At 47.7% G+C, this 124,017-nt stretch overlaps 4 protein-coding genes across 9 annotated transcripts; 2 read left to right on the top strand and 2 right to left on the bottom strand.

Moving 5' to 3' along the window:
• Positions 1 to 5,664: 5,664 nt before the first annotated feature.
• Positions 5,665 to 29,366, bottom strand: TRIM3 (tripartite motif containing 3). Of its 2 annotated transcripts, none has more exons than XM_057750363.1 (12): positions 29,214 to 29,366; positions 21,061 to 21,226; positions 15,447 to 15,678; positions 15,066 to 15,217; positions 14,683 to 14,863; positions 13,645 to 14,377; positions 13,407 to 13,510; positions 8,189 to 8,356; positions 7,830 to 7,998; positions 7,506 to 7,576; positions 6,365 to 6,505; positions 5,665 to 6,240 (listed from the first exon to the last, which is right to left on the bottom strand). In XM_057750363.1, exons 2-12 carry the CDS (start codon positions 21,189 to 21,191, stop codon positions 6,088 to 6,090), a joined length of 2,235 nt encoding a protein of 744 aa, XP_057606346.1. In that variant the 5' UTR covers positions 21,192 to 21,226; positions 29,214 to 29,366; the 3' UTR covers positions 5,665 to 6,087. The 2 variants fall into 2 exon arrangements, with proteins under 2 accessions (XP_057606346.1, XP_057606347.1); XM_057750364.1 differs by lacking the exon at positions 29,214 to 29,366 and adding an exon at positions 29,009 to 29,099.
• Positions 29,367 to 31,580: 2,214 nt separating this feature from the next.
• Positions 31,581 to 36,461, bottom strand: ARFIP2 (ADP ribosylation factor interacting protein 2). 3 transcript variants are annotated; one of them, XM_057695189.1, is made up of 8 exons: positions 36,355 to 36,461; positions 35,407 to 35,547; positions 35,054 to 35,150; positions 34,202 to 34,320; positions 33,809 to 34,030; positions 33,102 to 33,259; positions 32,779 to 32,953; positions 31,581 to 32,316 (listed from the first exon to the last, which is right to left on the bottom strand). In XM_057695189.1, the coding sequence occupies exons 2-8, from the start codon at positions 35,503 to 35,505 to the stop codon at positions 32,161 to 32,163; spliced, it is 1,026 nt and encodes a 341-aa protein (XP_057551172.1). In that variant the 5' UTR covers positions 35,506 to 35,547; positions 36,355 to 36,461; the 3' UTR covers positions 31,581 to 32,160. The 3 variants fall into 3 exon arrangements, with proteins under 3 accessions (XP_057551172.1, XP_057551171.1, XP_057551173.1); XM_057695188.1 differs by having other exon boundaries at positions 36,249 to 36,446; XM_057695190.1 differs by lacking the exon at positions 35,407 to 35,547 and having other exon boundaries at positions 36,355 to 36,457.
• Positions 36,462 to 36,597: 136 nt separating this feature from the next.
• Positions 36,598 to 52,218, top strand: TIMM10B (translocase of inner mitochondrial membrane 10B). Of its 3 annotated transcripts, none has more exons than XR_009055450.1 (4): positions 36,598 to 36,694; positions 36,898 to 36,993; positions 37,188 to 37,681; positions 52,142 to 52,218. XR_009055450.1 is itself a non-coding variant. In XM_057748802.1 (3 exons), exons 1-3 carry the CDS (start codon positions 36,653 to 36,655, stop codon positions 37,362 to 37,364), a joined length of 315 nt encoding a protein of 104 aa, XP_057604785.1. In that variant the 5' UTR covers positions 36,598 to 36,652; the 3' UTR covers positions 37,365 to 44,072. The 3 variants fall into 3 exon arrangements, 1 of the variants encoding a protein (XP_057604785.1); XR_009055449.1 differs by lacking the exon at positions 52,142 to 52,218 and adding an exon at positions 37,958 to 44,074; XM_057748802.1 differs by lacking the exon at positions 52,142 to 52,218 and having other exon boundaries at positions 37,188 to 44,072.
• DNHD1 (dynein heavy chain domain 1) lies at positions 52,191 to 121,881 on the top strand. Its single transcript, XM_057749355.1, has 40 exons — positions 52,191 to 52,315; positions 59,485 to 59,688; positions 59,769 to 59,879; positions 61,404 to 61,560; positions 71,023 to 71,277; positions 71,387 to 71,524; positions 71,658 to 71,709; positions 79,814 to 80,079; positions 80,170 to 80,413; positions 84,851 to 85,008; positions 85,501 to 85,984; positions 86,958 to 87,085; positions 87,187 to 87,385; positions 87,773 to 87,867; positions 88,428 to 88,635; positions 90,054 to 90,179; positions 90,481 to 90,578; positions 90,682 to 93,568; positions 93,768 to 93,945; positions 94,112 to 94,304; positions 94,546 to 94,834; positions 103,286 to 104,888; positions 105,083 to 105,291; positions 105,490 to 105,694; positions 105,770 to 105,872; positions 109,326 to 109,475; positions 109,726 to 109,908; positions 110,037 to 110,468; positions 110,686 to 111,157; positions 116,018 to 116,296; positions 116,536 to 116,688; positions 116,864 to 117,042; positions 117,174 to 118,136; positions 118,335 to 118,521; positions 118,716 to 118,838; positions 118,923 to 119,124; positions 119,926 to 120,017; positions 120,179 to 120,328; positions 120,554 to 121,341; positions 121,525 to 121,881. The coding sequence occupies exons 1-40, from the start codon at positions 52,236 to 52,238 to the stop codon at positions 121,879 to 121,881; spliced, it is 13,380 nt and encodes a 4,459-aa protein (XP_057605338.1). The 5' UTR covers positions 52,191 to 52,235.
• The last annotated feature ends 2,136 nt before the right edge of the window (positions 121,882 to 124,017 follow it).

Raw genomic sequence — 124,017 nt, 5'->3', positions numbered from 1 at the left:
ATAAACAAGTGTGTCTATAATAAGTGCTCAACAAATATTTGTTGAATGAGAAAAATTAATTTCAAGTACTGAATAGTGTTACTAACGTTGCAGCCAAATTGCTAACAATTTTCTTCCTTCTGGGGTAAGGAGAATATCAGGATTGGGGCTGTGTTATTTTGGAGGCATGTTGTGATCTAAGGGTCAAAGTTCTCCTTGGCACTGACCTTCATCTTATGGTCTTGTTTCTCTCTCCAGTGTCCCTGCCTTACATCCCTCTCCTCCTCTCAGCCCTGTTATCTCTAGTACCTGCTATCTTCTGCACTCACTGGGGCTACTCCCAAAGTCTGCCCCATTTCTATCTGAGATGTAGTTGCAGGAGACAAATATGGGCAGAGTTGGCTCTGGTCCAGGCTGAGGTTCCAGGATCCCTTGTTCCCCAGTCCGGCATGAAGGGGCCCTGATGCCTCTCAGATGCCCTTGACCTCCCCCTATATAACCTTAGCAAATGTCTCAGATCCCTTATCTTCCCTGTTAAGGTTCCTCCTAACAGGAAGACAGAGATTTCTGGGACCTCTGGAACAACATGTCACCAGTCTCTGCCACCATCCTCTCCTGACTTACAATGAAAACGTGCCCTGTTAACAGCATTCCTCCCCTTGGGTTAGTGAACAAAGCTGGACTCCCCAGGCCCTTGGCAGCATGGACAGCACCTTGGCTTCCTCAGCAGATACCTGACACCTACCTTCTCCCACTGCAGGGTATCTCTGAATGCACCTGTTTGCCCCCAGCTGCTGGGCACTGGGCACTGGGGGCTGCTACTCCCAGACTCCCCCCCTCCTTTTCTTCAGCCTCTTTAACCTTATATAACCTTCCTGGGATTCTCCCTCCTTGAGCACCCAGTTACCTTTCATCAGCAACCCCCTCAACAGCCATCTCTAGCTCCAGAACTGTGTCTGTGTGTCCTACAGATTTCACTGAGCCTGCCTGGGGAGATGCAAGCGTTCACACTGAGTCACAAACACCCCCAGAAAACCCACAGTGAGGGTGTTTGACAGTGGTACTGGCAGGGCCCCGCACAGACCCACTGGTCCAGGGAGCAGCCTCCCTGTGGCCTAGCAGGGCTCTTTGAGGAGAGAGAGCACATATACTGGATGACGGTTTTTCAGCGTGGGCTCTTCTTTCCCACACAGCTCTGATCCCTTTCTCAGCACCCCGGATCTACCTGTTGCAGAAGAGTGACTTGTGGCACTTTTTCACTGTTGTTTCCTAATTTGCCAGTCTACCTGAAGGTGGCTTAGATGCCATTATTGGAAGCATCCCTTTTTCCTCCCACACCCCCCACCCCCCAGCCTCTCAGGGACTAGGCTGAGTCTTCTGCATGGCAGACAGCTCAGTTGAAGCTCACATTCTCAGCAGGGGCTGAGAGGCCATTTGAGAACCCAGGCTGTGAATATGTTGGCCATCCTGGTGCTGGTCACAGGACACAAGGCAGTTGTTCTCAGGGGGCCCAAGATAGGGCTGGCTTTGCTTCTCTTCTCCTCACTTGAGGTGGTTATTTCTGCTTGTCCTGAGTCCTTCCCAGCGCTCTGGCTTCGGCTGTGAACAAAGCGCTTGTCCATACTTGAGTCTGAGTGCCCCCTGGAGGCCACAGGGATCATTGCAGTCCCACCCTTCAACCAGAGGCCACAGCCCTGGAGATTTTCCTCCCTGAAATTGGCTCCCCACAGCCTTCCTCCCTCACTCTTCTCAGCCTGGCTGTGGGACCTTGATGCCACGTCTCCTCCCTCTGCAAATCTCTGCCGCCCAGAGCAGGTGTGGAGATCTCAGTCTCTTGCTCGATTTTGGGGGGAATTCAAGCCCAGAAATAGCCAACCATCCCCTTTTCCATGTAGTCTTCCCAATCCTCCTAACCAGCGGCTTTCCTCTAAGGGAGTTTGAATGTGGGCCTGCAAACATCTTCATGGAGAGAGCTTCCTCTTGCATTGCCAGGGGCCACATTTAAGCTGGACACTGACCTGCTGTCCCTTGGAATGGCTGTGTACAGGCTGCTCTGCTGTCATCTGAGTTCTCTGATCTCAGTTACTTCTCCCGGGGTCCACTGAGCGCTGTGTGTGCTGGGCCTGCTGCTGTGGCTGTGTACTCCGGGTAGCAGAGATTGGATTCTCACTTGTCCTGAGCTTAGAAGAATTGGGATACAGCTCCAGGTACCAAAAGTGCTCGCTGCTCCCAACCAACTCCTCCAGGAGTTTCTCTTTCTCTCTCTATAATGGGCCTTCCTGCCTAGTCCATTCTTGCTTCCCTATGAATAAATAATTATAATAATAATTTGCTCGTATCTATTGAGCACATATATGTCCCTGGCATTGTGTTAAACACTTAACATGGATTGTTTTATTAAATCACACTGTTGGTGTGATTTAATAAATTATATACTGTATTATTAGTCCCATTTTACAGATGGGGAAACTGATGTTTGGTATCTTAGCCAAAGCCCATTGTTAGCAAGTGGTAGAGCCGTGATTAAGCTCTACCTGCTTGACTCCTTGGGGTGTGCTCCTTACCCTATCAAGGGGTGTGCTGGTGCCTATTTAACAGCCAGCTCTGCAGAGGGATAAAGCCCTGATTTGTAGCATTTGTTAGTTTCTATGGTGTAAATACTCCTATCACGGACATCTTCTTTTTTTTTTTTTTTTTTTTTTGCCAGGGACCCAGTACTTTAACTATTTATTCTTAAAAATTTTTTTTAAGAACTTTTATTGAAATATAATTGACATACAATAAGCTGCATATATTTAAAGTGTACAATTTGATTTTTTTTTCTTATTAGTAATGTATCCCAATCTTCCAATTCATCCCACCCCAAGCCCCCTGCTTTTCCCTCTTGATGTCCATATGTTTGTTCTCTACATCTGTGTCTCTATTTCTGCCTTGCAAACCAGTTGATCTGTACCATTTTTCTAGATTCCACATATATGCATTAATATACGATACTTGTTGTTCTCTTTCTGACTTGCTTCACTCTATATGACAGTCCCCAAGTCCATCCATGTCTCTACAAATGTCCCAATTTCGTTCCTTTTTATGGCTGAGTAATATTCCACTGACGGCCATCTTCAAGCTACCAAGACATCACCAAACATGGAGTTGAGAAGAGATGCACAGTAACATACTGCTTACTACCTGGCATTTCCACCCTGCACATATGACATGTGTAAATAACCCCAAGAGCACAGGTAATAGTAAAATGCAGTAAAATAATTAGGAAGTGATGAGTTTTGAGTATTTATTATATTTGGTTTTAATACAATGAATTTAAGTTTAGAGCAGTGCCTGAAACACTGTGTGTGTTTAATAGATATTGACTCCCAGTGTTCCCTCTTCCTAGTTACACGTGAGTGTAAACACCATCATTTCTTATCTGATTACTGAAATAGTCTCTCCCTCTCTGTTTCTCCTGCCTCTCTATAATACATTCTTTGTAGCAACCATGGTACTCTTCAAAAATATATCTGAAACCACCTTATGTTCCTGCTTAAGCCTTCTTGGCAATAAAAATCAGCTTTAATTCTACTAGCCAGAGAACATAGTGATGAGAGAGAAATATATTAACATTTTATCTATTCCAGTCTTTTTCCATACTTGAAATTTCCTTTTTAAAACAAAGACATGATTTTATAAAGCTTTTTTTCTGTAACAGTGTGTCTCAGACATTAATGTTTTGAAAGGATGCGTATGTATAAGCAGAACTGTATATAACCATACTCTGCAGCTGGTCATTTAGGTTTGTCTGGGGTCCCTTTTTTTTTTTTATAAATAAAGCTGTGGTTGGGCTTCCTAGGTGGCACAGTGGTTAAGAATCCACCTGCCAATGCAGAGGTCATGGGTTCGATCCCAGCTCCAGGAAGATCCCACATGCCGCGGAGCAACTAAGCCCGTGTGCCAAAATAAATAAATAAATAAATAAATAAAGCTGTGGTAAACATTGGTGCACATATCTTTGTGCATTTGCCCAATTATTTTCTTAGTGGATATTCCTAGAATTGGAAGACTGTAGATGATTTTAAGGCAGCCAAAGTCTTAAAGAGGAGCAATTTAGACATGTTGAATTTTCTTTTGTTTTTCATTCTCACTTCTCTTCCCACCCCACAGAATCACTGTCCAACTGCCAGTTCAACTCGTAAGGCAGGGGTCTGCAACCCCTGGAACTGGTCCTCGGCCTGTTAGGAACAGGGCCACACAGCAAGAGATGAGCAGCAGGCAAGTGAGCGAAGCTTCATCTGCCGCTCCCCGTCGCTCGCATTGCCACCTGAACCACTCCCCCGCCCCCGTCCGTGGAAAAATTGTCTTCCACGAAACCGGTCCCTGGTACCAAAAAGTTTGGGTACCACTGCCATCCCTTTCACCCCTGTCACTTAAACGTTTCCATGGTTTATGGTTATACTCCAAATCAAATCCAAACTCAGGATGGGAGTGCAGGGGAGAAACAGACCACCACTGAGAGCTCTCAGAGAAGACCCCTCTGGTGCTGAGTGGCTGATGATTGAGCACGCCATCTCTGCTGGCCAGGGCATGGGCTCAGGGAATCCTACTCCTAACCAGGGCCGGAAGTGCAGGCCTTATAAAAATACTTGCCCTAGAGCCTTCAGGGTGTTCATCTGTCCCTCCACCTGCTTACCAGGTCCCAACCAGTGGGGCCAAAAAGGACGAGGCAGGTGAACATAACTGAGACTTCCATGCGGTCCACATGGTGTCCCTTTGATCTCTGCAAAGCCCCTATGGTCTTCCACAAGTCCATGGACAGGCCCTTGCACCCTAGCCCTGGGATTCATGCTACACCAGGACAAAGTCTTGAGCTTCCCCATGATGTTTTATAACCTATCTTGCAGATCCATCACTCTGCAAATATTGTTGCATGCCTTCTCTGCCAGTTACCATGCTAGGTGCATGGGGCTTAATAGTGAGTGAGGTGCTACAACTTACTAGTGAGGAGTATGACAGCTACACATTTAAGACTGGGCTCTGCTCTCACTCAGCAATGAAGAGCAGCTTCAGCCTTTTGTGGAGTGAGAGAAATCATAGTCCCTACCTCCCAAATCACTGAGCGCTGATGGTAATTATCTCTGGAATTGGCAGCCAAACCCTGGCAGAATAGAGCTCAGGAGGGGGTGCTAGGACCCTTGTTCTACTGTGGGGAAAGGGCAGCAGTCTTGGCATGAAGAACAGCAGGATGAAGCAGAGCTCCAAGCCTTCAGGACCGAGTTCTAAAACTGACCACGGAGTCTCCCACAACCAGCTTCCACCTGGGCTCACCCCAGGTCCCTAACCCAGGCCTGCGCTTCAAGGATTGCTGTCATCCCTGCAACTGTTCTTCCTGCAGCTGCTGGCTGTGTTCTGGGCAAGGGTCATTTCTCAGCCCCAGAGCTTACTATTTCTTACAAAGGACTTACTATTGCTGCAGGAGATGTGGACCTGGGGACAGGCATCTTGAGGACAGGCATTCAGAGGTGGCTGAGTCCCAGGGGCTCCCCCTCTCTGCTCTCCTCTTCTGAAGCTTTGAAATATCAGGGCACATTTGGGGATCTGGGTCCCCTACCCAGCTGCTTGACCACCTTTTCATCAAGAGCTAGTTGCACCCTCTTCCACCCCGCCAGCCCCAGCCCACAAGAAAGCAACAAAACCATCGTGATGAACACATTTATTTAATATGAGGGGTGGGGTATTGCTGTCTCTGTCAGTGTGTATGGGGTGGTAGGGAGACAACCAGAGGGACTTCTGCCCTGGAGTAAGAGGCTGTTGTGGCCCCAGGCTGGGGGGTGGGGAGCAGACTGAGGGGACGGGGAGGTGTGTAAGGCGGGGGGAGGGGAGGGTGAAGCTCTGCACACATCCTTGGGACCACAGTCCAGGCCCACCCAGTCACAAAAGCAAGAACCGAATAAATAAAGTGCAACCGTGGGGTTGGGGGAGGGGAGAGGGAGGGCACCGGGCGCACCCACGCCCGCAGCCCACATTCAGTGCTGCCAGGTCTGGCCCACCTCCTGGCCAGACCACCTTGTCCAATCACCCCTGTGTCCATCCCTCCGTGAGCCAGGCAGGGCCCCTGTGCAGCTACTGGAGGTAGCGATAGGCCTTAAAACAGTGGTTGCCAGCGTCAGCCACCACCACGTGGCCATCCGAGGTCAGTGCCAGGCCCTGAGGGCCATACAGTGGCTCTGCAGACGTGTTGATATAGGACAGGAAGGAGCCAGAGCTGTCGAATACCTGGGGAAGGAGTAGAGATTGGAGGGAGAGGTGAGATCCGGCAGATGAGCGGCATTTGGGGAGGGGGGTGCATGGGGCCCGGCAGGAAACCTCACCCTCAGGCCATCCCCGGGGCCTTCCTCACCTGGATGCGGCTGTTGCCCCAGTCAGCCACGATGATGTTGCCATTGGAGTCCACAGCTACTCCCGTGGGGGCGTTGAACTGCCCGTTGCCCTCGCCATGGGAGCCGAACTTGAAGAGGAACTCTCCGTCGGCACTGTACACCTGGCAGGGGGAAGGGCTGGGGACTGGGGACCCGGCCTCAGGCAGAAGGCAGGGACTTGGAGGAGGATGGGGTGAAGCCCCAGGGCTGAGGACCCCCAGATCTGCAGCTATAAACCAGTTCTTCTCCCCAGGCTTCACGTGCGTGCATCCCACTGCCTACTGGACATTTCCAGCTAATGTTCCTTGGGCAGCTCACCTTCCCTGGGAAAGCAGTTCTTCTTTCTCCTGACTGGCAACACCCAGGTGGCCATGAGTCATTCTCAACTCACCTTCTCCTCCGCTTGACAGCTAATGAATTACCACAACCTGCCGATTTTATCGCAGATCTGTACCCTATGCATATATTGCCACTGCAATGGTCCTCAGCTGCATTACTGCAAAAGATTGATCTTCCTGCCTCTAGTCTTGCCCCAGCCAGAGCTATCTTTCTAAGACACACAGGACTGCATCACCCTCCTGCCTGCAATCCTTCAGTGACTCCGCACGGCTCTCAGGAAGAGAGCAAGCCCCTTAAGGGAATGAGCAAGTCTCACTCTCACCTGGCACCGCTCCCCGCTTCAAACCTCATCTGAACGGCCTGCAGTTTCTTGACTACATGGTACGAGTTCCGAGCTCCTTGGCTTCTCCTGTCCCCCTACCTTTTGGTGAATTTCCACTTGTGCTTAGTCTCACCTGAATCAAGTGCTCCTGCTACACCCTCACCCAGTTCCCCTGCACTCACCTACCATAAAATCTATCACATCACATTGTAATTTACTGGCACCTTTTTCTCCTCCCCACTAGACCATAACCAATAAGACAGGGAATGTGTCTGCTTCATTCATCACTGTATTCTCAGCTTCTGGCATAGTGCCTGGGACAACGCAGCCACGCCATAGATGTTTATATTGTTCAAGTGAGTGATCTCAAGGGAGAAAAAAGGGAGGTGACAGAGAGAGGAGTCTTGTGGAAGAGGAAAGGATGTTGGAACAGTAGTCAGGGAGGGAGGGAGGACACTGACCTTCACTGAATGGTTATGGAAATCCGTCACTACAATCTCATTCTTGTTGTTCACAGCCACAAAATGGGGCCCTGAAAATACAAAGTGGGCTCTCTGGCAGTAAGTCAGAATACTGAGTGGGATGGGGAAGAACATCTGGGATAGCAAAGCTGGGGTGTGAGGAGAGGAGTGGGGTCTCTGGAATGATGGCGCTAGGGTACAGAGAAGGGAAGGGGTCCCCTAGGGCCAAAATATAGGACGAGGGATCTTTAGAGCAGATGCATCCAGGGGAGTTCTCTTGGACTGGGGCATCAGGGACTAGGTCTCTAAATTCTTTCCCAATACCTGCAAAGTGGCGGTCAGTGGCCCCACGGCCCCCGAAACGGCCAACCAGCTTGCCATTGGGCTGGAAGGTAAAGACGCAGCAGGACTTGTTGTCGACCACAATGATATGTCCATTCCGGTCTACAGCCACGCCCTTGGGGCCCATGAGGCGGCCAGCTCCAACCTTGGTCTGGAGGAAGGGGATACTGGTTAGGGGCTTTCTCCTGCCTGGGGGGAGAGTAGCCCCAGCCTGGCACCCAAGCAGACCCTTAGGCTGAGGATGGATCGAGCAGACTGGGCCCTGACCACCAGGAGGCATTAGAATGGTCACCTCAGCTGGCCACCAAGGGTGCAGAGTAGAGTGACAGTAGGCCTCTCACCTTGAACTTGCCCTCAGGGGAGAAGATGCTGACCCAACGGTTGTCATAGTCTGCCACAATAATGTCTCCATTGGTGTCCACAGCCACACCTGTGGGGCGCTGCAGCTGCCCAGGCGAGCGCCCTCGGACTCCAAAGCGGAACTTGAACTGGCCTTCATTGGAGAAAACCTGGAGCAGAGGAGCAAGGGAGGGAGCAGGCAGGAGGGGAGACACTGTGGGCACAGAGGGAAGGGAGCAGGATCCTGAGGGAGGAGACCCCCCCATCCATTCATCACTCAACAAGCACTGACTGACCCCCTGCTGGGGGTAGAGTCAGACCTGGCCAGTGCAGACCTTAGGGGACATGCAGCAGAGGTGTGAATGGGGCTGTAAGAATGTGAAAGGGGTGAGGGGGGGTCAGGAAAGGCTCCAAGAGCAGGGGCAATCTGAGCTAATAGCCTACGAAGGATCAAGAGATGAACCAAAGTTGGCGAGTCAAGAAGGAGGAAGAAAGGTGTTTAAGCAGAGTCAACGGTATGTAGAAGGCACAGAGTCCAACAGGGGCACGGCTTGTCCAATGTGGCTGGACTGCAGTGGGCACGCACACCCATAAAGAACAGAAGAAGTAAGGTTTTACGCTGGGGAGGATGAGGCTTCACTGAAAATTTCTGGGCAGGAGCGAGACAAGATGAGATCTGACCTTGCAGTATGATAAGAAATACATTTGGCCTTTGTCCCCAGTGCCTGGCAGAGAGCTCCTCAAACCCTCAGAATTGCCTGATCAGTAGGAGTGTCTTTTGTCTTCATAAGGAGCCCCTTCTGAATTTATGCTAACGAGGTGACTTAGGGTGGGGCCCCTAGGTAGCTTCAGGATGGGGCTGGTCAGCATCTGATTAAAGGGTCGGAACTCCCAGCCCTACTCACCAACCTCTGGGAAGGAGAAGGGGTGGGGAGCATAGATTAAGTTTTATAAAAACTCTTGAACAAGATTTGATGAGCTTCTGGGTTGGTGCCAGGAGGGTGTGTACCCCAGTTCCACATGGACCAAAGCTCCTATGCTAGGGACTCTTCCAGACTTCACCCTATGTACCTCTTACCTGGCTGTTCATCTGCATCTTTTGTAATAGCCTTTACAGTAAACTCATAAACGTAATTAAATGTTTCTCAGAGTTCTGTAAGCTGCTGCAGCTAATTAATTGAACCCAAGGAGTGGGTTGTGGGAACTTCCAATTTGTAACTGGCTGGTCAGAGTACAGGGGACACACAGAACCTTCGATTGGCATCTGACCCTCAGCCCGTGGGATGTGATGCCATCCCCATGTAGATAGTGGCAGAATTCAGTTAAATTTACAGGATCCCTGGTCAGTGTCCACTGAGCATTGGAGAACTGCTTGGTGGTGTCGGAAAAAGAACATGGGAGCTTTTTCAGAAAGAGCACTACGGCTGCGGGGAGAAGGCGGAACTGGATGTTGGCCGACCAGTCAAAGGTGCTGCAGTGGTTCAGGTGAGAACCGACGGTGGCTTGGACCAGGGCACTTGCTGGAGGGAAGTAGATGGACTCAAGAGACATACAGGAGGAAGACTCAACAGGACTTAGCAGCAGACAAGAAAGGGGTAAGTGAGGGTGGGGGGAATGGACAAGGAGTAGCCCATCGGGCTATGAGGCTGATAAGGTGCTCTGTTCAGAGTAAACCTTTCAACCTCTCGCCCTCTTCTACTTCTTCCACCTTAGCAACATGCTCAGGACTCACCGTCCTAAAAGTACCTATTACTTCAATGCTCCTCTCCTCTATAGCTAAGCCTTCCTGCTTCTTCATAGCCAAAACATCACTCACATAAGTCTCACACATTGCTCTGCTATAACTCTAGAGACACAAGATAAATCAGAGCCAGGAGCAGCCTTGGAGAGCTCAAGTTACGGGCCTTGGCCTTGTTCTTTGATCCAGATGTTCTCCCTCCTAAGTGGACTGAGCCCCCTGCCCCTGCATCATCCCTATTTGTTAGAGATGATGAACTGTTTGAACCGATCTCACCAATGGACATCACCTCCTCCTGATGTGGACCTTCCATCATGCCCTCCCCTGGCTGATCAGAACAACCCCTGGGTTCTGCCCTGGTCCCCAGTGGTTGGACAGCACTTGCCAGCATGAGAAGGTAGGCACCACGGGCTGAAGAGTTGCTGTGAGAGGACTAAATGTACCACCAGATCGGCAGTGAGGTAATGCGTCTGCCTCCTCCACTCTGAGCAGCTTAGTTTCTACTGCAACACTGAGGCTTTAAGGGGTCTTGCTCTTCCCATCGTATCCTATCCTATCCTATCTTATCCCACCCCTTACACCTGGCCTACTCCTACTCATGTTCCAATTCTCAGAATTTCCAGGTCACTTCTTCAGCGAAGCTTTTAATGATCAACTCCACCTCCTGAATCAATATACACACATAAAGTCAGATCTCCATGATATACGTTTTTTAGCTCTTTTCATAACAACTGTCACTTCTGTAAGTAAATAACTGCTAAGTATCCTTGTCCCCTTCTAAGAGCATAAGCCCCAGGAGGGGCAGGGACTGTGTCTGTTTTGTTCGCCGCTGCATTTGCAGCATTGGATTAGCAACTGGCATACAGCAGACATTCAACAGATGAATGCATCTGTCAGCTCACTTCCAGACCAGAATAGGGCACCTCCGCTTAGATGCTGCATAGCTGTCTCAAACTCACCACATGCGGAAATGAATTCATCAGCTTAGTTCCAGGCCTGCTCCTGAATGGCACCACCACCTACTCAGAGCACCAAGCCCTGCAACTCCTGACCCCTCCCTCTCCCTGGACATCTGATGGCTCATCAAAACCTGCTGCATTTGCTTCCTCATCCCCAGAATCCGCCGCTGCCCTCATCTGATCCTTACCATCTCTCCCTTAAGCCATGGTAGCAGGACGCGACATCAGCATCTGAGCCTACTTGGGAGAGAGACTAAAACAAAATAAAACAAACAAACCAGCAATTCTGGTAAAGAATGAAAAGTGCTATGGCAAAAGGCGGAGGGAGCTCAGAGGAGAAGGTGATTAACATTCTGTGTGATGGAAATGAGGATGTTTCAACAGAAAAGCTGATAAAATTTCTGGACTCAGACAATTACACAAGGATGTAGCATATCCAAATCAAATTCTTCATTCAAAATCACAAAATGTTTTTTTCTTCTGTCAGCTGATGCTGATTCAGCACAAGGGAGAGGATTTGCCTCAGCCACCACCAAAGCCGGGTCCAAAGGAAGAAAAATTCATGAGGACCCCAATCCTCATGGACCGAGGGGGGAGTCACAGCCCACCTGGGAGCCCAGCCCACACCAGGCCTGAGGACCCCAGAGTGACAGAAGCAGAAACTCAGCTTTGTAGCAGCTATGAGGTGGTTGTGCCGGTGGCAGTAGGGAGGGGCGAGGAGGATTCCTGATCGGAGAGGGGACTGCACTAAGTCCTCCCTCTTAAGTCCCCATCCCGAAACAACAGGCAAGCACAGCCCCTCGTCGGGGAGACAAAGTGGCACCTCTTTCCGTACACGTGAGCAGCCATGTGTGTGCACCCCAGAGGAAGTTTCCCAAACCTCAACTTTTGTGCCAAAAAGCATCCTTGGCATAAGGAGGAGGAATGGAGTTGGAGGGTGGAGGGAGTGATGGAGTAGGGCCTCAGCACCATCCCTACCCACCCACCCCCTCCACTCCTCACTCTCCAGGCTGGACCCAAATGCCTCCCTGTGCGGATCTGAGCCTCTGGGCTGCCCTTCTTCTCCACAGAGTGGGAATAAAGGCGGGCTACACAGGCTTGGGAATATAGTCATGGAAGAGTTCCCGGCTCCTTCAGTCTGCTAGTGGAAAGCAAGGGCCAGGAGGAGCTGACACAGAGGTGACAGACCTTTGGCAGGGCTGCATCTGTGACGGGGGTACGCAGGCAGAGGGTCGGGAGGTTTCAGTGTGTAGGTGTGACGTCAGAATCTTCAGGGAAAAGTTTTGCTACCCGACAAAATGTTTCCAAGAACGGAAAGTCTGAAACAATCCTATACAGAATAAAATCAAAATTCCACACTTTCCTCTCCAAAACCATTTACAGTGTGACCTCAGCTACCCCACTCCTACATAGCAATCTCCCTCCAGCCCCTCTGGGATCCTTCCAGTTCCCTGAAAAACCCCCTCCAGCACCTTCCCACCTCCTGGCTTTTGTTTATAGCCCCCACCTGGACGGCGATATTTTCGACAACAGCTAACAGTTAGAAGGTTCACGCGGTGTCAGGCACAGCACGTGGTGTCAGGCACAGCACACGATGTCATTCAAGGCTCCCAGCAGCCCTCTGAGGTATTCTGTTCCTAACTTTACACATGAGTTAACCGAAGCTCAGAGAGCTCACAGGACTTGTCCGCAAGTGGCGGAGCTAGGGCTCAAGCCCAGGTGTCTGGGGTCAGCACCTGAGCTTTGAGCAGCTCTGCTGCGTCTGCCACACTGCTGCCCGCCACTAGGCTCCGCTTGCTGCTAGGCTCAATACAAGGAAGAGAGAAGACCACATTTTCTGGCTTTGTGGAGCTCAGAGTGCAGCAGGAGGCCATGTCCATTTGAAGGGCAGATGCTTCACTCGGGGGTGTGAGGCACTGAGAGGGCCGGAGGCAGGACCGCCTATGAGGATGCACTATAGTCTAGCCGCTGGCAGGCACTCCTTTTCACAAGTTACCCCTGTCTAATCAACTGGACATTTGCAGAGACCAGCACAGATGACACACATTCTGGATCCACACAGGTATGTTGGAAGACAGCGGGGTGGGGGGGGGGGGGGGGAGGGGAAGTGCAGAGCCTGCATCCTGACCGTGTAGTGGTGAAAAGGGCAGGAAGTAAGCCAGCCAGGTGGAGACTCAGGTGGAGGCAGAGGGGAAGGAAGAATGAGCCAGATCTTCAGGATCCAGGAGCGAATCTGGCCTGAGCCACAGCCTGGGAGGTAGAGGCTGCCAGCACAGTAAACGTCACACCTAACTGTGAAGGTGCTGGTTCCTGCTGTGGCCAGTGAGGAAGGGGTGGCAAGAGTGTGGCAGGGGGGTGGTGTTGTGATTCACTGCTCTTTAAGGAAAGGTACTATCTGTAGGGTTTTATCTTTCAGGAGGTGACCTGTATACTCTGTTGGGGTTTTTGTTTGTTTTGTTTTGTTGTTATTTGTAGTGGGCTGTGGCCTGAGAACCTCTATTTCGGTGTTAGGGGACAGCTTACCTGGATACATTGGTTGTTGCTGTCTGCTACCACTATGCGGCCGCTGCTGGCTGCGGACACACCCTGTAAATTGGTGAATTCACCCTTCTCCCTTCCACGACTGCCTGCGGGGAAGACATGGGATGGAAACAAAAAAAATTCACACTGAGGTCATTTTGAGCCTCTGGCCCCGCCCCACCCACTGCCCGCCCCGCCCCGGGCTCCACCGCCCTCCGGCTCCGCCCTCGGCTCTCTGTACCAACGCGGAAGACGAGCTCGTCCTCGATGGGGTTGTCCTTCCGTTTCCCGCCGGTGCTGTACATGGAGCTGGGTCTGCGCACCGCCTTCTGGCGCACGTGGCTGCCCGGGCCGCCAGGGGACTTGACGCGGCGCTTGACGTCGTCCGGCGAAGGTGGCAGGTCCCCAGGACGCAGGGCACGCACGCGGAAGGGGCTGCCGCGCACCGGCTGTCCGTAGAGCAACACCGAGAGGAGCAGCTCGCCCTCGGTGCGCGCCGTGTACACCAGCTCGTACGTGCCATTCTTGTGGTCCACCACGGGCACGGGCAGGCGCGTGCCGTCAGGGCCCGTGATCTCCGCGCGCAGCTCGGCGCTGCCTGTGCGCACCAGCCGCCCATCCTTGTCTTTGGTAGTGACGGTGAGCGAGGCGGGCTGGCCCACCAGTGCCTGGCGCAGGCCCTCGCCCGTGGCCACCGTCTCGTGTGCAGTGGCGCTCGTGGTGAGCAGCGCGCCCAGATTGAGCACCGATCGCCGCAGCCCGTCGACCTCGAGGACCAGTTCCAGCTGCGCGTTCTCATGGGGCCGCTCCGGGAAGGCCTGTGCTGCCAATGCAGCCAGCCGCTCTCGCATGTGCTTGCGCACGAGCAACACCTCCGGGGCGGAGCCCAGGCGTAGTGCCTGCTCCGCGAAGCTGCAGCTACTGCCGATGTGTTCTTGACCCTGGCGCAGTGTGTCTAACTGGGTCTGCAACACCTGAGGAGGGGTTAGGGGAGGGCTGGGTAAGCAGACTGGTGTGTGTGTGTGTGGGGGGGGGGGGGGGGGCGGGGAGCTTAGGGGGGTGTCTGTGATTCCTGATGAACTTGTGTTATGGCATGAAAGAAATACAAGAGGGTGAGTGTGGACAAGGGACACAGATGCCCGCTGCTCCTACTGGCCACACCAGGAGGTGGCAAGTATAGACTAGGGGGAGGGCTGCTCAGGTGTGGAAAGCAGGGGAGGCACCGGGGCAAGAGGCCATCTCATGATGGGCAGTGGTAGGAAAGGGTGAGCAGACGCACCTTCTGCTTGGCTCCACAGATGGCCTCCAGGTCGCTGACCAGAGCCTGCTTGCGCTGCTGCAGCGCTTGCTCCAGGTCCTCGAACGCTGCGCTGATCTGGGCCAGGGCCTCTGCCTTGCGCTCCTGCAGCTGCTGGCTGATGCCCCCCACTAAGGCGATAGCTGCGGACAGCTGTGGCAGTCTAGGGAGGGGAAACATCTCATACCGGGGCTGCTGGAGGGTGTCCTCCCCAAACCATTCCTTCTCCCTTGGGGACCCTGCTGCTGCGCTCCAGGATTTCCCCTCCCTGAGACCTCTCCACCCTCCCCAGGGTCCCTCCTCTGCCCCTGCTGAAACACCATCCCACGTGGCCCCGCCAGTGCGGGTTCCCGCCGGGCACCTACCGGCCGCGCACCGCCTCCAGCTGGCGCTGCAGGGCCGCCTTGTGCTGCTCCACCACGTCGCGCAGCAGCACCGTGCCGTGCTCCCGGTGCTCGCCCGCGCGGCACTCGCCGCACATGGCCGTCTCACAGGCCTCACAGTAAAACTCCATCGTCTGGCGGCGGCATGAGGACTCCAGTCAGGCAACGACTAGACACCAAACTTCTTTGTCTCCTCGCCTCCCCCACCTGCCTTCCTCGCCTCTCACCTTCCAAGTGCGCCCCTCTACCTGGACCACTTCGCCAGAGAAACACCCTCTCCCCCACAGCCACTCGGCCCCCTCCCCCGACCTCTCCTCCCCCTCCACCCCAAGTCCTGGCCTCACTGGGCCTGCTTGGGCCCACCTTGCCTTCATGGTTGGGGCAGGAGAGGGGGCGGCCAGCCACTGCGCTGAGGGGGTGGGGGTCCTCGGGGTCGTGGGCCCCATCAGGTGCCCGCTGCATGGCCTCCATGAGGCTGCTGATGAAGAAGTTGTTCTGCAGTGCAGAGACGCCCTGCTCGGGGAGGATGGATGTCTGGCGGCACACTGGACAGGACAGCGTCAGGCTCTGGGCAGGGATGTAGTTCTGGAGGCATCTGGCCAGGGAGGAGGGGGAGTCAAAGGAATGAAGGGATGGGGCAGTGTCAGGGCACCCCTCCTCTCACCTACCGTGGGTGCCAATCCCTCTCCTCACAGGTGTGCTGTTACATTCATTTTGAAACCCCTCAGGCTGGCACACGCATCTTGTCCTACCAGCAGGGGTACAAGGCCTCACCTCTCACAACTGAGTGGAAACTGCTCTTCTGACGTCTCAGAAGAGCAGACATACCCACATTCCTCACAGTGTGCACAAACACAAGTTCACCTTTCACAGGTGTTTACAAACCCTTCTCGCAGAAAATGTGCAACTACCCGCCCCACCCCCACACCATTAACTCATTAAACGTTTACTAACTGCCTTCTCTTGCCAAATTTATGCCAAGCTCTGGAGATACAAAGATAAAGCACAGTGCCTACCTCTAAAATACTTCTAGTTTACAGAGTAAAAAAGTAACAAAATTAGAGTCTGTAGAGGTAAACAGTGTGATGATTTAAAGCATGGGTCCTGGAGCTAGGCTGCCTGGGTTCCATTCTCAGGTCAGTCACCTTTTATACTGTATGACCCCTGACAAGTTACTTACCTTGTATGAGCCAAGGATCCATCCTCTGTAAGATGGAGACAGTACAGGCTTCACAAGGTGTGGAGAATTAAATGTAAAGTGCTGACATGCCTGACTCAAACAGAAAACACTATATATTATAGGCTATTAGTATTACCTATCATTAATATGAGGAACACAGAAGATGCAGTGATAAGGAAATGCACAGAAGGGCCATCGGGCCAAGTGTTGTTAGAGAGGGTAGCCAGAAAAGGCTGAAGGGGAGGTGACGTAAGCAAAATCTTCACGGACAAATAATTGTTAGTCTGGCCAAAGAAAGATACAGGGAGAGGAGGAAGGGTGTTCCAGATACAGAAGGTGGCCAGAAACAGCACAGTATGAGTAGGGAATTATAAGCAGTTCAAGGTGGCTGGAGAGGACGTCCAAGGCAAGGAATAGCAAGGGAAGTCTGGAGAGAGGGGCATGGGCCAGCTCATGGAGGGCTCCACATCAAGGAGCTTAGAAGTTATCCCAACAGCACGAGAGAGTTGCAGGAGCATGGTGCAGGCAGGTTTACATTTTATCAAGCTCCTCTTCGCTGCCTCTGTGTGGAGGGTGAATGTGAACATGACGAGACAGCAGACAAGGGGTAGTAGCATCCCCCTCCTTAGCATTCAGCTATCATTTATTAAGCACAATGTGCCAGGCTGTGCTTTGCACTTGATGTCTGTTAACGGACTCAGAAAGGGTAAATGGTCCAAAGTAACGAAGCTAGTGAGCACAAAGGCCAGCCAAGGCAAAGCATGTGCTTAACCAAGATACTCTTGCAATAGTCTAGGCAGGAGGTGAAGAAGACCTGGACTTAGGCAACAGCGATGTAGACTGAGGGGGAACGAATCTGAGAAGTATTTAAGAAGTGCAGCCAGTGGGAGGTGTTGTCCGATTAGATACGGGGAGTGAGAAATGAGTCTCGGTTGACTCCCAGATTCCTAGGGCTGTGTGGATGGTGGTGACATTCACCATGCTGAGAAACACAGAAAGAGGACTGGTTTACAGGGATGTTCAGCCTTGACCTGGTTGAGTTTACTGTAACAGGGGGACATCCAGGCAGAGGGGATCAGTAGACAGCTGGGGAGAAGGCAGGTTAGAGATAAAGATAAGGAGGCCATCAACATTGAGACAGCTTCGGTAGCCATGGGAGAGGATGGGATCACCAAGAAGGGGATTAGAGTGCCAAGAGCAGGACGGAGCACCCAGCAAATACTAAATGAGGAGAGCAAAGAGGAATGGGCAGAGAGGCAGGAGGAGAGACAGTGTCAGGGCAGCAAAGTGACTAGTGCAATTCCAGAAGCAGGGAATGAGTAGTCATCAGTGTTAAAAGCAGCTGAGGAGTCAGGGAAGGTAAGGACTGGAAAATGCCCTGGGAATCTGCCAACTAAGAGTACTTTTGTCTGTAAAACAGTGAGTGGAGTGGTAGGGGAAGGAAGGCTTGACTGTTGCCAGTTGAAGAGTGAATGGGAGGTTGGAAGTATGAGTAAAAAGGAGGTTGAGGGGTTGGATGGCAGCTGGGAGGGAGAGAGGGACAAAGGAGAGTTCTTATCTGTTTGTAACAAGAGGCTTGAGCATGTTTATAGGTTGAGGAGCCAGTAGAGAAGGAGGGAGGCAAGAGACTAGAAGACATGGGATGAGGTCTGGGGATGGGAGAGTGGCTCAGGTTGGCTTGAAGAGGAAGAGGAAGACCCCTATCCTCTGGATGGAGGGAGCGGAAAATGGAGGTGGATGTACTTGAACACAAGCGGCAAAAGTAGAGAGAGGATGCCTAACTTGCCTCAGACAAGATCAGCTGCTGAAAGCAAAAGGAGTGGGGTAGGGGTGGGGGGGGATCCAGAAGGACAGGGAGGCTGGGATTAGTCACTGAAGGGAGGAGGAGAGGAATCTTACTAGCAACAGACTGATGGCAGCTGTGGTTGGAGACCACAATTTTGTGGAGGGAAGATCCACATGGTGCAAAGTTTCCCACATCCTCAAATCTCTTCTCTTAACACTCTCTACACCTCTTGATCTGAATCAATTAATTTTTATTTATTTAATAAACAGTATGTGCCAGGCACGATTCTAAGTGCTTCACAAATATTAACTTATTTGTGACCTAGCTTCCCCTCCATCCTCTCGAGTTGAGAGTGGTTTTTGTCTCATGCTCCACATTCCTCAGGACCAGAAGGTGGGGTCGAGTCCTCCCCGCCCCCAACTGGAACACTTCTAAATTCTTCCTCAGCTCCTTGGAAGCTCGGGCCTGCTGCCTACAACACCCCTCTTGATGTCATCTCCGCTGACTTACTGGTTGCTTCCCCATCGGCGAAGTCCCTCTTCTGGCTCACTGTCTTCTTCTGTCACCCCCTACCCCCCGACATCAACACACACACTCCTGCCATCATTCTCAGTGGCTCCGACATCCGCAGAGTGACCCACCCACCATTAAGATTTCTTAGTTCCTCAAACATATGGACACCAAGTGGGGAAAGCGGGGAGGGTTGGGGGGGAATGAACTAGGAGATTGGGATACCAAATTGTACACTCTAAATATATGCAGTTTGTCGTTAAAAAAAAAAAAAAAAAAAGATTTCTTAGTTCCTAAGCCTCCTCTCACCCCCTCCCCCCGTGATCTTTTCCTCCACTTCACCTCAGCTGTCCACACCATGTTCCCAGCACCACCTATGTCACATCACCCATCATGGCATCAGCTCTGAAGTCTGCATTTCAACCATGTCACTCAAGTTGCCTCGCAGCCCTCTTCCCAGCTTGCTGGATCTGCGGTTTACCCTGAGTGCCTCTGAACTCATCAAGATCTCCATCCCGTGTGTGGCATGTACCTGGCTTCTGACTGCTTCCTAACTGGTTTCCTCTTTCCACTCTTGCTTTTTTAGAAACCACTCTCCAAGTGGCACAGAGTGAGCTTTAAAAAAAATCTAATTTACAGAATTCCCTGGCGGTCCAGTGGTTAGGACTCCGTGCTCTCACTGCTGAGGGCCCGGGTTCGATCCCTGGTTAGGGAACTAAAATCCCAGAAGCTGCACACTGCGACCAAAGAAAAAAACAAAAAACTAATTTATGTCACATTATTTCCTTGCTAAAAAAAATCCTCCAGTGGTTTCCCACTGCATATGGAACAAAATTCCCAAACTGCCAAGCTCCCCCATGCACCGTCCTGACTCTTTTGGACCTCACTTCATCCCACTTTCCTCCTCACTTAGTCACGCTGGCTTCTCCCCTGGTCTCTGAACATGCCCTGCTTACTCCTTCCTTAAGGCCTTTGCATGGAAGAGTGCAAAGATAATCCTGTTGCCTGGAACAATCTGTATGTGTTTGTTTCCTTCTCATCCTCAGGTCTCAGGTCAAATATCACCTCCTCAGGGAAGCCTTCCCTGATGACTCTATGTAGACTAGCCCCTGGCCCAACCACCCTCATTTACTCCCTGTTTATTTCCTGGAAAACACTTAGTCCAAACTGTGACTCTCCTGTTTGATTATTTGCTTGCCTATCCGTCTCCTCCCACTAGAGCATAAGTCTTTGAGAGCAGGGACCAAGGGATAAATGAATGAGTAGTAGTTTAAGAGAGAAGGCTCTGCAGTTAAACCTGGATTCAGACCTCAACTATTTACTTGCTGTGGAGCCTCAGAAATATTCCTTAATCACTTAATGACTCTGAACCCTCATTTCCTCCTCTCTAAAATGGGGATAATAAAGAATCTGTTGTGAGGATTAAGTAAATCAATACATGTAAGTCACTTAGCTAGTACCGGGCAAATAGTAAGCAATCAATACACGGGAGCTATTGTCATAATTTCTCAGGCACTGATTTTCTCCAGGAGTGCTCAGTGATCTGGGTATAGGAGAAGGTGCAGAGACATCCAATTACAGCTCAGATCCAGAATCAAACTTCTGCCACATGGGTTTAGAAAAGGACAACGGTGTGTGGGAACTGTAGAGGCCTATGGTTCACCATGGGATTCAGGATGGGTAGGAAAGAGAGGGAGACCAGGAGGGAGCTGGTGGCTGGGAGAAGAGGGAGCAGTCAGGGAACTGATTGGACATCTACACCCAGTCAAAGCTGGTATAGTGGGAATGAGATAATGGGAGCCAAGAGTGGGATACTGGAGTTTGTAACCACAGAAGAAGTGGTATTATTCTGGGTGATGGCAAGATCCAGGGCGTTGTTGGGAGGGTGTCTGACTGAGGTGGCACGGGGTACATTTGTCTGTGGTCTGGCTGTGTGATGAGTCACTACTGTCTTCCTCCTTCACTACACTGTAAGCTCCTTAAGAGCAAGGATCATACCTGTTTTTGCTTATCACTGCTTGCCCCGTGCCTGGGACAGGCCTGGCACATAGTAGTTGCTCTATAAATAAATACTTGTTGAGTGAATGAATAATAGAAGCCCAGAGGCTAGGAGGGGTTGCCTTTCACTCAGTGCCTCAGGACAATAATGAGGACAGGCAGGGAGGACAGACCTAGCTTTGAACATCCTCCCACTGGTCAGAAAGTTCTGGTGCCAGAGCTGGTTGAGAGTCGCAGCTCTGCCTGACTTCTCTGGTGGTGTCGGAGGCTGCCTTGGGGTCTGGGCAGGGGCAGAGACGGCCCTGCTCTGGGCAGGAGGCACAGCCCAGTGTTAGGAACCTCTGGTCCTCTCACAGGTTCCTGCACTGAACCCTTACCTCCTGCAGGTTGGGGTTCACCTGCTCCCTTCCATGTGTGCACACCTCTTACAGGTTCACACACAGCACTCCCTTCTCCGGGGGGCCTGCAAGGTCCTCATTCCTCCCCAGTACATACACCCTTACCTCTCACAGAAGGTGTGCAGGCAAGGCAGAACCTTGGGGCACCGGTACCTATCCAGGCAGATGCTGCACACCAGGAACTGCTTGTCCATCGGCTGCACCTCTGGGCCAGGGCTGTCCTCCCTCTTCGCCATGGTGCCCACGGATGGCTCCTGCCAGTCACACCAGCCTGTGTACAGAGAGATGGTCAGCACCAGGGAAGCCAACACTCCCTCTCTCCACCGGATCCCCACCATTCAAAACCCCCGCAGAGCACCAGCCCTGTCTCTTCCCTGTCAGCAACGGAGTAGGGTGAGGTACATGGACTGAGTACCCTCTGAGCCTGCTGCTCCGGTTAAAACTACAGGCATCAGTTTAGATTGATTTCAAATTCAGCTCAGCCTCTTACCAGCTATGTGACCTTGGACAATTCATATACCCTCTCTGAGCCTCAGTTTCCTAATTTGCAGTTATGGAAATAATAATCCCTGCCTCAAATGGTTGAGAATTTGCAACAGCGTATGTCAAGTGTGTGGCATGGGGATGCCCACTTTCACTGACACACCCACCCTTCATCTCCTCTGCCTCCCCCAAACCCTCCCCCAGGAGACTTTCCTGATGAAGTATCTCTCCTCTGACCACCTGCAGCCCTTCTATCTATGCTCTGGCCCACCTCCCAGCACAACTGCCCAGGATCGCATTCTTTTCCACATCCAATCAGTATCCAGGTCTCATGGATTCTGCCTCCCAAATATCTTATCCCCTTTTCTCCAACTGCACAGATACCGCCCCCAATTCAGGTTGCTACCAATTCTCTCCAGCGATACAGCAACAGCCTCTTAACTGGTGTCCTTGTCTCCTCGCCTGTGCCTTCTCATCCACCTCCCTTGCAGCCAGAATGAGGCTTCTAAACACAGATTCCATCTTGTCACTAACTCCCTGTTTAAATTCTTTCAATGGTTCTTCATTGTCCAAAGGACAAAGTCCAAACTCCTTAAAATGGCCAACAAGGCTTAGCTTTGTCTGGCCCATACCTCCCTCTACAACCTCACATCTCATGATTCTATGAGTAGACACACTGGTTTCTTTTCAGTTCCTGGAAAACTCCTTGTTCTCTTTTGCTTCTGGGCAGTCATACATTCTGTTCCCTCTGCCTGAGATCCTCTTCTAATCCCCATTTTGTTTGACCAACTCTCGCTTATCTTTCAGGTCTGGACGTAAATGTCACTTCCTCCAGAAGGCTTCCCTGATTTCCTGAAGTCTGGGTGAGGTGCTCCAACTTTGTGTCATTCTGCACCCTGCATTTCCTCCACCTGGCCCTTATACACTATACTGTAATTTTCTTGTTACCTCTCTGCTTTTTCCGTACCATGAGTTCTTGAGGAGAGGCATTATGTTTTATTTTATTTTTTATTCTTAGCACTTAGCACAGAGCCTGACATAGGGATTGGTCTATATTTATTGAATTAATTCAGTAATTCAACAAATATTTATTAAGTGCCTACTTTGTACAGGTGCTGGGGTTAGAGTAATAAATGGAACAGATATGGTCACTGTCCTTGTGGTGGGGAGGTGGTGACAGATATTTAAAAAGTAAATAAACAAATAAATACATAATTACAAATTGGGGGAGGGGAGTGCTATATAGAAGCAAAGGATGCTATGAGAAAGGACGCTTTTTTGACTGGGTAATTGGGGAAGGCCTTTCCAAGCAGGTAACTTTTAAGTAGAGCTTTGAGGGCTAGAAGGAAAATAGCAGGGATTAGGGTGGGGGCAGCAGAGAGTGAGGGAGGGCAACTCATTCTAGGCTGAAGGAGCAGCATGAAGGAAAGTTCTTAGGCAGAAGGCTCACCGAGAACCCAAAAGGGTTCATGTGGTTATAGCAAAGGGAACAAAAGGCCGGAGGTGAGTTTGGGAGGGTAGGCTGGAATGAGATCAAAAAGGACGCTGATGTTAAGAATCTGGGTTTTATCCAAAATTGGGAGGGAAATGATGCAATTTGCAGAAAATAAAAATAAATTAAAAAGCTACACTGGTGGCTATGAGGACTGAAGAGGAACCAAGGTGAAAGCAGGGAGATCACTTGGGAGGCTACCTCACTTCTTCAGGTAGACTGACGTTGGGTATTAGCACAGCTATAGGCAAAAAGGTGGACTGATCTGAGAAATAAGCATAAGGTTGAGTTGAAAGGACACCATGACGGACTGGATATGGGAGGGGAAAGGAATGGCGATAATGGCTCCCAGCTTTCTCCCCTGAGCAGATGGTGGGCCGTGCCTAGAGACACTGAAAGCTGAGAAGCTGATTTGGGCCACTCCATTTTTGCCACACGACATCTGAGATGCCTGCGTGATACCCAGGTAGAGATGTCAAGCAAGGAATAGAATATAGGAGCTCCAGGGAGAGGTCTGGGCTGGTTTTTGACTTGGGAGCATCGGCATATTAATGACACTTCAGGCAATGATAATGGATGGGACCATTTAGAGGTAGCGTGAAGAGTGAAGGAGAACCCAGAGGGATGGGAGGAAGACCAAGAGTGTGTGGGGTCAAGGAAATCGGGGAAGAGGGTGATTCAAGAAAGACGGAACGGTGAAGTAAGATGAATACTGGAAAGCGTCCACCAGATTTGGTTGTGGTGGAATGGGAGGGACAGAAGCCAGGTCAGAGTGATGGAAGGATGAATGGAGATGAAGAAATTAACACAGCAGATGTAGACAGTACAGGAGAGCAATCTGGCCATGAAGGGAAGCAGAAAGATAGTCAGACTACTTCGAAACAGGCAGTGACTCGAAGCAGGTCACCACTACCTGTGCCCAGCTCGATGCACCACGGGCTTCTCTGAAGACAATGAGTGAATGAAGAATGAATGCAGTGGGGCCAGTCCAGAGTCCAGAGCCCTCTCCAGGTTTGCAGAGGGGCAGGAGAGGGGCTTGGTTGCATGTGCCTTATGTTTATGCAAGGGTGGGCATGGGTAGGGTAGGAAGGGCATCCCTGAGAGCATCCTCTCCTGATGTGGGCACTGGGATTCTGAGGTTCTTTCTCCAGATGTGATGGATTCTGAATCTGGAGACTTAATACAAAGACAGCAACATAGCAGGAGGAGGACAGATTGAAGGTTGGCGGAAGGAACAGGAGGCCAGAGCCAAGCTGAAGCTTCTGTCTGGCAAAGGGGAGGGCTGGGAGGAAGAGTAGGAGTGGTCTACCAGGCCCTTCTGGGGCAGCTGGAAGTCAGGCTCCGCCTCTCTCCAAGCCCAAGGGGCTCTCCCAGCCTGTCACACAGGGGCGGGGATTGGGCTACATCCAAGCACAGGCAGCTCCTCCCTCCCTTCCCCTTCCGGCTTCAGTTCCCCACCCAGAGTGCTGGGCACGTAGCCGCTGAGGTCATACCCCTGCCTAAATCACTATGATTCCCTTCCTCTCCTGGGCTTTTACTCCCACCTCTCCCATCTCGCTGCTCCTTAGAGATCTGCCCCCAAGGTCCTCTGGTTTAAATAGACTGTTTATCACAGCAGACACTTGGAAGATCTTGAACTCAGAGCTGAGATTTCATCCTCCTTCCTCAGGCTGCCTAAGGCCATCTCTGCATCCCTTATCCTTCCCATCTTTTAATTGAGGTTCTAAAGGCACTTCATTTTCTCTTTCAGCATTCATTCAACACCTCTGCTAGGCCTGGGGATACAGAGATAGATACTCGCAGCCCAGCCTCCATGGATTCCACAATCTAATAAATCGATTACTGTAGTGCAATATGGTGAGGGCTAGGACAGGGAAGTGCAGATTGCTAAGAGTCACCTAACCTAGATCTGGGGCGGGGGAAGGGAGTACTAGAGGTTGGAGGTCAAGGGAGTTCTCCTGAAGAAAGGGCCATTCAAGAGCTCCAGGATGGGTAAGAGTTACAGAGAGAATGGTGCCTTCTGCATCAGGAGACTGAATCAAACACTGTGACAGGGGAGGACTAGGAAACGAGAGAGAGTGGTAGGCAGGAGCTAGATCACACAAATCTTTGTTGGCCTTATTGAGGAGTTTAGACTTTACCCTTCCCTGCTAGGGGATTAAGGCTTTATCCAAAGAGCAAAGAAGCAGGGTGGGGAGGTGGAGAGGGTTTGAGTATAGAGTGAGAGAGCGACAAGAGTAAATTTTTGACTGCAGTGTGGAAAACAGTTGCGTGATGTCATGACTAGGAAGTTAAGAGACTGCCATGATATTGCAGAGATGATGGTGATCTTGATGAGGACAGTAGCAAAGGGGAGGTTGAGAGAAGTAGATTTTATAGGGAGGAATCAACAGAACTTGGTGACTGGTTGGTTACCTATGAAGAGTGGAGGGGAAAGAAAGAATTAGAGATGATTCCTAGTTTTCTCGCTTGAAAACTCTGAAAGGCAAGCAGTTTGGATGGGAGGGTGACAGGCCCAGTGTTTAATAACAGGAATCTGAGGTGCCTATGGGACATAGCTGGACCTATGGGAAAGGTCCAGCTGGCAGCTGGAAAGATAAGCTGGAGGCTAGGAAAGAGGTCTGACCTGGAGATATGGATTAGGGAGTTGGTGTAGAAATGGTACCTGAAGCCATGGAAGTGGATGACATCACCCAGAGAGGGTATAAGATGAGAAAGGAGAGCCTGTGACTGTGCTTCAAGTTTAAGGAGCTAGTCCTGACTCCCACTAATTTCACTAATGCAAGGTAAGACTCTGAACAAGTTCCTACTCCATCCCCTTACTTGCAAATTGGGGCGGGGGTGGGGGGGACTTTTTCTTCCCCAAATCTGAGATTCCCAAGGTTCTCTGTCCAGCCAAAGATCTCTACAGGTTGTAATATGTGCCCACGGTTAAATACAATCATGTACTACCTTGAGTACTTGATTTCTGGTTTCCATGTGACTGAATCTCAACTTTTAAGGGACAGGCCCAGAAAGCAAAGCCTGCAAAGAAATTGAAAAAGTGTGGCCAGAAAGGCAAGAGAATCAGGAAAGAGATATCACGAAAGACAATGGAGAGGAGAGCTTCCTGGATAAGAGAACAATCTTCATTGTGAAATGCTGCAAAGAGTCCATGATCTAAAGCTCAAAAGAGGTTGGTGTCAACCTCAGGGAGTGTGGTTTCTAAGGGCTGGAGGAAAGGAAGCCAGATCCAGGGGGCTGAAGAGGAAGTTAATTGTGAACAAATGAGGACAGCCAGTGCTGATTCCACTAGATCTCTGACATCTGCAAAGGATGTGTTTCAAGGCTTTTCAGTTTCTCCAAATTCTCAAACAGCATTTAATTTCCTCCATGACTTCCTCCTACAACCTCACGAGAGTCCCAGTATACATGATTTACACAGCTGTGAGCGATGGTAGGTGACCAAGGCATTGTTTAAAAGTGGATGCAAGTGGCCAGTTAGGCTCACTTGCTTCTGAAAATGACTCACTCCTGTTCACTAGCCTCAAAGTGTATTTGATCATTTGAGGCCTCAGCAAAATGACAAATGACTGCAGGTTACAGTCTTTGGGGTTTCTCTGGAACAGATGAAGCCTTGGAGGAGGTAAAGTCCTCAAAGCCAAGGAATACTTGCAGTAAAATTGGCAGGGAAAGAAAGTGATGAAATTTGCAGTACCATCTCTCCCTGCCCCCTAGTGCCAGACTGAGTAAGTAGGTGAATGAACCATTCAATGAGCTGATCAACCAATCAAACAATCAAACTTCCTGGGCACTCTGGACAAGGCTAGTAAAGTGGTTATTGGAGACACAATGCTGAAATAGACACTCCCTGTCCTTCACAAGTTCTCAGACTAGTGTGGGAAACAGATATGGAAATACATAATGTGATAACTGTCATGATATTGACATATTCAAACTGCTATGGCAGCAAAGGGGAGGAGGTACCTAACTGTGAGGTGATGGAGAACAAAGAAGACTGTCAGAGGAAGGGGATATATGAGCTGGGTCTTAGGGGACAAATAGGAGTTTGACAGGTACATTGGGAAAACACTGAGTAAAGGAACAGAAGCATGAAAAATTAAGAAACATGGACCAGTTGGGCAAGAGAGCAAAACTCGAAAGGGCAGAGGTTGTACTTGATGCTATCACAACACACTCAATGTGAGTTCTCCACTTGCCTCTCTGGCTGCTCCTTCACTATCCATTCTTTATATGTCTAGTTCCTCAGGGCTTTGTTCTAAGACCTCTTCTCCCCTCACTTTCATACTCTGTCTGGAAAATCTCACCATCTCCCATGGTTTCAGTTACCATCCACTTGCTAATGATTCCCAAAGCCTTATCTCCTGTGCAGAAAACTTTCTTGAACCCAGACCTGCATTCCCAGCTGTACCTTGGACATCTGTACAGGGATGATGCTAAAGACTAGCCTAAAACTGAATTCATTTTCCCCTAACCTACTCATCTTGCTGCATCTCTCATCTCAATGAAAGCCACCACCATCCACGTAGATACACCAGCCAGAATCCTACTACATCAGGAGTCTTCCTAACTCCTCCTCTTCTTTCAACTTTCAGATACAAGCTATGACTATTATCCTTGCTTCTGCTCCTAAAATGTGTCTAGGTTAAAGGTCAGGAGATCCAGGAGTCCCGACACTCACTAATTTCACTAATGCAAGGTAAGACTCTGAACAAGTTCTTTCTCCATCCTCTTACTTGCAAATTCGGGGGAGGGTGTCTTTTTCTTCCCCAAATCTGAGATTCCCAAGTTTCTCTGTCCAGCCAAAGGTCCCTACAGATTGTAAAATGTGCTCATGATTAAATCCAATCTTGAAGTACCGTGAATATTTGATCGCTGGTTTCCACAGGAGAGCTAGGTGTGTTAGTGAGTGGTTGCAGTTGTCTGCACCTCCCTTCCAAAATAAATGCCGAGGTGAGGGTACCCATGACACTCCTTCTGGGCACCCCCTCCCCTAGCCTAGCAAAATGTTTTTCTGAACACAGGCTATACTACATCAACTACGGGCCTTTGCTCAAGCTCTTCTCTCAGCAAGAGTGCCATTGTCCCCTAAGTGGCTGCGGCAGCACCTGGCACACAGAGGGTGCTCATATATGTTGGTGACAAGAGAGCCATGTTTAAATCACTGCAGTTCCCTCTCACCAGACAGAGAGGCAAAATCAAAGGCAATAACAAGACAAGTGAACAAAGTTCCAAGAAAAAAGACCTCCACTTAACATAAAGAAGCTTTCCCATAGCAGAAGGTAGTAAGTGCTCTGTCACTGGAGGTATGTAAGCCAAGAGAGGCAGGGCACCTGTCAGGCCTGCAGCTCTGATTCCAATTCTGCTGCAAATAAGAGCCCTGCTTAGGGGATGAATGGACACTGATGAGCTGGACAGACAGGCACGGAGAGACCTGCGAAAAAGACCTCTGCACCTGCTCCAACCTCCCAGATCTCATTTTCCTACAGGGGCCAGTCCTGGGTTTTTGCTTTCCACATCAGAGACCCCCACACCAGGGACAGCCCATGGCTGGCCTTTAGTGGACTGACCTCCCTGGGGTGCAGCCTGTCCCTCCAACCTGCAACCATCTGTCCCTGCAGGTTTGCAGCCCATGATCTGAAGCCAAGTCCAGAAGGGAGGAGGCCAGAACCAGGGAGGAGCCCGGGGTCCTCCAGGCGGGGCCCAGGCTGCGGGGGAAACAGAAGGGTCCTTTCCTACAAGAAACAGCCTCCGGATGAGGCTTCCTGTCCCAAGGCCAGTGCTAGAGGAGAAAGGGTGTCCTCTACACCCGCCAGTGGGCCTCTAGGTGCCTGAGGGTGGAGGGGGTAGCAAGGGGTGGAAGTGTCTGCACCAGGGAGAAAGGAACCCTCGGACAAGCTGGGCCACAAGATTCCAGAGTCCCACTCAGCAACCCCACCCCGCGCCCCCAACCCCCCACCATTCTCGGCCGCAGCGTTCGACACCCTCCAAGAACATACACAAGCTCCCAAACCCCGCGCTCCTCCAAGGAACCATCACCCATGCACCCGCGCCTCCCCCCTCAAACATGGACCTCACGTGAGCAGCCACAGCCCGAAGAATCCCCCTCTGCTCTCACGGACAGGGACACGCCTCACGTGGACAGAGACAGGCACAGCTTTTGAAAAGCATCTATGCCCCCACCCACAGACACTGGGACTGACACACCGCCGCTCGCACCCGGACCGGGACCTGGGCAGACAGGGATACAAACGCACCCCTGGGGGCCGCCCGTCGCACTCACCGCGGCGAGGCAGGATGGGGGGGGCCAAGACCCGGACTGCGGCCACTCCCAGGGGCCCGCGGCGCTGCCCCTGCTGCCAGCGCCCGTCCGCCCGGCCCTGCCCGCGGCGCCGCCCCACGTCCCGCGCCTCCGCCTGTCCCCGCGCCGGCGCCGCCGCCGGACCCGCCGCACAGGCCGGAGGGAGGGGCCGGGGCGGGGCTGCGGACCAGCCGGGGGAGGGGGCGGCTCGGAGACCGAAGACCCACCCACGCCCCGCCCGCCGCCGCGGAGGCCCCGCCCGCCCCTACCCCACCCGCTCTGCTCCCCCCCCCACCGCCCCAACTCCCCTGAGGCTCCTGCAGGAGCTGCCTCTGCGGTCGGGCTGGGGAACCCTTGAGCCGGATCCCGGATCCCGGATCCCGGATCCTCGATCCCCGCCAGCTGCCTCTGGCTCCTGATGGCTCCAGGAAAGGGCAGAGTAGTAGGTCTCCGAGACTGGGCGGACGCTCCGTCACGAAAAGGCAGCTGGGCAGCAGGGTTTTCGGACTCTGAGAGCCGGTAAGGGCTGCCTCCTGGGGGTGCCCTTCCAGGCTTTCTTGGGGGGCCCCAACGGACTATGCTTGTGTGGTCTCTGCTGAGCGGGGGGTGACAGGCATCTCCTGTGCCTCGGCACGGATCTCTGGGCGGCGGAGGAGCCCCGAAGTGGAAGGGCAGTACTCAGAGCTCTGGGAGAAGGGGCTGACGGGGTAGAAAGATGGGGGACTCATTTTGGCTCAAGGTGCCTGGCTCTCCCTCAGGAGCCCCCTGGCGAGGAAATTATGGTTCAGACCATCCAGCGGCTTCCTTCCACCCTCCAAAGACCAGAGCAATTCTCAGAATCATCGCATTGTGGAAAAGCAGCCCCGGCGGAAAATAAAAACAGTTAACAGGGACTGAGAGCTTATTATGTGCCAGACACATAACGAATCACTTTACATATATTATCTACTTTAATACTCATAATCTTAATAGGTATCTTCTTTTATTAGCCGTGTTTTGCAATGGAAAGAATTGAGGGCCCTTGGCTCCCCAGGCATTAACTCTGATCACTCAGGCAGAAGGAACTCTGTTTGTATGTAGGTCCTGCCTCCAGTCACTTGGAGCCTCAGGACCTTTCATGTTGAAAAATCCCCAGCGGCCCATGAAGTGAGGGGCCTGTATGTAGACCACCCCACTCAATAATCAAGCTGCAGCCAGACAACTGCACCTTCCAGAGGTAGGGGAGAATGCTCAAAAATTCTGGTGCATTCCTTGGCCAAGGAGCATAGGGTGATGGTACCTGGGCCCTGACTAAATCAAAGTGCTGTTGGGGAGCTTTCTTTCATTACACAAGGTTCAGATTTGGGCTTAACACCTGGCTGCAGCAGCGACCCTGGCAAGTGCCTTGCTTCTCAGCTGCCTCAGGTCTGGCACCCAGCACAGGTGCTCCAGTGCTTGTGAATGAGCCTCAGACAGGGTTCACGCTTGCTTTGGAATTTGGGGCCAGGGCTACCCAAGATGAAGTGACTCGGGTCTATTTTAAGCCTCACAAAGACTTCTTTCCTCAACCCTAAACTTGTCCTATGTCATCAAACTTCTGCTGATAAGGCTTCATAGCTCTCTGAGTTCAAAGGGCAAAAGTCCTTAAGCAGCCTGAAAAAGCTCAGATAATCTACTACCTTACCTCTGTAGTCACCCTCTGGCCACTCCTCCTTCATTTTACCCAAGCTGAATTCCTTCCTGTTCCTACTCAGGGCCTTCACATATGTTGGCTTCTTTGCCTCAGATGCTCTTCCCCCTACTCTTTACCTGGCTCTCCTGTAGTTCCCATCAGGTCTCAGGTTTCAAGCCAACATCCCCATCTCCACCCATCTAGGCTAGATGCCCCTCCTCTGTGCTCCCATAGCTCCCTGTACTTCTGTGTTTCTGTATCCTAGTATTTATCACTGTATTGTAGTTGCCTAGTTACTTGCCTCTATCCCCCACTAGGCCATAAGCACTGTGGGCAGGGACCGTGTTTTATTCCCTGATGTTTCCCCAGGGTCGAGTGCAGTGCCTGGCAAATAAAAGCACTCAGTAAATATTTGCTGTATGAATGAATGGATGATGGAGGTCAGTGGGCCCAACCCGCTCTGGGCCCTGTGCTTTAAGATCCATTGCTATCTTGGTGCTAGCTTAAAGGGCAAATAACACTTTGGCTCCTGCTGGGGCTGCGAGGAGAGTGTGCCCTCAGATTGTTCCTGAAACCTGACTTCAGCTATCTGGCCCCAGCTCTCCTGAACTGATAGGATTTTGGTCTATGATTAGACTGAGCATTTCTCCACCCAGACCACCCTCCTAGAGTCCCCCACAAATTGACCTCACTGGGCCTGCTTTTATGAAAGGTTTATTCCTAGTGCTAGGTCCCAATCTTCCAGGGCTCTAAGCACAATTAAACTGGGTGGGTAGGTGAGGGGAGACCCCTTCAGATGCAGGGCCAGAAATGGGGCTCCCCATATCCCCACCCCTTTGGTCCCAGTCCCCTTCTCTGCAATGGACACGCATTGAGGAGGGACAAAGGGTTTTGGAGGCAACATCATTGGCCCAGGGGAGCCCAAGAAGAGCTGCCATTGGCTGACAGGGCCTTTTGAGGCTCTGCCATTGGTCAGGGGGCACACCCCAGGAACTGGGGATAGGCCTGAGGAGTGATGCCATTGGCCAGGGAGTGGTTTTTGTCATAGCCTTTGGCTGTGGAGTGGAAGGAAAAGATCTGGGAATGAAGCCCAGTGGCCAGGAAGATAAAGGACAGGGCAGCAGCTGCTGGGCCTGCAGACCCCGTCAGGCCCCAGCCAGGGAAAGGGAACCCAAGCCAGAGCGCAGGTGGCAAGGGATGTCCCATGTCCAAATCTCCCCCACCCTAGGACTGCCCCTCTCAATGTCCTTCTTGATAGCCAGGTTGGGCTGGAGTGGCTCACTGCTCCTCTAGCCAGGAGGGCTTCTCAGCTCCTGGAGGCCGCAGCTTGATGTTGAACTGCTGCAGGGTCTGCTCCAGTTGTTTCTGGTTCCCAGCAAAGTAGGCTGACACAGCATTGTGGAAGAGCAGCAGCTGCTTGTGCATCACCTTGATCTGGGGGTGCAGCAGGGTCAGCTGAGACTGGACTCAGACACCCTTACCGAGGGGCTATGAGCCTGAGCCCAGACAAGAGGCACACGGACTCTGCTCTGATGGTGCTTTTGGAGAGGGGGCTGATCCACCAAGGGAGTCAAAGGATGAAAGCCATTGTGATAGGAGAGACCTGACTTGATTGGCAGGGCCAGGGGTTCTGGCACCCAAGCTCAAGGGGTGGATTTTCCCCAGTTATGTTCTTGGGATCCGCAGCCAAATCCTCCAATAGAAAAGGACCAGGGATCAGAGGGAGGGTGATAGGAAAGGTCCAGGGGTTGAGTGGGCTGGAGAAAGATTCCACTCCTTAGCCAGGCTGCATTTCCCCATTCAATGACAGGGAGGTTTGTCGGGTGGTGTGGGATGGGGAGGGGGGCAGTGTTACAGATGGCAAGGTGGGCTGGGTCAAAGGGGTGGGGTTAGCACCTTGTTCTCTTCCAGGAACTTGAGCTTGATGGCCACATCTCCCCGCAGCTTCTCGTATTTGTCCCGATGGGCCTGGAAAGTGGCTTGGGCACTCTCGAGTCGACCACGCGTCCCTGCATCCCGGGGGCCTAGGCTTAGCTCCTCTAAGTCTGTCCGGTAGGCATCGTATTCCAGCCTGGGGAGGGGGCGACATGGGCTGGTCTCCACCCCTTTGCCCTCCACACACATTCTCCTTTCTCTTCTCAATTCTTATGCCCCTAAAGCTCAAACTTCCACCCATGCCAGCCAACTCCCCAAACCCTAGGCCCTGCCAGTGCCCACACCTGGCAGCCTCATACTGTTTGACAGTCATAAGTGTGTCTTCCATGGTCTTGGTTACCAACGTGTTGATGCTAGAGACAAAGAAGTTCACAGCCCCTAGCAGCGTCTCTCCATTCTTGCACAGCAGCTTCTGTGTCTCTGCGTTGTAGCCAAATTCCTCCTGAGGGCAGAAGGGAGGGACAGGCCTTGAGCAACCGTATGTAGCCACCTGACTGGAGCCGCAGGGCCCTTCCTTCCCCTCCTCTCCCAGGAGGAGCCAGCCATTGAAACTGGAACAACCCAGGACTGCCTCTGGCAAGGCTCTCTTGGCCAGAAAGTTAGTGGGGCCACCCTGGGGATGCCTGGGGCAGGAATGTGGGAGTGGGGGTCTCCGATTAAGTTCCTAGGACTGGACTAGGGAAAGCTAGTGCAGCAGGCAAGGCAGGGGCTCCGATGAGGCTGAGCACTGAAGGCATTCTCGTCAACGCGGAGAAGGGTCACTTGCGAGGCACCTCGTGTGCGGCCTCCCCCACCCCTTCCAACTTCTGAACCTCCGTACCAACCCTTAGGCTGCCTCCACAGGTGAGTGCTGCCGGGGGCAGGGCTGGGCCCACCCTGGAGGGGTGCTCCCTCTGGGCTGCAGGAGGGAGGGAGGGAGGGAGGCTGAGAGGTGACTGCCTGGGAGGGCCCGGGCCCAGTCCCCCCACCCTCTTTGGCCTGGCCGAGGCACCTGAAGCTCTGGGGACTTCTGGCTGAGGTCAGCAAAGGCGTCCCCTAGTGCATGTTGGGTCTGCAGCAGGCTGTAGAGGTGGGCTGTCAGTGCCCGGCCCAGCTGCAGGACACTCTCATACTTGCGCTTCGTCTCACGCAGCAGCTCAATCTGCAGCTCTAGCTCCAGGTCCACAGTCCGGGAGCCCCGGCCAAATCGCTCTGATAACAGCTGCTTTGTGCACTGATTGGGAAGTGAGGGAACAGGTCAGAGACCCTAGCACCCTGCCCCCCGCAAAAGGTACCCCAGCATCCCCAGGCCCCTAGTCGCAGCCAGATGGGATATTATGGTCTGGAAGATGGGGGAAAGGTACCCAGGGGAGTTTGGGGGAAGGAAGGGGTGCTTGAATCCCACCTTATATGTGTTGATGCCCCATTTCTTGACGATGTCAAACTTCTCTCCAGCGATGCCCCGAGCCACCTCATCCCCGGGGCCAGCAGGAGTGGCACTGTGAGATGGATGGCGGCCAGACCCTAAAGGACCAAGTTCTCTGACACCATCCTCTCTCAGATACAATCACACACCTCTGTGGTTCCACCCATACTTCCCTCCCAGCACATGAAAATGACTTCCCTGAAGGAGCAGAAGCTAGAGGCAATTAGATTCTCCTACTCACTAGGAGGAACGCATACATTGTGCCCTGAGACCCAAATCCCAATATACATCTGGCCTCCTTTTGAAGTGGGGGTGGGGGTTGGAGAAGGAGGGAAGAGAGAGTTGCTAGCATACAGGGGTAGAGAAAACAGCAGAAAATAGGCTGACTGTGGGGTGACTGATCAAGGATGGTGGGTCCATTCAACAGAAAACCCAGTTGGCGTTCCCATGGGGATCCTAGTCGTGCAAAATTCAGAGCTGTTTGTTCCTCTAAACGTTGGAGTCTAAAGTAAAACTCTGAGAAGCCTCACAAAGTTCCAAATCAGATTCAGGCTCCAGAGCGGGGCGGGGGGAGGCCTGTGAAACAGAGTTCTTTGCTTGACTTAGGTGGTAACAGCAGAGAAAGGACGAGTGGGGCTAAATGGCAAGTGGGTGCAGATGGACAGCCCTTGGAACTGGCCTTGGGCTGAGATTCCATAGGGGTCATTCTAGCAGAGGCTCCCAGGATCTCCAGACATAATTCAGGCCTTCTTTGACATAGTCTATGCTCCCTAGAATCATCACTCTCCCCCTCTACACTCAAGCTCCCTGTCCTGTTCTGCTTATTCATACCTGTGGGGATGAGTCCATCACCAGAGCCCCCATAGCCACCAGACACAATGCTGGTTTCATTGAGGTTGGGTCCTGACACCATCACCTGCTGGAGGTCCTAGAGGCCAGAGAAGAGGGGGGCTTCAGGAACATAGGGGCAGCTGAAGCATTTTGGGGGTGAAAACAAGCTTGGATTGAAGCATCATAGAGAGAGCACACAAGGGACGTCTGCACAGAATCAGAACAAAGATTTGTAAAAAGAATGAAGGGAGTTAGGTAAGTTAGGGGAAGGCTACTGGAATAGAGGTAAGAGTTCAGGGTTTATGAATTGGGATTCCTCAATTGAAACAATATGAAGAATCAAACAGAAGCACCTGCTCCAGCCCATCATCCTCAGGAAGCTGCCCAGCTTCACCATTCCCGTGGATGGGGATCTCCATTGTGGCTGCCTTCCCTAGGATCCCGTCCGTCATGGCTAGCGAAGGGACTGGAGTCAAAGCCTCTACCCCAGCGCCCTGCAAAGCCCAACACAGACAGTTCTGGAAACTGGCCAGTACTCCAAAGAGGAAGGTCTCCCCTGCCATTTCGGAGGTTGTCCCAGGGCTTCAGTGTTCTGGGGTTTGGCCACTACTCTTGCCTGAAGTTTATGTATTTCTCCCCTCCAAGGTGCATATTTGTACACACGCACACCCAGGCCTCAGGTGTGCCTGACCTGAGGTCTTGTTCTCATGAATCCCCCACCCTACCAGGACTCCGGTAACCATCCATCCATTCAATCACTCAACAGACATTTCATGAGTACCTACGATGAGGCACTATTTGAGGCAATGGAGATACAGCAGTGAACAAGAGAGAGGAAGTCTGTGCTCTCAAGAAGCATATGCCCATGCAGGTGTTTCTCCCCATCAGGAGATGAACCCCCTTCCCAGGGCTCAGGTGTCTACCCCCACTAAGGTATGTACACCATTGCTTGGCCTTTCACACTTCTTCATTGTTTCTTGCCCTTTCCTGCAGGTGGTCTCCCCCTCCTCCATCCCATGCACCTCCTCTTCCTCGAGCCCTCCCCCCACCCCCCTCAAGCCTGAGTTGAATCAGTTGGTATAAGTTCCAGACCTCTGGGAAAAGCCTCTTTTTCCCAGGACATAGGTAGGTGATCTCTTCCAAAGTCTGTTATGTCTCCCCAGGTGTGTGAGTCTCCGCCCTCCCCCCCACACACCTGGGCATCAGGTGTGTCCTCATCCTTCCCCAGGGCTCAGAGGCATCTTGCCCTCAGGTCAGGTTCGTGCATTCAACTTGCCCTCGCCCATGCATGTCCCTCTCACCTCGGGCCGGGCCGCTCTTCCCCTCAGGGCGCCAGGCCCGGGCCGCGCGGGGACCTCGGGCTCCAGTTCCCGTCGCGATCCTAGCAGCAGGTCAGGGACTCGGCGGAAGTGACGTTCTCTCCCGGGCAGAAGAAGCCGGCCACGTCGCAGATTATGAGGGCGGAAGTGACGTTGGCATCTGGGGGCAGGGCGATCCTGGAGCCAACCCCTCTGTCTCTGAGGAGCCACGAGAGGTCACTTCCGGGGCGTTACCGAGGGGCTGCGAGGGAAGTGATGTAGGGCACGCGCCGGCGGCGTGATGGAGCAGCAGCAGCAGCAGCAGCAGCAGCAACTGAGAAACGTGAGTGGGAGCTAAGTCGCTCTAGGGCCATGAGGTCAGCTAGCATCCTTGTCTGCATGGCGCGAACCCCAAAGAGCCAGGCATCTGAGGGATGGGAACGTCGGGCCCTGCGGCGCGGTCCTGGGAGAGCTCGGGCGGCACGGCCTTGAATGGAGATGTGGCCCCCTCTTCGCTGAGTGCCTTGTCCCCCCCCTTGCTCCCAGCTGCGGGACTTCCTGTTGGTCTACAATCGGATGACGGAGCTCTGCTTCCAGCGCTGCGTGCCCAGCCTGCACCACCGAGCTCTGGATGCTGAGGAGGTTAGGTGGGGAATCCAGTAGGGAGATTACCCTAGATGCTCAGTCAACCGTAGACGGCTTCCCTCTCCCGCCACTTCCCCTGCCTCTGGCCCTGGCCTTTCTGTGACCCTCGCCCCTAGGCTGGGGATGGGAAGGAAGGAGACGGACCTGACAGGACACCTTTGGCTTCTACTTCCACCCTGTCTTCCTTCCAGGAGGCCTGTCTGCACAGCTGTGCTGGGAAGCTGATCCATTCCAATCACCGCCTCATGGCCGCTTACGTGCAGCTCATGCCTGCCCTGGTACAGCGCCGCATCGCAGACTACGAGGCTGCCTCAGCTGTGCCAGGTGTTGCCGCTGAACAGTCCGGAACCTCGCCATCAGGCAGCTAGCCGTCCCCACCCTGGAAAGGGAGGCACTGGATGGACCCTCAAATTGAAGAAGCCAGTGGACCTTGGTCTGGGTGCAACCTGAATGTAGAAAGTGAGGAGTTACCTGAGAGCTGGGTACTGTTGCTCCTTTTCCTGGAGCTAATAAACCCACTTTTACTGTTTGCTTTATATTCTGGGCAAGGAAGCTTTGCCCACTTTATTGGCACCATCCTTATTGTTCTGTCAGTTAGTCCTTCAGCCCTGGCAGCAGAGAAATTGCCTTCTGCATGTAGGAGGAAAACCTCAGCATTCTCAGGCACCTGATTAAAGCAACGTCTGTGAGTACAATTTTAAGACTGGTGATAGCAACGAGAAGTTGGTTTCTGCCCAGATGGCAGAACATGGGAACTCTGTATAGCTGTGCGTCTGACTTAAATGGCCCCCTTAGAGATATCTAAGGACAACAGATTAAGAATCCGTAGGGCTTTTAGGCACTACCTCCTGGGAAGTCAGTAGCCCCAGACAGAGATGAAGCCTGTAAGAATTCTGGGGTGTTTTGGAACGTAAACCACTTCTGCAAGTTGTTACTTACTTAATATTTTCTGTCTTCTTAGGATGAGCAGTAAAATCTTTAAACAAAGAAGATCTGTGTGCTTGTCTTCAGGAGCAGTCAGAAAGGGGAAACTTGTGGAACCATATTCTGCAGTACAGTCAGACTTGAGGGATTAAAAACCTGAGGGAGAAGTAGGTGGTGATGGTTATGGAGGGAAAAGGAAGAAAGCCAGATCTTCAGGACTTCTTGAATGTTACCTTAATGTCTCACCGCTTGTCTGTAATCTCCTCATTCTGTGTCTTCCTCTACCCCACATTGTTCCCACTGTGGCTGTTCTGTGGTTTCTAATCCCAGCCTCTCTATTCTTTCCTCATTATTGCCCTCCATGTGGAATTTACCTCTATAGTCAGCAATCCGAATGGCCTGTCACTTCATCCCTGAATTTTCTTACCATTCTTGTGTCCTTTTTGTATCATTTCAGCTGTTTTAACTTTTCTGTTCCTCCATTCACACTGCTAGAGAAAAACAAAGCTGTATAGTGAATGCCATTAAATATTTAAGGTCTCCAACCTCAACCAAGCCCTCATTACCAACAAACAACGTTTTGTGGGTTCCTGGTCTATTTGCTCCCCTAATCACCACGGCAGTTATTTTACACCTTTACTGCTCTCCTTAATCCCCCACCTCACCCTCAACTATTCCCCATCAGGTGATACGTTTCATTTTTAAAATAGAAGTTCTTAGACATTGGCTCCCATAATCATAAAAAAAAAGAAAAGAAAACTTACAACCACCCACAAAGCAGATGCTTTCTCTCCTGTACAGATCAGGACACTGAAATTCTCTAGTAGCAGACCCCATCAGAAAATGCAGGTCTGTCTTGAAAATCCATGTTGTCTTTCAAAATATCTATTGAGCACCCACTTTGTATAGGTTCTGGTCTTGGTATTATCCCCACATAATAGATGAGGAAGAAAGAATTCAGTATGTACCAGAAGCCCACCTTATACACAGTTACCTATTGAGAAATGTGGCTCTAATCAGCTTTTTGCCTCATTAGTCAAAATCTTGAACAGAAAGATTTGTTAAGACCCTTCCTTGATAAAAAAAAAGTTGTTGACCAGGAACTTTCCTACTGAGTGGTTTCATGTCTACCCAATAAAGTCCTCTCCTTGGAAAGTATAAATGCAGGTAAAACAGCTTGTGAACTTTGCAGTTCCCAGAGACAGGAATGGGGACCTGGAATGGGAAGGATTTTTCCATATCAATATTTACATTTATCCTTGCAATAAACTTCCATTATGAAGTATCTGTGTTTCCATGTCATGTAATTAGTAATTGCTGGACAAGGGCTGGGAACACAGATCTGTCTGACTCTAAAGCCTATGTCCTGGGACTTCCCTGGTAGCACCGTAGTTAAGAATCTGCCTGCCAATGTAGGGGACACAGGTTTAATCCCTGGTCTGGGAAGATCCCAGACCAGGATCTGAGACGTGGAGCAACCAAGCCCGTGTGCCACAACTACTGAGCCCGTATGCTGCAACTACTGGAGCCCGTGCTCCGCAACGAGAGAAGCCACTGCACTGAGAAGCCCATGCACCACAGCAAAGAGTAGCTCCTGCTCACCACAACTAGGGAAAGCCTGTGGCAGAAACGAAGACCCAATGCAGCCAAAAATTTAAAAATAAATAATAATAATAAATTTTTGTTAAAAAGCCTATGTCCTTTGAACTTTCAGAGCTTATATTTGCTTGCTCATCTGCAGTCAGTCTTTCCTTAGGCGTGGAAAAACAGGTGTCCCTCGATCTGATCCACCAGTTCCTTAACTTTTCAATCTCTTCTTTCTTCTCTGTTTATAAAATATGTTCAATACTTATGAGAAGAACCTTATTCCTACTATTCGTCTTCCATTGTCACTGAAGTCGCCTTCAGGTCTTACCATAAAGTGTTAGCCATTGGCATAATGAGCGATGTGATGTTTCAAACACAGCACAAGGACAAATGGTGACAAAGCTTCATCCCTTTATCACAAACTCTTGAGAGGGTTGTTCTTGCCATTGTGGCTTCAGAACTTAACTGCCCACTCCTTTGCAAAGTCTAATTCCTTTGAGCCTATTCAACTGTACCACCCTCTCTCATTACTTATCCTCAGTAACTGCCACTCTCCTACTTTCCTCTAAATAGCTAGCCTTTGGTCTTCCTATCCACCCCTTAATACTTTAATGTTACACAGACAGTCCATTCAGTGTTTTTGTCTCTTAGTTGCTTGACCCCATCTCCAGTCATTTCTATTCTGTCTTAGGTACCCTTAGTTATGTCCTGGCCATTGTCACCACCCCAAACTGCTCCATCTTCAAAACATTATTACTTGCATTGTATTCACTGAATGTGTTCCTTCCACTTCGTTTATTGAACTATTCCTTTAGCATTTTTAAAATTTCACTGCAGCATTCAGACCATTGCTTCTACCTTCTCTCCATTGACGCCTTCCTGTCTTTAGATACCTGTCATGCTTAAATTCTAGTCATTCTTTTGTAATAGGCTAAATTTCCTTCCCTCTCATTTCTTTGTTGGACCTGGATAAAATGAAACATTTGTGCCTGCATTTGGACATCTAAAAACTGCCCAAGGAGATCACTACAGAGCAGATTTATATCACTGAACCCATGGTTATCAACTTCAAATAGAACCTCAGCCCCTGTAATCCCACTAGAGTTTTCTAGTCATCTTTCCTGTTCCCTGCAATAACTATTTCAAACCAATATTCTTAAGCCTCTTATTATCCCCACCATTCTGTTCGCTTTCTGCAGGTAACCTTATTTTTGTCTCATAGGCAAAAGTAGAAGCTATCAGTGGGGAGCTCCCGCAACATCTTGCAACTCCAAACTTGGTCACCCATCTACATCTGCATCATTCTGTCCTCTTTCCCTCCTGTCTAAACAGGACAAGCGTCCCTCTTAAGGCCAGTGCCTGTGTCTGTGCACTGAATCCTAGTCCTTCCTTCTTCGGAGATCTCTGACTCTTTCCCACTTTACTAAATTCTTCTCGTCAATGTTTAAGTGTGCCAAAGACTCCCATTACAACAAACAAACCACTTTACCTCACAGGTACCATCCAGTTTTTTTCCACTTTACAGCCAAACTTCTCCAAACAGTGGATACTTTGGTTTTCTCCATTCCCAGTCCTCCACCCACTCTATTTTGACTTCTGTAACCTTTATTCTATTCAGATAGTTCTACCTGAGGTCACCCCACCTCACCAAGTGACCTTCATTTCCCTGAATCCAGTGGTTATTTCCTCAGCTTACTTCACTTCTCAGTGGCATCTGGTACTATTGACTTGTTCCTCATCGACACTCTGGTGTCTGCAATTCCAGTTGTGTTTTTACTGCTACCTCTGGCCACAGCTTCTTAGCCTCCTTTGCAGGCTTACCCGCCTCCAGCCATCAAATCTAAAAGTTTCTCTAGGTCCTGTTCTTTCTCAGTGTAATTCTTCCGGTGTTGTTTTATCCCCACTCTGAGCTTTCGTTGCTGATAACTCAGCTCTCTCCTCTGAGCTACTTGATTGACATCTCCACTTAGGTGTTTCAAGAACATCCCAAATCAACATGTTTCCTCTTAAACTTTCCTCCTATGCCTGGTACTCAACCAGTCATAGAAACTAGAAACCTCACTCATCCCTTCAGTCAGCTGCCAAATCCTATCAGTTTACATTTCTAAAAATCCCTTGCTCTGTCTGCTTCTCTTCATCTTCACAATCTCCCACCAAGATCATTGCAACTCCTGCTTCCTCCCCTGTCCACTTTTGTACCCCTCCAATCTCTTGTCCATTCATTGGCCAGAAGACACAAACTTATGCTTAAAACCTTGCAGTAGCTCCCCATTCTTAGGACTGAACACTGACATTCTACACATGACCTACCACGCCCTGCAAGATCCAGCCCCTGCCTACCTCAGCTTATTCTTGTCAGTAACTGTCAAACACCGGACAGTTAATACTGTTTGTTGAATTGAATCAAATTGAACCACACTTCACTCCTGTATTCTAACCACTCTGACCTTTCAATTCCTCTAACCTGTCATACACTATTCCATCTCAGGGCCTTTGTACCTGCTGTTTCCTGACTTGCAATGCTTTCCCCCCTTACTCTCCCTACGTAATTTCTACTCATTCTTGAGTACTTAGTTCAAATACTATTTCCTCAAATAACTCTTCCCAAACTCCAGCTCCCATAAATGCATATGTTTTGGGCATGTAGCACTTGTACACTTGGTAATTATCAATGTAAATCCCATGAGGTCAGAGTCCTTGTCTGTGTTGCTCACCGTTGTATCCTTATCACAGTGCCTGGCACGTGAAAGTGCTTGATAAATATTTGTTGAATGAGTATCTTTCGGTCTCTTCCTAGCTCAATCAACTCTATATAATGAGAGAAAGGCTTTTTATCAGAAGGGACAGCAATGACTCTGTATTTGACCTTTTGCCAATGATTTAGAGGTGTTTTTCATTCAAACTTACACTTTTTGTATCTTCCCTTAATCAGATGTCAACACTGAAAAGCCTCCACCTGCAGCAAATCATTGAGCTCTTGTTATGAGGGAGGCTGGGAAATGTCAGCTTTATTCTTACCAGTCTTTTACCCAGTTAAAAATTGGAGCTTCTGTTACTAAGGAGGAAGAGGAGATTGGCTATTGGGAGACACTGCCAATCCATTTTCTATACTAACCAAGAGTGATTCATGTAAAATATAAACTTTAACCATGGTGCTCGTCTACTTAATGCCTTCCATGACCTTCAGACTCCTTCGCCTCACAATGGAGGCTTTCTCTGATCAGGTCCCAGATGACCTCTCTGGCCTCATCTTCAGCCAACCTTTGATGATCTTATCCTTGGTTATAAAAGAATCTATTTGCGGTGTTCAGACACATCATGCTAATTCTGGCGTCTTTTTTTCTTTTTCTGGGTATGCCCCCACATTCATCCATATATTTATATATTTCACAAATACTTGAGTGACTGCTTTTACCAACTTGGTTAAGCCCTGCACATACAGAGGTGAACGAGAAAGATGCAATCGTCGTTCTCTTGAAACTTTACGTGGTTATGGTGAAGGTCAATATAGAAGAAGTAATCACAACTGTGATGTATGTCATGAAGAAAAAATGTGCGTTGTAATGAGAGCAGACAGTAGTACTAACTTACCTGTGTGTGGGATGAAGAAATTCCCCGAGGAAGTGATTTTGAAGCTGAGATTAGAGGATGAATTAGAATTAACCAGGCAATAGGCAGGGAGAAGGGCTTCCCTCCTTTCCTTCATGTCTTTGCTTAGATGCCACCTTTTATTAAGGCTTACTCTGATTACCCTATTTAAAACTGCAACCATCCTTCCCTCAGACATTCCTGATCCCCTTTTCTCCCCCGTAGCACTGTCACGTCTCACACACTCTACAGTTTACTCATTTTGTTTGTTATTTATTATTTGTGTCCCCGCCCCCACTAGAGTGTCAGCTCCATAAACAGGAATTTTTGTCAGTGTTATTATTTTGTACACTGATGTAACCAAACATCTAAATTGGTGCCCACACAGTTGATACTCCACAAATACTTGTTGAGAAATGAATTCAAGAGAGAATATTTCCAAAGCAAAGGTCTAGAGCTTGGCTTTAGAGAGAGGAGAATCATCTCTTATTGGTAACAGGAAGAAGTGGGGAATGGATGAGATCAGATCTAAGCAGTTTTTTGATTTGGTTTTGGGAGATTGAGAGTTCCTTTTAAATAGCTTGTGTAACGGTTAGTTTTATGGGTCAGTTTGGCTAGGTTACAGTACCCAGTTATTTTATCAAACATTAATGTTAGAGGCATTGCTGTGATGGTATTTTATAGATGTGGTTAACATCTACAATTAGTTGACTTTAAGTAAAAGAAACTACCCTCAATAGCATGGGTGGGCTTCATCTAATTAATTGAAGGCCTCAAGAGCAAAAACAGATTCCCAGAAAAGAAATTCTGCCTCAAGACTGCAACATTAACTCCTGCTTGGGTTTCTAGCATGTTGACTTGCCCTACAGATTTTAGCCTTCCCAGGCAATTCCTTAAAATCTCTCTCTCTCTCCAAATATATATATATATGGAAGATGCGAAAGTGCAGCAGAAGTTTTGAAATAGTCATTGCACTGTCTCTCTAACTGCTCTCTAATAAACTTACTTTTTGCTTACAAAAAAAAAGAAGTAGTCATTGCACAGAATGAGAGAATGAACTGACAGAAGGAACATAATTAGATCATTGGGTAGTGTTGAAGTTTCAGTAGAGATTACTGAACAGAATTCCCTTTTGGCTTTGTCTGTCTGGAAACCTTTTTTTTTTTTTTTAATTGAAGTATAATTGGTATACATTGTTATATTAGCTTCAGGTATGCTACATGGTGATTTGGCACTTATATACCTTATGAGATGACCACCATGATAAGTCTAGTCCCCATCTGTCACCGTTGAAAGTTATTACCATATTGCAATATTATTGACTATATTCCCTGTGCTGTATATTACATCCCCATAACTTCCTTATTTTATAACTGGAAAAAACTGTTATTTTAAAGCCTAAAACTTGAAGGCCTGCTGTAACTCTTCCTTGCCCTTTCCGGGGAGGATTCTTATTTGCGCCCTCTTGGAACCCTTCTATGTCTTGTTCACCATGACATCCATAGCACTCAGCAGAGTGCCATAAGCAACGACAAAAGCACGTAGCTCACACGGATCCCTTATACCACATGCTTATTATCTACCAGGCTCTAGTCCAAGCGTTTTATGTACGTTAACTCATTTAATTCTCACAGCAACCCTGTACAGTAGGTACTACTATTATCTTCATTTCACAAGAAAAATAAAACTGCAGTAAAATATCCCATGACTGGCAAGTGGTGGAGTCAGGTTTTCAATCCAGGCAGTCTGACTTCCAGAGTCTGTCCTCTTTCTCACTAATGAAGATTGCTATACATTTATTTATGCATTTATTCCACAAATATGTTCTGATCACCTGCTCATGGTGCCTAGCACTAGGGGCTGGGGCTACAGCAGAGAGCAGTCAGAATCTGCCACCATTGAGCTTATACTTCTAGTCAGGGGGAAGAGACAATAAGCAGTTAAGTAAGTATCAATATGAGATGGTAATAAGTGCTATGGAGGAAATTAACGCAGGGTGAGAAGGATAAGGAATGGGGGGAGAGTGTTGCTATTTTATGCTAGGTTGTCAGAGAAGAACTCACTAATGAGGTCTTCTTAAGCAGAAACTTGAAATGTGATTGAGTGGTGCATGCATTGCTAGGTTGTGCCCTTAAGGGTATGGGAATGCCTTCTCCTACTCTTCCCCGCCTCTTACTACGTGGGATGTGGCCCAACACACATGGTGGTGAACTGCCTTGGACCTTGAAGACAAGGACCACTTCCTTGGAGAAGGCAGAACTAAAAGGCTGCCATATTAGTCCTGGAGTACTTATTCTTGGACAGTTATATGAGAGAAAAATAAGTTTCTATCAAGTTTAAGCCATTGTATTTTGGGGGTCTTTTTGTTATTACAACATATGTGTAGTAGACAGAATGTTAACATGGTGCCCAAGATTTCCTGCCCCCTGTACACAGCCTGTATAATCCCTAGGACTGTGAATATGACAGATTTTACCTCTGCGATTAGGTTGTATTATATGACACACTTGACTATAAGAAAGGGAGATGATCTGGGTGGGCCTGGCTTAACCACATGAACTTTTTAAAAGCAGGGAGTTTTCTCTGGCTGGTTGCAGAAGAGAATGTCAGAAAGATTTGAGACATGAGAAAGATTTGAGGCACTGTTGCTGATTTGAAGATGAAGGTACCATATGACAAGGAGGATGGGTGGCCTCTAGGGCCTGAGAGTGGCCCCTAACTGATGCCCAGGAGGAACCTTAGTCCCACAACCACAAGAAACCAAATCCTGCCAACAAGAGTGCGCTTAGAGGAGGATTTTCCCCCAGAGCCTCCAGACAAAAACTCAGCCCAGCCAGCCTCAATTTCAGGCTTATGATATCCTGAGCAGGTACCCAGTCAGGCCATTGCTGGGCATCAGTGTACAGAACTGTGAGATACTAAATGGGTGTTGTTTTTAAGCTGCTTAGATTGTAGCAGTTGGTTACACAGCCACAGAACACCTGTCTGTCTCCTAAATGAACCATAAGCAGGGATGAACTGTACGAAGGCTCTGGAGTGGGAGCATGCTCAGTGTGACCCAGGCACAGAGGAGTGGTGTGAATAGGGATAGAAGGACAAAAAGTCACAGAGGTAGCAGCCAGCTGATGAGATAGTAAATTGTAGGCGATATAGGACTTTGGCTTTCCTGAGGGAATGAGATGATAAGGCATTAGTGAGTTTTGAGCAGAGGAGTGATAGGATCTGCCTGTATTTGAAAAAGGTCACTGGCTGCTTTGAAAAGAGCGGATTGTAGGAGCAAGGTTGGAATAAAAGAGACCAGTTAGAAGGCTGTGGAATAATCTAGGTGAGAGGTGATAGTGGCCTAGACCAAGGTTTAGCTCTTGGGGAAGTGAGAAATAGTTGGATTTTGGATATATTTCGAAGCTATAGCTTAACAAAATTTGCTAAAGGATTAAACATGGAATGTGTGCAGGGGGGAGTGGGGGGAAGGGAGAGTCAAAGGAGACTCAATATTGACCCAAGCAGCTGGAAAAATGGACTTGCTATTTACTGAGATGGGGAAGACTGTGAAAGGCACAGGTTTATTTGGGAAGGAGGCAGTTAGGAGTCTGGATTTGGACACTTTAGGTTTGGGATTCTTATCAGATATCAAAAGCAGAGGTGGGACTACCACGTGCTGAATTTCTATTTATTTTAATCATTCAGGCGTTCCCCCCACCTCCAGCCCCTGTTCTGAGATCCCTGTGATCAAGGAGTTTGTCTTATTTGTTTTCTTTGCAGGGGGTGAGATGAGCTAGGTGGATACGTGCGAGGGTGTGTTGGTGGAAGGGGTCCCAAAGACATAGCTTGTTGCTGCCCGTGGCAGCTCACAGGCTCAGTAATAGATAGACAGGCACATGGGTTATACCTGCCCACGACGCCCGCAGGATTGGTACACGTAGCTTTGTCCATACCCAACCCGGCAGACCACCTGCTCCCGAGGCCTGCGGGCAGCCAGCAGGTTTGCTCTGGGCCCGGCCCCTCCCTCCGGCCCCGCCCCTCGGCCCCGCCCCTTTCTGGCCTCGCGCAGTCCTGTAACTGTTCTAACAGCTGGGAGGTTATGCGGCTGCGGGTGAGTCTGCTGCTGGGGATCAGCTTCCTTTCGCTGCGCTCCCCGCCCTCCCCCCCCAACACACCCACTCTCACTGCTGTCCCCAGGAATGTCCCCTTCTCCCACTCTCCCACGGATCCTCCTCCCCTCTCTCCCCTTCTTTTCCTCCTCGTTTCTTCCTCCTCCTTCCAGCCCGGCCCTCCGCCCTACCCCGCGCCGCCCTCCATCCAACCAAGTAGTTCGCTCTACCCACTCCTCTGCTTTCTGTCCCCGACACATCCCTCAGCCCACGGGCAAATGGGACTGGGGCTTTGCTGCCTCTGAGTAACGACCTGTTCCTCCCCTTCAGGCCATCGCCAGGCTGCAATCCCAGTGACAGTTGCCTGCTGTTCTGAGGTCCTCCGCGCTGTCCTCTTGGTGTGTGTGGCTACAGGTGATCCCACATGTGTGCCAGTCTTTGTGTGGGGGTGGCTGTGAATAGAGTGAGCCTGTGCCTGGGACCCAAGTCTAAATTCATCCATTTCTCCAGCAGGCGCGTCCCCATGAAACGTCACCAGCAGATTCCGCTCTCTTCCCTTCCCTTGCCTCCTGTGCCCCTTAGGCCAGGTGAGGGGACAGTGTCCTGGGCGGTGGGAAGGGACTTTTGTGCAGGGAGGGCCCTACCTCTGTCCTGGGCCTGGTTTTCACCATTCTTTGGGGGAAGCTGTGGGGTGGTCTGAGGGTCTCAAGAAAGGCCCTCTGCTGGTCTGGCTCTGCCCTGCAGTTCCATCCGTTTCCCTGTCCTAAGTCCCTCCCTTCCCCTTTCTCCCAATCCCTTCCACCCTGCCCAGAGCTTAAGCCCCCTTCTCTTGCCCTCTCTTGTGCTGGGCCAAGCAGGTGAGATCCAGCAACCAAGAGTCTGGAACTGGCAGTCGGATCCTGAGCAGTGGGCAGGGACAATCCGACAGCAGCTGAATGCCTGGCTCCTCTTGGTCTCGGATGAAGAGGCTTCATCTAAAGCCCTTGAATCCCGGCATTCTGTAGGTGTCCTAGACAAAGCAGAGCAGCCCTGGGTCTGTCAGGGAAAACAGAGGCAGGCCCTGAAGGCAGTGACTCGGTCAGAGCGGCCTACAGTGCTGGAGCTCCTGGTAGCTGAGCTCCAAACTCTGTTCTCAGCAGTGCTGCAGGACGGCAGCTCTGCAGCTTGGTACTACCTGTATGCAGTGCTGGGTCTGCTGCCTCCATATCGTGTGCTGCTTGTTGGGCGCCTTGATTTGCTGCCTTTCCTGGAGCGGCTGTACCACTGGGCACCCTGGGTCCGGGCCCAGCTCCAGCTGGACCTGATAGGTGCCATAGACCAGGCCTTTCCCCGAGACACCTCTTTGTTAGAGGACACCTCCCATGTTGACTGCTACCCCCAGAAGCAGAGGTTCCATCCCGGGCCCCCACACCCAGCCTGCCCTTTTGTGCAGGCCCGGTGGGGAGGGCAGCAAGTAGAGGAGGAGTTGGCCACATGGCTGCGACCATTGACACTGCCTGAGCTACAGCACAGCCTGGGTATCGTTGGCGCTGAAGTGGCCCTGGAAGAGACCCACTGGCTACATGGTCTCAGGCTCCTTCCCCTGGCACTGGCGACGGACATCCCTGTACAGGATGAGAGCAGTGACACCGATAATGCAGGGGAGGAGCCTTCTGGAAGAAGAGAGACTAAGTAAGTGCGGGACCTAGTCTGGGACTTTGAGCAAAGGAGGGAAAGAACACTCTTCCTTTCTGTCTGCAAAATAAACCCGGTGGTCTCAGTGTTAATCCCCATAGGGAAATGCAGAAATTAATGAAATCAAAAGTCAACCACAAGGAAGCCAAAGCTTCAGAATATAGCTTGAGTTTCCAGAGTTTCTAGACTTCTTTTTCATATAGTGCTTAGTTGTTTTTCTCACTTGTTCGTAATCCCTGAGTCCTGCCTCTGGGCCCACCTAGTGGGTGCTGGCTGCTCAATCCTGGTCCTTCCCTTGGGATGCCCTCAGGTGAGTACTTGTCTGAGGGCCCTTTCCCACCATGTCTGTGTGAGCTAAGCCAGCTCCAAGGCAGATTACAGTTGGCAGCACTGACAGGACTTTCATTCTGACCCTCCCGGAGTCTTCTTCCTGCACTGCGAATGAGGGAATCCTGGCCCCTAGAGCGATGATTTTCTCCCCAATCTGGCTCTCATTGCTCTCTTCAGGGTTTCAGAATGTCTACAGAGACCCCCTCTTCTGAGAGGTCTCTAACTCTAGTCTTGGAATTTCTCCCTGTCCTCTGGCCAGCTTGTCTGGGACACATTCACTGTCTGGGAAGAAAGGTAGTTTTACCTTTAATCAAGCGTGGCTCTCAATTTTTGCTCTAAGTTTATGGCTGGGTCAAGTTTTTCCTGAAGCCCTAGAGCCTTACTGGCAAAGAGATAGGCAGGATCCTGGGGCCCTGATGGCAGGTGGCCGGTGCCCACAGTATATGTATGCCTTAGTAACCCCAGCCGACTCTTCTTTTTCAAAGATCTGCCCTGTGCCCTGAGTATAAGTCCCCTTTCCTGGGGGAACCTAACTTGAGTGAGAATGGGCTGAGATGTTGGCAAGAAGTCAAGTTTTTTGTCCTCTGTTTGGAGCTGGCGGTAAACCTCTGAGGCCTAGCTAATGTGGCTTAATGTGCACCATGTTCCCCAGGACTGGCCTCCCAGGCATTCACACATTCAAGAAGTATTATTGGATATCTAATATATATCAGGAACTGCTAGATGCTGAAGACACAGAAGTGATAAGATAGACTCAATCTCTTCCTTGGGGTTTTACAGCTTAGTTAAGGGAGATAGATGATAAGTAAGTTGATTTAAGTAAAATATCATTACAATTTGTGTTGTGTTATAAAATCAAAGAACGTTGCCTTTCCCCTGGCTGCTCCTCTGGCGGATGTGTGTGTGTGTGTGTGTGTGTGTGTACACATCAGAGTTAGGGGAAAGCACATCAGAGGAGTTTGGGTTTAGATTAGGGTTAACAAAATATCTTGAAGGTCAGGAGGTGAAATAAAGAGGGAAGTTTCAAGGAGGAGGGAGCAGTCAGTAGTGTTAAATGCTACTGAGGGAAGTAAGGAAAATCTGAAAAATATTCACTGAATTTAGCAGTAAGGCAGAGGTTGGTGAGAGCAGTTTCAGTGGAGTTTTGTGAGGAGGGAGGCAGGTTGTAGTGCGTTCAGGAGTGAATGGAAGGTGAAGAAGTGGAAGTCACGTCTTATTCTTCTTTCATGAAGCTTGGCTTGAAAGGGAAAGAGAGATTAGGACAGCAGATTGAAAGAATAGTGGTGTCTGAGTAGGACTCTTAAAAAAATGGAGCGACGTTTACAGCCCTTAAGACAGTGCTTAAGAAGTAATTCCTCAATAAATATTAGTAGAGTGAATGAATAAATATAGGCTAACAGTCGAAGAAGAAGAGATTGAAAATATATCATGCAGGGAACTTCCCTGGCAGTCCAGTGGTTAAGGCTTTGCCTTCCAGTGCAGTGGGTAAGGATTCGATCCCTGGTCGTGGAGCTAAGATCCCACATGCGTCAGGGCCAAAAACCGAAACATAAAACAGAAGCAGAATTGTAACAAATTCAATAAAGACTTTAAAAAAAATGGTCCACATAAAAAAAAAATCTTAAAAAAAAAATACATCATGAAGAGGGGATAAGAGCACAAATGGAGGAATTAGCCTTGCAGAGAAGAAAGTCACTCCTTCCTTTCAAATTTGCAGACAAGATCAGGATGGACAGATAAATATGTGGATGGACAGATAAATATGTGGAAAGGCAGCTGAACTTGAGGGAGTTATTTCATGGCTGAGAGCCTCGGTTTTCCCTGGGCAGGGATGGAGGCAGGGAAGGGGACTGGGAGCCCGGCAGGGCTGGGCATGGGTGGGGGGGTGGGTATGTGGAGGCCTGGAATAGCAGCTGAGGAGATTCCAAGGGGTAGCTGCCCGAGGACTTATACTAAGACATCAAGCAGAGTGAGCCCACGGATGAGACTGGACACCAGGAGTCTATAGAGGAGCTGATATTCCTGGTTCTGAGATCTGAACCTACTTAGATCATATAGCACTTCAATTATTGAGGAAATGAACCTTTAATAGCAATTACACCATTAAGATGTCCTGATCTAATGTCAAAATCATAAACCCTACTGTTGAGGTGAACTTTAGAATAGCATTGCATTGTATCCCTAGGGTAACTTGTTCTGTTGATCTAGATTTGGGTATACTTTGACTAAGTCTAATTATTCAGAGGGTTTTGGGTTTGTTTTATTTTTGTGCTTTGAGTTCACTCTAACCAAAATTATTAGTCCAGGTAATTGACTTTTGGCTTCTTGAATAATTAATTTTAATACCAATTTTATTGACTGGTACGACGGAAGGGTGAGAAGATTGATGGTACTGGTGCAGGTTTGAGGGGGCTGAAGGAGGCATCATAGGATCCCGGCTGGGAAGAGATGGATGTGAAGCTGGAAGCTGGGTGATGACGGAGGAAGAGCAAGAAAGAATCACAAGCATGGAGATCATGCAGTTTTGTAAAGCAGGTATAATGGGGGCAAAGATAGGAGATCTAGAAGGTTAGGAAGGTTGCCAGAGAGAAGAAATCTAGGACCATGGGCTTGCAAGGTGATGAGTTGGGACAGCAAAGTGTTCCCATTACTTTTACTCAGTATTATGTAACACTGACGTCATAGCAATCACAATCCAGAATGATTATTCACTTATCAGAAAGGGAGGGGTTGTTCACACCCAGGTCTGTATGAATATAGTTGCCTGACTGTATCACCTCATGGACTGCATTTGCTCAGTATGTGAACCTTTGGGTATAGATGGTTGACAGGCTCTGGCAAGGCCACATCAGGTCCTCTCAGGCACCTGATCTAATTCCTTCATTCACTGGCCGACAGCGGCCACCTGACGGCTCTGCTCTGCCTCTTCTCTCCTGATTTTTTATCACAAGGTCTCATCGTGACTTGGAAGTTCCTGGGGAGAAGACCTTCCAAAAAAGAAGCACTGGCTTCTTACCGCAGACTTCCCTCCTGGGTGGCCAGATAATGACCGTTATGAAGACGGAGAGATACCTGAAGAAGATCCACTTCCTCTATCTCAACGTGGCTCCCAGCCGCTACTTTCGGTGAGAGCCTATGCCCAGACCCCTGTCCTGCTCCTCCTGCTTGCTGACTGCCTCCGGTGCTATCTTCCCCTCCTCCTCTCCAGACCCGTCCCTCTATCTTTCCCTTCTTCCCTCCCATTTCTCCTCTGTCTCCCGGTTTCCCTCCTCCTTCCCTCCTCCTCAGCCTCCTCTCCACTCTTCACCTCCTCTTGCTCCCCTTTGGTCTCATAGCTTTTTGTCTTAGTCATTCTTTTCTACTTTTTTCTTTGTCTTCTTTATTCTGTCCTAGAATGACAGAAACATTTGGTCATCGCCTCAGAAGGGAGTTTAATGGTAATCTCTTCTAACTCCAATGCAAGAATCCACGTGTTTGTTTAAATCTTTACAGTGTCAGGGAAGCTTTGTATTTCACAAGGCATCCTGTTCCATAGACTACGTTCCTTTAACGTCTACCTTTTGGTCGTAGTTTTATTTCTTTTTTTTTTTTCATGGATTGAAAGATTCAATTTTCATTGTTTTTATTGTTTTTTTTAATCAATATTTAAAAAATTGATGTATAGTTGACTTACAATGTGGGTTACTTTCTACTGTACAACAAAGTGATTCAGTTATGCATACATATACTAATATATATAAGTATGTATATACACACACATTCTTTTTTTTTTTAACTTTTTATTTTTTTATTTTTTACAGTAAACTGCATATATTTAGAGTGTACAATTTGGTATCCCAATCTCCCAATTCATTCCCGCCCCCCAACCCTCCCCGCTTTCCCCACTTGGTGTCCATATGTTGGTTCTCTACATCTGTGTCTCTATTTCTGCCTTGCAAACTGGTTGATTTGTACCATTTTTCTATAGTCCACATATATGTGATAATATACAATATTTGTTTTTCTCTTTCTGGCTCACTTCACTCTGTATGACAGTCTCTAGGTCCATCCATGTCTCTAAAAATGTCTCAGTTTCATGGCTCTTTACAGCTGAGTAATATTCCTTTGTATGTATGTACCACACCTTCGTTATTTCTTTACTGTAAAAACAAGTCTCCTTCCATATGACTTGAGAGGCATTCATTCATTTTCTTCCATTAGATCCAAATCTTAGTATTTTTAAAAGCTCTATTCAAGTCTCTTCCCAGAAATAACAATTACCATTAATCAAGCTTTTCTATATACATGTGTCATTTAATCCCCACCTACCAGGTAGATGCCATTATTATGTCCATATATGAGATGAATAGACTGATGTATAAAGAGGTTAAGTAACTTGTCCAAGACCACACAGTAAGTGGTAGAAATAGGACTTCAACCTAGGACTGTCTTAACTCAAAAGTCCACACTCTTAAGCAGTATCTGATACCCACTCCCAGGGAGCCTATATTTCCTGCATACACTGACCTCTTTCTCCTGAACTTAGGTGGCACTAATGAGCTGTACCATCCATTGATTTACTGATCAATTCATTTAACAAAAGTTCACTGAGAGCATTGTGCCAGTTATTAAGCAATTGTCTCTTGGCACCAGTTCTGCTCTTCTCTCCCTGCTTTGTAATACTGGGGCTGGAACTCTGCAAACTTCATTTCTCGTTTTTCAGCTAGCTTTCTGTTAGGTTTGGTTAATAGGGTATTCTGGAAAGAGACTGGACAGCAGGATAAGAGGAGAAGAGACTTTGTCCTTCCTTTGCTTGCTTTTCGTGTCATTGCCCCAGAAATGGTCCTTAACTCTAGCAGCAGGCAGTTTCTGAATCAGTCTCTTCCTGACCCTGAGAGGGACCAACGCCAGCTGGGTAGCACCTTCCTATCAGAGTTCCGAGTTACAACTCTGCAAGGCCCCTCCTCCAAACTCCTTAGATACTAGTAGCAGCCAGGCAGCATCTCCTTCTTAGAGAAACCTCTTCCTTTTGCTCCTCTAGTTCTAGGGCTGGCATCCGTTTCCTGCAGTTATTGTCTCTGCATTTAGTATTCCCTTTTTGCTCTTTAGGTGTCCTCTGACACCTTTCCTAAAACACGTTTTCTCTATTAAATGCACTTTGTTGAAATGCCTAATGCAGTTTCTGTTTTCCTGACTGCTCTCTGATATAGTACTTGATATCATGAGTGGTCCCAAGAAACGATCCTCAAATATGGGATTCTGATATTGGTTTGGTAATGTCCTTGGCCTGGGACAGTACCAGCTCCTTGCTAATGGGAAATAGTATACTCGTAATCCATGACCTGTAGTGGCATCACAATTAATTAAATTGTCATTGTGGTTGAAAGTGATGAATTACGTACTGACACCTAGTGGCTGCTACACTTGACTGTCCGGCAGTAGCGATAGTGATGGTAGCAGTGTTGAATGCGATGCCTGTTGACCATGGTGGAGAGCCTATAGAAAGAAAATTACAAGCTTAGGGCTTTCAACTATCAGCTCAGTCACAATCAGAGAAGTAGCACAGTCAAAGATAATTAGGCACAGAGAGAGACAAGAAACCACAAGCAAGAGAACTAAAAGGGCAGTGAATAATTACAGGGCCAACATCTGTCAAAGAAGGAGCCCAGTGAAGTGAGTTTCGCACTTGGTGCTGCATTTCCCCAGAGATTCCAGTAGAGGCAATAGTGTGTCAGTTTTACTATATGCTCCTGAAAGAGAAGAGGTGCTGAGCTTTCAACAGACTCAGAAAGCTAAACAGTAGAAGCTATAGCTGGGGGCCCACACCAAGGAGGGAGGTGTTTTCTGGTTCAACCTGTGTTGTAACCAGGGTCCCAACTGGAAGCCGGGGGGATTTAATTTGTGGGTTCTCTGATGATTTTCATATTTTATCCAGATACTTTGCCCAGTTTTTCTAGTTGTTCTCAAGTGGGAATGTTGGTTTTTGTTTCACTTTATTTTTTTGCCATGTAACATATTTCTTTCAGTGTATTTGCATTTATCAAAATTTTCTTGTATTTGTCCTAGATTTTTTTTGGGGGGGGGAAGGGTGGACACCACGTGACTTGCAGGATCTCAGTTCCCTGACCAGGGACTGAACCTGGGCCACAGCAGTGAAAGCCCGGAATCCTAACCACTAGGCCACCAGGGAACTCCCTATCCTAGATTTTGATGTATACTTAGGGAAGAATATATTCCTTCACCTCCTTGGAGTCTTTGCTCAGCTCTCCCTGACTCCTGGCCCTGTGCAGGAAGAGTAGCCTTCTTTAAGAAGGCCACAGGGGAAGGAGTGTCCCCTTGGGAAGTCAGGCCTCAGTTAGGGGAGGTAGCCATCCTGTGGGAAGCCAGATGACCCAGTGGTTAAGAGAGGGGGCTTGAATCAGGTAGATTTGGTTTTTAAATCCTGTATTCTTTCCTTAACTGCCTTGTGCAAAGTTATGACTTTTCTTTGTTCGGTTTTCTCATCTGTAATTTGGGGGTAATAGTACTTGAGAAGATCTAGTCACTTTGTCAGAAATGAAATAAAGTTTTTATATGACTTAGTGAGTCAAGTTTGACTTGACTAGTTTATTCTGGTATCCATGTAAATGCTCTTGAGTCATTTGCTTAATAATGTATGTGTGTGAGAGAGAGAGAGAAGGGCCATTTCATCTTTTAGGCATTATATGCATGGGGCCTGGGACACACGGATTTAAAGGGCTTAAAAATATATTTAGTGCTTAAAATATTACTGGTTCCAAGTTATGAAAAGAAAACTGTAAGATAAAAATTAATAAATGCTTGAAACTTCCCTGTTGGTCCAGTGGTTAAGAAACCACCTTCCAATGCAGGGGACGTGATTTTGATCTCTGGTTGGGGAACTAAGATCCCACTTGTTGTGGTGCAACTAAGCCCGTGCTCCACAAGTACTGAGCACATGGGCCACAACTAGAGAGTCTGAGTGCTGCAACTACAGGCCCATGAGCTCTGGAGCCCTCATGCCACAACTACAGAGCGGAGCATCCACATGTCACAACAAGGGTCCCACCTGCCACAACTAAGACCTGACAGTCCTAATTAAAATAAATAATAAATATTTTTTAAAAAAATTAATAAATGCTTTAAATGTGCCCAAACATAGCATTATGGCAACTAGTTTACTGCAACTAGATACAACTATTATATAGTTGCATATAAATTGTATTTAATGTGGAATGTAGGTACATTTTCTGGAAATAAAACAACCTACTAGGATTTTAAGATGCCTGTGGAGGTACTTGTCTGGTTCACTAGGTGGCAGTTTTCCTCTTTATTGGCGTGTGTCTAGTCTTCTGGTTACCCTTGCCTTTCCTTGTTCTCAGTTACTCCAAATAGCATTCCCCGATTCCGTCTGCATGTTATTTCAGCATCTAGCGATATACATATTTTATCATTTCTAAGATGGACATTTTTTTCCACATTTCAACATCTCTGAAATTGTGAAGCATCTTGCAAATTGGTAGCATATCATATTGACAGCATTTTTTAATTTTAGTGTTTCATAAGAAAATGCTGTAGCTAGGGACTTTTCCTGGTGGACCAGTGGGTGGGACACTGTGCTCTCAATGCTCTCAATGCAGGGGGCGCAGGTTCAATCCCTGGTCAGGGAACTAGATCCTGCATGCTGGAACTAAGAGTTTGCATGCCACTAGAGGGAACCTACCTCAACATAAAATAGACCACCTATGACAAACCCACAGCAAACGTCATTCTCAATGGTGAAAAACTGAAAGCATTCCCTCTAAGATCAGGAACAAGACAAGGATGCCCACTCTCACCACTACTATTCAACATAGTTTTGGAAATCCTTGCCTCAGCAGTCAGAGAAGAAAAAGAAATAAAAGGATCCCAAATTGGAAAATAAGAATTAAAACTGTCACTGTTTGCAGATGACATGATACTATACATAGAAAATCCTAAAGAGACCACCGGAAAACTACTTGAGCTAACCAATGAATTTGGTAAAGTTGCAGGATACAAAATTAACACACAGAAATCTCTTGCATTCCTATACACTGACAATTAAAGATCAGAAAGAGAAATTAAGGAAACAATCCCATTCACCATTGCAACAAAAAGAACAAAATACCTAGGAATAAACCTAACTAAGGAGGTAAAAGACCTGTACTCAGAAAACTATAAGACACTGATGAAAGAAATCAAAGAGGACACAAAGAGACAGAGAGATGTACCATGTTCTTGAATTGGAAGAATCAACACTGTGAAAATGTCTATACTACCCAAAGCAATCTATAGATTCAGTGCAATCTCTATCAAATTACCAATGGCATTTTTTCAGAACTAGAACAAAAAATCCTAAAATTTGTATGGAAACACAAAAGACCCCGAATAGCCAAAGCAATCTTTAGGGAGAAAAGTGGAGCTGAAGGAATCAGATTCCCTGACTTCAGGCTATACTACAAAGCTACAGTAATCAAGACAATATGGTACTGGCACAAAAATATAAATATAGGTCAATGGAAGAGGATAGGAAGCCCAAAGATAAACTATGGTCAACTAATCTGTGACAAAGGAGACAAGGATATATAATGGAGAAAAGACAGCTTCTTCAATAAATAGTGTTGGGAAAACTGAACAGCTACATGTACAAGAATGAGATTAGAACACTCCCTAACACCATACACAAAAATAAACTCAAAGTGGATTAAAGACCTAAATGTAGGCCAGACACTATAAAACTCTTAGAGGAAAACATAGGAAGAACACTCTGACATAAATCACAGCAAGATCTTTTTTGACCCACTTCCTAGAGTAATGGAAATACAAATAATAATAAACAAGTGGGACCTAATGAAACAAAAGCTTTTGCACAGCAAAGGAAACTATAAACAAGACAAAAAGATAACCCTCAGAATGGGAGAAAATATTTGCAAACGAATCAACAGACAAAGGATTGATCTCCAAAATATATAAACAGTTCATGCAGCTCAATATCAAAAAAACAAATAACCCAATCAAAAAACAGGCAGAAGACCTAAATAGGCATTTCTCCAAAGAAGACATACAGATGCCCAAGAGGAACATGCAAAGCTGCTCAGCATCACTAATTATTAGAGAAATGCAAATCAAAACGACAATGAGGTATCACCTCACACTAGTTAGAATGGGCATCATCAGAAAATCTATAAACAGTAAATGCTGGAGAGGGTGTGGAGAAAAGGGAATGCTCTTGCGCTGTTGGTGGGAATGTGAATTGATGCAGCCACTATGGAGCACAGTATGGAGGTTCCTTAAAAAACTAAAAATGGAATTGCCATATGACCCAGCCACCCCACTACTGGGCATATACCCAGAGAAAACCATAATTCAAAAAGACACATGCATGCCAATGTTCACTGCAGCACTATTTACAATAGCCAGGTCATGGAAGCAACCTAAATGTCCATCAACAGATGAATGGATAAAGAAGATGTGGTATATATATACAATGGAATATTACTCAGCCATGAAAAGGAATGAAATTGGGACATTTGTAGAGACATGGATGGACCTAGAGACTGTCATACAGAGTGAAGTAAGTCAGAAAGAGAAAAACAAGTATTGTAAATTAATGCATATATGCGGAATCTAGAAAAATGGTACAGATCAGTTGGCAAGGCAGAAATAGAGACACAGATGTAGAGAACAAACAGATGGACACCAAGGGGGAAAGTGTTGGGGGGGGGTTGGAGGAGGGATGAATTGGAAGATTGGGATTACCATATATATATTACTAATAAGAAAAAAAATCAAATTGTAAACTTTTAAATATATGCAGTTTGTTGTATGTCAATTGTATCTCAATAAAAGTCCTAAAAAAAAAAAAAAGTTTGCATGCCTCAACTAAGTCCACATGCTGCAACTAAGAAGCCTACATGCTGCAATGAAGATCCTTCATGCCGCAACTAGGACCCAGCACAGCCTAATTAATTAATTAGTTAATTAATTAATTAAAAAATGCTGCAGCTTACAATTGATGGCATCTTAGATTTGATGGGATGTTAGCTGTCTGAGTCTGGAGATATGAACTTCATGGAAACTGGCTAGGGTTCTTTTTTTTCTTCCCACCTAGTTTTGGCTTCCGTTTCTTCTTAATATTCCATCTTTCTGGTTTGAAGATCATTCTGCTCTCTTTCCCTCTTCCCACTCCCACCTTCCTTCCTGACTCTTTATTTCCCCCTTCCTGTCCTCTTTTGGTCCCTTCCTGCAGTCTGCACAAGTTTGCAAGGCTTCCACTGATCTGTGCTCTTTTTTAAAGGCCCTACAGCCTGATGGTGGTACCACCCAACAAGGTGAATCCTGAGCACTACATCTTTTCTCCCTTTGGGATCCTGCACATACATCCTGTGGAGGGCAGTGAGGCAATGACGCTGGGGACCTGGCACCGCCACTCTGTCCTCTGGCAACAGCTCCAGTTCATTCCATTCTTCAAGTATTGCCTCTTACGCAAGGCCTTAGCCTGGTAGGTGATGATGGGTGTGGGATTGGAGAAGAAGTGTCACAAAGAGCAATAGCACACTGTCACTGCCCTCCGATTTGTAGTTGGAAGAAGGGTGTGAAGTTGCAGAGGCTGCACCGGCACCGGACTTTCCTAGAGAACCACCTGCTCCTTGCTGTGCCCCACTTTGGAGCTGGGCTACTCCATATTAGCAGGTGAGGTCTTCAAAACACAGCTTCAGTGGACTTGTAAAAATTATTTTACAAGAAGTAATAACAGGTTCATTGTAGAAAGTTTGGAAAACACAAAAAAGCACAAAGGAAAAAATCTTCAATCTCACCATCTACAAATAACCATGGCAAACATTTCATTGCATATCCTTGTAGTCTTTTTTTTCCATCACATATGTGATCATACTTTACATATTGTTAAGTAACCAGTTTTTTTTCCTCTGAATAATGTATTCTGAATGCATCTACATCAGCTTGCTCCAGATCATACAATTATTAAATATCAAATCTGAGCATGTAATGCAGGTGTTTGAAACTCTGCTCTTACCATGGTATTACTTGGATTCTTTTTTTTTTTTTTTAAGAAAAGCTTAGTTACTCCTATTTTCAGTACTTTCTTGCTTTCTCTGTACAGCTCTTCAACCACTCCAGAAATGCAGTGGATTGGATTCAAGACTTTAGGGAGTGTGGGAATGCAGTCAGTTTGGAGATTGCACCTAAGGAGGACAGTCACTACTCAGTTCCAATTGACTGTTGCCATTGGGAATGTGGGTCCAGTGTGTCAGCCACATTATTTTTTCAGGATGACCTGGGAATCCACATTTTGTTGTAAAATCTCTTAATTTTATGTGGTTAGTGAAAATTTTTTATTAAAACACTGTGCTGGCTGAGTCTTGGTGGTACATATAAAAACTTTTTCGGTCTGAATTTGGCCTGTGGGCTACCAGTTTGCAACCTCTGCTCTAGGTAGCCCCCAGTCTATCTTAATCATCATGGCATAATTGGGCTGCACAGATCTGAATGTACGTCCTGAACACCAGCAAGGGACTTTACTCTTTGAGCCCCAGTTTCCTGATCTGAAAACAAGAGAGGAAGATTTCTGCTACTCACAGCTGTAGTGAGAATTTAATAAGATTGTGAATGTAAAGTACCATGTTCAGTGTCTCAATAGGTACTGAATAAATGACACCCGTTATGATCATCCTCTGCTTATTTAGGGGGTCCTTCATTTTTTCAAGGATATTTGGAGATGTAGATTTTTCAGGGTGATTGTGGGGGGAATGAATAACAGAAGTGGGTTTCTTCAGGGATGGTTAGCCCACAGGGAGGTTGGAGGTTCCTCACCTTTGATTCTAAAACCTACCTACACTTCTAGACTGTTAGGGCCCTTGGCTTTCCCTTATTCCATGGAAGAAGCCTCTGCAATCTCTTCTTCTAAGTCAGACCTTGGGATCTCTTTGACCCTCTTTCTTGGCAGAAAGGTAACTCAGTGTAAACATTTGCACGTACCCCAAGCCTTTCCCAAAGAGTTCCCCACCAGCAACTTCCTGGGCTTAAACTCTTCCGAAGAACTTTCAGGAGGAGACTGTCACTATTGGTCACTGGGAATGTTACAGTCTTTCTAAACCTTTGCTTATCCTGAGGTGAGCTGGGCTAGGAAGACATCAAAGGTGTCCACAGAAAGAGGGCAGCGTCGCTGGCTCTGATCAGTTTAGCCCTTGATTCCAGGCTTCTGCAGGAGCTGCGCTCTGTGTCCTGGCTCCCACATGAAGCAGATCAGTGCTACGAGCTGCTGGACCTGCGGCAGGCTCTAGCCAAGGAGAACCAGAAGGCTCTGCGGCTGCTCCATCGCTGCCTGCGTCTCTGCACGTCCATCCTTCATCTGGTAAGAGGCTGCAGTTTATCGTGAGCTTTTTTCTCTGAGCTGAACTCGCCAGAGTTTCAGCCTTCTCTTGGCCTAAGCTGCCCTGTGTGTTCTGGACTCTGCAGTTGGCTCAGGGTCATTGTCCTGTCCAGCAGCAGCAGTTTCTGCTCCAGGTGGAAGGATTAATAATAGGTAGGCAGAGACTTGGACTCAACCCTTCCCTACTTGAGCAGAGACGAGAGGGAACATAACAACATCTGATTTTTCAGTTGTTCGTGCCAGGAGTGTTAGAGAATTTGAGAGTTGGAGTCCTGATCTTTCACGGTGCTAGGCTTATCTCTGAACCTATCTTGAACCTTTGACAGGCCACTGTGGCTGGTAGAAGCATCCAGTCACAGAGTCCTTCCTTCATATGCCTACTTTGTTTGTTTGTTTGTTTATTTGGCTGTGTTGGATCTTCATTGCTGCATGCAGGCTTTCTCTAGTTGCAGCTGCAACGAGTGGGGACTACTCTTTGTTGTGGTACATGGGCTTCTCATTGCATGGCTTCTCTTGTCACGGAACATGGGCTCTAGGTGCAGAGGCTTCAGTAGTTGCAGCACATGGGCTCAGTATTTGCATCATGTGGGCCTTAGAGCGTGTGGGCTTCAGTAGTTGTGTTGCACAGGCTTAGTTGCTTGGCGGCATGTGGGTTCTTCCTGCACCAGGGATCGAACCCATGTCCCCTGCATTGGCAGGCAGATTCTCAACCACCGTGCTACCAGGGAAGTCCCCATGTGCCTACTTTGCATTTGTGGTACATGCCTCCTAAGTACAATTTATTGAAATATTTGCATATGTATACACCCATGTAACCACCAGTAGATCAAGATATAGAACATTTATAGCACCTCAGCAAGTCCCTGGTACCTCTCTCATCAGTGCCTCCATGAAGGTAACCACTTCTCTGACCTCTGTCACCATAGGTTAATTGTGTCTGAGTTGGAATTTCCTATAAATGGAATCAGACAGCATGTACTCTTTCTCGTCTGGCTGTTTTTCAATCCACGTTGTGTTAGTGACATTTATCCATAACATTTCAGGTAGTAGCGGTTCACTCTTTTGTATTGTTATGTAGTGTTCTATTACGCAAATGTACCACAATTTAGTTGTTAATTCTCCTATAGATGGACATTTGTGTTGGTTTCAGTTTTTTTATTATTGTGAATAACTGTTAGGAACATTTTTGTATGTCTTTTGATGGACATAAACACTCATTTCTTTGGGGTGTATATTCCAGGAGTGGAATTATGTGTTTCACAGTGCCAAACAGTTTTCTAGAGTAGTTGTACCAGTTTATATTCCCATCAGACTTCTAGTTGTCCTGTGATCTCATCAGCACTTGGGAGTGTCAAGGTTTTTAATTTTAGCAAAATTGGTGAGTGTACAGTGGTATTTCATTGTGGTTTTAACTTGTGTTTCTGTGATCACCAGTGATGTTCAGCCTCCTTTCAGATGTTTATTGGCCATTTTGGTACCCTCTTCTCTGAAGTGTCTAACTCTTGCTCATTTTTGACTGGGTCGTCTGATTTTTTTCCTATTAATTTGTAGGAGTTCTTTATATATTCTGGTTATGAGTCGGGTATCAAATATATACATATTGTGTACATTTTATCCCAGTCTGTGGCTTACCTTTATACTATTTTAATGGTGTCTTTTGATGAGCAGAAATTCTTAATCTTTTTGAAGTTCATTCTATTATTATTATTATTATTATTAATTTTGGGGAGGTTAGTGTCCTTTGGGTTCCGGTTTAAGAAATCTTTGCCTACCCCATATTCTCCTATCTTTTCTCCTAGAAATTTTATTACCTTATCTTTTACATTTAGGTGTATGATCCATTTCAAACTAATTTTTTTTTTTTTTTGGCTGCGCTGTGTCTTCATTGCTGCCTGTGGCTTTTTCTAGTTGCAGCGAGTGGGGGCTACTCTTCGTTGGGGTATGCAGGCTTCCCAGTGTGGTGGCTTCTCTTATTTTGGAGCACAGGCTCTAGGCTTCAGTAGTTGCAGCACACGGGCTCAGTAGTTGTGGCACACATGCCCTAGAGCGAGAGGGCGTCAGTAGTTGCCACGAGTGGGCTCATTAGTAGTGACACTTGGACTCTAGGGCCATCGGGCTTCAGTAGTTGTGGCACACAGGCTTAGTTGCTCTGCGGCACGTGAGATCTTTCCGGACCAGGGATGGAATCCGTGTCCTTTTCATTGGTGGGCGGATTAACCACAGTGCCACAAGGGAAGCCCTCAAATTAATTTTTATGTGTGGTGTGAGGTAAGAGTCAAGTTTTATTTTTCTTATTTATTGAAAAGACTTGCATTTCCCCACTGAGTTACAGTGGTGTCTTTTTCTTAAATCAGATGATGGTGTATGTGTGGGTCTGTTTCTGGACTCTGTTCTGTTCCATCAATCTACCTGTCTATCATATTTGTCAGTGTCACACTATCTTAATTATTGTAGCTTTATAATAAGTCTTAATATCTGGTATTGTAAGTCCTACAGCTTTTTGTTGTTCAAGATTTCCCTAGCTATTCTAGGGAAATTCTTTAAATTTCCATATAAATTTTAGATCAGCTTGTTAATTTTCACAAAATGATTTACTGGAATTTTTTTTATTAGCTTGTTTTTAATCTGTAGATCAATTTGGGGGAGAATTGATATCCTAACAATATTTAGTTTTCTAATCCATGAACATGGATCTCTTGATTTATTTTGATTTCTTTAATTACACTTAACAGGTTTTGTAGGTTTCCTGGAGAAGTCTTGAATATATTTCATTAGATTTATTACTAGATATTCAACATTTTTTTTGCTATTATAAATGGTATTTTAAACATTATTGTTTTCTAATGATTGCTATACTATACACAAAAATTAATTCATGGTGGATAAAAGACATTAAGTGTGAAAAAAAATCCAGAAAGCTTTCGGAAGATAATATGGGATAATATTTTTATCATCTCAGGGTTTCTTAAAATATAAAAATTATAAACCATAAAAAACAATGTGTGTCTATATTAAAATTAATTTTAAAAATCACCATAAAAAGAGTGAAAGGACAAGCAGAGGCAACACTTACCACTTTCTGTGCTGCTGTGTGGAGTAGAATGGAACCTGTCCCTGTTGGCAGTCACCCCAAAGGTTAGGGGGGTGCAGTAAGGGAGGATCACAGTTGCCAGCAATTATCACAGCTGGCAACTGAATTGTTACAGAACCAAGCTTGTAATCTGTGCTAAATAAAAGCATGCTGCTGCCCATTAAAATGTAACATTACTGAATAACTCAAATAGATTAGAAACAAATAAATAATGATATTAAATGTGAGTGTTTGATAGACATTCATCAATTTTTAAGGAAGTTTCCATCAATTCCTAGTTTGTTAAGAGGTTTTTTTTTTCATGAATGGGTATTGAATTTTGTCCAGGGACTTTTTTTTTTCTTCTTTTATTTAGATGATCATGGGGTTTTTCTCCTTTATCTGTTAATATGGTGAATCATCGGTGTTAGACCACCTTTGCATTACTGAGATAAACCCATTTCCTTCCTTCCTCCCTTCCTTCCTTGTGTAACTTTTAATTTTGATATAATTTCAAACTTATTAAGAGAGTTGCAAGAATAGTGTAATAAACTCATTTATTCCTTTCACCCAGATGGTTATTTTTTGCCCTGTTATTTATGCTCTTTCTTTCTGTATATGTATATGCATTATTTTGCTGAACGATTTAAGAGTGAGTTGCAGACATCAAGTCCATTTACCCCTAAATACACCAGTGTGTTTTTTATGAGAACAAGGACATTTTCTTTCATAACTATAGCACAATTATAAAAACTTAGGAATTTCACTTTGATATGTTCTACCATTTAGCCCACAATCCTTATTAAAAATTTGCCAATTTTTAAAAAATAAATTTATTTATTTATTTATTTATTGGCTGCTTTGGGTCTTCATTGCTACGCATGGGCTTTCTCTAGTAGTGGAGAGTGGGGGCTACTCTTCATTGTGGAGCACGGGCTCTAGGTGCATGGGCTTCTATAGTTATGGCACGTGGGCTCAATAGTTGTGGTTCGAGGGGTCTAGAGCACACACTCAGTAGTTGTGGCACATGGGCTTAGTTGCTCCGCAGTGTGTGGGATCTTCCCCGACCAGGGCTTGAACCTGTGTTCTCTGCACTGGCAGACAGATTCTTAACCACTGTGGCACCAGGGAAGCCTGCCAATTATTTTCAATAATGTCCTTTTTAAAAATATGTTTTCTTCCTGCTTTATGATCCAATCCAGAATCATGCGTTGCACTTAGTGGTCACTTCTATTCAGTCTCTTTCACAGGCAACAGTTCCTCTGCCTTTCTTGGCTCCTTGCCTCACAGTGGGACAACTTTACAATATGATGCACGTTCCAAAGCCACTGCCCCTCCAGATCAGATGGAGAACAGCGTTAGCTGAGATCCTTATCTCCCTTGTTTTACTTCCCTCTCTCCCTTAGAAGTTAGTTTCCAGAAGATCATTCCTTCAATGAATCACGTTTCCCCAAATTCGTCTCTCAGGCTCTGTTTCTAGGGAACCCAACCCAAGAAAATACGTATTAGCCCAACAGCATTCAGTATTTTATTCAGACATTCTATAGCCACAATCATTTTTGTTATCCACTTTTCCTTTCAATTTCTGAGAGATATACGTTAAAAATCCCCTCCTATGGCTATAGATTTGTTAATGTCTCCTTGATGTTCTTTCAGTTTGCAACACGTATTTCAAAATCATATTGTTATGTGAGTAAAGATTTATTACAATATTTCTTGGTGACTTTATTGATATGAAAAAGTCTTCATTCTTGTCACTACTTTTCTTCTAGAGTTCTCTTTTGTCTGATGTGAAAAGCATCAACCGTTTGCTTGAACTATCTTTCTCTGTCCCTTTGTTTTCAATCTTCCTTTGTTACTCTGTTTCATATCTCTCTCTCTCTTTTTTTATAAATTTATTTATTTATTTATTTATTGGCTGTGTTGGGTCTTTGTTGCTGGGCGCGGGCTTTCTTTATTTGCGGTAAGCAGGGGCTACTCTTCATTGTGGTGAGGACTTCTCATTGCCGTGGCTTCTCTTGTTGCAGAGCACGGGCTCTAGGGGCGTGGGCTTCAGTAGTTGGGGTACATGGGCTCAATAGTTGTGGCTCATGGGCTTAGTTGCTCTGCAGCATGTAGGATCTTACTGGAGCAGGGATCAAACCCGTGTCCCCTGCATTGGCAGGCAGATTCTTAACCACTGTACCAGCTAGGAAGTCCCTACCAAAGTATTTTGAAGAATCTTAGGAGTGCATCCATTTATACACCTGCCTAACATGGGTAGCTGTTCAACTTATATTTTTATAACAATGTCTCTTTCATATCTTTTCCTAAAGGCACGTTCTCAAAGAGGCCTTCTCTAGTCACCCTATTTAAGATTGCAAGCCCCACTGTCACTAGTACTCCTGATCCCTCTTTCCCTGCTCTGTTGTTTTTTTCATAGCACTTTTAATTTTCACAAACAATACACATTTATTATTTATATATTTAATGTATATTATTTACTTATTATGTTTATTGTATCCCGTCCCCCTCCAACGAGAGGGTAGGGATTTTTACCTGTTTCATTCACTAACATGTCTCTGTTGCTTATTATAGTGTATGCCATTGAGTAGGTGCTCAGTGAGTATTTGTTGACTGAATGAATGCCAAGTTGAGTCTGTGTCTATATCTTTCTTCCAAGCAGAATAAAAGCTTAGCACTCTTCTAATTTCCTTTTTCTCCTCCTACCTTCCCCACCCTCCACCCTTCTCATTATGCTTTTATTGATAGCTCCCAGAATTTTAGTTCTAGATCATTATGGACATTCTTGTTTTACAGCTACTCGTTTAGAATTAACAATATGTTTCACAAATGGTTTTGCTCATCAGAGCTTCTTGTACTCCAGAAATATAGTTGTTTGTTTACTTTCCAGAGAGCATCTGCGAATGGTAAATTTGTAGAGTCTTTGCGTGTCTAAAAATGTCTTTATTCATCCTCGAACTTCAGTGATGCTGTGGCTAGATATGGTATCCTAGGTTTTAAAAATGTCCTTAGAACTTTAAAGATATTGCCCCTACTCGTGAGGCTTTTTAAAATAAGCTGTTAAAAATTAATTAATTAATTAATTAATTAATTAATTAATTTTTGGCTCTGTTGGGTCTTCGTTGATGTGCACGGGCTTTCTCTAGTTGTGGAGAACGGGGGCTACTCTTCCTTGCGGTGCGCGGGCTTCTCATTGTGGTGGCTTCTCTTGCTGTGGAGCACAGGCTCTAGGCGTGTGGGCTTCAGTAGTTGGGGCATGTGGGCTTCAGTAGTTGGGGCACATGCACTCAGTAGTTGCAGCTCACAGGCTGTAGAGTGCAGGCTCAGCAGTTGTGGTACACAGGCTTAGTTGCTCCATGGCATGTGGGATCTTCTCAGAACAGAGCTTGAACCTGTGTTCCCTGCACTGGCAGGGAAAAAACCTTCATTCTGGTCACTACTTTTCTTCTAGAGTTCTCTTTTGTCTGAGGTGAAAAGCATCAACTGTTTGCTTGAACTATCTTCCTCTGTCTCTTTGTTTTCAACCTTACTTTGTTACTTTGTTTTATCTCTCTCGCTCTCTTTTTTATAAATTTATTTATTTATTTGTTTATTGGCTCTGTTGGGTCTTTGTTGCTGGGCGCGGGCTTCCTTTAGTTGCGGTAAGCAGGGGCTACTTTTCATTGTGGTGCGGGCTCCTCATTGCCATGGCTTCTCTTGTTGCGGAGCACGGGCTCTAGGGGCGTGGGCTTCAGTAGTTGGGGTACATGGGCTCAATAGTTGTGGCTCACGGGCTTAGTTGCTCCGCGGCATGTAGGATCTTACTGGAGCAAGGATCAAACTCATGTCCCCTGCAATGGCAGGCAGATTCTTAACCACTGAGCCACCTAGGAAGTCCCTATCTGTGCTGATTTAACAAAGTTTTGTTTTTTTTTTTATAAATTTATTTATCTATTTATTTAATTGGCTGTGTTGGGTCTTCGTTGCTACACATGGGCTTTCTCTAGTTGTGAGGAGCCCAGGGCTACTCTTCATTGTGGCACATGGGCTTAGTTTCTCCTCTGCATGTGGTATCTTCTTGGGGCAGAGATGGAACCCGTGTCCCCTGCATTGGCAGGCAGGTTCTTAACCACTGCGCCACCTAGGAAGTCCCTACCAAAGTATTTTGAAGAATCTTAGGAGTGCATCCATTTATACACCTGCCTAACACGGGTAGCTGTTCAACTTATATTTTTATAACAATGTCTCTTTCATATCTTTTCCTAAAGGCACGTTCTCAAAGAGGCCTTCTCTAGTCACCCTATTTAAGATTGCAAGCCCCACTGTCACTAGTACTCCTGATCCCTCTTTCCCTGCTCTGTTGTTTTTTTCATAGCACTTTTAATTTTCACAAACAATGCACATATCTATATCTTTCTTCCAAGCAGAATAAAACCTTAGCACTCTTCTAATTTCCTTTTTCTCCTCCTACCTTCCCCACCCTCCACCCTTCTCATTATGCTTTTATTAATAGCTCCCAGAATTTTAGTTCTAGATCATTATGAACATTCTTGTTTTACAGCTACTCGTTTAGAATTAACAATATGTTTCCCAATTGTTTTGCTCGTCAGAGCTTCTTGTAGACCACTTTACCCTCTTGTATTCATTTGTCTCTGCCAGAAATAGAGTTGTTTTTTTTTTCCAGAGAGCATCTGCGAATGGTAAATTTGTAGAGTCTTTGCGTGTCTAAAAATGTCTTTATTCATCCTCGAACTTCAGTGATGCTGTGGCTAGATATGGTATCCTAGGTTTTAAAAATGTCCTTAGAACTTTAAAGATATTGCCCCTACTTGTGAGGCTTTTTAAAATAAGCTTTTAAAAATTAACTATTTAATTAATTTTTGGCTCTGTTGGGTCTTCGCTGATGTGCACGAGCTTTCTCTAGTTGCGGAGAACAGGGGCTACTCTTCCTTGCGGTGCTCGGGCTTCTCATTGCGGTGGCTTCTCTTGCTGTGGAGCACAGGCTCTAGGCGCGTGGGCTTCCGTAGTTGGGGCACGTGGGCTCAGTAGTTGGAGCACATGCACTCAGTAGTTGCAGCTCACAGGCTGTAGAGCACAGGCTCAGTAGTGGTGGCGCACAGGCTTAGTTGCTCCACGGCATGTGGGATCTTCCTGGACCAGGGCTCAAACCCGTGTCCCCTGCATTGGCAGTCGGATTCTTAACCACTGTGCCACCAGGGAAGTCCCCAGTGGTGAGATTTTACAAACATATACTGATTATGTTCTGTTGTAGTAATTATTGTTGTTGTTTTTATGGTTTTATCCTAGTTGTCACTCAGTAAGCCCTTTCAATATGAGGTGATACATTCTTTTTATAAACACTTACAATGGAACGGGCCATGCCAGGCACTGTGTTAAGCAGTAGAGACACGAAACAAGGTGTGACAGAGGCCTCCTTGGAGAATCTACAGTGTAGTGGACAAGTCACATGAGTAGGTAATGGCGCACTGGACTAAGGACTATGACACGGGAAGCACTGCGTGTTGAGGATATTGCTAGAGCACGGAAGAGGACACCTCGCCAAGTCCAAGGCATGTTTGTACATGACATGCCCAGCTTAGGTCTCAACTGCCTTACGTCTGGGTCTCAGAAGACTGGGATCTGAGCTCAGAGTAGCAGAACGCAATCTGCAGACACCACGTCGCAGCTCTAACCACGAGCTCTGTTGAGCATCAGAAAGGGTAGGAGGGCAGCAAGGACAGAAGGTCCATCTGGCCAGACATATCTTTCTGGTGTCTCCACTCTGTCCCTCGGCAGGAGAGGCCCAGAGAGCGGCAGCTGTCAGCAGCCTGTGGAGGCTGAGGAGCTTCCCAGCTGCGGGAAGAACCCACACAAAGGCTCCCAGGCTTTTATCCCTACTCCCTGCCCTCCACGGGCACAGACACAGAAAGTCTGCCAGTAGTCAGAGACCGCGTCCGCCCTCACAGAGGGCAGCGTTATGCGGGTCAGCAGGCCGCATCGCCCAGGCCTAGCGACTGGACTCCACATCCTGGAATAACTGCTGAGCCTTCCTTATCCAATCTCTCTTTTTATTTGTCTGATCTATGCATTGTGACTCTCTCTGTTCACACACGCACAGACTTTCTGTTTGAGTTCCACCCTGGGGGCTTTTAGCAGACAGGCCTGGCCTATCAAATTAACTCACTGTAGGCTTTCAATATGTGTTCTCCATTTCACATCTTCTCTGGTCACTTAAAGATTTCCAGGGCCAGCCTCTACTGAAAAGCAGCTGTTTATGTGCATACCTAGGTTGTAGGCTCCAAGACCTGAGAGCTTTGCAACAGACCAGTGGGTGGCCAGTTTGCTCTCCACCCCCCTTTCTCCGGTGAATTTTCCACTCTCTATTCCGACAGATTCACGAGGATACATACTACATGCAACAGGGCCTGCAGGAGCGAGTGAAAAACTGCAAGAGGATCGGGACACACCAGGGCTCCGTATACCTTCAGAGGGTGCAGTGCCAGCAGCTTGAGCAGAAGCTGAAGCAGGCAGAGACCTGGCTGCTGCAGATGGGACAGCTGGCCCGCCTGGTAGACTACATGATTTGCCAGAACCTTGTGTCCATCATAGAGGAGGAGATAACCTCTTTTGTGGCCAACATCCTGCAAGTGAGGTGGTGGGTGGCATGTGTGGAGGTGGGCGGGCAGTCAGGGGCCAGTTGGCGGGGAGCAGATACTGAAATCTAGCCCCATGACCTCTCCTGACCCTTCTTTACAGGCCCCAAGGCAGAAACCCTTTCTCTCAACACAGCTGGCCTTTGACAGTTGTGGCCAGCTGTCTCATGAGCCCTGTATTGAAAATATGATCCAGATTTTAACTGGGGGCCTAAGGTCTGTGAAGGCCTCTGCCTTGAAGGTATTCTGGATTGGGCAGGGGGCTGCCTGTAGGGATTCCCAGTTCCTATCCTCTGTATAATCAGAAGCTCTCAGACCGGTCTGAACTCTCATCGTTTGCCATTTCTGCCCCTTCTCTGTACTTTGGCATAAAGGTATTGCAGTCTACAGACCCAAAGACCTTCTGGGATTCCCTGTATTTTGAAGGTATTTAAGGAGCCCTAGGCAGCGGGGAGGAAGGGTGGAAGGAGGGAGAAGGGCTCATGCAGTGTCCTAATGGCCATAGAGTCAGGCGCTGGACATGGATGGAGCAGCTCTAACCTGGGTCTGCACGTGTTTTGAGGGGTAGGAGGGTGGAGGTATGGTTTTGCTCACTCGTGTGTGTGCCTATGTGTATGTGTGTGCACACAGCTGAGTGTAGTGAGAGGTGTATGAAAGAGTGTGAGTACATCGTCCTCTGATTCGTCCTAATGCTGTGAGGTTTTTCTCTAATGTCATAATGGCATTTCACTTACAGTTGGATTTGATTGCTAAGTTAATTTGTACTTGTTTGAAGAACTCTGCCTGTTCAATATTTGCTTTATTTCATGCAGCTTTTTCATTTCATATAGAATAATTCATTCGTATTATTGAGCTATCTTATGGTTACCAGTTATCATTGGTTATCAGTCTCAAACTTGTAAATCATCAGGGAGGAAATACACATTCACATTTCCTTTATTTGGAATACTCATGCTGTCACAGATAAAATCATTAAATGCATTTAGTCGCATCTGACATGTAGATGCTTTTTCATTTTCCCATTCAACTAGTGCATTTTCATTAAGATGATGTAAAGACAGCAAGTTAATTTTAGGAATTAGGTGAGAAGGAAGAAAAAAGGTCATTGAGGAGCCTGGTTTTGGGGGGGTTTTGTTTGGTTGGTTGTTTGTTTTGGCCATGCCTCTGGGCATGCAGGATCTTAGTTCTGCGACCAGGAATCAAACCTGTGCCCCCTGCAGTGGAAGCGTGGAGTACTAACCATTGGACTGCCAGGGAATTCCTGAGCCTGTGTCTTCTACAAATCACACCAGTTGGGGCACGTTTTTTCTCAAATGAGTCTAGATTAATTGATAGAGACTATTGATATTTGTTTTACATGGTACATTGGGAAAAGGAAGGGCTCTGAAATCCGACAGTTTAGTTCACTAATCTGTAAAATGGGAAAACAAAAATACCCACTTGCAGCATTGTTTTGAAGAATGAAAGAGGTAATATGTCTAGAATAGTGCTCAGCACAGAGTAGTACATATTTCAGATAGTATCTTCTTACTATTATTAGTATTAAAGACAGATAAATCATACATTTCACAGCGCTTCCTCATTGTATGATGTACAAATTCATACTATGCATATGCTCTAGTATTTTCCTTTGAATGGCAAAACAAACAAACAAAAACTTTTATTCTGAATTCTAGTGAATGAGAATGTTCACCTGCAATGTCTTGGGGTTGTCCCTTCTGCTTTTAGAAGAGCAGCAGGGACTTATCTATTTAGAGGTGAAGTGTCACGATATTCATCTTTCAAATATTGGGTGGGCCAAAAAGTTTGTTCGCTTTTTTGGCCAAACCAGTAGTTTAGGGAAAAGAAAAATAGAATGAAAAACAAAGAAAGCAATGTGGCAAAATGTTAATAATTGTGGAGTCTAACTGGATAGATAAAGGAGTTTGTAGAACCTTTAAATTTTTCTACATGTTTGAGACTTTTCAAAATCAAAATTTGAAGGAAAAAAAAAAGATCAACGTGGAAAATCAAGTTAATATTGTGGAGGAACCAGAATCAAAGTTCTGATTTGGCATTTTCTATAAGTTCTTTATGAAAATTAGAGTAATATACAATAAACATGTAGCAGTTAAAACACTACAAGTCGTCTTTAAGAAAAACATTCACCTGAGAAATCTTTTACTTGAATGAGGCAAAATTTGTATGGCATTTTAAGCAAATTAAAAAATTATTTCAATACCTCTACTTATACAGAAAAATATGAAAAATAAGCCCCTTATAACAGAAACATATATTGGCTAGGTTCTAGTTCCTAGAAGAATACGCAATGTTTTACTAATAAAATGCTTGCAACATATTCTCTATTCATAAGCTCTGTTCTCTGACATTTTCCAGAGGGCAGCCTTAGTACGGGAACATTTCGAGACCAAAAAGAGATTAATTTTACTATCAGATGCTCTTACAGTCTTATCAGTAATAGTCTGCAGTTTAAAAGTGAGAAAATACAATCAGATAATGATTTTTCTCAACTGGCAGGTGTCAAGTTCAGGAGCTATTACCTTAAAGTTCTTACTTTAACTTTACTATGACAATACCCTACCGAGATCAGAATATCTTTTTGGTATTTGCGGTAAGATAAATCTGTAACCCTGAAAAGGGACAAAGGATTGCTTCATTTTTATTATAAAATCTTTTGAAGTACGTTTTTGTTGGAATGGTGTTGAAGTTAGATTAGAGACATCATGCAAAGAACAAAGCTGTCATTACCATATGTTTTTCCAGGGGCCTGCATAGGGCAGGGAGGGTCTCTGGAGAATGTGAAATGTAGACAGTGTGACCAGCAAGAGGAAGTATAGGTGGAAGCAGTGTGACAGTGAGAGAATTCATAGATGAGAGGGAAGGGAGTTTTTTTTCTTGACCCTCTGTAAGATATTTTGAAGAGATGAAAAGTTGGATAAGTATGTTTGACAAGATGCTTATGTCTGAGTCACTGATTCAAGGAAACCTACAGGAAAGATCTATCATTATTTAGGTCTTCCAAAGTTGGACGGACATTTAAAAATGCAGCTCCATGTTGACTCATATGTATTATACTAAAACATATATACTTTAAATGGAAGCCCAAATCCCTCAGCAATGACAGATAACTTATGTTTCTTTGACTTAGTTGATATCAGGTCTCTGTATTTCACTCACTTTGGCTAAGAAGTCATTAGTGTTCTATTTTGTTGGAATATTGTGTTCACCAAGTTGTATTAAAAATGCATTAGCTTTGGGCTTCCTAGGTGGCACAGTGGTTAAGAATCCTCCTGCCAATGCAGGGGACACAGGTTCAATCCCTGCTCCAGGAAGGTCCCACATGCCGCGGAGCAACTAAGCCTGTGCGCCACAACTATTGAGCCTGCGCTTTAGAGCCCGTGAGCCACAATTATTGAGCCCATGTGCTGCAACTACTGAAGCCCACTCGCCTAGAGCCCATGCTCCACAACAAGAGCAGCCACTGCAATGAGGGGCCCGCGCACCATAATAAAGAGAAGACCCCACTCACTGCAACTAAAGAAAGCCCGCACACAGAAAAAAAGACCCAATACAGCCAATAAAATAAATAAATAAATAAATAATAAATTAATTAATTTAAAAAAATGCAATAGCTTTTCTTTCCATTACTCAGAAGCACACATGAATTGACTGTATTGCCTCATATTGCTTGAGTGCTCTCATAGGTCTTGGCACCTTGAATGGCAGTTCTTCAACCTCATCTTTGTTTTGGAGCTCAGAAAACAGAGTCACCAAATTCAAAAGCAGAAAAGATGTGGCAGCACCAAACTTCAGAGAAATTGAAACTAGACAGTCAGGAAGAGAGTCCCTGTCTCTCAAACTGTTGATTATCCTTTCATCTCTACTTCTCACTGTGCTTTTTCCCAATTCCCCTGATTCTCTCCAGCACTAGCTGTCTCTGCTTCCTTTGAACTTTCTGCTCCATTATAATTGTTGTTTCCAAATGGCTTAGACTTTCTGTGGCGCCAGCTCCATTCTTGACTCTCTATATGATCTTTCAGTTAAGTTTTCCTGATTGTGTGTCTTAGTTCAAATTTTCCAGGCAAGAAATGTGATTGATTCAACCTATTCTACAGAGAGTCACGTATCCATAAGATTTGGCAAGAGGAATGGGTCATAGTACACATTGATTGGTTTTCCCTGTAGGTCAGGGCATATCCTCTTAGAAGGGTGTATATGGTAGAGGCGGCTCCAGTTTTCAGCTATGCTTATCCTGGCTATAAACATGTATTATGTGGGCCCAAATGTGTAAGCTGGTTTTGGATTACATATTCCTAATTCAAAACTAGCTAAGGAAAAAGGGAGATTTATTGGCTCCCATAATTAAGAAATTCATGGATGCAACTGGATTCAGGCTCAGCTGGATTCAGGGCTCAGGCAATGCCGTCAAGGCTTTTATCTCTCTCTCTTAGTCTTTTGATTTCACGTGTGAGTTTGAATTCTGAATCATTGAGAATGCTTTCAGCTAGAAGCAACAGAAGACCTAAGAGTGGCTTAAATAATACAAATAGTCATCTCACATAACAAGAAATTTCGAGGTAGCTTCCAGGGTTGGTTCAGTGACTCAAAAATGTCATCAAGTACCAGGCTCTTTATATGCTTCCCCTGTTCCTTTCTGGGTTTAGCTCGAGGTAAGGGCAGATCCCTTACCTAGAAGGGTATGTGTGGTAGAGGAGGCTGCAATCAGAAATCTTTTTTCATCCTCAGGCTTCTTGTGTTGTAGTTGCAAGACAAGCTGCAGCTCCATTCATCCCATTCTGAAGCAAAATCAGGTTTTAGAAAGGGAAGGCAAGGTTAGAGAGAAAGCTCTCCTTGCCTGACTCTCACATTTTATCAAGAGAGGAAGTCTTCTCCAGAAACTTCCTAGCAGGCACACTATTATATCTCATTGTCAAAATCTAGGTGTGGGAAATCAAATGGCTCATATTTCTAGTTTCTCATGGAAGGCAGGGTCAACCACCACAGAAGAAGGGAGAAGGGACTGGCTGTAAGGTAGTTGAGAAATATTCATTCTTCAGATAGGCTCTCTCCTCTTGCAAGCAGAAGAATCACCAGCATTCTCTATGTTATCATTTCTGCTATATTCTTTCCCTTTTAATAATTTTATTATTTAATGAAACCTCATTTGAGTTTAGTTAATACAAGTAACAATATATTTATGCTCAGCAGCAGTCCTTCTGTTGATGTCTCTTTTAGTAATTCTGTTTGTCCGAAGTTAATTCTCTGTTTAAATTCTTCAAGAAGGGGTTATAGGAGCAAAATTCTCAAGTTCTATGTTAATAATAGTTTATACCCTTTGAAAGTTATTATTGCCAGATGTAAAATCATTGCCTCCTTTGTTCTTCCCCTCCATATCTTAAAGATGTTACTCCATTTTCTTCTGGCATTAAAAGTTGTTTTCAAAAGAACCTAATTTTATTTCCCTTATAAATCACTTGCTTTTTTTTTTTGCCTAGAAACCTAAAATATTTTTTTTCCTTGCAGTTCAGTAATTTTAGTAGAATATGTCTTGATATTGACTATTCTAAGGTAGTATTCTCAAGTATGCTCCTTTATAATGTAGCTTTAAATCTTTTTATTTCAGGAAAGTATTCTTGAATTAAGGTTTTTAGTGTTGTTCTTTTCCCTTGCTTTGGATTTTTCTTCAGGGACTCCTATTACATGTATTTTACATCCTTATCACCTATCTCCCAATATATGTCCCTTTCTCTTTAAATCTTTCTTTAAAAATCCTTATTTCTTTTTTATTTTATAATTGTCCTTATTTTTACCTTCTGTTTTTCTTAAGGCATTATTTACCTGTTAAGTTTATTTGCTCTTGTCTTCCTTTTTAGTTCAGTTTCCATTCTAAAATGATTTTTTTCTTTAATTTCTAATTTTTTCCTGAGTTCTGAGTTTAATTCTTTTTTTTTTAATTTTTAAAGTTTATTTATTTGTTTACTTATTTATTTGGCTGCATTGGGTCTTCGTTGCTGCGTGCAGGCTTTTCTGTAGTTGTGGCAAGAGGGGGCTACTCTTTATTGTAGTGTGTGGGCTTCTCATTGCGGTGCCTTCTATTGTGGTGGAGTATGGGCTCTAGGTGTGCGGGCTTCAGTAGTTGCAGCACGTGGACTCAGTAGTTATGGTGCATGGGCTTAGTTGCTCTGTGGCATGTGGGATCTTCCCAGACCAGGGATTGAACCTGTGTCTCCTGCATTGGCAGGCAGATTCTTAACCACTGCACCATCAGGGAAGTCCTGAGTTTTTCTCATTCTGATATGCGTTTTTCTCTCATGGATTATGCTGTTTTCCTGGTGTCTTTTGGCTTGTTTTGAAATGGGCTTGTTTTGATCTGTTTCCTGACATGCTTTCATTGTCTATAAAGATGTTATTCTACTCCCCATTCTTTTTTTTCTTATGCTAGCTTTGTATGGGGTTTGATGTTGGTACTTTTCTGTTGCTCATTTTTGAAAAGTTATCTTTTACTAACTTTTAGGAGACAGCTTGATTCAGAGCAGTTTTCTAACCTCTCAATTTCCTTTTCTATTGTTTTTCTGTAGCGTTAAAAAAAAACTACCTTTCTGAGATTTCCTGGCTTCTGTTTCTCTCTCCCACTTTTATCTGAATGTTTTCTTTTTCTCTATTGCTTCCATTCTGCTCACTTTTAACTTTACCCCCCGCAGTGTCACCTTAGTGCTAAGCACTGTCCCAGAAGGCAGCCCTCGCTGGTTGGTTTTAGGAGCTCATGGGGCGTAGACCACTCCAGCTCCTTCGGACCTTAACCTCACCTGCTACTAGAGCGGGCAAATCGCTTTCCATTTTTACCTGCTGTTCTCAGATTAGCCCTCTGCTTTCCACGAAATGCCTGTTGGCTGTTGTGGAGTTTTCCTAGTCTCAGGGCAGTCTGCTTCCCCTCTGCTTCCTTCCCCATAAATGGCAATGCCACGTGCCACTCGAGGCTGTAAGTGGTTTGTTCCCATCCACTTACATTTTAGGGCTTGTAAGGATCCTTTGTCTTCATTTTGTTAAAAATGTTATGTAGATGGGTTTTTGGTTTTACTGTCTAATTGCTCTGTCAATTTTATACGCCAGTTTCATGTGGGAATTTGGGATAGATTTCAAAGTTTTGCTGCCACTTCCACCATCTTCCCAGAGCCCTTCTGGCATTATTTTTAAAGGATCATTCTGGTTATGCAGGTCAGGCTGCAAGGCGATAGAGGCAAGGACCAAAGCAGGGAGATGGGTTAGAAGGGTATTTCAGTAATGCCGTGAGATTTGATGGTGACTTGGGCTGGGGAAAGAGGGGCAGGCGGTGGTACTGGTGGTAAGAATTGGTTAGGTTTCGGGTATATTTTGAATGTAGAGCCAATGGGATTTTTGGATGGCTGGATGTGTTGTGTGTGAGAGAAGAGTCAAAGATAGCTTTAAAGTTTTTGACTGGAGCACCTGGAAGAATGGAGTTCCCATTTACTGAAGTTGGAAGACTGCATGAGGAGAAATTAGGGGGGTGGGACAGAGATCAGAGCTCATTTGGGGCTTTAAAAGTTTGAGGTGCATATTAGGCATCTAAGTAGAGATGTGGACTAGCAGTTTAAGTGGGATTGGGATTCAGGGAGAGAGCTGAGCTAGACATAAATTTTAGAGCAAATAGATGGTATTTAAAATTATGAAACTGGACGAGTTCTACAAAGTGAGTACTGATGGGGAAGAGATCTGAAGATGGGCCTTTGGGGGCACTGGGCGGTTTAGGTGTTGGCAGTATGGCTCTAATTTCTGAACATTTTAGTGCTTCTTCTCCATTTTGTGCAAAGTGTTAACACAAATACTAAAATTGGCAATTAAGCAGTTTCTAAGAATTAAGGGGGAGGCCATGCTCAAGGATATTCCTTAAGATGGGCACTGAGGACTGGCTTGCTCAGCTTCCTTTCCCACCTCCTCCTCTGTCCTGCAGAGGCTAGAGTGCTACAAACTGCGTTTCTCAGGCCCCCTTGTGGCTGGGAGTCATATGTGATCCAGACGTATATGGGACTTCAGTTCAGAATTGAAGTAAGGAAGGGAGAGGGGCAGGGCGTATGCCATCCATTCCGCTGGTGGGGCTTGTAGTCGTTTATGATCATGTGCTTATGTAGCTGGTGGTGTGGCAATGACATGCCAATTTGCCGAGCAGCACAGGGCCCTAGACACTTGGCCTAGAGTGCTTTTGTTTTTCATCTCTTGCAGTTATTCACAACCCACTTAATAATCTATAATAATTCCCTCCCTGCTTATACTAGATAGACTAAATTTTGTTCTCTGCACCTGAACCCTGACTAGTAAATTCCCTTGGTGGGTTTGGTACTGTAGATGTATGATGTACATGTGTGTGTAGATATATGTGTAAACTCACTCATGAAAAGAGAATGTGTGTGTGTGTGTGTGTGTGTAATGTGTATTACACACTCAGGGTAGAGGGAGAGGTTGTGTGTGATCCCTGGAGGGCACTCAAGGACAATTATGGCATATACCCCATTAGAAGAAGATGAAGAGGAGGACTCAGACACGGACTTCATGATGCCCAAGTTCCAGGGCCAGCCCAGTGATGCTGTGGACATCTTCTGCGGCCCGAATATAGGATTGGTGTGGCCCTGGAAGTCTCACACAATTACTGAAGCCCTGGAGGTGTGTGGGCACCGACTGCGGGGCCAGTACTTGCCCCCCGATTATAAGCAGCTGCAAGAGGACCTGGACAACAGCCCTCGAATCCAGCAGGCACTGGCTGTACAACAGGCCCTGCTGGAGGTGAGGACAGAGGTTTAAAGAATGGGATGGTGGCCACCAGTTCCCATCATAGCCACCCACCTCTGTCCTAAGCACCTTGTCTGCCCCTAGGGCATGCTGCAGGAGGTGCAGGAATTCTGCAGGGACCATCACTGGATGACAGGCATTTATGAGTTCCTGCAAGCCTGGGGGCCTCAGACGCTGGAGGCTATGAGAGGTTGTCCTATCAGGAACTACGTGATGCTGGTGAGCCGCCTAAACGGCTGGCAGGCCCGCGTCTCCAGGATACCCATGGAGTTGATCACAAAAGGCAGGCTGCTGCTGCTGAGCTGCCACGACATACGGATGGAGATGGGTGAGTGCTGCTTATCCTCCCGTACCTTATCCACACGGCCCTGCTTGGGCCTTCCGTGTCCTCCAGGGACCTTTGGTGCAGGCCCCTCCTTGGACCTGTAGAGCCTCCCAAAGCCCCAGGTCCCAGTCCCTTCCCTTTGCAACTGGAGGTGTGATCACTACAGAGGACAGCCTCGCCGTCTGTTTTGGCTCCTCATTCACCACACTCCCTAGGAATCGTGTCCCTGACACACTTTCTATTCTCACGGCGTGGAAGTAGTTCAAACCAAATATGACTGAGAAAAATCCTAGCCTGCTCCTTAGGCTAGGAGAAAATTTCTTCCCAGAGAGTCTTAGGAATCAGGGGTGCCCTCTCCCCACATGTAGCCGTCAAAATGGACACTACTATTTGCATGTATAAAAAGTTACTCTCTTTAACTGATCTTGGCTGAGTCTGTAGCCCTAAATTCTGCTGATGGTGAAAGAAGAGACAGTTGGCCCTCCCCATCTGTGTGTTCTACATCTGTGGATAAAATTCCAGAAAGTTCCAAAAAGCAAAACTTGAACCGACAACTGTTTATATAGCATTTACATTGTATTTACAACTATTTACATAGCATTTACATCATTTTAGGTATTATAAGTAAACCAGAGATGATTTAAAGTATACAGGAGGACATATGTAGGTTATATGCAAATACTGTGCCATTTTATAAGGGAGCTGAGCATGTGTGGATTTTGGTATCCTCAGCGGTCCTAGAACCAATCTCCCAGGGACAACTGTATTCCAACTGAAAGTCAATGCATTTTTTTTTTTTTTTTTTCATTTAAAGCAGCACTTTTGGTCTAATTCAGTCTATTTTGGGTATTTGGTCCATTCAAAATCCATACTGCAGTTCTGAATTATTTTGATTTTCAAATGTCCTCTGCTCCTTTTCCTTCCCAAGGTGGCACCCAGCATTGAAGAGGGCTTCTGGGCTGTGTGCTCTTCTTTGCTGGCTTCTGTTAACTTCCCTGAGGTCTCTACCCTCCTTCTGCTCCTGGTGCAGCTGTGTCCTGAGCTGGGGTGTGTTCTCTTGGCTAGTAGGAGTCCAGAGTGTCTACCTTTGTTGACTCAGCTCTGCATTGGCTCCTGCTGACGTTACATATCTTTGAGGTTTTAGCGAACCCTTCATCCAGTCTTTGTCTTAGGCTGGCCAGCCCATAGCTTCTGCTTAAGGGTCCCTCATCCCTCAACACAGGAATCCCATCTGGGCCTGCTGGCTATCAACTCTCCACTATCTCCTGTATCCCCTGCCGTTTGGGAGCCGTGGGGGACTTGGGAATGTTATATTTGGCCCTCTTTCTGCCACAATACATCACACCATGATTTCTGCTCTGCTGTGACTGTCTCAGGTCACATGAGCATAAGGGCACCCTGCAAGGGGGTTTCTTCTCAAAGTGGTACATGCAAAGTGGAGCCCAAGCCCACTCTGCTGTGTTCCCTCCTCGTCCCATGTCGGCCCCACCTCATGTGTCTTACCTACCCCCACGAGGCCAAGGCTCAGTTGGTCTCCCTGGGTCTCTGAGAAATCTGGTTTAAGACCTAGTCTTGTTCCTCTTTTCTCTTCCTCCCCTCCCATGGGAGGGATGTCTCATGCTACTGTTTACTAGCTAAGTGCTTCCACCTGGGAGAAGGCTGTGGAGAGACACACAGTGGGGTAGATTGGGAAGCTGGTGGTTTGTTCTTCTAGGAAACAGAGAGGTTGTTCTGTTTTGTCACCTAACACCCATGGATGGCAGCAACCGATCGGGTCTGCTTCCTGCAGAGACGCGATGCTCTGAGACCCATGGCCTCCAAGCCTGCTTTCTTTAGGAAGGTGGGAGGCCGTGGAGCTGGGCCTGAAAGAGTTTGCTGGCAGGTGCTTGCCCGCCTAGCCCTCCCTGCCTTTGCTCTTCCACAGAGGAAAGCACATGCCTCCTTAGGGATCTTCTAGGCCGCAAAATTCACTCTTTCCCCCACCCTCCCTCCTAAATGCACAGGGGGTTCAGGCTGGCAAGGCAGAAATAGGAAGCTCTGTGTTTGGCCTGCTTTCTTTCTGACCCTGTTTTGGGCAGGCTTTGCTCCACTCTTGCTCAGGAAGTCGGTGTTCTTTCTGGTTTGTTGGCTTCTTGGTCCTTAATCCAGGAGCAATGGCCTCTTCAAGAGGAGCAGAGGGAGAGAGAAAAGCACAGTGTTCAGAATCCTGGCTCTGTTTTTTTACTGGTTTCTGTGACTTCAGGTCACCGAGCTTCAGTTTCTTCCTTTGTAACATGGGCATAATAATGTAGTCACTCACAGGGCTGTGGGAAGGAGGAATAAATGAGCTATTGTTTGCAATATTCCTAGTATTGCGTATGGCATGCAGTAGATGCTTCCTCTTTTTCATTTCACCCTATCCTCTTCTGTCCACTTCATCCTTCTTGCTGATATAATTCTATCTTCTTATCCTGCAGCCTTGTTCCTCTTCTACCTGGGCTCCCTTGAATACTTGAATTACCTAATCTTATGAGTTGGCCTCACCAGAGACTTGAGTTCATACTTTACTCTTCCCTCTCCCTAAATCAAACATACCACAAAGCCTTTCCATTCTTCTGCCTCCTAAATATCTCTCAAATGTGTTTTCCCATCCATCGCCAACTTCCAACCCCAGGGAGCCCTGGTACTTTATCAGTCCATTGCTCCTTTATACCACGCGGTGTCACTGTTGAGCTCCTCTCTGGCAGCACCATTGCAATGGCCTAGCTACTGTCAGGCCAACGGGATCTTTTGAAAAAGGATAAGTACACATTGTGCTCTGTTCAACCTTGGGTACCCTTGGAGCTTCCCTTGTCTTGGTTTTCGCAGTCTCAGCTCTTGGTTCTGAGTCCTATTGGTTACCTCCTCCAAAGCTCCAACAGACCCATTCCCTGTATGTCTAAATTATCTGCCCCAGGAACTCATTATCCTACTTTGCAGTTGCAGAGGTGCTCATGGAGGGTAAGTTAATTTACTTTTCACCTTTCAAAGCATAAAACATAACAGAGTGGAGCCAGGCTGCCAGAGTCTGAATCCTTGCTCTACCATTGTGTGATGTTGATAAAGTTCCTTAACCTCTCTGAGTGTCACTTTGCTTATCTTCAAAACAGGGGCAATAATAGTATCTACCTCAGAGGGTTTTGTGAGGATTAAATGGGTTAATACAGGTAGAGCAGTTGACATTGTGTCTGGCATGTAGTAAGCACTCTATATTATGTTTTGTGGTATACTGCATAACTATTTCTATATTGTATTTTACTGCTCTGTGCATATTGTAACATTTCTGAACTTAGGTGTATTATAATTGATGGCATCATTTTTTCTTTTTTTGTGGTATATATAAAATAATGGCGCTTCTTACAATCAGTGGTATCTTAGATTTGACGAGGCATCATTTTGGTATTATTCCTGTCCTTGGCAACAGTGGAGCTGTTCATGTTGCCAAACCCAGCTGCCAAGATTATCTTCTTCTTTTTTAAAAATTAATTAATTAATTTATTTATTGGCTGTGTTGGGTCTTCATTGCTGCACATGGGCTTTCTGTAGTTGTGGAGAGCAGGGGCTACTCTTTATTGTGGGGCATGAGCTTCTCATTGCGGTGGCTTCTCTTGTTGCAGAGCACAGGCTCTAGGCACTCAGGCTTCAGTAGCTGCGGTGCATGGGCTCAACATTTGTGGTGCACAGGCTTAAGTTGCTCTGCAGCATGTGGGATCTTCCCAGACCAGGGCTCAACCCGTGTCCCCTGCACTGGCAGGCTGATTCCTAACCACTGCTCCACCAGGGAAGCCTCCAAGACTATCTTCTAGCCCCAAATCCACATGACAGCTTCTTTCCTTTAATCCTTAAAAAACAAAAGGCAGATTACACACTATTCTTGGTATCTCTTCTATTAGAGCAGAGACAGTAAGCCTCCGCAGGCGGAAAACATTTATCTGTGGTGGGCCTTCTGCCATCCATGCACACAGCGTTCCCGTGCCTTTGCACACGCTTTCACCCACTTGGCGAGCCCCTGGAAGCCTTAACCACTCAATACATTCAGCTCCAATGTCCCTTTCTCTGAGGAGGCCTTCCCCAGCCTCTTCAGGCCTCTTCCCCCTTCGCTGAGCCAGGTTGACGACTCTTTGAAGAGCATTTATCACACTGATATGTGATTGTCCATTTTTATGTCCATCTCTGGTGCCGTATTGTGAGGCTCTGAGGGTGGGACCCCTTTCTGTCTCACCCATCTCTCTTGTCTACCAGTGTCCAGCAAAGGCCCCAGTGCACTGCAGCTGACTGGACACCAGGCAGGGGTCCAGCAAGTATTCAGTGACTGAGGGAACGAATTCATGCTCTGGCTTCCCCCTCCACCTGCTCCCACTCTGCACCCCCACACTCCTCTGTCACTTCACTCCCTCATGCCTAACTCTCTCCTGTCTTCAGAATCCAAGCTGGTGAGCATCAGGAAGGACATCCTTGAACAGGTACAGGACGAATGCCAGAGCCGCAGTCAGCAGCTAATAACAGAGCTCACAGATTTCATGAAGGCCTTCCAGACTGTCGACTCGGACATCCGCGCCATCGCATGGTGCTCCCGGAAGGTGGGCTGTTCCCATCCTTCCCTCCCAGCTCACCCAGGGCTGCCCCGCTCCCACGCTCGGCACTCTCCCTTCAGGTCTCAGCTGAGCTCCCGATGGGGCTTGCTGCCCTCAAACTGTGCTCCAGTGTGCGGTCTGCCCTCGCCAGTACCCACCCTGCTCACGTGGCCCTCAGTAGCCTTATGAGAGGGGGAGGCCCTGGTGCGATGACAGGGATACAGTGCTGCCTTCAGAGACGGTTCTGCTCTCTGTACAGTCACGTGGGGATCCATTGCTCTGCCATCACGGTAATGATTTGATGGGGGAGGAACCGTGCTGTCTTCAGGGAGTCCTAGGTCAGATGGGGGATCTGATCCCACATTGCCTTGATCCCAGTTGGTTAAAAGGTGGCTGCGGGGGCCTGGAGCCTCTCGCAGGTGGGAGTGCCCCTCAGGATGGGTCCGGAGAAGTGCACAGGGCTGTGGGGGTGCTGGTCTCATGCTGCCGTCCCTGCAGCTGAACGAGGCCAACGAGCAGTACGCAAAGCTGGAGGAGCGAATGGAATACACGCGGTCACTCTATGAGCTCGTCCGCAACCACTTGGGCGTCTTCAGTGCTGAGAATGAGGCACTGGACATGTCGGTGAGAAGGCATCTCGCCCACCCCTCCCGGTGCCCCTCCCCCAAACCACCTCTGCCTGACTGCCCTCCGCCTGCCCCGCAGCTTCTGGACACGTGGGAGTCATTCCAGTTTGAGAAAAGCCAGGCTTCAGAGTTCCTGCTCAGCAAGCAACATGCCATCGTGCCCAAGCTGCAGCAGCTGATGGCGGCGGCGCTGGCGGAGCTGGAGGGCCTGATTGAGAAGGCCCTGTCCGGCCCCTTCATGGACCCTGAGCAGGAGCAGAGGAGCACTGAGCGCCAGCTCATCTCCCTGGAGCGTCAGTTCCAGAGCACAGCCAGCAGCCTCAGCGAACTGCACCATGCCTACGCCACCTTCACTGGTACCCAGGGGCCCACCTCCTCCACCACCACCTGGGGATGCACCCTCCCGCTGAGATCAGGGTTGGGACCCAGGGGCCTGCATCTTGGGTGACCCTAAGCAAGTCTTGGGCATCACATACCTTCATTTTAGTCTCTCTCTCTCTCTCTCTTTTTTTTTTTTTTTTCCCCGGCTGTGCTGTGTGGCTTGTGGGATCTTAGTTCCCTGACCAGGGATTGAACCCGGGGCCATGGCAGAGAAAAAGTGCTGAGTCCCAACCACTAGACCACCAGGGAATTCCCTTAATCTCTTTTATATGTGAAAAATTGCAGGACAAAAATCTAAATACACTGGGTATGTCAACTGTTGTGCTTAGGGTGGGGATACGGGAGCTCACAGTCTGGTAGAGAAGGCAAATAGGTGAGTGTTCTGTTGGTATGTGATGGGGTCAGAGGGCTAAAAGCCTGTGCAGGAGAAACGTAGAGGTGTCCTCACCGTAGTCCTTAGCCTTCGTGTAGCCCTGTTCAACCCAGTCCTGTACCAGGCAGCAGGTCCCAGATGCTCCAGAGCCACTGCTTCCAGCCAGCGTGGTGGAGAGAGATGGCTGCTGAGGTCCTCACTGGCCCCTAGGAGGAGACCGGGACGGAACTAATGGCCTTAGCCCTTCTGTGCAGTGGTGCAGCTCGTCTGGCTCCCTTCTGCATGTAAAGAGCTTCGTAGACTCCAGTTTCTTTTCTCAGATGCGGTCACTTCTGTTGATCACTTGTATCCCTTGGAAGGGCATGTTGCTTCTGAGTTGCCTCTTGGCCAACTGCCACCTGTACCATCTCTGCCTGTGGGATCCTCCGTTCCAGGGAGGGCCATCTGACCAAATGTGAGGTGGAAGACACTCTGGGACCATCCTCAAACAAGGGGCTTTTTCTTTGGTCAAGTATTGGGAGACCCTCATCCCACCCCTGAACATAGCCTGGGCCTCAGCCTGCCCTCTCCTACAGGGGACCAGAGTCCTGTGCCCTTGCCAATCTGTGGGACCTGTCCTATCGTGCAGCAGCAGCGCATTTGGCACCTGTACCGAGTCATCTTTGAAAACATCAGCGAATGGAAGTGCATGGCTTTTGCCAAGGTGCGGACACCCTCCATGGAGCCCCTACCCGGGAGTGGAGAGTCTGCAGGGATGGGCGTGGGGAGGGGTCTCCGGCTGCCCATGTGCCTTTCTCCCTACAGTTCAATCTGGCTATGGCCCAGCAGAAGACAGATGGCTGGCTGACAGAGGCGGCCCAGATGAGTGCAACACTGGGGCTGCACAGCCCAGTCCTGCAGCGCTGCATGTGTATGCTGGAGGAGTTCCGCAGCCTCCTGCCATCGCTCACCAAGCTGGGCAGCCTCCAGCAGCAGAACGTCAGCTTCCAAGCCCTCCTGCGAGGTGAGTTTGGGTAGAGTCAGAAGGGAGGGGAAGAGAGGACATAGGGTTAGAGCAATGGGACAACTCAGTTTCCTATTGCTCTTTATGGAGACACCTTTCCTCCCTGGGTTGCCCTGGCCTTCCCTCATGGACCACAACCTCCTTTCCCCAACAGGGACAAACATTTTTAACCTCCCACACTACCATGTGGGTCCTCTCTGCTGACCTGGGCTAGGCTTAGGCTGGAGTGTTTACTCCAGACTCTGAATTGTGCTCTGGACCTTAGGTTCTGGGCCCTTGCCTCTGTGTCATGCTTTGAGATGTGCTGTCTGGGAGCTGGGCTGGGCTGGGCTGGGTTGGACAATGCCAAAGACCGAGTGTTGCTCTGACTTGTCCCTCTACCTCCAGCCCTAGGGCTAAGCAATCTCCACAACATAGAGCTCGTAACAGTGGGCCAGCTGCTCTCTTGCCCACTGCTGGAGTTTACAGATCGAATCAATCAGGTGGGCTTCCCGTCCCCTCCCCACCCCAACAACCGCAGAAGAAGTGCGGTCCAAGTCCAGGGCCTGTTTGCTAAGCTCTAATAGAGCCAATTAAGGCCCAACAGCCCCTTGAGACAAGGTGGGGGGGGGGGGGCAGTAGATACTGGCTTGCATGGGGGTGGGGTTGAGATTGCCAGCCTACCTGGAGGGTAAGGGGATCTGGTGGGTGGTTCCAGACTCCCTGTGACTGAGAGTACGTCTCCCCAGGGGAAGGAAGTGGGTGGCAGCCCCGAAGTTGTGGGCACACAGGATGGCAGATGTCCCCAACACTTAACCCTGTGCCAAAAGAGCGTGAGCTGACTGAGGTATTGTCTGCTCAGTTGGAGCCTTGCAAGAGTGGGTTTCCGGGCAGCAGCCCTAGGTCACAGTATGACGCTGGCGGCCTGTCTTTGAAGCCTGATGGTCCCACTCTCCATTTTCCGAGACCTCCGCTCTCCTGAGCCCTGGCCCTCGAGTCCCAGCTCCAAGGCTATCCCTTGAGCCATTACTCAGTCCTGGTTCCTGAGATCCGGCTGTTGCAGATCTGGCAGTGTGAAAACACGCGGACTCGTGCCCAAGAGGCCCTACTGCAGCTGCAGCGGGCCTGGGAAGCACGCCAACTGCGACTACTCAACTTCATCCTGCATGTGCCACATGAGACCCCAGCCTCAGAGCGCTCCAGAAGACCAGCAGCCTGCAGCCCCCAGTGCCAGGTAGTGGGCAAGGATAGTGGCACCTTCATCCTTTCAGGTGAGACCCAGCCCAGTGAAAGCCCCCCGCTGTGGCAGGTGTTGGCGGGCGGGGATGGGGGGAGGAGCCGGGAGAGACGCAGTTGGGCGTATTCATCCAGCAAGCCCTGCCGGATCTGGCTTCTCTGGCCAGGGCCCCTCCTCCTGGACAACCTGAGCTGTCAGTCTGTGCTGAGACGATGTCTTCCATGTAGCTCTTATACAGCCTTAATCTTCTTGGGAGTCCCCCACCCCCTCCCTGCCTAATGCCTGGCTTCTTCAGCAAAGGTCCTCCCCTTTCTGGGTGTGCTAAGGAATTGGTCACGTCTCTCCAGCTTTCAATGCTGTGTCCTCTAGACTGCACCCACTCCTTCATTCCTTTGTCATTCCCTCATCAAACTCACCTGTCTCTTCTGAGCCAAATGCAGGAGACACTCAGATTTACAGACGGAAGTCCTCTCCTTTGCAAACTCCAGTCCAGTGAGAGAGGGACAAGAGAATAGAGATAGGTGCATGACAGAGCACCTAACTGAGGGCAGTAGAATCTCAGAAAGAGGACCAACTTCAAAGGACCAGGAGAGTCAGGGAAATCTTCCCTTCCATTAGACAAAGGCCTCATGCTGATTTCTGAAGGAGTAGGAGTTTGCCAAACTTGCAAGGGGAGAAGGGCATGCCAGGCAGAGGGGGCAGCACATGTACCAGCACTCAAGGTGATGTAATTAGGGAATTGCCAGTAAAGGAGAAATTCTCTTCATCCAGCCTAATTGAAACCCAACTGGTGAATTCAAGAAGTTAGTTAAATAGGGAAATCATAAAATATGCATACATGGCTTAAGATTTTTATTTTAGCTTAAATCATATAATGTACATTTATTTACTAACCTTTTAACCTAAGGACAAGAGCTTTTCTTTGATTTGCAGTCAACTGATAGACGTTCCTCACTGCCTTTCGTACGTTAATACATGGTCTGCTATTTCCACTTTCAGTTTCTGAAAAGTTGAGAAGTGACATGAGGACACTTGTGAAGCTGAGTCCAGAACTTTTCTAGATTTTTATTATAATTTCACAATTTTTTAAAAATTGACTTGCCTATACCTAATTTAATATGTTCTTATTAGTTTACTGAAGTCTTCAATGGTTTCCATAGAAGTAGCAAATCTTTTGCCGCCCATATTTCAGTGGTTAACATAATATTAGATTAAACTCTGTAATTAAAATTATCACTCACATAAATAGAACTCACATAAACAAGTTTGCAAACACACTCTGACTCTTGGTGAGCTTACTAGATTCATTCACCTAGTGGAAGAAAAAATGTTTGTGTCCTTTATAAAGTAGTTTGAGATCTGTGAGTTTCAGTGTATTTTGGGTATCAGTCACGCCTGCCCTTGTGCCATCTGACTGCCAGCTCAGCTCAGTTCAAGCCCACTCTTCCTTAGATTACAGCAGCCTGCAGGATTCTATCCAGGAAAGTCTTCAGGTGTTGTTCAAGATCCTGGCCATCCAGAAGTCAGGAGACTTAAACAAAATGGCTTTGGAGTGGGTGACCCTCATGCATGGCCTGAGTGAGTGCAGGCCGCTAGCTGGTGGGTGGGACCTGAGGGAAGAGGGCCCAGAAGGATGGGGAGAGGGGTGCGGGGTGGGTGAGGACAGAGTGAGGACCTCCTTCAGGGCCATGTCTTGGGCTGACGTGACCAAGTCTTTATTCACGCTGCTGGTTTTCTCTCCTTTGAGCAAGGTCCCTGAGTCCTACTAAGCATAGTTTTTTTGGGGTTGGGCATCCCAAGAGGGCAGGAGCAAGCTGGACCCCCTTGCAGGAGCTAAAACCCTAGTTTCCCTCCAGTGTTCCCCTGGCTGCTCTCACAGGTGCTGTGCTGCAGGTGTGGGCGACTTTCCAGCAGAAGTGGATCTTTTTGAATAAAGTTCTGCATGAGATGAAGATCCAGTTTCCTAGTTCTGACCTGGTAGGGAAGGGGGTATATGGCAGAGTGGACAAGTGCTACCAAACAGCGGGGCTCAGGGTGGGAGGGGGTGCTGCCTTCACTCTTACCCTCTCTCTCAACACAGTGGTCCCGTTTCCAGGCCGTGGATGAGCAGTATCGGACCCTGATGCAGATCTCTGTAGCTGACCCCCTGGTTCTGTCACTTGTAGTGCCCAGTGCCAAGCGGAGCCCGTATTTCCAAGGCCAGCAGCTGCAACAGCTGCTGCAAGCGGGCTCCGTGGAGCTGGAAGACATCATCATGGCGCTGGAGAGCGTGCTCTACGCCGTGCGTGCTCACTTCCCCCGCCTCTTCTTCCTCAGTGACAGTGAGCTGGTGGCCCTGCTGGCTGCCCCGCTGGAGTCCTGTGCGGCCCAGCTCTGGGCACGGCGCTGCTTTCCTCACGTGCATGCCGTGAGCTTCAGGTCCCGCCGAACTGATAAAAATGGGGATGGCCGGGAGTCAAGCCCAAGCACCCAGACTCAGGTGGAGGCACTTGCCGTGCTAGGGGCAGGTGGGGAGGAGGTGAAGCTGCCGGGGTCCCTTCCCCTGCATCCAGATCTCCCCAAGTGGCTGGCCTCTCTGGAGAAGTGTCTGCGTTTGGCGCTGGTACACAAGCTGCAGGACTGTGTGGCTGCCCGTCTTGCTCTGGGCCCGTCCCTGGACAAGTCCTTCAAGAAGCTGCCCCAGCAAGGCCAGTTGCCCCCGCAGATGTATGTCCAGCACTGGCTGGACTTAGCCCAGGCCTTCCCGTGGCAGTGTGTGCTGGTGGCTGAGGAGGTGGTATGGCGGGCCAGCATCGAGGAGGCTCTGCTTGAAGGGAACACGCGGGCCGTGGTCCCCATGCATGTGCACAAGCTTGAGGTACTGGTGCATTTTTTGCAGGCCCAGAGGGCCTCTCAGGGTGAGCAGCCCCTGCTCTCTGTCCGCCAGACCAGCCTACTCAGTGCCCTGGTGGTCATGGCAGTGACTCACCGGGATATAGCACAGCTGCTGCAGGAGCACCAGGTCAGTGATCTGATGGACTTCTACTGGGCCCGCCAACTCAAGTATCACTTGGATGCACCTCACACCACTCCCCACAGCCCCCTGAAGAGTCCCGAGAATATTGCATCTACCGAGGCATCTCTGTCACCAGCTGCATGCTGGATAGATGTGCTGGGTCGGTCTTTCCTGTACAATTATGAGTACCTGGGTCCCAGACTGGGTTCTCTACCCAACCTGCTGCCTGAGCGGCCAGCCCTAGTGCTTTTATTGGCCCTGGAAGAGGTGGCCTGTGGGACCCTCCTGGGCCCTGATGGTGTGGGCAAGGCAGCCCTGGTGAAGACCCTGGCGCAGGCACTGGGGCGCCAGCTGGTGGTGGTGCCCTGCTTGCCTCAGATCGAGGCCCGAAGCCTGAGCAATTACCTGAACGGTGCCCTGCAGGGTGGTGCCTGGCTGCTGTTAAAAGCAGCTCAGCACTTGCCCCTTGGCTTGCTCTCTGCCCTGGGCCAGCGCTTGGCCAAACTGCGCCACCTCTATGCCCCACTGTACCAGGAAGCTTCCCGAAGTACCAGCACCATCAACCCCACCCACCCTCAGCTCCTTGGCAGTGGCTTCTTTGAGAAATATCAAGTGGACATGCGCCTCGGCTATGGCTGTCTCCTGACGCTGCGTGCCCTGAGCCCTGCCGTGCCTGCCAACCTGCGCCGACTGCTGCGGCCTGTGGCACTGACACTGCCTGACCTGCACCAAGTGGCAGAGCTGACCCTGCTGGGTGTGGGGATACAGGACGCCTCCCGCATGGCTACCTGCCTATCCAGATTCTTCTCCCTTGAGCGTGAGCTGGTGCCTGGGCCCCTGCCCTGCCGCTTGCCTCTGCTCAAGAAGGTACTGGAAGACATGATACAGGCTCTAAATGTGACCAAGGAGGATCCCGAGTCCCAGCAGCCCCGCAGCCTAGCAGCCATCGAGGAAGCCACCCTGCTGCGCGCCCTGCTGCGCTCCCCACTGTTCAACATCCTGGATGCGGTCCGCCTGCACAACCTCCAAAAGCTGCTCTGTGGGCTCTTCCCTACCGCCAACCAGGTGCTGGCAGAGCCTGTGACCCCCAGGCTGAGGAAGTCATTGCTGGTGGAGGAGTTGCGGCAAGGAGGCCTGCATCCCAGCCCTGATATTTTGGGGTCCCTGGAGCAGCTGAGCCAGGCCCTGGGCCAGGCCTCAGGTGTTTTGCTCCTGGGACCTGCAGGCAGTGGCAAGACCACATGTTGGCACAGCTTATTTAAGATCCAGAATCGGTTGGCAGCCATGGAGGACCCCTCAACCCAGAGCTGCCAGCCGGTGGAAGTTACTCACCTGTATCCCAGTGTCCTCAGCCCCCAGGAGTTCCTGGGATGGCTGGAGGGCCCCTGCTGGCACCACGGTGTCTTCCCCAGGCTGCTTCGTGAAGCCAGTCGGTGTAAGAGTGTGGGCCCAAGGGGGCAGGTGCAGGAATCAGTGGGGATTCATCACTGGATAATATGTGATGGGGCTTCCAGTGCTGCCTGGCTGGACTCCATCACTTGCCTCCTGGGCGACCCCCCCCAGCTTAGCCTCCCCAATGGTCAGCAAATAGCACGACCTGCGGGTACTTTTCTTTTGATGGAGGTGGGAGATGCAGCAGGCATGTGCCCCACGGTGCTGGGCCGCTGCGCCCTAGTCTGGTGTGGGGGGGAGCGGACGTGGCAGGATATGCTGAGCGTCCTGCTGGCAGCCCTGCCCCGCGAGTACCGCCTGCAGCACCAGACTGTTGTTGAGCTCAGCCACCTGGCTGAAGTGCTGGTGCCTGCAACGTTCCGATTCCTCACCTGCCAGGGTGCCAGCTCTCTGCTGCAGGTACACGGGCAGCAGGCCATTTGCCCAGGTGTGGCTGAAGTCACCAGCCTGGCCCGCATCTTGCGTTGTCTGCTTGACCCACACCTGCGCGTAGATGAGGAGGAGAAGGCACATCTCCCAGGTGAAGGGAAGGGCTGATTTGAGAGCTATGTGGCCTCAAGGATAGCTGGGATATAGTTGGAGTCTGTGGCCCAGGTTCTTAGGTGGACTTGGGCCTGGGGACTGAAAGTGAGAAGTAATATCCAATCTCTACTCTCTTCCCCCACCCCCTCCCCTTTCTCCTACTGGGGCTCCGATTCTGGCCATGGTGACCTTTGCAGAGGACCTCAGCTATAGTGATCCTGTGGCTCGAAGCTTCAAGTCCTCGAAAAGCAGCTCCCTGCACCGGTACCAGGTTGACAGCAATACTGTGCCTAGTAAGCGCAGGGACCACTTGCTGGCTGTCAGCAGCTTTCTTTTTGCTTTGATCTGGGGCTTTGGAGCCCACCTTCCCTCCAGGTATCTACAGGGGTGGAGGATGCGGGGTGCAGAGGGCTGAAATGGAAGGGCCCATGGGAGTCAAAACCCAGGTGACAGCGTTGGGGGAGGGTATAGTGTGTGAGTGTATCACAAATGGAACTGTTGTGACTGTCTGAAACTTTTGCCTGTATGTCCATCTGAGCAGGCTCTGGCCCCTCTTTGATACCTTTCTGAGGGATTCTATTAGTTGCCTCTCCAACTACCCTGAGCTACCACCCTCAGCCTTGGTGTTTGATCTACACGTATGCCCTGAAGATGGGACACTGGCCCCCTTCACTGGCCAATACCTGGGTAGCCGCATCAAGGGAACTCAGGGCACCTTCAGCCCTTCTCCTCAGGTGTGTGGACAGTGGGGCAGTAGCTTGGGTTGGGGCTCAAACAGATATCCTGAGGTGGTCCCTGTGCTAGGCCTACCTGAGGCCTACCTGCTCCCGTTCCTTTAAATGTTTTCACAATTACAAGAATACATGAAGTGTTCTGCAAAAACAGCTTTAATGCAAGATTCCTAGACCTTTACTTTCAGCCAGATTACTGTACTAACCTGGAGCTGCCATAGTAAGCCCTGCTCCTGTCCTGTAGACCGAACGGCTCTTGTACATGGTGGACCTGCTTCTGTCAGGGGGACACCCGGTGCTGCTGGCTGGAGAGGCAGCAGCAGGGAAGTCAGCCTTTGTGGAGGTGCTCGTGGAGCCACAGCACCCCTACACGTCCAGCCCCATCCACCCTGCCGTCAGTACCTCCCACCTTCGCCTCCTGCTGAGCCGAGGAGTCCAGGGCCAATCACAAGCCAGCCAGTGGCCTGGGTGGCAGGAGGATTCCAAAGGCTCTCTCCTCTTCCTGCTGGAGGATCTGCACCTGGCTGCTTGTGGTAAGGAGCTGGGAGGAGGGAAGGAGTCATTGTCGTCTCTTGAGACTGTAAAATCCCTAGCAATATTCATCAATTCTCAAACATACACCTACAGACCAAACTTCAGTGTTCCATTCTTAATATCTTCTCAGTCTACATATGCTCCCTGAGTAATCCTGTCCCTTGCATGGCCTCATCCACCATCTCTATGCTCTGACTGGTAAATCTTCATCTCCAAGATTCTCTTCTAAGCGTCAGATCTGTTTATCCAAAAGTCTGCTATATATCTCTTACCTTGTTGTCCCATTGACACCTCAGATCCAACTCTGAACTCAACATCCTCCCCCAAAACCCCGCTCTCATGTGCCCTCTCAGTAACTGGTACCACCATCCATCCGGTCACTGTAGTCAGAAATCTTGTTGACATCTTCAACAAGATGTCACCAATATCCAGGCACCATGTGTCTTAATTTTGCCTCCTAAGTATCTCTCAAACCTCTCCACCTATTTCCATTCCATCTTCCCTCATTCAGGCAGTCATTACCTGGAACTTTCTCAAGTGCTCTTCAAGGTTTCTTGTGATGAATCTTTCTTCTCTAGATATTTACGCACTGTGCTGTAACTGGATTCAACTTTGTAGTGCAGGCATCCAATAAGTTAGGCTTCCTCTAGCCTCTGGGATTGCCATCATCTCTGCCTTCTCTCCTACATTTATCTGGCTAAATCCTACTTATTCTTTACAAATAATCTCAGGCAATATATCCTCCAGGAAGCCTGGGCCTCCAAGGTGGGTTCGATACTCATCCTGTGCTCTGCACGAAAATCTATGACAACCATGGTTTTATGCCTGTACGTTTACTGGCCTGTCCCTTCCATCCCTCTCTGAGCTTCATCACAACAGAGGAGAGTTGTTTCACTCATTTTGATAGACCCAGCAGGAAATAAGTGCTCAGTAAGAGTTTGTAGAAGAAAAGATAAGGAAGGAAAGGGGAGAAATTGTGATGAAAGTTTTGGTTATTGAAGTTTAAAGTTCCTAAAGCAATATGCCTCCAGATGATGACAGGTTCCAAATACGGCCATGGGAATGGGCAAAAATGAAGTATAGGTACAGGTTAGTGAAGTCAAGGAGGTCGTTGGGCTAAAGCTTTAGATGGATTGTCCAGTTAGACACTGGAGTCCCTTATGCAATGTAGAAAATTTGAACCAGGTGGTATAAGTACTTAATAATATTTGGTACAATTTATTGAGTACTACATGCTACATGCTTTATCTATGTCATCTTTAGGGTTCATAAAAGCCTAGTAAGATAAAAATAAAATAAAATAAAATAAAATAAAATAAACAAACAAAAAGCCTAGTAATATTGAGATTTGTTATTATTATTTTAAAGATAAGAAACTGAGAGATTTTATAACTTGACCAAGACACTCTAGCCAGTAAGTATCAGACCAAGATTAAAATTTAAGTCAGTTTGTCTCAAAACCAGTAAACTTTTCCAACTAAGTTATTTGACCTTCTCAGTGAATTTGCACAGGAAATCAGGATGTTAGTGGATAGTAGAAAGGGTAAAAGGTGGTACTGCCAGATCTGTGAATGGCAACTGAGAAGAGATTTCAACAGAAGGTTGAAAACATTATAAGTAACGTCCTAGACTGAAGTATACACAGCTGGCAGTGTAAAAGCTGTCCTTAGGTAAAAGGCACCAAAACATCCAGTATAAAGTAAACAATTAACAGACATACAACAAAACAGAAAACTGTGACCCACTGTCAAGAGAAAATAGTCAATAAAAAACTGATCCTGAGATGGTCTAGACATTGAATTTAAAAGCATTCAAGTACTGAAAGGAAAATATGAGCTTAATGAGTGAACATAGAGGTAATCTCAGCAAAGAAATGGAAACCACTAACAACTAAATGGAAATTGTAGAACTGGAAAACACAATAACTGAAACGAAAAATTTATTGGGTGGCTTAATAGCACATTGGAAATGGCAAAAGAAAGAGTCAGTGAACCCTGAAGAATGAAAAAATATTGCTATGATAAGAGCTTCAATCCAATGTATATATAATTGGAGTTTCAGAAGGAAAGAAGAGTGAGAGTAGGGCAGAAAAATATCTTTGAGGAGATAATGGCCTACATTTTCCCAAATTTCTTTAAAAATATTGACTTTCAGATATAGAAATCTCAGTTATCCCCAAGTAAGATAATAAAAAGAAAAACACATCTGGGAACATCTTAGTCAACTTGCTGAAAATCAAAGAAAGAAAAACTTTGAAAGTAGTCAGAGAGAAAAAAAGACATGTACACATGAACAACATTAAAAATGATTGGTTAGTTCTCATCAGAAACAACAGAGTTCTGAGGGTGGTGGTACAACATCTTTAAAGTACTAAAAGGGAAAAAACAAAACAAAACAAAACCGTGTCATCCTAGAATTCTCTACCCAGTAAAGAAACCTTTGTAAATGTGGATAAAATAAAGGTATTTCAGATATATGAAAGCTGAGTAAATTCACTGCTGCTAGAGCTGTACTACAAGAAATGCTAAAAGATGCTCTTTAGGTAGAAGGGAAATATCATATGGAAACTCAGATCTGCAGAAAAGAATGAAGAGCATCAGGGATGGTAAATATGTAGGTACATATAAGTAACTATATTTTGTCTCAATTTCTTCTAAAGATAGCCAGTGGTTTAAAACAAAAATAATATTGTTAGATAGAGTTGGCAATGTAAGTAGAAATGAAAAAAATGGAACAATAGTAAAAGGATAGGGTGGGGAGCAGTGAGTAAACTGAATTATACCATTGTAAGTTTCTTACATTTGTGAAATGGAAAATAGGAAGTGGAAAATGTTAGGTATGAGGTATGAAGTGGTACAATGTTACTTCTAAGTATTGAGAAGTTAAGGAGGTATATTGCTAGCCCTAGAGAAATCACTAAATACTAATAACAAAGAGTATGACTAAAAAGGCAATAAAGGAAATGCACTGGGGTATAAAAATATTTCAGTTATGTAAAAGAAAGCAGGAAACGAGCAACAGTGGAATAAAAAAAAATAGAAGATACAAATAGAAGACAACAATATGGTGGACTTTATTTTTCTAAATTTTGATTAGAGTTGATTTACAATGTTGTGTTACTTTCAGCTGAACAGCAAAATGAATCAGTTATACATATGCATATATCCACTTGTTTTTAGATTCTTTTCCCATATGCGTCATTACAGAGTATTGAGTAGAGTTCTCTGTGCTATACAGTAGGTCCTTATTAGTTATCTATTTTATATATAGTAGGGTGTATATGTCAATCCCAGTCTCCTAATTTATCCCTCCCCCTCTTCCCTGTGGTAGCCATAAGATTGTTTTCTAATCTGTAACTCTATTTCTGTTTTGTAAATAGGTTCATTTGTACCATTTTTTTTAGATTCCACATATAAGCAACATCATATGATATTTGTCCTTCTCTGTCTGACTTACTTCACTCAATATGACAATCTCTAGATCCATCCATGTTGCTGCAAATGGCATTATTTTGTTCTTTTTTTATGGCTGAGTAATAGTCCATTGTGCATATATACCACATCTTTATCCATTCCTCTGTCGATGGACATTTAGGTTGCTTCCATGTCCTGACTATTGTAAATAGTGCTGCAATGAACATTGGGGTGCATGTATGTTTTCAAATTATGGTTTTCTCCATGTATCTTTTCAAATTATGGTTTTCTCCAGGTATATGCTCATGAGTGGGATTGCTGGATCATATGGTAGCTCTATTTTTAGTTTTTTAACGTGCCTAAATATGGTGGACTTTAAACCAACCATATCAATAATTACATTAAATGTAAATGGACTAACACTCTAAATAAAAGGGCAACCTTGTTAGACTAGATGAAAAATCAGCTATACACTATGTAAGAGATGTACTTTAAATATGAAAACACAGATTTTTTTTTTTAAGGCAAAATATTTACCATACAAATAGTATGCATAAGAAAGTTGTATGGCTGTAGTAATACCAAAGCCCTTCAAGACAAAGGGTATTATAGAGAACTGGAGATCTCATAATCAAATGATTCAATTAATCAGAAAGATATAAAAGTCAAAAATGTGTATGCACCTAAAACAGAGCTTCAAAATATGTGAAGGAAAAAACAGATAAAAATGAGGGAGAAATAACAAGTCCAAAACTGCAGTATGCTTAACACTCCTCTCTTAATAATTGATAGAACAAGGATAGAGAAAATAAGAATATAGATCTGAATAACACTATCAGTCATATTGACATTTAGAGAACATTATACCCACTAATTGCAAAATGCACTTTCTTTTCAAGTGCATGTAGAACATCCACCTAGACCACATGCATAAAATAAGTCTCAACAAATTTCAAAGGATTAAATTTTACAGAATATTTCCTCTGAATGTAACAATAAAAACCAGTAACAATAAGATACCTAGAAAATTTCCAATTCTTTGAAATTAAACAACACACTTCTAAACAACTCATGCGTCAAAGAAGAAACTCCAAGGGAAATTAGAAAATATTTTGAACTGAAAAATAATAAAAACACAACACATCAAAATTTGCAGGATGAAGCTAAAGCAGTGCTTAGAGAGTATATAGCTTTAAATGCTCATATTAGAAAAGAGGAAAAATTTAGAATCAGTGATCTGTATTTTCAGCTTAAGAATCTAGAAAAAGAAGAGCAAGTTAAACCCAAAGTAATTAGAAGGAGATAAATAATAAAGATCAATGAAACAGAAAAAAGCACAAATAATAGAAAATATCAATAAAGCCAAAATTTGAAAAAGATAAATAAAATGAATCCCCAAGTAACACAAATCAAGAAATAAAATGAGAAAATATAAATTATCAATATCAGGAATGAAAGAGGTTTTACTTCAAAGATTTTAAAAAGGATGACAAGGGAATATTGAGAAAAACTTTATACTAATAAATTTATAATTTAGATGAAATGAACAGATGCCTTGATAAACACAACTTATCAAAGTCTGACTTGAGAGGAAGAAGAATAGAAAATGAATAGCCCTATGTATCTATTAAAAATTTGAACTCATAATAATAAACATCCCTAGTCCCAGATGATTACACAGTTACATTATATCCAATATTTTTTAAAAAATGGAAACTTACACACACTTTTTCAGAAAATGGAGTAAATACTTTTAAATTCATTTTATAAGGCCACCATAACCCTAATACCAAGTTCTGAAAAGATATTTCAAGAAAATAAATTATAGACCATGATCTTTCATAAATATAAATGCAAAAATAAATCCTCAATGAAATGTTAAGTAAAATTCAGCAACATATAAAAAGCACAACACATTATGATCAAGTGGGATATCTCCCAAGAATGCAAAGTTGACTCAACATTCAAAAATCAATGTAATTCATGACATTAACAGAATAAAGGAGAAAAAGTGTAAGATCACCTCAATAGATAAAGAAAATGCATTTGATAAAATTCAACACTATTGGGAATTCCCTGGTGGTCCAGTGGTTAGACTCCATGCTTCCATTGCAGGAGGCGTGAGTTTGATCCCTGGTTGGGAAACTAAGATCCCGCATGCCACGGCAAGGCAAGGCAAAAAAAAAAAAAAAATCAACACTGTTTATGGTAACTTTAAGCAAATTAGGAACATAAGGGAATTTTCTCAATTTGATGAAGGGTATCTATTAAAGTCTACAGCTAATCACATACTTAATTGTGAAATATTGAACACTTTCTCCATAAGATCAATCAAAGGCAAGAATGTCCACTCTTACTGCTTCTTTTCAATAGTGCACCAGAGACCCACATCAGTGCAATAAAAAAAAGAAAGAAAAGCCTTTAAAGTTGGAAAAGACAAAGTAATACTGTCTCTACTAGCATATAACATGATTTACTACATGGAGAGTCCTAAGGAATCTACCAAAACAAACAAACAAACAACAAAAAACAACTGAGGACTTCCTAGGTGGTGCAGTGGTTAAGAATCTGCCTGCCGATGCAGGAGACACAGGTTCGATTCCTGCTCCAGGAAGATCCCACATGCCATGGAGCAACTAAGCCTGTGAGCCACAACTATTGAGCCTGTGTGCCGCAACTACTGAAGCCGAGCGCCTAGAGCCCATCTCCACAACAAGAGAAGCCACCGCAATGAGGAGCCCACACACCACAATGAAGAATAGCCTCCGCTCACCACAACTAGAGAAAACCCGTGTGCAGCAATGAGGACCCAACATAGCCAATAAATAAATAAATATTAAAACAACAACAACTATGAAAGTATTAGAATAAATAAGTGAATTTAGCAGGGTCACAGCATACAAAGTCATTATTTCTATATCCTAATAACATACAATTGGAAATCAAAAATTTTAAATATTTAAAATATCATTTAAAAGCTTAAAGTATGCAGGAATAAAATTAGTGAAAGATATCCACTGAAAATTACTGAATGTTGCTGAGATAAAGGAGATTTAAGTAAATGAAGAGACATACCATGTTCATAGATCAGAAGAGTCAACATTGTTAAAGGGCTCATTCTCCCCAAATTGATCTATAGATTAAATGTAACCCATCTAAATCTCGGCAGGCTTTTTTTAAAATTTATTTTAGAAACTGACAGATTCATTCTGAGACATACAGAAATGCTAAAGACCTAGAAGAGCCAAAACAATTTTGAAAAAGAAGAACAAAGTTGGAGGGCTTACACTAGTAATTTCAAGTTATACAGTTACAGTAATCAAGAGAGTGTAATATTGGCATAAGGACATGGATACAGCCGAATGGAACAGAACAGTGAATCTGATATATGGTCATTTGGTTTTCAACAAGTGTGCCAAGACAATTCAATGGGGGAAAGGATAGTCTTTTCAGTGAATGGGGCAGAAACAACTGTATGTCTGTAGGGGGGGAAAAATGAACCTTGAATCCTACTTCACAACATCCACAAAAATCAATTATAAATGTATTACAGACCTAAATCTAAAAGCTAAAACTATAAAACTTAAAAAAAATATATTGGAGAAAAATCTGTGTGAATATGGTTAGAAGCAATGACTTCTTAGGATACAAAAATTGTATTTTACTAAAATTAAAATCTATGCCCCTCAGAAGACACTGTTATGAAAATGAAAAAAATAAGCCATAGAAAAAAATTTATGATAGATATATCTGACAAAGAACTTACACCCAAAATACATTAAAAGTTTTTAAAAATCAGTAAGAAAAACTCCATTAAAAAAATGGACAAAAGACTTGAACAGACACTTCACAAAAGGAAAATATATGAGTGGCCAATAGCACGTGAAAAGGCGCTTGATATTATCAGGCATCAGTTAACTGCAAACTAAAACCACCATGAGACAGTACTTCACACCTACTAGAAAGATTATAATTAGAAAGACCTATAATAATTGTGAAATGTGGAGCAACTGAAACCTTCACACTTTGCTGGTAGGAGTGTAAAATGATACAAACAACTATGAAAAAAAAAGTGTGACAGTTTCTTACAAATTAAATGTATGCTTGCTATTTGACCCAGCAGTTCTGCTGGTAGGTATTTATCCACGTGAAATGAAAGCACATGTACGTTCTCAAATAAACTTATACATAAATGTCCATAGCAGCATCATTCTGGATAGTCAAAACCTGGAAACAATGTAAAAGTCCATCCATGTGTCAGTGGATCTACAAACTGTGACATTTTCATAATGGAATATCACTCAGCAATGAAATAGAACAAACTACTGATATATGCGAAACACAGATGAATCTCAGAATCATGCTGAGTGAAAGAAGCCAGACATGGTAAGCTACATACTGCATGATTCCCTTTCTGTGACATTCTAGAACAGGCAAAGCTAATCCATAGTAATAGAAATCAGATCAGATAGAAATTCCTGGGACAGACAGGGGATTGACTGCGGTGGGGCATGAGGGAAATTTCTGGGGCGATGAAAATGTCCTGAGTATCATTGGGGTGCTGGTTACACAGGTATATACATTTGTTAAAACGCATTGAACTATTTCAAATGTGTAAAACTTATTTTATATAAATAAGTTTTTAATAAAGTGGACTTTATAAAAGTGCACATGAGATATAACTCCACTGTCTTTGACTGATGATTGCACTTTTCCCTCTGTTGTGCTCAGGTCAGGTTTCCATCAGTCTCAGTTTGCAAACCTTCCTATTCATTAACCTTTGGTTAAGGAATATGTAATTGGTCTTAGAGGTAGGATTTAGGGCAGAAGAGGGGAAAAAAATCATTCACTCACTTCTACAGAGGGTGCGAGGGACAGAGAACGACTTAGACAGGACCAAGTCCCAACACACCAGGTGCACAAAATTCCTTAGACCCCCGTGTGTGCCCAGAGCAGCCCCAGTGAGGCAGGGAGAGGAGGAGCAGGGTGACACTCGTGCGGACTCACGCCTGTTCTGTTATTCTTCACGGCCCACAGACCCAGAGAAGAGCTGTCAGCCAGTGCTGGAGACTCTGCGCCAGGCCATAGACGGCACCGTGTACGCCAACAACACCCTGGAGCTGCAGGCGCTGCAGCCTATAGTCAACTTCCTCGCCACTGCCACAGTGCCAGGCTTCTGCGAGCGCCCGCTGTGCCCACGCCTCTCTCGGCTCTTCACCGTGCTGGCCCTGGGCAGCGTGACCCAGGCCACGCTGCTGAGCAGGCACACGCCCAGCATCCAGGCCTGGCTCGAGCGCTTCCCCTGTGTGGAGCGGCAGAGTGTTCTAGCAAGGGCCCTGGTCCGGGCCTCGGTGGAGGCCTGGGAGGCGGTGGGCAACTGCTTTATGCCCTCACCCCTCCGCCCGCACTACCACTTCTCCCTGCACTCTGTGAGCCAGCTGCTGGGCAGCCTGCAGCTGCTGCCCATCAGGCTGGGCTCCCGGGGTTTTGTGGACTGTCCCAACCACCAGGAGCACCTGCACCGGGTGTCGGGCCTCCGTGGCACCCGCCTGGCGGTCATGATGGCCATGCGCAACGTGGTGCGTCTGTGGTTGCACGAGGCGCAGAGAACCTTTTGTGACCGGCTGGACAGCCCCAGGGAACGCTCCTTCTGTGCCAACCTGCTCCTAGAGGTAGCTCAGAATGTCTTCTGCTGTGGGCCAGCGCCCCAGAGCCTGGGCAAGGGCTGTGAGGAGGAGGAGGAGGAAGAGAAGGTGCCTGAAGTGGAATCCGAAGGGGAGCTGGCCCAGTGGGAGGACTTGAGCAACAGCGGCAGTGAGACCGAGGAGGAGGAGGAGGACCCGCGTGGCCTTCAGGTCTCCGCAGGCTCACCGTCCCACGATTCAGCGCCATCCATGGTACCAGTAAAGAGGGTGGCCACAGGGAGCGTAAGGCAGAAGAGAAGCCAGGAGGAAGGCACCAGGACCTCCAGCTACAAACTCCAGCTGAATAACAGGTCCAGGAACTGGTGGCAGAAAATGACCCAGGTAGACGTGATCTCACCCCTGTTGCTCCCAGTGCTACTGCTCCATCCCCAGGAAAAGCCCTCAGATGTTGTCTTCAGTCAGGAGCTGATACTAGGGTCCACCTCGCAGAGCGCCAGCTTGTACCTGGAACGGCAGTGGGCGAGCCTGGAGGAGCAGCTGGCCGCCTCAGCCGCTCAGCTGAGGCTGGGCCCCCCCCTTGCCCGGTGCCGCTCCACGGCCCAGCACGTGGCCCGCCTGGTCCGGGTGCTGGCCAGGCCCAGGCAGCATGGCCTCCTGCTCTCGGGGGCTCAGGGGGCCGGGCGCCATACTGCTGTCACGCTGGCTGCTGGCATTTGTCAGGCCCGCCTCTTCCATCTGCCATGTGGATCAGAGGAGGCCATTCTCCAGTGTCTACGGGATGCCAGCTGGCATGCTGGCATGTTAGGCCAGCCGGTGGCCCTGCTGGTGCCCAAGGGTGTGGATCTTACTACCCTGCATCGCCTGCTGGCCCTGGCAACCTCAGGCAGTTTCCCTGACCAGTACACAGAAGCAGATCTGGACAACATTGAAGAACACCTCCTCAGGGACAACCTTAGTGTCAAGCAGACCGTCAAGAAGGAAATGCTGTTGCGGAGGTGAGGCCAAGAAGCCCACACTACGGGCTGCTCTGCTCTTGCCCCATCCTGGCCAAAGGCCAAAACCCCCCACAAAACCTAAAGGCTACTGTGAGGGCACAGAAGAGCAGCAGTGAGGGGTCGGGTTGGGATGGGAACCTGGATGGGCAAACAGGGATAAAGGGGAGGACGGTGCCGGAGCTCCTGCCCCACAGGTTTTACCAGCAGGTATGCAGCCACCTGCACATGTTCATCCTGATCGGAGATGACCAGGCCCACAAACAGCTGCCTTCCACCCTTTTCCTGAGGCTCCTTCAGATGGCCGTCGCCAGCACTGACCGCTATGAACCCTGGGACCAAGATTCCTTGGTCAGTGTTGCCCAGCACCACCTGGAGGGGGCTCAGAGCCCACCCTTTGATGATGGTGAGCCCTTTTTACCCGTCCTCCCCACTCATCTTGACCAGGTTCTAAAGAGGATCATTACTTAGGTCAGTCTCTGTCTCTAGAACCTAGTTGAGCCCCCCTCACCTTTTCTACCCTCCTTCCTGAGCCAGGAGAGGGTCCCTTTCCTTTCTTCCCCTACAAGCTCACAAGTCCAGTCTAAAGCCATGCCTGTTGCAGACTCCTTGAAGTGCCTAGACCTCCAGGCCTCAAGTCCCAGTGTGGCCAAAGCCATGGCTCTCATCCACCTTTCGGCTGCCAGCTACCACGAGCACCTGTGCCCCGAGTTGCCACTCGTCACCCCCAAGACCTTCCTGGACTTCCTGGACACCTTCATGCTGCTGCAGCAACAGATAACCCTGAAGATTGAGAACAAGGCCCAGCGGTGAGTGGCCCCATTCCCTCCCCTGCACCTCCTTCTGCTCCCTTGTGTCCATTCACTGGCACCCTGTGTCTTCAGGATCCAGAATGCCCTGGGAAATCTGAGAATGCTGATTGAGAAGCACAGTGCCCACGCCAACCTGGTCTTCAACTTGGAGCAGCAGCTGAAAGGCTCCCGCAAGGTAAGAGGCAGAGGATTTTGAGGCATGCACAGTAGGGTCAAAGCAGGAGCCCAAACGGGGACTTCAGAGGAACCAACCAGACTAAACCTTAGTTCTCGTCTCCTGAGACTCCCCCTTCCCCCAGGGGATCTCTCTAATCCCTGCTGCCTCCTCCTTTAGAGCTCAGGCTCAAAGTTCCCCGTGGCACAGCTGAGACAGGGCTGATTCCTCTAAACACATGAAACCCAAGTGTCTGCTTCTGGTTGTCCCTAGTACCTTGACTGTGTGAAGTTCAGTAAGTTCCCCAAGCTCTCCAGAGATTCCCATTGGGAATGGGGCGGGATTACATCCTCATGGTCCCCTCTCACTCTAATCCTCTTCTCCTGGATTCTGTATCACTGCTAGTTGGCACACCTCTTGTAGCTGTCCTCTCTTCCCATGCTGCTTTGTCCCTGCACCACTTCCTTCCACAAAAGCACCAAATATACAAATATATACACTGTATATACAAAAATATACACTGTCATGTGCAGTGGATGGGTGACGGAAGTGGGGGCAATTTACATTCTAGAAAAGAACCAGAAATAGATTGAATGGCATACTAGACCTCAGTGTCCTGAATTTTCCTCAGTTAACTTCCTCTACAGGGCGTTTCCTAGTGAAAGACTTTTCTCTCCTCCTCCCATCTCCCCAGTACTGCTCCGCAATGCTATTCGGCTACGCCACTTTTCCTTTAGAGCTCCCTACATACAATGCTCATGTAATAAGAGACTTTTTTTTTTCTATTCCAAACCCTAAATCCTGTTGCTTTCTTATACAGAGCAATTTTCTTCTTTGAATAAACAAACTGCTCATGTCTAGCTAAAACTGGTAGCAGTGGGGTCATAACACCTTCTATAGTCAAACACGCTTAGTGAAAAGTGTTTTCCTAAAATAGACCTTTTTCTTTTGTTTTGTTTTTAATAAGAGGAATTCTGAAATTGCATTTTTTTTCTTCCTGCTACATAAGACTTTGAGGAAGGTTCAGGGATAACTACAGCACATTAAATTAGTGATCAACTCACGAGCAGATAATCTGACTTACTTTCTGTTTCTTACTCAATGCCTGACCCGCCTCTTCTGATGGGCACCCTCAGGGCTGTCATCCAGTGTTGCACAAGTCCTGGGGCCTGGCTTATGTGGTGTCTATTATACACATCTACTCCACATGTGTTCTGTGCAGGCCTCGTAGTACTGGTGCCTCCTACCATCAGCCACGGAGGATCACTAGCTTAGATTGAACATCAAGACTCCGTTGAGATGCAAAAAAAGATTGAGAAGTTCATAGATGTACAGGAGTCCTCGTTCCCATATTTTCCAAACTGTCTTCCAGTGTCCTGTCTTGGGCCTTACCTTTTCCCCAAATGGTTAATACCAGGAATTATTGATATGGTTTAGGGGTGTTATTATTCTTTGACTCCAGGTCAGCTACATCAGAGCGCAACATAAGAAGCCCTAAATCTGGATAAGAGATTTCATAGTCTCAGGGGCATTCACGCAGCAGCCATGACAGTGTGCACTTCCCTCAGTGTCGCCCACCTCAGGAAATGGCACCACCATCCACTTAGTCATCTAAGCTAAATCCCAGGAGTCATCCTGGACCCCTCCATCTGCCTTCCCGCTCGTATTCAATTGGTTCGTTTACTTATTACTGAACTCAACAAAAATCAGTTGAACTGCATATTTTTTGTCCAAGCACTCATTAACATTTTGTCCATGTCTATATCGATGCTTACATCTAGATAGGTAGAACTTTCGCCTCAACGTTTCTAAGGAGACCATCCTTTTTTCCATTTTACAGATAAGAAAACTCGGATCCAGAGAGGTTAGGATGAGAATCAAATAAGATCTTATATGTAAAGCACTTCAAAGTGCTGGCACGTAGCAAGAGCCCAATAAACGTTATCACATACTAGATCGCCTTCCAATAAGGAAGATATGGCACTGTCCTTGCCTTCATGGTACCTAGTTTACTGGAAGGTATAGGCTCATGCAGGCAATTACAAAACAGTGTGTTATGACAGAGCAAGTCCAGGGTGCTCTGAAGTATCAAGAAAGACCTTCTAGAGAAAGCATAGTGCCACAGTAAGTAGCACAGAGGCACATGTAGAACATGGTAGGTGCTCAAAAGCATTCCTTAAATATGTAAACAGATGAATGAAGGTTAGGTAAGATTAGGTATAAAAGGGGATGGGAAGAATGTCACAGGCTGAAGCAACAGCAGGTGCAAAGGCCCAGAGGCAAGAGGATGTGTGCCACATTGGAGGAGCTGAGTGTCGGGAATGGCCAGAGAGCAGAGTGCTGGGAGAGGAAAAGGAAATGAGGTTGGCAAGATGAGTGGAGGCCTCCTGGTCATGGAGGCATTGTAAACCAAATGAAAAAAGTGGCAAGTATTAAGGGACGTGAGGATAGGATATTTGGCTTTGAGAAAACCAATTAGGTGGCAGCATGAAAAGTCACTTAGAAGATGGGGAGGAGGAGTTAGGAAGCCAGTGCAGAAGGTCAGGAGTGAGAGAGCATGGGCGTGAGTAATGGTGTTGCGGATGCGAGCAGACACGAGAGACATTCAGCAGGCGGAACTGAAAGGCCTTGAAAATGGGTTGGGTTTGGGGGACTAGAAGAGATGGAATCAGAGTAATAATTAGGTTTTTACTTTGGGAACCTTGGATGTGTTTTGCCACAGTTCTATTAGAAAAGAACACATGAAGAGATGAGTAAGACTGCAAGAAATCTGAAGAGACATAGCCAATACATTCACTTCTGGACATGTGGAGTCTGAGGGGCCTGTGAGGCCCTGAAGAGGAGATTCCCACCAAGCAGATGGATACGGGGTTGTGGGTCTTGGGAAAGAATCTGGCTAGATATAAAGATTTGGAAGTCGTTACAATATAAGTGGTAATCAGAGCCATGAGATTAAGGAGGGTGCACAGGAGTATAGGCTGAGGAGAGAAGGGGGCCCTGAAAAAATTTCTGAGACCTATTTAAGGGATGGCAGAGGAAGAGACTGAGAAAGAGCAGCCACAGAAGTTGGAGAAGGCCAAAGAAGAACACGGGCTCATGAAAGTCAAGAGAGGAGAATGTTCAAGCGGGAGGAGGCTGTCCTCTGTGACAAATGACACTAATGGCTCAAATAAGATGAAGAGTGTAGCCGAGTGGTTAAGCGTGTAGGCTCTGGATTCAGATTGCCTGGGCCTGTGTGGTAGGTCAGGAAAAGCACCCACCCACTCGGGGCTGCATTACTAGATGTGTAACTCACAGACCAGTAAATGACAGTTTCAGAGCTCAGCATGTATCTGTGGCTTATCTGGAGTTCAACCTGGTCACCCTGACTGTCGAGTGAGGAGTACACCTGAGTCCAAGCCCATGGGGTCTTCCCTTGGGGTATTCCCACCTGGCCCAGGATCTAGAGCTACAGAGCCTGAACTCTGTTCACAGAGCCTCAGCAGACTGCATCATCAGCTAGAAGAAAACAAGCTTCTGCACAAGCGGCAGGTGGCAGAGTGTCGGCAGCAGGAGAACCTCATTGAGAACCTGACCAAGCAGCGGGATGCCCTGCGGGCTCAGCATGAGGCTTTCCTGGACCAGGTAGGCTCTTCCTGCTGCCTGCCCTGCACTGCTCCTCTCTTGGAAGAGGAATCTCCCTCATGGGATGCTCAGAGGAGAGGATGGGTTGACTTGTCATGAAGTCTCCTGGGGGAGGGGGTAAAGGTAATAGGATGGCTTGGGGGTATGGTCCCTTAGGGAACCCTAGGAGAAGATGATCCCTCCTGGAAATACACTGAAGAAAGAGGACTTTCTGGGAGCTCACTTCAAGAGCACATCTCTCCTCATTTAGATGGGCAAGGCATTTCTGGGGCCCCTGAGCCAGCTGCAGGTGGCTGACTTTGAGGAGATACGGAGCTATAGAGTGCCACCAGAATCTGTGGTCCAAGTGACTGATGCTCTGTGTGACCTCTTCCACCGCGAAAAAGGCTGGGCCAGTGCCAAGCAGCTGTTATGCACTGAAGATTTTTATCAGGTAGGGAATATGGGGTACAGTGGAGGAGAGTGGAGGCATACTGGGGAGACTTGGCAGGACGAGGCTTTTGGGGCAAGGTCCAGAGCATCTATGTCTTCCGCCACCCCTCTTAACACACACTCTCCCAGGAGCTGGTGTTCTTCCCCAAGGAGAAGATGACAGACTCAGAGATGATAAAGTTAAGCCTAGCTCTGAAGGCTCCAGGCATGAGCGACGCAGACTTGCGGGCAGTGAGCACACCTGCAGCAAGCCTGGCGGCCTGGCTCTGGGCCGTTCTGTGCTACAGGCTGGCACAGCGCCGAGGACTGCCCACGGGCCTGCTGCTGCGGCAGGTGGAGGCGACACTGGCTAGAGAGCAGGCCCGCCTGGGCCAGTACCAGTTCCAGGCCCAGGAGATCCTAGAGCACCATTTGGCCCTGTGCAAGAAGCTGGAAGATGCCCAGGTTTCTCACAAGCGTGTGGTAGAGAAACTCAGTCAGGCTCAGTGTGGCCAACATCACAAGTGGCCCGTTAAAGCTGCACTGCTCACGCCCATGCATTTCTGGACCACAGAGCTCCAGGTAACCAGCCCCTCCTAGATTGCCCCCTCAAGTTCATGTCTGCACCACAGTCCCCACTCCCCTGCTCCTCCCCGTGCCCTCACTGCCTCCCTCTGTCCCACTCTGCCCTCCTTGCCATGCTTTCCTCCACACCCTGCCTTGCTCCCTCTCTGCCAGACCCTCTGCCTGTACCCTCCTCACGGGCCTACACACGCTCTGGTCTTCCCTTCCACGCCAGAAGTTGAAGGGGCACCACACGACTGTGTTCGGAGATGCCGTCTTGTGTTCAGCTGCCGTCAGCTACCTGGGTCCCTTCCCACCCATGCGGCGTCAGGAGCTGCTCGACAAATGGCTGGCTCTCTGCGGGGGCTGTCAGGAGCCACTGGGCCCAGATGACGTGGCACGGGCACTGAAGCAGATGCAGAAATCTGTCATCACGCTGCCAGAGAAACCCCTGCTCTCCACACGCTCTCCCTTCAGCCTTCTGTCCTTGCTGAGCTCTGAATCCGAACAGCTGAGGTGGGACCGAGACCTGAAACCCCAGGGAAAGTCAGCCCGCCTGGCAGGCCTGCTTCTGCGAAGTCACACTCACTACTTCAGTCGCCGTTGGCCCCTGCTGCTTGACCCCAGCAACCAGGCCCTCATCTGGCTGAACCCACTGCCCCTGGAAGACGCTGGGTGCTTGGCCACAGATCCCACCAAAGGCAGAGGTAACGCCGGGGATAATAAACACAGTGCTTCTGGGGTGTCTGAGCTGCCTACCACTTTCAGCCACATGTGCTCTTGCCTTTCACAATGAAGACACTAAATATTTATGGCCAGAGTATCCCAGATTTCATCAGCTAACACGATATATGTTTTTTTAATATTTATTTGGGCTGTGCCAGGTCTTAGTTGTGGCATGCAGGATCTTTGTTGCAACACATGGAATCTTTAATTGTGGCATGCAGGATCTAATGCCCTGACCAGGGATTGAACCCGGGTCCCCTGCATTGGGAGCGCAGAGTCTTACCCAGTGGACCACCAGGGAAGTCCCCAGCCAACATGCTATTAATGAATTAGGTCACATTTACATTTTGGGGTCCATATTGCAATGATTCTGAATCTATATGGCTGACCATGATCATCCACTTACTGATCTGCTCGGCACTCTTAGAAACTTGAACTACAGCTCAGAGCTTTACTACCCAAATTCATCCCATGTTCGGGAATTCTGAGGAAATATTTCTATTGGTTCTGCTTGGATCAGGGACCCATCTGGGTAAAGCATCAGAAGGAGACTTTCCTGGGGGAAGGAAGGGAGAATGTTTATTTCCCAGAAGAAAGGGTTGAGGGTTGTACTGGTAAGAATAATAGCCATCTAGAATAGAAGGTGTATAATGACGGGGTCTGGAACAGGGGCTCTATAAGTAGACTATCTGGGTCAAATATCTGTCCTTTGCTAGCTGGGTGGCCTAGGCAAGGTATTTAATCTCTCGAGGCCTAAGCTTATTTGCCAAGAAAATGAGGATCTTAATCATACCTTTCTCATAAAGTGTTGTGAGTATTAAGTAAGATAATTCATGAAAAGAGTTCACACAGTGCCTAATACATAATAAGTTCTCAAAAACGTTCATCAGTATTGCTACCAATATACTACTGCTGTCATTCTTACAGTCCATCCCTTGGCCGTCCAGCACGACTTTCTGTTGTTCCCATACACCATTACAGAAATGTCCATTACACAGCTATCACATGTGTAGCTATACATTAATTTACCCCTCTCTAATAAGAGACACCTTAAAGAGACATCTAGCTGCTATATCCAATTCTGAGTCCTGAAACTCTGAATCATGTTTGTTGCTCTTGATCAGACCTGGATGTGGCTCTCCATGATTCTATAACCCGTGCTAGATGACAGGCTGAATCTCACCATACCAATACACCTGATATGCAAAGTGAAGCAAAATCAAATCAAGATAACTATAATAAATTTCTGTTTAGAAACTTGGAAAGGGTAAGAAGTACACACTGTATATTGTTCTCTAGCACATACTGTACAATGCCAGACAGAGGTAGTAAGACGAATGGTTACCATCATTTCACTGGCTAATGGGACTCACTGCCGTGAGTTCTTGGACAGTCAGTTCAGCTGCCCTGAGTTCTGATGAAGAGCATAATTTCTTTGCCCATTGTCCCCAGGGCTATCAGTGAGAGGAAAGTTGGCCAAAAGTCCCCTGTTATAGCTGTTATGCGGAAAATATCCACTTCCTATTGGAATGGGTATGGGGGCTTAGGATTTGCCTTAGAATTAAGCAAACACAGATCACTTGTTACCAGATGGGGGGATTTTCTGGCTAATCCCTTAAAATTTCTCATATTTTTTCCTACAGATTTCATTTGTAAGGAGTCTATTAGCCATTAACAGATGCCACAAATCTTTTTTTTTCTTTTTTTTTTTTCTTGGCACACGGGCTTAGTTGCTCCGCGGCATGTGGGATCTTCCTGGAGCTGGGATCGAACCCACGACCTCTGCATTGGCAGGTGGATTCTTAACCACTGCGCCACCTAGGAAGCCCCACACAAATCTTGATACATTCTCATTCTTGAATTTAAACCCCAGCTTCTGGCTTCTGTGTCTTAACATTGGTTCTGGAGGCTCCACCAATTCCACTAAGCCTTAGTGTAACTGTCATCCATCTAAACTTTGGCCTTCACCTCATAGCTGTAGTAAGAAAACAGTCTGAGTAGTGAGCTTAGGCTAACTGGCCATGGACTGTAGCCCCTATTTGGGCTGTATGAAAATCACAAGGGGTTGGGAGACTACTTCTTGTCAAGCAGGGAATGCATAGAGAGAAGTGCTTGGGATGAACCCGGAGGCTTCCCCAATTTTCTAGGTTCCTCCAACAGCCCATAATTTCCTATTCCATACAACATGATGCACAGAATCATTTTTTTATAAATCAATAAGGTGCATGAGCATCTGATCATCTGTGATCTGAAATTGCTTGATATGAGAAGAAAGGAATTTCCTTCAAGTTTTTTCTGGAGACTGTTTCTCTCATGTAAGTAGAGAAGTAGCCAGCATGCTCCAGTATCTTCTACTAAATCCACTAAAGTTCAGTGAGCACATGGTCCAAGTCCCATGAGATAAGCTAACTTCTTACTCACCACGTAGCCTAGCCACCTTCCCTGTAGGGAAAAGAAAAGTCCTCATTACCCCTTACTCCCCAATGTGCTGTATCAGTCAGGAATGCTCTGACTACCAGTAACAAAAGTCCAACTCACCATGGCTTAAACAAACAGGGATTTATTCATCTCACATTATAAGAAGGACTGGAATAAACAGGTACAGAGCTTCAGTGTTTACTTCAAGCACCAAGAACCTTTCTGACCTATGATCCATGGTATGTTCATTTATCACATTGTCGTGGGTTGAATGGTGTCCACCCAAAAGGTATATTCACATCCTAACCTCCAGAACCTATGAATGTGACCATTTTTGGAAAAAGAGTCTTTGCAGATGTAATTAAGTTAAGGGTCTTGCAATGAGATCATCCTAGATTTCAAAGGGTTAGCCCTAAGTCCAGTGACAAGTGTCCTTGTAAGAGACTGAAGAGAAGGCTTAGGTACACAGAGGAAGGCCATGTGAAGATGGAGAGAGAGTGGAGTTACGTAGCCACGAGCCAGGGAACTCCTAGAACCACCAGAAGCTGGAGGAGGCAAGAAAGGAGTCTTCCTTAAAGCCTTCAGAAGGAGTGCAGCCTTGTCAACACCTTGATTTTGGATTTCTGGCCTCCAGAACTCTGAAAAAATAAGTTTCCATTGTTTTAAGCCACCATATTTGCTATCAAATGCTGCTATCCCTCCAAGCACCATGTCAGAGTTGCTTCTTGCCAATTCTGTCCCTTTCATCAGGAAAATAAAACTTCTTCCAGAAATCTGAATAGCCAAATGCGCCAGGCAGAATTTGGCCCCCATCACCTTTGTCCTCTGATGTTACTCCATGATTATGTTACATGGCAAGAGAGACTTTGTGGATGTAATTAAGGTTGCTAATCAATTGACCTTAAGATGCCCATTGTTTTTGATTGGGGTGTTTGTGTTTTTAATATTGAGACATAGGAGCTGTTTGTATATTTTGGAAATTCATCCCTTGTTGAAAAGATACCTGCACCTCCATATGCGTAGCAGCACTATTTACAACACCCAAGACATGAAAGCACCCTAAATGCCCATCACCAGATAAAGAAGATGTGGTGTGTATGTATATAAAATATTACTCAACCATAAAAAAGAATGAAATAATTGCCATTTGCAGCAACATGGATGGACCCAGACATTATCATACTAAGAGAAGTAAATCACACAGAGAAAGACAAATATATGATATCACTTATAAGTGGAATCAATAAAAAATGATACAAATGAACTTATTTACAAAATAGAATAGATACACATAGAAACCAACTTATGGTTACCAAAGGGGAAGGAGGGGGGAGGATAAATTAGGAGTTTGGGATTAACAGATACACACCACTACGTATAAAATAGGTAAGCAACAAGAGCCTACTGTATAGCACAGGGAACTACATTCAATATCTTGTAATAACCTATAATGGAATGGAATCTGTAAAAGTATATATATATATCTGAATCACTTTGCTGTATACGTGAAACTATCACAACATTGTAAATAAACTATACATCAATAAAACAACAAACAAAAAACCCCAAAATAGTAAGCCTGGAAGAGCACCCAAGTTCCAGATCCCCAGTGATTTTAGCCTTGATTTTAGCCCAGTGTAACTCTGAGCAGAGCGTCTGATCAGGCTTCTAACCTACTGAACTGAGAGATAATAAATGGGTGTTGTTTTTAGCTGTTACGTTTGTGGTAACTTGTTAAGCAATAGGAAACACCAAATTGTAGACCTGGCAACCTCACTTGCCCACTTCTTAAACACTTAATATTTTAAAAAATCTTTAAAATTCTTAAATTTCTTGACACTTAAAAAAATATTTATCTTTTCCAGCTCCTGCAGTAGAGGAGGCAAAGAAGAAGGGGGTTGCAGGTGGCTGTTGGTCAGCCAACCACCTGTGTCCACAGCACTGCCCGTGACATGGCTAATGCTGCAGTTTATGGCCTTTCTCCTCCAAGTTGATACTTCCTGGCACTGATCTCTATGCTAGTGATGATTCTTGTAGTTGTTAGTGACAGAATTAGCTTAGGCAAAAAGGGAAATGCACTGAGTCTTCTAACCAACCTCTAGAAAAGCAGAAATAGAGCTGCTTTCAGGGGTGACTGGAACCCCTCCCTGGAATTTTAGAGTAGCAATAATGAGAGCCCCCCTTTCCAGAGTGCTTGGTAGGTGCCAGCGGAGTGCGTCTATGCATCTTCACAGTAACCCTATGAGGCACTCATTACTACCAACCCCATTCTGCCGATGAGGAAATTGTGTCATAGAGAGCTTACGTGACTTTCCTAAGGTGTCCTCCCACAGACCTTCCTTCATGAGCTGGAGCCCTTGGGTGAAGAGGGCTCCCCAGGAGCCTGAGTCCCTCCCTGAAAGGAGCTCCTTTTTCTGCCACAGGGAAGGGCTTCAAGAGAAATCAGAGAAAAGAGCCTAAAGAGGAGGACGCAGAAGACGAAGATGGTGACAGTGATGAGTGTGATAAGACAAAAGAGCAGAAGGCAGAAGAAAGGAGAATCAAGGAGAAGAACAAGGAAAAGGAAGAGCAGCGGGAGCAGGTGGAGAACGGACAGGAGGAGGAGGAGACTGCGACTCAGTCCCTGCCCCCTCCCGAAGTCCAGGTCTTCTCAGGCGCTGACCCAGAGCTGGGGCCTCAGCTCCAGCAGGCAGCTGCCGGTGGTGAGAACGCGTCCTCTCCACCCACACGTCTTCTGTGTCCTCCCCGCGCTCTGTGGCCCCACAGGACTCTCACGCCACAGTCTGACCTCAGCTCCCACCCTCACCCTGGGCACTAACTCTGCGGAAGAGCCCTGAAGGGGCCCTCCTGTAAAGAGGGGAGAGGGTGGGAGCCAGATTCTGTGCATGGGGGGCCCAGGTGCTGGCAAGGTGGGTAGGGTGTCCTTGCCTCCCCCTCACAGGCCTGCCGGTGCTCCTGACCAGCATGGAGCTGGGCCTAGAGTGCCCAGAACTGCAATGGCTACTGCAGCGGGAACAGCTGAGCCCGCCCCAGGTGCAGCCTGGCTTCTGTCTCTATCTGAGCACTACCCTTCCCCTCAGTTCTTTGGAAAAAGGTGAGGCCCAGTTGGTGAGTTGCCAGCACAGCTTTGTGGAAACACTGGGGCCTAAGCTTCACTCAGTCTGGCCCAGAGTGGGCTCAGGACTGTTGCAGGGAGCCACACTCCCTGCGCCCCTCACCCCTGGCTCTGCCAAGGCGAAGGGGTTAAGCGTCTCCCATGTGATTCCAAGTGCTAGGCTGTGAATTGCTGAAGGGGCTGAATGTGCTGGATCTGGGCATGAACATGGAAATCCTCGAAGAACAGATGCTGCATGAAATCTTGTGCACAGAGCGCCCTGACCTCGAGAACCACCGGCAGGACCTGAAGATCAGATTCCTGGATGCCTGGGAAGCTGTGGAGGCTACTGAGGTGCTTGGGGGTCCAGTCCGTGGGCTGGGATGAGCTCTGTGGGGGCCCAGGTGCGGGGACGGAGCTGAGTGTCGCTGATGGGGAGCTGCATGGGAAAGGGCCAGACCCACGCAACAGGAGACTGTTTGTAGGAGCGGCTGCTGACGATGCTGCTGCTGCAGAACCCACGGCATCAGAAACCAGCCAGGTTCCTGCGAGACATGGTGAGGACCCAGGCAGAGCTGTGTCAGCTGCGTGCCCATTTCGAGGAGCTAGAAGAGCTGAGGCTGCAGCAGGTGGCACTGTGGGCACCCTATCGGCGCGTGGTCTGGCATGGCATGGCCATTATAAAGGCTCTTAGCTCACTGCAGAACCTGCTACCGCTTTTCCGTATGAGTCCAGAGAAATGTCTGGCAGCCACCAAGCAGGCTCTGAACAGCATAAAGGGTGAGATCCATCAGCGGGAGGAACTACCCTGCCATCTGCTGCAGCTAAAAAGGCAGCTGACCCGCCACCTACTGGGCAGCACTGTCGCTACACTGGGCCAGACCCAGGTACCCTTGGTGGGGGCCTTGGGTGCTTTGGCTCTGCTGCGAGTGGCAAGGAAGGCACCAGAGCTGGAGAGGCTGGCTCTCTGGCCTGGATTGGCAGCCTCTCCCAGCACAGGCTACAGAAAACCAGTCCCAGGTGTGGCTCGACCGGCCTGGCTAGGGGTAAGAGCCTGGCACGAATGTGAGATGTTGGAGGTACTGCCCCCATTTGCTGGGCTGTGTGCGTCCCTGGCAGGCCACTCCAGTGTTTGGCAGGCTTACCTGTCACTGTCATCCACAGTGCTGGGTCCTGCACCAGGGCCTGGGACTGGCCCATTCAGCCTCCTCCAGAAGCTGATCCTGTGGCGTGTGCTGCGACCTGAGTGCCTGGCCAGTGCCCTGGCAACCTTCACCACCAGCCTCCTGGGCCGGCCCTTGGATGAAAACCTGGGTGCCTCCACCATACCCTTTGAACACAGTCAGGCTACTCAGCCCATGCTGATCTTGTTGCCACCACCTGGCCACCCCACTGCCACTCTGCATCCCCTGACCGTCATCCAGAAACTGGCTGCCAAACACGAGCAGGTTTGAGCCTAGCCTCTTGGCCACAGAGCCACCGGACTCTTAGGGCTGGGATGGGGTGTGGGGCTCCCCTTCCAACATCCTCATGGATCTTTCTGGATTACTCAGGGACTTTCTGGGTCATCTGTGGCATTACTCTGGGTCCCTTGGTCACCCTAGCATCCCTTTGAGTTACCCTGCCATTTTGCTGTTGGTCCCCAGGGACAGAAGCATCTGAAGGTGATAGCTCTGGGCTCTGAAGCCTGGGACCCGGTCTCAGCTGTGGTCAGCATGCTCCACAAGGCTATGCGTACCGGGCACTGGCTCGTGCTGGAGAACTGTCATCTGATGCCTCACTGGCCAAAAGAGCTGCTACAGCCCTTGCTGGGCCTGCTGGACAGAGCCAAGGGTGGGTTTGCTGCCTAGCGATGGTTTCTAGGACGCTATCCTACACTTGGGCCTGAGCTTTAACTCAGGTCTCATGGCTGATCCCCTAGTCCCCTTTGTATCCAACTCCTGACCCCCTAGCCTCAAGTCTGATCTCTAGGCTTGTGTCTGACCTATTACCCAGCAATTGATCTCAGCCCCATGTCTGACCCCTAGTGGTCTCGGACCTGGAGTTAGAACTGCTTTTTGCTCAACAAACAAGCAGGAATGTGGCCGCTGTCCACAAAGATTTCCGTCTTTGGCTTATTGCATCTTCAGAGGCTATTGCTTCCTTACCAGGTGAGGCGCTTCCCCCATAGGCTCTCATATTGGAACGGGGAGGCAAATGCACTGTGCTGACTCAGCGCTTTCCTTCCTCCCCAGCCGTGTTAACTCAGCACTCCATGCCTATTTTCTGGGACCAGTCCCTGGAGCTGGGCCATGTCTTGGTTGACAGTGTGGAGCTAGTCCAGCAAGGGCTCTGTGTGCAAGCCCCAACCAGGGCGCTGCCTCTGCTCCTCCTACATGCCCTCCTGCTACACCGGCAGCTCTATGGAATGAAGCTGCAGGCTCACAGAGGGTGCTGGTGAGGGACCGCATCCACCCTGCTCTGTCAGTCACTCAGCAAACACTGAATATTTTTCACATTGGTGGGATTCATCTCTGGGGAGCTCCACAATGTGAGGGCAAGGGGAAGTCAAGGAAGCCTTCTCCAAGGACTTCAGGATCTCTCTTTGAATTGAGTCCTGACAGCAGAGGCAGATCAGGTGGAGATGACTTTCTGAGCAAAAGGAGCTAAGCTTAGCAGAAGAGAGAAGACTTCAGTGTGGCTGAGGTGGACATGTTAGGGGTTGAGTGGGGAGAGGTGAGGCTTGTGGTAAAGGGCCTTTAAGACCATCACAAGGGACCTGATTTTCTCCTGAGGACAGTGGTAAGTCACTGAAGGGTTTTAAGTAGAAGAAACATGATCCCATCTGTCTGTTGGAAAGATCACTCTGGCTGCAACGCAGAGAATGGACCAGATTGGGCAGGGCTGGAGGCAAGCAGAATAGTTTTGGGAGGCGCTGGCAGTCTCAAGGAACAAGATCATGGTATGGGTGGTAGGGACTAGGGTAGTCACAGTGGGGAGCGAGTAAATACGCGGTGAGGAAGAGGGAAGAGTCAAGGATAGCTCTCAGATTTCTGCCTTGGACAACTGGGTGGCTGGTGTGGGAGGAAATGATGATTTCAGTTGAAAGCAAGTTGTATTAGAGGTGCCAAGTGGCGATGATCAGTGAGCCCTCATGGGTCTGGAGCTCAGGAGAGAGGTTTGGGCTAGGGAGAAAGATGTGAAAGTCCTCCCCATATAGACGGTTTTGAAACCCTACTTCCTGCTCTCCACCCCCAGGAGTCAAGTGACCCTGACCCAGATCCTGCAGATCCAAGACCAGCTGTGGGCCAGCCTTAGCAATCCCAGTGCTGCCATGCAGGAGCTGGCCGGTGAGACTCCTCCTGTCCCCCATGTAGTCACCAGCCCCCAGGAGAGCCTGGAAAGGGGCAGGGAGGGGAGCACTGAAATGGGGACATAATTTACAACTTTGGTTTGGGAGGTTGTGGAAACCGGAGGGGCTAGAACTGAGGGGCTTTGACCTCATCCTCAGCTTCGGTTTTCTATGGGGGTCCTGTGGGAGACGACAAGGACAGGGAGGCCCTGATTAGCCTCATACAAGCCTGCCTGAGCTCCAGCAGTGGGAACTGGGCCCAACCACACACACCCCAGTATCTGCTGGCCACTCTGATGCCTAGCCCAGGTAAGCTCCTGTCAGGTATCTGTGTTGAGGTGGGGAACAGTGCAGTAAGGCCACCTTGCTCAAGGGAATATAACAGAGGTACCAATAAAGATGTAGAAGGGGGCAATATTCACATAGTTATGGTTTGATAACGGTTTAAAATGTCAGAGGAAAGCCTACTCCCTTGGGTCTGGGGTGGGAAGAGACCATCTTCTCTCTCACCCCTCACTCACCTCCACCTCCAAGAACTAGAGGAGCTGGATGCTATGGAAGAGTGCAAGGCCCAGATGCACCTACTGCCCACACCACCTGAACCCCGGATCTGCGGACTGAGTGCCGGCCCCCAGACCTGGTTGTTGCGACGCCAGAGTCGCGCTATCCTGAGTGCGCTGCAGCGGTGTTCACCCACTTGGGTTCCCAGGGCCCGCGGAGGCTCCCGGCGCGCGGAAAGGCGGCTGCGGCAACGCCTGGTGCAAGCCAAGCGGAGGCTGGAGTCTTTGCAGGCTCTGCTGACCGACAACGTTCGCCAAGATGAGTCCGGCCCGGGGTCGGGGGAGCTGGGGCTGGGTGCGCCGCGGCCTCTGGAGGGCTTCCTCATGACGGAGGTGCTGGAACTGAGCCAGCTGGTGGGCGCGCTGCAACGCGACCTTGATTGCCTGTTGCAGCAGCTGCAGGGCGCGCCTCCGTGTGCCTCCCGGCGCTGTGCCGCGGTGGCCCACGCTCTCTGGACTGGCCGCCTACCCCCGCCTTGGCGACCCCACGCGCCTGCCGGGCCTCAGCCGCCCTGGCACTGGCTGCGACAGCTGTCTCGCCGTGGGCAGCTGTTGGTTCGCTACCTGGGTGTGGGAACCCATGTACCTGAGCGCATCTTTCACCTGTCAGCCTTTTGCCACCCGCGCCGCCTGCTGCTGTCACTGCGTTGGGAGGCTGCCTTTGCTGGGGTTGCCCCGACGAATTTCCTCGGTTGCCAAGGCTCTAGCTCCAGTCAGCTCCCCCACAAATGTCAGGAGCTGAGCAGCCCTCTGCACCTCCAGGTATCCTCCTGCTGCCCCTTCGTGTCCAGTTACGCCCCTTCAAATCCCTGGTTACACCTAGCAGTTACCCCACCTTGCCTCTTCTTGGTTTTACTCTCAGTAGCCCCATCTGCTTCTCTAATCCCACTCCACCACGACCCCTCAGCTTCTTGGCTTTCCATGACCAGTTTCTGGCGTTCCCAGGTGGTGAGCGGCCCAAATCCCACGGTTCCGGAGATAGGGCTGCTGCTGATTGGGCTACAGCTCCGGAACGCTGAGTGGGACCCGCTAGCAGGCGCCTTGCAGGACAGTTCCTCCAGTCAGCCCAGCCCTCTGCCTCCGGTCAGCGTCAGCGCCCTCACCCCGGCCCTGGGGGCCAAGGACGCGCCCCCTGCAGCCGGCCGGGCCGTGTATTCCTGTCCTGTGTACTTGGAAGGGCCCCTCGGCACCACTAGGCTGCACAGCAGGAAGATCCTGATGCACCTGCCCCTGCCCACGAAGCTCAGCCCCGCCTCCTGTATCCAACGGAGAGTCCACGTGTGCAGCCCACCACTGCCCTGAGCCCTCAGCCAAAATAAAGTTGGAGTGATGTGATGAAAGGTTTCTGAGACTTAATAAGGAATGTAGGTGTGTGCACACTGATAATGTGACACACTGAGGGGAAAGCACCGTGTGCACAACTGAGAGACAGGAGGTCTGTTCACACTAAAGGTAGAAGAGGGTGTGTGCCTGGCAATGGGGAGAGGGGAGTGTGGGTACACTGTGGGGAGATGGGCCTGGGGTTAGTCATGTATCCAAGGGGCTAGGCAGATCTCAGGATGGCTAACACACAGGACTTTGAATCCCTGCTCAGCTCTCGACTGTGCTCTCTCAGCTCTTGTGCTAAACCCCCAAGGGATATTTTTAAAGGGAGAACGTTAGAACTCAAAATAATTTCTTCAGGCACTCAGCAGTATTATTGGGAAGGCCCTAATCCTGCCCTACTAGTCATCCCCTCCCCCAGGTTGGATCCTGAGTGAGTCTCTCTCACAGACACACACACACACACACACACACACACACACACACACACAAGCAAAATAAGACACAAGGTCCTGTGTTCATTCAACGATTATTTATGAGCACTCCTCTGAACAAGGTGCTCTTCTAGGCACTGATGAGGTTGTTCTAATGCCGAGAGACAGACAATAAAAGGCCAACATATAAATGAGTTAAATTTAATGATTTTTAAGTGCTATAAAGAAAACAAAGCAGGCTGATGTGTTAGAGACTGACTAGAGGGGAGCAGTTAATCTAGTTTGAGTGGTCAGGGAAGGCTTGCTGAATATTTGAAAGAGAGCTATTTGAAGATCTAGGAGTGTTTCAGGTAGAGCCCTCAGTAGGTGCAAAGGTCTTGAGACACAAAAAAACCTTGGGTTGTTCAAGGAACAGAACATGTAGCTGGAGCACTGCGAGGGGCAGAGTGAGCCAAAAGGATGGAAACGTATAGAACGGGGCAGATCACGTAGAACCTCTTCATGATAATGAGTTTGTATCTTTTAAAAGTGTAAGAAGGAATCTATTGGAGAGTATTAGGTGGGAAATGATCCTTTTCAAAGATCACTCTGGCTGTTCTATGGTGGGTGGATGGATGGAAGGAAATCCAGAGTAACAAGGAGGAAGATTTGTTTGGAGGCTATCGAAGGTAATATAAGTGAGAGATGATGGAGTTCAGACTAAGGTCATAACAGTAGACATGGAGAACTGATGGATTTAGGAAATATTATGGAGGCAAAGCCAGCAGAACTTGCAGATGGATTGAATGTGAAGAGTGAGAGAAAAGAGCAAATCTACTGTAGGATGTAGAGCAACTGGGTAGATCATGGGGTCATTAACTGAGATGAGAAATTTGAGGGAGAGACAGGTTGGAGGTGGGGAATCAGGGGCTCTGCTTTGACACGTTCAGTTATTATTAGTTATGTGATTGCTTGCTACCCCAGGGCAAACCTCTCTGATAAAACTCGGGTGAGTGTATAGCAGACGATACCAGCTTAAAGCCAACACCAGCTCCTCTCCTTGCCCCCAAGCACCAAAACTCCCTAGGTACAATTTACTTCCCTTGCTGTATGATTAGGTACGAGCCACGTGGTGGGAGGAAATGCAAACAGTGGTGTATACTGAGCACCAGTGCACAACCTCTTCACAAACAGTCACCCCACTCGCTAGAGACTGGGGTGCAAATGATGTCCTTTAACAAGAGGCTGAGCAAAGAGGCAGAAGCTTCCTCTTTCCTCAGAAACCCTTCCCTTTTCTTTTCCACAGTCAACCAGGGGCATGGCTATTCCTTCAGGAGAGGAGATTAGCAGAGTATTAAAGAAGTCCTTTTGGATAAATGAACCCTCTGTCCATATTTACCATCAATACTATTTTCCCCAGTGGGAAGAGACAACAATAGTGATATATGAGTAAAATCATTGGAAACTGGTCAGCACAGAATATTTTCTACAAATCCACATCATTCTCTAGACCAAAACTTATTCTTTTTTGTAATCTAGCATTTCTTTTATTTTTTAAATTTCAACTTTTTTGATGTATAGTTGACTGCAATTCATTCTTGAATTATGCCCAGCAAATTGTTATTAAACTTAGTCAGTTAAAGATTATAAAATAAGTACCAAGTGACAGCATAGCCCAAATACAATGACTGCATGTAAAAAT

This window comes from Hippopotamus amphibius, chromosome 9 (assembly GCF_030028045.1).
Source record: "Hippopotamus amphibius kiboko isolate mHipAmp2 chromosome 9, mHipAmp2.hap2, whole genome shotgun sequence".
Lineage (NCBI taxonomy): Eukaryota > Metazoa > Chordata > Mammalia > Artiodactyla > Hippopotamidae > Hippopotamus > Hippopotamus amphibius.
The sequence above is the reverse complement of the archived record's forward strand: the minus strand, read 5'-3'. Positions and strand labels throughout refer to the sequence as shown.

Bases quoted from the DNA above. Each gene is read 5' to 3' on its own strand.
- TRIM3 (XM_057750363.1), bottom strand. From the start codon at position 21,191: ATGGCGAAGAGGGAGGACAGCCCTGGCCCAGAGGTGCAGCCGATGGAC. The intron at 7,577-7,829 runs GTATTGGGAAAG...TTGTATTTTCAG, and splicing joins CACTGACCGCCACTTTGCAG to GGCCCCATTTTGTGGCTGTG. The intron at 6,506-7,505 runs GTCAGTGTCCTC...TCCCCCTGCCAG, and splicing joins TCCATAACCATTCAGTGAAG to GTGTACAGTGCCGACGGAGA.
- TIMM10B (XM_057748802.1), top strand. From the start codon at position 36,653: ATGGAGCAGCAGCAGCAGCAGCAGCAGCAGCAACTGAGAAAC. The intron at 36,695-36,897 runs GTGAGTGGGAGC...CCTTGCTCCCAG, and splicing joins AGCAGCAGCAACTGAGAAAC to CTGCGGGACTTCCTGTTGGT. The intron at 36,994-37,187 runs GTTAGGTGGGGA...TCTTCCTTCCAG, and splicing joins GAGCTCTGGATGCTGAGGAG to GAGGCCTGTCTGCACAGCTG.
- DNHD1 (XM_057749355.1), top strand. From the start codon at position 52,236: ATGACCGTTATGAAGACGGAGAGATACCTGAAGAAGATCCACTTCCTC. The intron at 85,985-86,957 runs GTACCCAGGGGC...CCTCTCCTACAG, and splicing joins TGCCTACGCCACCTTCACTG to GGGACCAGAGTCCTGTGCCC. The intron at 121,342-121,524 runs GTATCCTCCTGC...TGGCGTTCCCAG, and splicing joins GCAGCCCTCTGCACCTCCAG to GTGGTGAGCGGCCCAAATCC.
- ARFIP2 (XM_057695189.1), bottom strand. From the start codon at position 35,505: ATGACGGACGGGATCCTAGGGAAGGCAGCCACAATGGAGATCCCCATC. The intron at 33,260-33,808 runs GTGCCTCGGCCA...TTCTGCCCTCAG, and splicing joins AGAAGTCCCCAGAGCTTCAG to GAGGAATTTGGCTACAACGC. The intron at 32,317-32,778 runs GTGCTAACCCCA...CTGCACCCCCAG, and splicing joins AGTTCCTGGAAGAGAACAAG to ATCAAGGTGATGCACAAGCA.